Here is a 144,179-nt window from a genome sequence, read left to right as displayed (position 1 = left end):
ATCACTGGATGGTCTGGTCCAGACTCGATTATTTACAGACTGCCGCCACATAGCTGGAATATTGCTGAGTGTGGCGTAAAACTAAACTAACTCACTCACTCATTCCACTCTAGTGGGTTCGATTCCTCTCTATGATCATCAATTATGATAACTGAAACACTGTCCAAAACGGCGTTAAACCGCACTCACTCACTCACGCCGACATGCCGTAATATACTCATGCCAATAATGGTTGTCAACCCCTTTTTTTTTTGAAGAGGGGGTTGTGGAGTGGGGGTGTGAGGTGTGTGTGGGGTTGGGGTGGGGAGGGGTCGACAACCATTATTGGCATGAGTATATAACTGAACTATTGTTCAGAACGCGTTCATACAAACTCACTTTATTTAATGTCTTTGAACGGCATTTCGAAGTGATACACAGAAAGGCAAGAATATATAGATGCCATCTTCTATATTTGAGGAAAACGACATTTCGGGGTACATTCTTACTCCTTCCAGGCAAAGAAGTTACGGACGCAACTTCTAATTTGAGGAACACGACGTTTCGGAGTGAGTTCTTACTCCTTCAAATATAATTTCTCCTCAAAATAAAGAACTTGACACCCATAGATTGTTGTCTTCAACTTAGTTGAGTTATTTTAGTGCTAAAAGAGAAGTATCCACATGACACTTGGATTTGCCAAAAGAATTAGGAACCTATCAAAACTTTATTTTGCTGAAGACAATCGCCGAGGCACTGCAAACTGTTTCAAAACACAACTCAGATGCCCCTTTCGAGTGCATCACCATTGAATAACCAGCTCTGGTTTGTTTCAAATCCAGCAGCCATCGGCATGTGTGTGCACGTTCTTTTTAGGTGTTTTGGTGACATTTTCTTTGGCTTGTGGCATTTGAATAATGCTTGTGATATTTTTGTTCAAACCTAATTTTCAACTGTATGCTTTCTATTGCCCGTCCGTTTATCCTGAAAAACATAACATGTAAAAAGGCGTTGAAGCCTCAGCGGAATACACTTTATTTTTGTGTAAATATTTTTTTAAATCGTTCTGACACCAGTACGGGTTACAGATGCATGTCGAAATCATAAGCATCAATGATATGAGCGAGTGAGTTTAGTTTTATTCCGCTTTTAGCAATATTCCAGCAATATCACGGCGGGGGACACTAGAAATGGGCGTCACACATTGTGCCCATGTGGGGAATCGAACCCGGGTCTTTAACCACTAGGCTACCCCACACACCCTACATAGGCGGATCCAGAAGGGGGGTGCAGGGGTGCGCACCACCCCCCCCCCCCTTTAGTCCTGAAAGTTTCTTAAATGACCATTGAAACTCGGGTGAAAATGAAATGTGCACCCTCCCTTTTCTCAATAGTATGCACCCCTTTCTGAGAAAGCTGTAATATTAAAAGGACCCAAACAGCCCAAGTCCTGAAAATTCACATTGGTAGTGAATATATATACGTCCAGGTGTCGCGGATGTTTTTGCTTTGCTTTTATTTATTTCTGTTTTGGGTTTGTTTTCGTTTTTGATTTTTTGTTTTGTTTGTTTGTTGGGGTTTTTTGTTGGCAAAGATCATCGTCCGTGTAATTACTCTAAACAGCAGATACAAGGCGATCGCTCAGTGTACCAACCATGTGGTCGTAAACAAAGCTACACTGAACTAACAAGCATATTTACTGTTTCAGGACGGGTCACCTGTCTCACACCTTTCCACGGCCTTGTTCAGGGTCAGGAGGTCGTGACGTCACGCCTTGGTCTCGCGCTACGTGACTCGCGACAGCGTTTTTAGTGAACTGGTTACCCGGAGAGAGTTAAATGACTACCCGTGAATATTAAAGAGGGCGGTCGAAGGAGCAAGTGCCAACTGGTGTTTGTGATCAAATTGTGCGAGGTGACTGCACACTTGTGTTGATCTGTGCTCGCAACAGTCTGCATTGACTTGACGCAGCGCATGCACATACGCAGACTAGTTGACGTGATGTGAGGAGCTTACAACCTCTTGTTAGCTTTCGCCATCCGGGCAGGTCTCTGTGTTTGCCAACCTAACCTTTGAACGGACAACTGTTTAAACAAAGGAAATATAATTTGAGGAACAGTTTGTTGAGGGAAATTTTCGTGAGAGACTGAGTAACAGGGTTCGGACAGCTGATACAGAAACTTTGTAGTGACAGCGTGTTAATTATGTGAGTGAGTATTGTTTTACGCCGCTTGAACAACATTCCAGCAATATGTAGACGAGGACACCGATAGGCCACCCCTATGTACCTATGTGTAGAATTGAACACGGGCGCTCAGCTTGACGAGCCAACGCTTTAACCACTAGACTACCTTCAACGACCTAAACCGTATCAAACACGGGGCGAATTTGTATAAATTGGCTTAATCGTGTCTTAGTCAACCTTGATAATTGGGACGTACTTCCGGGGGTGAATTGGGTTTCACGTCGTGCTCCGGGTTTCACAAACAACGATTGCCTTACTATCGCTGCACATCACAGAAAATCAGAGTGTGTGAGTGAATTTAATTTTACGCCGCTTTTAGCAATATTCCAGCAATATTCTGGGGACACTAGAAATGGGCTTCACACTTTGTATTCATGCGGGGATTCGAACCCGGGTCTTCAGCGTGACGACCGAACGCTTTAACCACTAGGCTACCCCACCGCCTCAGTAAATCAGAGTAGATCAATTCAGTCATACTTTTTCACAGTCAAGATCTGCATTATCCATTTAGTTGAAATAATATTTAATTATGTATGTGTAACACTGATCCCCTGTGTATTGTTGACGTAATGTGAACACCATCGTTGACATAATACATATACAGGCACGTAGAATGAGGCAATAATGGTACTGCAATCGTGGGTGTTGTTGAAGAGAGTCTCGGCATGTTGTTCTGAGTAGAAATCACCGATTCTTCAATACTTGTATTTTTAAAGACTGTACATAAAGACACGTACAGCTGTTTTATGAAACGCGTTCAGGATATATATTAACAGCCAACGATTTAGTTTTCGCCGCACTCAGCAATATTCCAGCTATATGGCGACGGTCTGTAAATAATCGAGTCTGGACCAGACAATCCAGTGATCAACATCATGAGCATCGATCTACACAACTGGGATACGTTGACATGTGTCAACCAAGTCAGCGATCCTGACCACCCGATCCCGTTAGTCGCCTCTTACAACAAGCATGGGCTACTGAAGATCAATTCTAACCTGGGTCTCCACGGGTCCTTCCGCGTAGGACAGGGTTGGAATTTCTGGAATCTTACGTTACCTTTTTTGTCAAAGTTAGGTGTCAAAGTTTACCTGTTGTGAATGAACATAAAATATGTGCTTCCTACGTACAACAATCGTCTTCAACGACTTCTGCATATGTCCCCTGCTGGTGCGGTGAACCGTTTTACTCGACTCTCGACAGTAACAAATAGCTGTAATTTATTCACGAAAAAATGATGGAAATGATTCACAAAGACAGAAGAAAAACAGCCGTGTCATCCTAAACTGCATTTCGGCAGATACGATGTTCCCTACATATGGTCGACAAATATAGAAGCTGGTGGGAACGTTGAGGTCGTGGCGTGACACCTTGTGCGACCTCCTTGTCACGTACGCCTGGCAAATACACCACCTCTATCGCAGAAGTAGATGTCACGCTGCATTTGTATACGCCGGTCCTTGTCGCTGTCGCCCTGTAACAAATCGCTCTGGGCTTATGCAATTCACTGACATTAGTCACGCGACAACGCTACGTGCAATCTTTTGTCACGTTAAACACGTGTAGCAGGTATTTCATGATGGTTGAATTAGGCTGAAAAACCTTGTTTCCTTATTCTGGAGTAAATTGTTTATTTTTTGTTTCACCATTACTTATGATGTATTTCCACCGTCTACTAAGATTTTCAGTTGTTGTTTTTAAATGGACATTACTGTTTCGGTTCCACGTTATTCCTTGCATATTCTTTATCAGTACTACGTTAGAAAATAAAAGGACAATGTATGTCATGTCCTGCCGCCTCTGTCAACGTCCAAATACTGACAGAAATTAGCTATTGCACGTCTAATGACAGACAACCGTGAAGATCCTGGTTGGAATTGGTCGTCAGTAACCAATGCTTGTCAGGGTACGTAAGTCCCAAAACTTTCAAAGGAAATTTAAATTCACCAGCTGTTTTAAATGTAGCATTTCTGTCATTTTAATTTTGGCTAAATTTGACTTCAATCGCCAGCGGCTGAAGGGATGGTATAAATCCAGCTAGGGCCCATGCAGGTAGCAAAAGTACTGTAAGTCCCCATGGACCCTAGTATGGTGATCTACCTTCAGTTGTTGGTGATCTATAGCCTATTTTTATATTGTGTTGTCCTCTATAGTTAAAATGTTTTAGATTCAATTACTAGTTTTACATGTATATCTGTGATACTCTAGTTGCTTTACTGTCCTTTGTCGGCAGGTTTTTATAATCTCTATATATATTCTATTTCAATGTCAAGTGTTCTCGTCACGATATGGCTGAAATATTGCCGATGTGACGTTAAATAATAACTCACTCACTCACTCACTCACTCACTCACTCACTCACTCACTCACTCACCCATGCTTGTCGTTGGAGGCGACTAACTGGATCATTCATGATCGATTAATTACCGTTCGTCGCGATATATTGAACAGCCACTCAATACCGTTTTAAAGCCGTTACTCCAGCCGGTACTGCAACTGTAACATCACATACATCGTCCACCACAATGACGTCGATGATGGCTACTAGATCTGCCTGTATCCACGTGTTGTGTCTCCAGCAACCCATGCTTGTCGTAGGAGGCGACTAACGGGATCGGGTGGTCAGGTTCGCCGACTTGATTTACACATGTCATCGTATCCCAGTTGCGTAGACCAATGCTCATGCTGTCACTGGATTGTCTGGTCCAGACTCTATTATTTACAGACCGTCGCCATGTAGCTGGAATATTGCTGAGTGCGGCGTAAAACAACAATCAATCAATCTAAGGGCTGACAACAATTAACTATAGCACATCTGAAGGCTAGCTACAGCACATCCAAGGACTGACAACCATTAACTATAGCACATCTGAAGGCTAGCTACAGCACATCCAAGGACTGACCACCATTAGTTATAGCACGCCCAAGAGTGAGTGAGTGAGTGTGATTTTACGCCGCTTTTAGCAATATTCCAGCAATATTACGGCGTGGGGACACCAGAAATGGGCTTCACTCATTGTACCCACGTGGGGAATCGAACCCGGGTCTTCAGCATGACGAGCGAACGCTTTAACCACTGGACTACCCCACCGCCCCAGCACGCCCAAGAACCTATAACCATTAGCTATAGCACATCCAAGGACTAATCACAGTAGTATAGGGAATTGGGGAACGGGACCGCATAGGTGCACCAAGCCTATAAGCTCCAAACTAGTCAATTCGGCTGGCAGAGTCCTCCCAAAAATTAGTGTTTTGCACAAAACTGCATTTGAGGTTTTGGACCACTTTTTGTTTGCATTCTTTGTCCTTGGTGCTTCCCAATAGACTATCCAACACTAGGTACAAAGGTATAGAACACAACAAAATGGCCGGAACCAAGCTATCGCGCGAAGCCTATGCCGATATCCGAAGAGGAAGTAACACATATCGCAAGCCAGATATACACGAATCCGAGGTGGTATAGACCCCGCCGTGACATTGCTGGAATATTGCTAAAAGCGGCGTAAAACTATACTCACTCACTCACTAACCTGTTTGAAGCATAATCTTTACTCTGTTAAAGAACAATAACCGTTGCAGCGAACACCTCGGTCCACACCTATGGTAGACTCTATCACGTCTACCATACAGATGTACACCCAGTTGGGATAGACTAACGCTTAGTCTCTGAATATATATAGTTTTGATAAAACAAACAATTCCTTTTAAACTGAAAAGGAGCCCCGGTGTGATGGGGGTTCAGAATCTGAGGAAATCCAGACTTGCTTCATTTACGGCTTTTGCATTGCAGAGAGGGCTGGGCAGTAGGGAAAATAATGTGATTCAGGGACTGTGAGACTAGTTGGGAGTGGGGCACGTTTAATATTGGGATCAGTAACACTGTGAGAAAACCCTTCCCGTGTTGACCGACCCTCCCTTGTCTCCGTTGCAGTTTAGTTTTACGCCGCACTTCAGCAATATTCCAGCTATATGGCGGCGGTCAAGTTAATAATCCAGTCTCGACCAGGACAATCCAGTGATCAACAGCATGAGCATCGATCTACAATAATTAGTATATATGATTCACACATGTCAACGAATGTCAGCGAGTCTGGATCCACCTGATCCCGTCAGTCGCCTTTTTGCAACAAGCACGGGTTGCTGCAGATCAATTGACATATTGACCCAGATCTTCACGGGTAGTATCGAATGGTATACTTCGAATTTGTACTTGACTCTGGCATGTAAACTGCTAACCTTTGGGGAGCGGTGGTAGCCTAACGGTTAAAGCACCCTATTCGTCACGAACCCGGGTTTGATTCAACATATAAATGTGTGAAGCCCGTGGATATTGCTGGAATATTGCTAAAAGCGGCGTAAAAATATACCACTCACCAATTAACCTCTTGAAGCATTAATCTTTAATCTGTTAAAGAACAATAACGGATCAGTAACACTGTGAGAAAAACCCGTCCCGTGTTGACCGACCCCTCCCTTGTCTCCGTTGCAAGCCGCGTCATACATATGCTGTTAAATTGTTTTTTATATTGAAATTTATCACGTCTGTGTTTGTTCGACGCCTGTGTATTGTATTTCAGTATTGTTCACGCCATGAATCACTTATACAAAAACGCATGTGGCCGTGCCCTTAAAATTTATGAGAGACTTACCCGCCCATGTCGTCTTTATTTGGCCCTAGCTACACAATGTTGGGATCCTTTCCTGAATATCTGAATTAAACAGTTTGAACCTCAATATATTCACCACCCGTTCGTCCATTCACTTATTATTTTAACCCCCGGAACTAATCTGAAACTCGCGGTTCGCCCATTCCGCCCCAAACTTATCTGACACTGCCCTGCTCGTCCACCGAACTATATGAACCCCCAAAACTAATCTGACACGCACCTGCTCATCCATTCTCCTGTTTGAATCCCCAGAACTAATCTGACACTGCCCTGCTTGTCCACCGAACTATATGAACCCCAAGAACTAATCTGACACTGCCCTGCTCGTCCTCCAAACTATATGAACCCCCAGAACTAATCTGACACGCACCTGCTCATCCATTCCGCTATATGCACCCCCAGAACTAATCTGACACTGCCCTGCTCGTCCACCGAACTATATGAACCCCCAGAACTAATCTGACACGCACCAGCTCATCCATTCTCCTGTTTGGACCCCAGAACTAATCTGACACTGCCCTGCTCGTCCACCGAACTATATGAACCCTCAGAACTAATCTGACACGCACCTGCTCATCCATTCTGCTGTTTGAACCCCCAAACTAATTTGACACTGCCCTGCTCGTCCACCGAACTATATGAACACCCAGAACTAATCTGACACTGTCCCGCTCGTCCACCGAACTATATGAACCCCCAGAACTAATCTGACACGCACCTGCTCATCCATTCTGCTGTTTGAACCCCCAAACTAATCTGACACTGCCCTGCTCGTCCACCGAACTATATGAACCCCCAGAACTAATCTGACACGCCCCTGTTCGTCCACCGAACTATATGAACCCTCAGAACTAATCTGACACGCACCAGCTCATCCATTCTCCTGTTTGGATCCCGGAATTAATCTGACACTGTCCCGCTCGTCCACCGAAATATATGAACCCCCAGAACTAATCTGACACTGCCCTGCTCGTCCACCGAACTATATGAACCCCAGAACTAATCTGACACGCACCAGCTCATCCATTCTCCTGTTTGGACCCCAGAACTAATCTGACACTGTCCTGCTCGTCCACCGAACTATATGAACCTCCAGAACTAATCTGACACTGCCCTGCTCGTCCACCGAACTATATGAACCCCCAGAACTAATCTGACACGCACCTGCTCATCCATTCTGCTGTTTGGACCCCAGAACTAATCTGACACTGCCCTGCTTGTCCACCGAACTATATGAACACCCAGAACTAATCTGACACGCACCTGCTCATCCATTCTGCTGTTTGAACCCCCAAACTAATCTGACACTGCCCTGCTCGTCCACCGAACTATATGAACCCCAGAACTAATCTGACACGCCCCTGTTCGTCCACCGAACTATATGAACCCTCAGAACTAATCTGACACGCACCAGCTCATCCATTCTCCTGTTTGGATCCCGGAATTAATCTGACACTGTCCTGCTCGTCCACCGAAATATATGAACCCCCAGAACTAATCTGACACTGCCCTGCTCGTCCACCGAACTATATGAACCCCCAGAACTAATCTGACACGCACCTGCTCATCCATTCTCCTGTTTGGACCCCCAGAACTAATCTGACACTGTCCCGCTCGTCCACCGAACTATATGAACCTCCAGAACTAATCTGACACTGCCCTGCTCGTCCATTGCACTATATGAACAACCAGAACTAATCTGACACGCACCTGCTCATCCATTCTGCTGTTTGGACCCCAGAACTAATCTGACACACTGTCCTGCCTCGTCCACCGAACTATATGAACACCCAGAACTAATCTGACACGCACCTGCTCATCCATTCTGCTGTTTGAACCCCCAACTAATCTGACACTGCCCTGCTCGTCCACCGAACTATATGAACCCCCAGAACTAATCTGACACTGCCCTGCTCGTCCACCGAACTATATGAACCCCCAGAACTAATCTGACACGCCCTGTTCGTCCACCGAACTATATGAACCCTCAGAACTAATCTGACACGCACCTGCTCATCCATTCTCCTGTTTGAACCCCCCCGAACTAATTTGACACTGCCCTGCTCGTCCACCGAACTATATGAACACCCAGAACTAATCTGACACTGTCCTGCTCGTCCACCGAACTATATGAACCCCAGAACTAATCTGACACGCACCTGCTCATCCATTCTGCTGTTTGAATCCCCCCAAACTAATCTGACACTGCCCTGCTCGTCCACCGAACTATATGAACCCCCAGAACTAATCTGGCCGCCCCTGTTCCCACTGAACTATATGAACCCTCAGAACTAATCTGAACTAGCTCATCCATTCTCCTGTTTGGACCCCAGAACAAATCTGACACTGTCCTGCTCGTCCACCGAACTATATGAACCCCCAGAACTAATCTGACACTGCCCTGCTCGTCCACCGAACTATATGAACCCCCAGAACTAATCTGACACGCCCCTGTTCGTCCACCGAACTATATGAACCCTCAGAACTAATCTGACACGCACCTGCTCATCCATTCTGCTGTTTGAACCCCAGGACTAATTTGACACTGCCCTGCTCGTCCACCGAACTATATGAACACCCAGAACTAATCTGACACTGTCCTGCTCGTCCACCGAACTATATGAACCCCCAGAACTAATCTGACACGCACCTGCTCATCCATTCTGCTGTTTGAATCCCCCCAAACTAATCTGACACTGCCCTGCTCGTCCACCGAACTATATGAACCCCCAGAACTAATCTGACACGCCCCTGTTCGTCCACCGAACTATATGAACCCTCAGAACTAATCTGACACGCACCACTCATCCATTCTCCCTGTTTGGATCACTGACACTGTCCCGCTCGTCCACCGAACTATATGAACCCCCAGAACTAATCTGACACTGCCCCTGTTCGTCCACCGAACTATATGAACCCCCAGAACTAATCTGACACGCACCTGCTCATCCATTCTCCTGTTTGGACCCCAGAACTAATCTGACACTGTCCCGCTCGTCCACCGAACTATATGAACCTCCAAAACTAATCTGACACTGCCCTGCTCGTCCACCGAACTATATGAACCCTCAGAACTAATCTGAAACGCACCTGCTCATCCATTCTCCTGTTTGGACCCCCAGAACTAATCTGACACTGTCCCGCTCGTCCACCGAACTATATGAACCCCCAGATTCGTCCATTCAATTAGTTGAACCCCCAGAACTAATCTGTAACTTACCCGTTCGTCCATTCAGCTATTTCTTCTTTTTTTATGGTATTGCTTGTTGGAGATGTTTTGGGCTGTTTGTGTTTGTGTTGTCGCATTTTATTTTATGTATTTATTTAGTTTTGTAAAACACAAACATTTTTTGTTATTTTTCTTCTACTTCTTATGTATCTCTAAAGGGTGGGCGGTTGGGGCTGAGTTCATCGTGCACCCCTACAAATCCAGCCTTACAAGAGGGGTAATGAGCACTGTAATGCCAATATTATCCCATAACTATTCACGATAATTACATATTTACTCTAAACCTGTGTTTGTAAACCTGAGTTTACTGCAAACAGTGACATTAATCACCGGATTGTCTAGTCAGTATTCCATTATGTACAGGTGGTCGAGATTAAATATATAATGACTGCAATAGAGACAGTAGTGCATTCTGGTTCTAATAGTCAATAAGTTTAGTTTTACGCCGCATTCAACAATATTCCAGCAATTTGGCGGCGGTCTGTAAATAATCGAGTCTGTATCAGCATCTAGTGATCAACAGCATGAGCATCGATATGGTTCTAATAAAGGAAGCCGTTATTTATATTCTCATAAATATTGTTGTTTTTATACCATTGTCAGGGTTTAAAAACGTCGGAACATACTAAATGCGTTTTCCAGTGAATCTTTTTTAAAGAAATCTACCAAAAAGAAGCGGAACAGACTCATTTACCGAAGGTTAAGATGCGTTACACCCACCACAGAAGATTGAATGAACCCGGTAATGTTTTTTATGAAACGTCGTCTAACATTTCCATTTTGAAAGTTTGGTGCCTTCCAGAGAACAGTGCGTGGGTTTAATAAACAGATACGATTACATTGCTGATTATGTCCAACACTTCCAAAATAATCCCATTTCCCTATTACAGCATTTTCGCCATGAAGTATAGGTATGCTTGATAAGAATTATCTTACGGGGAAAGAATCATTATCAAATAATGGTGGAGGAATATGCTTGAGTCTTGTTGACTATCTCAACAATTAATATACGGTGCAGTTTAACCAAGGAACATTAACCTTATAGACAGAGTATGACGCATTGACTCGACATGGTGACATTTATTCAGTGATGCAGTTAAATGTTGGTACGTAAGCTGTGTATATACATATTTCTTGTTTGTCCACAACTTCCATCCTTATGACGTCACTGCCTTCTCTCAACACGCGGTGGATGTGTGAATGGCGTTTGTTCGATTAGATAATTTAGTGTAGGTTAACCGCAGTGTTGTCTGGTAAATATCAGCATCGCCCAACGTCAATTAACGTGTCTCGATAGTCTAATTCCCCTGTTCCTTTCTGCGGTTATGGCGACATTCATTAGATAAGTGTAAAACCGGGGCGGTGGGGTAGCCTTGTGGTTAAAGCTTCGCTCGTCACGCCGAAGACCACGGTTCGATTCCCCACAAGGGTACAATGTGTGAAGCCAATTTCTGGTGTCACCCGTCGTGATTTTGCTGGAATATTCCGACATGCTTAAAACCATACTCACTCACGTCCCTGTCGTATGAAGAATTCTTCACAACAGGCCTCCAATGGTACTTCTGTGCCTGGTATATTTGGTCCTATCATAACAGTGACGCTGATTTTTACTGTTTTTTGTTGTTGTTTTGTTTGTATCTGTATTGTTTATGCTTTTCTCTGTTTTTCTGTTTTGGTTTTTTTGATTTTTTGTTTTCTTTTTGCAGCTTACACAGTGACGTGAACAAACTTTCTAAAAACAAATAGAAGTATACGAAACAACACACTCTTGTCTGGCTCCATATATCTTGAAGACCGCCTCCGTGGTGTAGTGGTTAGAGCGTCCGCCCGGAGAGCGGAAGGTCGCGGCTTCGATCCCCGACCGCGTCATACCAAAAGACGTTAAAATATGCTACTTGTTGGTCCCTGTCTGGCGCTCGGCATTAATGGGTACAACAAGGACTGGTCGGCTCGGAGTCATTATAATGTGTCTGAGTGGGGTATTCATGCTTCACTGCGGCATTGTATCTCAGTGGGCTAGCACTATAAAACCAGCATAAGTCTGGGCTACTACAAGCAGCCGCACATACACATACACACGCATGCACGTCGTCATATGAGCGAAATATTCTCAAGCACGACGTTAAACCTAATTTCACCTCACCTCACCATATATCTTGGCAAATGGCATGTATTAAACTGCGCTTGGGTTGCTAAAAATAGTTTGTGCTGTAAGGTCTCCTGATGAACCAGACTTTAGTGAGGGAGATTGAATTATAAGATGCATTCATTCATTAATTTCAATCCGGAAACGTGACCGCCAACTGCAACAACGTGTACTGTATCCAGACTGAAGTATTTAGACAGTAGTCGGTGTCCCTGTGTCTGATGTGGAGGTAGAGCTGATATAGATACACATGTTGTCGTTATGGAGGCGCCTATAGCCTGTCAACATGTCTGTAGCTACATACTGTCACACATTAAAAACGTCATGAAATGCTTGTTTTAGTTTAGCTGAATATTATTTTGGAAAGAGTTTGAAATGTTTACCATGTCGGCAGCCATTTGTTTACTCATGGACATTATTATTCTGTTATTGTCTCTGTAATTTGTTCTAAAATTATACTCACGCATTGACAATGCGTGCCCAGAATAAACTAGCGTCTATTTCTTTTGAACAGTCGGTTTTCCCTTGACATTCCAATTAATCTTGTCTTGGAGGTTTGGCTGTCTCGTGGTCTAAGAAACTGCAGTTCGTTGTGCAGAGTTCTGTCCCTTACCTATGTCCGGATCAGCTTAACGTATGATCGAATTCCAGCTTCGCCCTGAATATAATTCGTGTTTTCAAGCATAATACACGCGCTGAGTGTATACGCGTATTTCTTGTCGCATGTTATTTTCCAGCGTGGTGTTAAAGCCTGTGGGCTCACGCCATAGATTCTCTGTGACACTTTACATGTCTACGATCAGGTTGGTGGGAAAGCGATGCTGGCCATGGTCAGGTTCAACTATGTATTTCAGCTATGTGAGTTAAATGAAGGGATTCGTGCGTTAATGGTTTATCACCTTTGAAGTAGTAGAGAGTGAGTATGGTTTTACGCCGCTTTTAGCAATATTCCAGCGATATCACGGCGATGGACGCCATAGATTCACACATTGTACCATGTGGGGAATCGAACCAGGGTCTTCGGCGTGACGAGCGAACGCTTTAACCACTAAGCTATCCCAACGCCGCTTTGAAGTAGTACTAATCGTCATAATCATCATCATGATAATAGCGACAGTAGCAACAGCAGCAACAGTAGTAGTAGTAGTGGTAGTTGTAGTGGTAGTAGTAGTGGCAGTAATGGTAGTAGCAGCAGTAGTAGTAGTAGTAGTAGTTAGTGGTAGCAGTAGTAGTAGTAGTAGTAGTAGTAGTAACAGTAGTAGTAGTAGTAGTGGTTGTGTGGTACTAGTAGTAGTAGTAGTAGTAGTAGTAGCAGTAGTGGTAGACAGTAGTAGTAGTAGTAGTGGTAGTAGCAGTGGTAGTAAGTAGTAGTAAGTAGTGGTAGTGGTAGTAGCAGTGGTAGTAGTAGTAGTGGTAGTAGTGGTGGTAGTAGTGGTAGTGCAGTGGTAGTAGCAGTGGTGAGTGATAGTGGTGGTAGCGGTGGTAGTGGTAGTGGTAGTGGTAGCAGTGGTAGTGTAAGTAGTAATAGAGTAGTGGTGAGTGGTAGTAGTGGTAGTAATAGTGGTGGTGGTAGTAACAGTAGTAGTAGTAGTAGTGGTAGTAGTGAGTAGTGGTAGTGTTGAGTAGTGGTAGTAACAGTAGTAGTGGTAGTGGTAGTGGTAGTAGTGGTAGTAGTAGTAGTGAGTGGTAGTAGTGGTAGTAGTAGTAGTAGTTGAGTAGTAGTAGTGGTAGTAACAGTAGTAGTAGTAGTAGTAGTGGTAGTGGTAGTAGTGAGTAACAGTAGTGGTAGTAGCAGTAGTAGTAGTAGCGGTAGTGGTGGTGGTAGTAGTGGTAGTGGTGAGTGGTGGTAGTGAGTAGTGAGTAGTAGTAACAGTGGTAGTAGTAGTAGTAGGTAGTAGTAGCAGTGGTGGTAGTGGTGGTGAGTAGTAGTAGGTAGTAGTAGTAGTGGTAGTAGCAGTAGTAGTAACAGTGGTGGTGGTGGTGGTAGTAACAGTAGTGGTAGTAGTGGTGAGTAGTAGTAGTGAGTAGCGGTGAGTAGTAGTGGTAGTAGTGGTAGTAGTGGTGGTAGTAACAGTAGTGGTAGTAGTAGTAGTGGTAGTAACAGTAGTGGTGGCAGCAGTGGTAGTGGTGTAGTGGTGGTGGTGGTGGTGGTAGTGGTAACGGTAGTGGTAGTGGTGGTGGTAGTAGTAGTGGTAGTAGTGAGTGAGTGGTAACAGTGGTGGTAGTGGTAGTGGTGGTAACGGTAGTGGTAGTAGTAGTAGTAGTAGTAACAGTGGTAGTAGTAGTAGGTAGTGGTAGTGGTGAGTAGTGGTGGTGGTGGTAACAGTAGTGGTAGTAGTGGTGGCAGTGGTAGTGGTAGTGTAGTGGTAGTAGTAGTGGTAGTGGTAGTAGTGTAGTAGTGGTAGTGAGTGGTAGTGAGTAGTAGTAGTAGTAGTAGTGGTAGTAGTAGTAGTAGTAGTAGTAGTAGTAGTAGTAGTAGTAGTAGTAGTAGTAGTGGTAGTAGTAGCAGTAGTAGTGGTAGTAGTAGTAGTAGTAGTAGTAGTAGTAGTAGTAGTAGTAGTAGTAGTAGTAGTAGTAGTAGTAGTAGTAGTAGTAGTAGTAGCAGTAGCAGTTGTTCCAACTTTCTTCCATCGTGTTTCCAACTTTCTCCCATTGTCTTTCTAATATTCTCTCATTGCGTGCCCGACTTTTTCCCATCGTGTTTCAATCGTGGCAGTTTATAAGCGTAGTTTATATGTAACTGTATTGCCAGTTGTCAGGAAGCTAAAACATTTAGTCCTTGCAAAAACTCAGTCTCTGCTACGTGTTTATTTTTTTAAGAATGCGTTATCAGCAGAAAATGCATCGTTTTTGTTAGCTAAATAATACCTACGTTTTATGTCTATAGTAGTAGAAGCAATGCCACAGCACTGTACAATAACAACAGTGGAGATTGAACATATTTAGCTGGTAACATGTCTACGAAATCGACTAAAAACATAACAAAAAATGTCGAGGGCCACACACCAATATTTATGACAACCTGTCAATCATTTTCTCCCCTGTGCAACTGGCATGGTTTAACCGGCTTATACGTCCTGGTGTCGCCCATACAGAATGCAATACACATGTGAAGTGAAACCTACTGGCCGTGCTTATTACATATGTATATAGCTGTCACTCTCATGCCGGAAGTGGGCGACTTATCTGGACGACAGATAAGTATCAAGTAGATTAGGTTAAGGAGGGCTCGCTTGGTGCACTATTTAACTTTGGCACTAGTAGGTTGAATACAAGTAGGGGTTTAGCATATATTTCGTAAACAAACATGTTTCTTTCAACACATTTTATATGATTCTTTCATCTGAAGGATTTGATTTTAGTGAAATGGAATTCAACACTACATAATTTGGCTGTACGCCTTTAGCTTTGTTTTGTTTGTTTGTTGTTTATACCTAACTCTTAACTATTCCAGCTGTAAATAACCGTGACGTCAGGAGCATCAATCCAGTGGTTGATATTGTCAGCATCTATCCACGTCGTCGGGGAACACGATGATAAAACTAGTTATCAACAACACTGACAACCGGATCAATGGGGCGGTTGGGATAGCCCAGTGGTTAAAGCGTCCGCTCGTTACGCCGAAGACCCGGGTTCGATTCCCAGCTTGGGTACTATTTGTGAACCCCGTTTCTGGTGTCCCCCGCGATATTGCTGGAATATTGCTAAAAGCGGCGTAAAACTAAACTCACTCACTCGTTCACCCTCAGAAAATAATATCTCTGATCGAGTAAAGTGAATAAGCATCGTGTTGCGCCGTTCTTAGCGATATTCCAGCTTCATCGCACCAGGTGAAAAATGGCCTTCACATTTAACCCTGGAATTGTGACGGGTGAACAATTTAACCCCTTCGCAAGTCATTCACCCCACTGAGTAAGTGAAACGGCAGCCGTGAGCTGTAGGCTTGACGACAATCACACAAGGTGTTTTGTTTATGAAGTATCACGTCTAAAAGGTCGACAATTTACAACATCTACGTCATTGAATTCAGTTCATTTCATGATCTTAGGGTTAAGGAAGAGAGTTTTGATGGATGTCAAATCTTGGTTGTGAGGAACACAGCGTTTGGGAATGTATCCTTACTCCTTCATCATTCGCCTGATTCACCTCATTCACCTGATGAAGGAGTAAGGATACACTCCCAAACGTTGTGTTCCTAATAATAAAAAAGTTGACATCCATAAAAACTCTCTTCCTTCTGTGCGTCACTTCGAAATGCTATTCAGAGACCTGATCTTAGAGATGTTGCATTTCTTATCAGCATATTAAAGTATGAGAGCGACGGTAATATAAGAGGTAAGATTACAACCTCATTATAATCAGATGTTTTTCTCCAGTGCGATATCTCTGTGTTAAGACACTTCCATTGATGGATTGGCTGAATTTACTTTGTTCAAGGGCAACGTGTTGTGGCAGAGTATCAAAATATCATGTTTTGTGAGGTGAGGTGAGGTGAAATTGGGTTTAACGTCGTGCTTGAGAATATTTCGCTCATATGACGACGTGCATGTATGTGTATGTGTATGTGCGACTGCTTGTACTAGCCCAGACTTAAGCTGGTTTTATAGTGCTAGCCCACTGAGATACCATGCCGCAGTGAAGCATGAATACCCCACTCAGACACATTATTCTGACTCCGAGCCGACCAGTCCTTGTTGTACCCATTAATGCCGAGCGCCAGACAGGGACCAACAAGTACCATATTTTAACGTCTTTTGGTATGACGCGGCCGGGGATCGAAGCCGCGACCTTCCGCTCTCCGGGCGGACGCTCTCAACCTTACACCACGGAGGCGGTCCTCATGTTTTGTCCGTTAAATACAAACGTAACAAAATTTACTGTTCCCATATTCCTGTCGGTGACGGTGAGCAATTTGTTATGCTGTCTCTACATGGAGACACAAAACGATGATCAGGTGAAATGGGTGTGGGGGCGGGTTCGGCAATTTGCTGTTGTTGTTGTGTTAGTGTTGTTGTTGCTGCTGTTGTTGTTGTTTAACAGCCAGAGTCAGCAATATTCTGAAAATGGAGTGACAGATGCCATGAGCATTGATCAACGCATTTGGGATACAATGACCACCCGATGACCTCTTACGACACATCTCCGTTGCTGAAGATGAATTTTAGCCAGGATCTTCACGGTAGTGATCAGCAAGCTTGCTTCTTGAAAGTTTCTAGGGCTTCAATCTATGAAGATCCCGGTTAGAATGGGTCTTCAGCAACCCATGCTTGTCGTAAGAGCCGAGTAAGAAATCGGGTGGTCAGGCTCGCTGACTTGGTTGACACATGTCATCGTATCCCAGTTGCTTAAAGATGGATGTTCATACTGTTGATCAGTGGATTGTCTGGTCCAGACTCGAATATTTACAGACCGCCGCCATATAGCTGGAATATTGCTGAGTGCGGCGTAAAACTAAACTCACTCAACCACTCACTTGTGGGTGAGTGAGGTGCTAAACAACAAACAAAACAAACACTATAAAAGCACATTCAGTGGACACTTGCTTCGGTGATTATCCCACACTCGACGCAAACAATCTAGCGATCTAATCCTCCAACCAGGGAACCCGCTGGATTGTTTATTTAATCATTACGGGAGCACTGATATAAGTTCATCTTGAGGACCAAAGGCTAGCAATGGCCGATAAAATTGGCTATAAAACGTTTATCGGATTTGTTCTTCACGTCACAACAATAGCCCTTGAACAATGTTCTAACAATAGAATCTTCGGGTCACCGTAATCTTGCTTTATTTTGATAAAATCACACTGGGTGTCGTGAAGTCACTCAGTGCACAGTTTGGTTCCACTTACCACTAGTACAGTTTGTGAAACATAATACCAGTCACTCCAACCGGATGAACCCATCAGGTGCATACTTCCCCCGATATAACGCTACGACAGATTCATTACATGAGCGTTGCCAGTGCGCACACGTGTTCCTGACTGTTTCACACACAACACCCAAAGTGGTTTCGATAGCAACTATTACTCTCCAAGATCGGAGCGTGAAAGTATTTAATGTAACTTCCATCTGACATGTGCCACTTTTCAATAAAGTTGTCCAATCGCACGCAGACAACAAACCTAACGAATTATCTGATTGGCTGCTGAGGGTGAAGGGTGTGTTCGATTAGGCCAAAAGGTGACCCGTCAGACCTCAAACGTGTGAACGGGTACATAGCGTAGCCTATTAAAATTTCATTTTCTGAAACCTATCAGTCATCTTCGTTTACGGTTTTATTTCGTCCCCGTGAGGACGTAACCTATCAAAATGGGTAATACAAACTTGAAAGGAATACTGAACACGTTTTAGCACTTGATTAATCTCACTGTCTCACGCGTAAACATGGTAACGTATCTCTGCGATGCATGTGTGTTACTATCAAATGTAACGCACGGGTCGACAACAGCGGGGGATGGGTGCTATTCATAACTATCAGCCTTCACACAGTATGACTATTGTTCATCAACAGTGTAAGAAAATGAAGATATATTGCGTGATATTCCGAGATAGAATGTTGCCGCTTCCGAGCGATGTATGCGGTGTGCATGTCGTGCGTTTGTGTGTGGGTAGTTTATGAAGGGAAGGAACCGGGATGTTACGTTTAGCGGAATGGCAAATATAACAAGCATTTGGTGTGAAACACGTGTGACGATACAAATGTTTACCGGTAAAGAGTTAAACTTTACGCTGTGGAATTCTTCCCTCATCATAATGTAATCAACTGCAAACAAATTGCTTTTCTAATAACATTTAGGGCGGTTGGGTAGTCAAGTGGTTAAAGCATTCGCTCGTCACGCCGAAGGCCTGGGTTCGATTCCACACATGGGTACAATGTGTGAAGACCATTTCTGTTGTCCCCAGCCGTGATATTGCTGGAATATTGCTAAAAGCGGCGTAAAACTAAAACTCACTCACTAACTCCAATAACATTTCTGAGTAAAAACATGAATACTACTCAAGAAAGGTTAAGGATCGCCCGATTTTTTCACATTACATTAGTTTATCTGTCTGGGTAGGACTACAATATCATGAAGATTGGTTCTGTTGAGTTTTTATTGTTTGTTTGTATGCTGTTCCAGCCATATGGCAACCTTTTTGTAAATAATCGAGTCTGCACCAGTGAGTGGGTGAGTTTAGTTTTACGCCGCACTCAGCAATATTCCAGCTATACGGCGCCGGTCTGTAAATAATCGAGTCTGGACCAGACAATCCAGTGATCAACAGCATTAGCATCGATCTGGACCGATGACATGTGTCAACCAAGTCAGCGAGGCTGACCAGCCGATCCCGTTAGTCGCCTACAAGTATTAGTTGCTGAAGATCAATATTCTAACCCAGATCTTCACGAGTTATAATGGAATTGACTTGATAGAAATACGAATGAATACATATAATTCATCTCAGTATAGCCATAACATATAAGAATCGATAACATCCAATCCCTCCCTCGCTGACAACCATGATCTACCCTCACCCCTTTCACGTGTCTCCTGCCTCTCAAAGGATGACAGGGTCCTACATCCTTGCTTGAGATACGATGACATGTGTCAACCAAGTCGGCGAGCCTGACCACCCGATCCCGTTAGTCGCCTCTTACGACAAGCATGGGTTGCTGGAGACACAACACGTGGATACACGCAGATCTAGTTGCCATCATCATAATTGTGCTGGACGATGTATATGATTTTTATAGTTGAAGGGCCGACTGGAGTAACGGCTTTAAAACGGTAGTGGGTGGATGTTCAATATATATCGCGACGAACGGTGATTAATCGATCATGACCTAAAGAAACCGGTGACTGATATCATAAGCACCAACAACGCCTTTTAGGTACGATGACGCGAAACCAACCGAGTTGCCGACCAACCGAGTTCTGCGTTTTTCTGCACAATGGGAAAGTTTTCTTTGGTAGGCCTGGGTGCCGTTGTACAAAGCGATCTTAGCGCTAAGGTGACCGTAACTCCCATACCTTAACATAGACTTAAGGTAGTCTTAGCGCTAAGGTTGTTTTGTACAACGGCACCCTGAACACTAAAAGTCACTCCGTCCGCCACCTCACCGCTAGACTTGCACCAAGGCTATCTGAATGTGTTCTGTCACACAGGTCCTGAAACAAATATACCTAAATACAGTCTAGAATATGTGGCAAGTCTAGATTTGGACACTTCCATTGTGAAAATGGAGAGAGTCTCTGGGCTCCTTTTCATCATAATTTATTAATTTAGGAACCATTTTCTGTCAAATATGTTCATTTCAGAGACTATATTGAAAAATAAGTCCAAGGATTAAAGTATTTCTATCCTTTAAAAAGGAAAATCTAGTTAAGTGGACAGTACGACTAAGAACGCAAGTCTTTTATTAAGGTTTATTTCTCTTATTCACATTATCTAGAAATTATTATTCAAACCAATAATTGATCGCTTTGATTGGAATGTTAAAAGGTGATTTGAAATAATGAAGGCAAAATACTCCGGCTTGACAATGGTATAAGAATTTATGTCGAAATATCGCATCTTAATGTAATATAGGAGAAGTCATCTACATGGTATTATGGATGACAACTTCTTCAAGCAGAAGGGGCGGTGGGGTAGCCAAGCGGTTAAAACCTTCGCTCGTCACACCGAAGACCCGGGTTCGAATCCCCACATGGGTACAAAGTGTGAAGACCATTTCTGGTGTCCCCCGCCGTGATGTTGCTGGAATATTGCTAAAAGCAGCGTAAAACCAAACTCAGTCAGTCACTCTTTTCCAGCAGGACTTCTTGACAACTGTATATGAATCTATACCCAAACATCGCATAATACTGCTATAAAAGAGTTATCATCAATAAAGTAGCTTGCCTTTAATATAAACCAATAAGTATTGCTTCAGGGACTTATCCAAGTCTAGTCGACAGCAACCACTACCCGATGTCTATGTTTTTATGTACATGCATCATCTGTAGAACCGTTTCAAGTAATCCGCACGGCAATATGTGGTCAAGCCGACATTCTCTCACTTTCAAGACGAATCACACTTCATGCAAACAAACACCGCGAGATTTCAGAACCGTGAGTTTTTGTCATTTCCACGACCAGAAACAACACGAGGAGCGGCCAGGACAGGCCTCACAAATTGCTATCATATGTAGAGGAAGTTTGTGTTTACACATTTCCAACAGACCGAGGTCAAACGAAACACAGCAATGTCGAGAAAAGAAAAAACACAACGTGGAATCACAAAACATCTAACACTATTAACCACACGGATCCTTGATACAAAACATGCTTTTGTTTCCTAGCAACCTTTCTGGGACTAAGATCCCAATACACTAAGCAATGGCACTATGATCGTCGATATAAGCAACGCGAAAGCGGGAGTTGAGATATTTTATTAGCGCTTCAATTAATGTCGGATTTTCTAGTCGTGTGTATTGCCAACGAAGACATATTGTTTCTTGTGTCTTGGTTGTCTTGGAGTGAGTGAGTGAGTATGGTTTAACGCCGTGTTTAGCAATATTCTAGCAACATCACGGCGGGGAACACCAGAAATGGGTTTCACACATTGTACCCATGTGGGGAATCGAACCCGGGTCTTCGGCGTGACGAGCCAACGCTTTAACCACTAGGCTACCCCACCGCCCGGTTGTCTTGGAGAGTAGAGATGCACTTGAGCTGTTTATATCATCACGCATTAGATGATCACGTTTTCTGAGGTCAATATGATTATTATTAAAAACACATCCTAATATGAATGGAAAAACATTTCAGTAATAACGCTCCTCGATTGATGTATTGATGTTCTTCAACACGTGATTTAATAACTAGGTTCTATAATTTCATTTATGTTCATTGTTTATTGGTTTTGTTTGTTTGTTTGTTGTTGTTGGTTTTTTTTGCTTCCGTTCCTAATTTATTGGTCTGACCTTTCTATGTTATTTTATTGCTGCAGATGCAGTATTGAGGTGATGTGAGGTGAAATGGGGTTTAACGCCGTACTTAAGAATATTTCGCTCATATGACGACGTGCATGTGTGTGTATGTGTGGCTGCTTCTACTAGCCCAGATTTAAGCTGGTTTTATAGTGCTAGCTCACTGAGTTACCATGCCGCAGTTTAGCATGAATACCCCACTCGGACACATTATTCTGACTCCAAGCCGACCAGTCCTTGTTGTACCCATTAATGCCGAGAGCCAGGCAGGGACCAACAAATACATGTACCATATTTTAACGTCTGTTGGTATGACACGGCCGGTGGTGGATCGAAGCCGCGACCTTCCAGTATTGACAAAATGCATTAAGCGAGTTTACCTTCATAATCAATCGTATTTCAGTGAAACGATATGGTAAGGAAAAGACTGCAAATGCCAACCGTCCGAATTGTAATAGAGTTTATACACCTCTAAAAGTGCTTCAAATCGTCCAATCGCTTACGATCGGTAAACAAACAGGCACGGGTTGTACAGGGCTAACTATTATACAAGGAAAGAATATAATGTTTAGAGAACTTGGTATCCAACGCTTTATATACGGAATGCAGCAAATAACCCAAACTTCACTCTACATATATATTCATTTTTATATTCCCTTTTTATGCACGTACGAACCTTACGCCAAGAGTTTGACGTGGTTTTGGGTACGATGTAAGGGAAGTAACTCCAGTCGGTTAATTGCTGGTTGCAGCTACACAAAACCATATATTTTTCGTTTGACTTCTATAGTAGGATTATATCTTTTTGGAAAATTAACTAAGCCCTGAACATATACTACATGGACATTTGTGCACAGTTTGGTCTTCAAAAGTAATAAGGAGACGTTCATAATTTATGGCTATGATTATTTTAGGGGTGGGTGGGGTGGGGTTGGGGTTGGGGGTTGTCACCCATTTTGTTTGGGAGAGGGTGGGGAATCAGCAATTTTGTACACGTGTACAAGGGTGTCAGGAATTTTGTACATAGATATTATGAAAAATTATGGGAAGGGGAGGGGGTATTGATTTTGTACATGTCATGCAGGGGGTCACTTACTTTGTACATACATTTTAGGTGGGTCATTCACATTGTACATGCTTCTCCATAAAAATCATCATCACACACACCCACACCCACACCCACACCCACACACCCCACCCCTACCCCTAGCCATAAATTATGAACGGTCCCTAACAAAAACACGAAAATAACATTACTACCTGAACTGGTTCTTTTTCCCGAGTGTAGGAAGCTGAACAAACCAACTCGCATCTCCGGACAATGAAAATATCCCTGCTCACGGTCAGTATAAGTCCTAGTGTTCAGTAAGACAGAAATAAATATGGAAAATATTATCCTTTCTAATTACTGGATAGATGTGAATTTTAAAAACACAAAATTCTTACACAAAATTATTCAATCACATCTACCAGATGACTCAATCTGCATTGAAGGCTGAAGTCCATACGAATACTTGTTAAATGTTAAATGCCTGTTAAATGACGGGTACTGATTTGGTATAGAAATACCTTTTGCTGGTGCAATCTTGTGATGCTTGTTCAAATACCACGAATAATCTGTAAAAAAAAAGTGAGTCTGGACCAGACAATCCAGTGATCAACTGCATGAACATCGATCTACGCAATCGGCAACTCACTTACTCACTCTTGCAGTTTGCGGAAAGTGGCCAGTGGAGAGGAATGGAATGAACAACAGAACGTCTTCAAACAAGAACGATAACTCTGTTCCTGGTTAATTCTGCCTGTAAGAAACGCCAAGTTACAGAAATACTCTCATGTTATTATCTTCACAAGAATTGAAGCTCTTTGATAATTTGATGATAATAATCAAAACGATATTAAGATTATTTGTTGAAAACACAATCTAACGTAATTATTCTACGCTGTTTATAATTTACATTATGTATTTCAAAATGCACATTTCTGAAACAGTTTTGGAGCTGAAAACGATCTTACGGCATAACCATGTCTGTTTCGTGTAAACTACCTTCAAGTCAGGTCACAAATCGAACTTAAGCAACGTTAATTACTGAAAATCCTTGGAAGGTGGCCGTGTTTGTCAGCTGGACTCCCGCGAGTCGGACTTTGGCAGGACTTCGTTCAGGATTCACCTCACATCATATACAGCAATATAGTTCTGTGGCCCACTTCAAATAAACGACAATTAAACGTTTGCTACTCAGTCCTTGCGTCACCGGTACATCAGGAACCTGTCTAAAAGTCACCTAAAGCTGACAAGGAACCGAACTCTTTATGAATTGTATCCGTGAAGATCCCGATTAGAATCAGCAGCCCAAGCATGTCGTAAAAGACGACTAACGAGATCGGGTGGTCAGGTTCGCTGACTTGGTTGACACATGTCATCGTATCCCTATTTAGTAGATCGATGCTCGTGCTGTTGATCACTGGATTGTCTGGTCCAGACTCGATTATATACAGACCGCCACCATATAGCTGGAATATTGTTGAGTGCGGCGTAAAACTAAACTTACCAACCACTCACACTTCAGGGCACACTCAGAAATAATATACAGCTATATATTTCTGTGCTCCCCTTCACCTAAACGAGACTTGAATGTTAACTAAACTACACATTCCTCCCTTCACAGGCACAAGAACCGATCTAAAAGTCACCTAAAGCTAACAAGGAACCGGACTCTTTATAAACTGTATCCGTGAAGGTCAGCGTGGGTTGCTGAAGATCAATTTCAGGCGCGTAGCAAGTCAATTTTTTCGTGTAAGCCCGATAGGTTGCAAAGCTTTATATATTAGATAGTATTGAGAGCTTGCCCAACCTTTTTAGCAACAATCATGTAAGCCCGGGCTTTTTTGACAATGGTAGCTACGCCCCTGAATTTCAACCAGGAGCTTCACGGTAGTGATCGGCAAGCTTGGCTCCAGAGAGTTTCTTGGGCTTCAATCCGTAAAGATCCGGGTTAGAATAATTTATTGGTCTTCATCAACCCATGCTTGTCATAAGAGGCAACTAACGGGATCAGCAGCCAGGCTCGCTAAATTGGTTGATGCATGTCATCGTATCCCAAGCATAGATTTATTGTGGGTGCGGCCGTATTCTGATGTTCAACCACAGCAAAACGGAAAGGAAAGGCATAAATATTAGAAACTTATACAGTGCACCCTGGTTATACTGCCCCTGATTATAATGCCAAACTGGATATAATGCCATATGCCAATGGGTTTTGGAACAAAAAGTAATTTCCCCCTGGTTTTAATGCCATTTACACTGGCTGCATGAAGTATGCATACCATAATTGGTTAATTGATATGACTCAAATTAATTGACTAAGCTCATTAATGCTTTAGGTAGTCATGTAATGCCAGATAGGATAACACATGTGACAATACACTTCCTGCCACCTACAACAAAAAAGGCACCTGCAGACGCTGGAATTATCCAGTGATTCAAGATTCATTACAGGAAATATTAGCTCAGTCGCCTTGTTGATTACATAGGGCCGCTAACTGTCCTACCTGGTTATACTGCCACCCTGGATATAATGCCATATTTTCTCCTGAACAAAAAGTGGCATTATAACCAGGGTATACTGTATGTCCAGTATTGGATGCGTATCGAAAGTATTGGATGCGTGCTATGCTTCGTCGTCTGTATCCTTTCAGTCTTGAAACTTGACAGGATCGCCAGTTGGCCCCGGCCTAGCCTACCTTAAATTGATCTGCCACCAGTCCAACTCAGTGGGTGGTACTCAGGTGTGACAGAAATGTACTCAATGTGTCTTTCTATATAAACAAATGTACCCTTAAGTGTACACAACGTACCTCATGTACCCTTCTGTGTTCACAAATGTACCTCATAAACCAATCTGTGTACCCAACTGTACCTCATCTACCCTTCTGTGTACACAAATGGACCTCATCTACCCTTCTGTGTACCCAAATGTACCTCATGTACCCTTCTGTGTACACAAATGGACCTCATCTACCCTTCTGTGTACCCAAATGTCCCTCATATACCCTTTAGTGTACACAAATATACCTCATGTACCCATCTGTGTACACAAATGTACCTCATATACCCATCTAGTGTACCTTCCCATCTGTTCACAAATGTACCCCTCATATACACTTCTGTGTACACAAATGTACCCTCATGTACCCTTCTGTGTACACAAATGGACCTCATCTACCCTTCTGTGTACCCAAATGTCCCTCATATACCCTTTAGTGTACACAAATATACCTCATGTACCCATCTGGGTACACAAATGTACCTCATATTCCCATCTGGGTACACAAATGTACCTCATATACCCTTCTGTGTACAATAAATGTAAATATACCCTGTACCAAATGTTACCTCATATACCCTTCTCAGTGTACACAAATATACCTCATATACCCTTTTGTGTATACACAAATGTACCTCATGTACCCTTCTGTGTAAACAAATGTACTTCATCTACCCTTTAGTGTGTACAAAAATATACCTCATGTACCCATCTGTGTACACAAATGTACCACATATACCCTTCTGTGTTCACAAATGTACCTCTCAAATACACTTCTGTGTACACAAATGTACCCTCATGTACCCTTCTGTGTATACACAAATGAACCTCATTTATTCCCATCTGTGTACACAAGTGTACCCTCATATACCCTTCAGTGTACACAATGTGTCTGTGTACCTCATGTACCCTTCCCATGTGTACACAAATGTACCTCATATACCCTTCTGTGCCTCATATACAATAAATGTACCTCTTATATTCCCATCTATGTACACCTCATGTATGTACCTCATATACCCTTCTGTGTACACAAATGTACCTCATATGTAATTCCTTCAGTGTACACAAATGTACCTCATATACCCTTCTGTGTACACATAAATGTACCTCATATACCCATCTGTGCACACAAATGTACCTCATGTACCCATATGTGTACACAAATGTACCTCATAATTTCCATCTGTGTAATACACAAATGTACCCTCATGTACCCTTCAGTGTACACAAAATCTACCTTTATGGACCCCCCCATCTGTGTACACAAATGTACCCTCATATTTTCTGTCTGTGTACACAAATGTACCTCATGGACCCTTTCTGTGTGTACACAAATGTACCTCATGTACCCTTTCTGGTGTACAGAAATGTACCTCATTTACCCTTCTGTGTACACAAAATGTACCTCATATACCCATCTGTGTACACAAATGTACCTCCTCATGTACCCATATGTGTATACAAATGTACCTCATATACCCTTCTGTGTACACAAGTGTACCTCATATTCCCATCTCTGTGTACATAAAATGTACCTCATATACCCTTTTTCTGTGTACACAAATACAAATGTACCTCATATACCCTTCTGTGTATGCAAATGTACCTCCTATACCCTTCAGTGTACACAAATGTACCTCATATACCCATCTGTGTGTACACAAATGTACATCAAATTCCTCATCTGTGTATGTACCCTTCTAGTACACAAATGTACCTCATATACACCTTTCTGTGTAATAATGTACCTCATATTCCCATCTCTGTGTACACAAATGTACCTTATATACCCTCTGTGTACACAAATGTACCTCATATACCCATCTGTGTACACAAATGTACCTCATATACCCCTTCCATAGTGTACACAAATGTACCTCATATACCCATTCTGTGTACACAAATGTACCTCATACTTCCCATCTGTACACAAGTGTACCTCATGTTCCCCTTCTGTGTACACAAAATGTACCTCATATTCCCCCTCCCACTGTGTACACAAATGTACCTCATATAGTGTACACAAATGTACCTCATATACCCTTCTGTGTGTACACAAAAATGTACCTCATATTCCCATCTGTGTACACAAATGTACCTCATATATATCCTTCTGTGTATGTATATTCCCCATCTGTACACAAATGTACCTCATATGTGTACCCAAATGTAATTATAATTCCCATCTGTGTACACAAATGTACCTCATATTCCCTTCTGTGTACACAAATGTACCTCATATTCCCTTCTGTGTACACAAATGTACCTCATATACCCATCTGTGTACAATAACAAATGTACACAATAAATGTACCTCATATACCATCTGTGTACACATGTACCTCATATACCCTTCCAGTGTACAATAAATGTACCTCATGTACCCATCTGTGTACACAAATGTACCTCATATTCCCTTCTAGTGTACACAAATGTACCTCATGTAATTCCCCATCTGTGTACACAAATGTACCTCATATATACCCTTCTGTGTACACAAATGTACCTCATATACCCATCTGTGTACACAAATGTACCTCATATACCCTTCTGTGTACACAAATGTACCTCTATATACCCATTCTGTGTGTACACAAATGTACCTCATATTCCCATATGTGTACCAAATCATTCATATTCCCATCTGTGTACAATAAATGTACCCTCATATTCCCATCTGTGTACACAATAAATGTGGACCTCTATTCCCATCTGTGTGTACACAAAATGTACCTCATGGACCCATCTGTGTACACAAATGTACCTCATATACCCTTCTTGTGTACACAAAAATGTACCTCATCCCTCATATAACTGTGTACACAATGTACCTCTCATGTACCCATCAGTGTACCTCTATGTTCCCTTCTGTGTACAATAAATGTACCCTCATATTCCCATCTGTACACAAATGTACCTCATATTCCCATCTGTGTATACAAATGTACCTCATATGTACCCTTCAGTGTACACAAATGTACCTCATGTACCCATCTGTGTACACAAATGTACCTCATATACCCATCTGTGTACACAAATGTACCTCATATTCCCTATCTGTGTACACAAATGTACCTCATATGTACCCATCTGTGTACACAAATGTACCTCATATACCCTTTCTGTGTACACAAATGTACCTCATATTCCCATCTGTGTATACAATGTACCTCATATTCCCATCTGTGTACACAAAATACCTCATATACCGTTCTGTGTTCACAAATGTACTGTGTGTACAATAAATGTACCTCATATTCCCTTCTGTGTACACACAAATGTACCTCATATTCCCATCTGTGTACACACATGTACCTATATTCCCATCTGTGTACACACAAATGTACCTCATGTTCCCATCTGTGTACACAAATGTACCTCATATTCCCATCTGTGTACACAAATGTACCTCATATACCCATCTGTGTACACAAATGTACCTCATATTCCCATCTGTGTACACAAATGTACCTCATATTCCCATCTGTGTACACAAATGTACCTCATATTCCCATCTGTGTACAATAAATGTACCTCATATATTCCATCTGTGTACACAAATGTACCCTCATATTCCCATCTGTGTACAAATAAATGTACCTTATATACCCATCTGTGTACACACAAATGTACCCTCATATTCCCATCTGTGTACACAAATGTACCTCATATTCCCATCTGTGTACACAAATGTACCTCATATTCCCATCTGTGTACACAAATGTACCTCATATTCCCATCTGTGTACAATAAATGTACCTTTATATTCCCATCTGTACCTGTGTGTACACAAATGTACCTCATATACCCATCTGTGTACACAAATGTACCTCATATTCCCATCTGTGTACACAAATGTACCTCATATATCCCATCTGTGTACACAAATGTACCTCATATTCCCATCTGTGTACACAAATGTACCTCATATTCCCATCTGTGTACACAAATGTACCTCATGTACCCATCTGTGTACACAAATGTACCTCATATACCCATCTGTGTACACAAATGTACCATGTACCCCATCTGTGTACACAAATGTACCTCATATTCCCATCTTTGTACACAAATGTACCTCATATACCCATCTGTGTACACAAATGTACCTCATATTCCCATCTGTGTACACAAATGTACCTCATATTCCCATCTGTGTACACAAATGTACCTCATATTCCCATCTGTGTACACAAATGTACCTCATATTCCCATCTGTGTACACAAATGTACCTCATATTCCCATCTGTGTGTACACAAATGTACCTCATATTCCCATCTGTGTACACAAATGTACCTCATATACCCATCTGTGTACACAAATGTACCTCATATTCCCATCTGTGTACACAAATGTACCTCATATTCCCATCTGTGTACACAAATGTACCTCATATTCCCATCTGTGTACACAAATGTACCTCATATTCCCATCTGTGTACACAAATGTACCTCATATTCCCATCTGTGTGTGTGTACCTCATGTACCCATCTGTATTTCCAAATGTACCTCATGTACACAACATGTGTACCTCATATTCCCTTCTGTGTACACAAATGTACCTCATATACCCTTCTGTGTACACACAAATAAATGTACCCTCATATTCCCCATCTGTGTGTACACAAATGTACCTCAATGTACCCATCTGTGTACACAAATGTACCTCATATTCCCATCTGTGTACACAAATGTACCTCATATACCCTTCTGTGTACACAAATGTACCTCATATTCCCATCTGTGTACACAAATGTACCTCATATACCCTATCTGTGTACACAAATGTACCTCATGTACCCTTCCCATCTGTCTGTGTACACAAATGTACCTCATATTCCCATCTGTGTACACAAATGTACCTCATATTCCCATCTGTGTACACAAATGTACCTCATGTACCCATCTGTGTACACAAATGTACCTCATATACCCATCTGTGTACACAAATGTACCTCATATTCCCATCTGTGTACACAAATGTACCTCATATACCCATCTGTGTACACAAATGTACCTCATATGTACCTCATATACCCTTCTGTGTACACAAATGTACCTCATATACCCATCTGTGTACACAAATGTACCTCATATTCCCATCTGTGTACACAAATGTACCTCATATTCCCATCTGTGTACACAAATGTACCTCATATTCCCATCTGTGTACACAAATGTACCTCATATTCCCATCTGTACCCATCTGTGTACACAAATGTACCTCATATACCCATCTGTGTACACAAATGTACCTCATATTCCCATCTGTGTACACAAATGTACCTCATATTCCCATCTTTGTACACAATTGTACCTCATATTCCCATCTGGTGTGTACACAAATGTACCTCATATACCCATCTGGTGTGTACACAAATGTACCTCATATACCCATTTGGTGTGGACACAAATGTACCTCATATACCCATCTGTGTACTCAAATGTCCTTCTAGTACGACTCAGTATAATTAACACAGATATGCATCTCAGGTGCCGTTCTGTATACACATATGTGCTCCGTGTACTGCTCTGTATACTTCATGTACACATATGTTCACCAGGTGCCGTTCTGTATACACAGATGTGCTCCTAGTAATGTTCTGTATACTGTACACATGTGATCTTAGGTGCCGCAGAATATAGCATCCTCGTAAACTTTGCAAACAGGTATACTGAAATTCAGAGCTTTGTTTCTGATTAAACTTATTCTGAAAATAAAGTATTTTGAAGGCGAATGATTCCAAAAAGAAAACAACTGGTTCGTGTGATAAGTAATAAGTGTGTTCGTCTGTGTTGAGGCTTAATTAGAACACCTCAAATCGACAAAGGTTTGTGAGGTGCTTTTGTAATATTTTTCACATTATATATGCTAATTGTAATAAAATCAAAGGTAACTTGCATGTTTTAACGGATTTAAAGTGTAGGTGAGTTTTTATAAATTATGTCGCTGCTTCTGATGTCTGCGGAGGGGACAACCCAAGGTGATGTCGTAAAACAGGTTTACCACTTGTAGCACGCATAACCTGTGAACACGCGGGTTAGAATTGGTCTTCAGCAACCCATGCTAGTCGTCAGAGGCGACTAACGGGATCGTGGGGTCAGGCTCGGTGTCTCAGTTCAGGCGTGTCATCGTATCGAAATTTCATTGCTCATGATGACAATCACTGGATTGTGTAATCCACATTCGGGGCGTTTTTATACATACCGCTTAATGCTAAAAGCGCCGTAAAACCAAACTCAGTCACTCAACTGATTATTGTCCGGCGTTTGTGTTTGTTGTTTAACGCCGCACTCAGCAATATTCCAGCGGTCTGTGAATAATGGAGTCGGGACCAGGTTAACCAGTGATCAACAGCACCAATATCGATCTAAGCAATTGGGTTACGATGACATGTGTCAACCAAGTCAACCAGTCTGACCACCTGATCCCGTTAGTCACCTCTTATGACATGCATTGGTTGCTAAAAACAATTTTAACCCACATCTTCACCGGTAACCAGCGTTAAGCAACGAACAAACTCTAACACGCATTAGGCAGTGTAATAAACAACGAATATGGATGATTATCGACTGACTGACTGACTGAGTTTGGTTTTACGCCGCTTTTAGCAATATTCCCGCAACATCACGGCGGGGGACACCAGAAATGGGCTTCACACATTGTACCCATGTGGGGATTCAAACAGCCACAAAATCTTCGGCGTGACGAGGTCCATTACAGCTGTGATATTATTTACCATTCATTTATATTGCACCCTCTGCTACTGGCTACCTCCTACGCCCCAGTACTGGATGATTGATTATCGAATATGGATGATTATCAACGATGAGAACACCAGATATACAGATTTTATGCGAGGGAAACCATGCAATGCGTAACCTCTCCTATATCTGCACCCACCTGGTATATATACATCCCCATGTTCGTCCGACAAGCAACTGGCTAGACGGGCAAAGTATCAGTTCAGTCGTACGATACACCTCAGCAAAACTGGGGACGGTGAGATAGCCAAGTGGTTAAAGCGTACGCTCGTCACACCAAAGACCCGGGTTCAATTTCCCACGTGGGACTGACTGACTGACTGAGTTTGGTTTTACGCCGCTTTTAGCAATATTCCCGCAACATCACGGCGGGGGACACCAGAAATGGGCTTCACACATTGTACCCATGTGGGGATTCGAACCCGGGTCTTCGGCGTGACGAGCCAACGCTTTAACCACTAGACTACCCCACCGCCCCTCCCACGTGGGAACAACTGATGCAGGCGTGTGATACGAACGAAACATGCTTTGTACTCATTATGATATGTACCTACACCTTGCAGCTGATGGAAACAAAACCAAAACGCCATCAAAATTGAAAATGCTCCCATTAAGGCGGGAGATTCAGACGCGGAACATGCGAAAAATCTAGACTTCCTTCAGCTAACCTATTGCATTACAGAAAAGGATGGAAGGAAGGGAAAATAACCGGGGAATGTAGGGCTCGTTATACCGTAGACTTGCACAAGTCTTTAAGGTAATAATTAATAGTTTCAACGATAATTTCTACAAAAATGTAAATAAAAGACTGGCGTCCTTAGACTTGCATAAGTCTCTATAGTAATAATTGATAGTTTAAAATAGTTATTATAAAAAATATCAAAAATACCTCTAACAGAATAGCGTCCTTATCTAGACTTGCATCTTTAAAGGGTAGGATTACTATACATCTATGGGCTTAGGCTTTAGTATAGCCTTGGAGCAAGACTACTTCTACCGTTATAAATCCTGTCTTCAACGCAGGCCACCTAAAGCCCCCACAAAGGTACTACATACTGTAATCTTGCTAGTTGCCATTTGGATGGATGAAAAGTTATGTTTCGGAAATCTTTGTGACATTGGATCGGTGGTGGTTTTATTTTTTATACATTTTAATGGGAGTTATTACATAAGATCCCAATTTAAGCCCAAAATAATAAATTTATTAATTTTCGCTTCTGAATCTCCATAAGCGGCAAGTAACAGCTTTGATGACGTCATTGTTTGCCGATTCCTCTTAAAAGTCAAACAGATACCAGTAAGTCAAGTTGCTTTATTGCAACAAATGTTATGTGCATATTCAACTAAAATTATATTTACACAACGTATTTATTGCTCTTGTTTTTTTGTTTCACTTCAAATCTAAAGAGACACTCATGACGAAGTCATATTTATTGATAATCTGTCTCGACAAGAATGATTCTTGAACAGAATGAAGGTTTACGGTAATTTATGTTTAAAATTTAGACCTTTCTGAATTTCTTGTAATCAGATATGCCGAGAGATGGTAGTTCTTGAAATATGTTTTCGAGACATTGAGGTCACAATAGAAATGTCCTCTTTACGACGCTTGGGCTAGCGAAGCCTACTTTGTGTCTAGTCTTTTTATTGCAAAGCGACCTATAACGCAGTGCTGAGAGTTACAGCTTGCGAGCACTTGATCATGTGACCACGTGTTTTTCGCTGTTATGTCTAGCGGATTACCCTTACGATGAACTTTGGTGTACCTGTCTAAAACAGTCCAAAGAAAGTGCGGTTTGTTTATTGTATTGGTATGTATTTTTGTATTATATATCCGTATAGGTTTTAGGAATGACTTTGCATGACAGATCGAAATATAACATCAAACTACATTTGTGTTCCAGTATATTAAGGGAGGAAGTAAATTGAATAGAAGAGCCAGAAAGATGGCGACCATGTGTTCGTAATGCCGGCTTACACTTGAAAATATACATCGCTTATTCTGCTAAAACGCATCGAATTTAAATCATTCAGCGTTGTTTTAAGCTGTTGATGTGAACGGTGTATACGGTGCGTATGATATATATACTGTTAGATTGTGATTTTGTTGCAATTTTTAGCCATGTGATACAGTGATTGGCGCGTTTTGCGCTCTGGTTGTAATCCAATGGGTTGCCTGAATGGACCCCAATTTCCTGTGAATTGGTATTGCTGTGGTGTCTCGGCATTCGGCGAGTGTTGTCATCATGGATACGCATACCTAGCGCGTTTTATCTTGAGGTGCGATTGTATTTATTTTATTGTTTACAAATATCGTATCTGCGTAATACATTGGAACTAAACGGGATGCATATTTTCAACGTGAAAGCAAAAGTCGGATCCTTATTCTTACGAATGATATGCGACCACATTACCTTCTCCGATCTGACTTCATTGATTTTTCAGATTTCTTTGTTTTGTTTTGCTGAGATATTACGCATACGGTAATGAGGTAGTAGTTGATAACACCGACATGGTCGAGGATAGCGCAAAGGCGTTCAGCGATCCTTCATGGAAATTGCATGATTTTGAAAAAAAATCTGTTTTGCCAATAGTACATGCATTTTATGTATTACGTAATAGATTAAATCTTTTAATCATAGTCGGACAGATTGAATATATAAAGAAAGAAGGTACTTGTATTTTCTGTGTAGAAATTAGCAAATAGTAACAAGATGGTCATTACCAGGTTCCTCAAGACTATGGTGCCATGGAATCATGTGATGTTATTGGATAGCAGATTTTTAAAGTGTCATTTGAAGGTATTCTGTCGGCTTTAAATAATGTTAACACAAGCTCGCTGCCAGTGCAGCCTCACAGAATGTTTTCCCAGTGGTCATATTGCTTGCACTCAGAATGTAATGAGTTTCATTAATTTTTAATCCTAGTGTCGGTCATGGTTTGCTTGTGAGGAAAGTAATGATTTATAAAGAAATCAGATGGTCATCTAATCGGATAAATCCCATTAAAAATTATGGTGTTTGCTGAGCTCTGTATTTTTAAAAATATTTTGAATGCAAGCTGATCATTTTCATAAATTTAAGCTTAATATTTGTGATTCTTTTGAACGCTGGATTGTACTGGAGTAAATATCGTATTGTGCACAATGGTAAATCAAAATTCTTCAATATATTGCATACATGCTTCAAAATTAGGCCAGATTTTATTTCACGGTTTGCAGATTTCTCTGTTTGTTATCGAGAAGACTGATTATTTTGACTTGTGTATAGACCTGTCTTTTTGAAACCTCAAACCATATAGTTTAGACAAGTTTTCATGTGTTCTATGTTGAAGATTATTACAGCAGGCAGTATGAAGAAAACATTTTTTTTCAGATTTGTTCCTGTGCTTTCAGATTCTATGGTCACTTTTAAAACATTGTCTTTCCTGAAACATATGCTCTGTATCTGCTTCAGTGTTATACACAGAGTTAAGCTTTTGGTCCTGGTACCACTTGTTTCCTCCTGTATACAGCAGTAGCTGTGAAATGGGTAGTGGACTGGGTAAGACTTCCGCATGTAACCCCCCTAAATTTTAACGATGAGGAAACATTTCTTCGAGTGGCATTCTTAGAAGTTGGATATGTCTTTCAGTATGTTCAGATACAAAGATACAATTTAAAAAAACACATTTTAAAACTCATCCTTATCAGATGTGGAATATATATTCAGGTTATATGATTTGATTAGAATGAAATTTCAGGGGGGATACGGGCGGAAGTCTTTCTGTATCCACAAACCTGTGTATTTTCAAGGGCATGCTTGTCTTCTTTTCTGATGGTTTTCTTTTGCAAAGATTTAAATTTTCTGAATCTAGATCATAAAGAAATGAAGATGACTGCCTATGGAGATACCTTATCAAAAGTAAAACGTTTCATTCTGAAGGCAGATTTGCACAGGTCGGCCCAGTTTGAGTGATTAATAGAATTTGACAAAAAGGACAAACATGTGTCAATTGTCTCACAGGTGTCTGGAGTTCAGCTTTTTGTCAAGTTGGGTGAAGTGTGGCCAAGGAAATTTCACTTTGTATGTTATGTTATAATAGTTTTCACAAAAGCACAAAATATGGCTTTGTCTGCTACAAAGAAACCTCAGTTTGATTTATCCAACGAGAAAACAGTGTTTTGTTGTCCACTGTTGAAAAATGTGAAAAAAAATTAAAACGTGCCTGTTAGCCCTCACTTTCTAATTCTCTAATTAAACTGCTGTATGTTCTATGCATGCTGCAATCCATTCTTTTGTCCAACAACGTCTCTCTGTGTTGATATGATGGAAAGATTATGTCACAAGAAATTTTGAGATCGACAGCCAATCGACTCTTCGGATCGTGAGTGGTAGCAAATTGATTAGCCACTATCTGTTACAATCAACAAAAATTCTCGATGGTAATCAGCAGGTCATTATGACGGGCCACCCATAGAGTATGCATACATAGAACATACATAGAACATGACCTCTCTAACGAGATTTTTTGAAATCAGAACAAGGGAACAGACTTCAAACCAAATATGACATGAAGCTATTTATTTGTACATGTTGTAGGCAAACACTATGGAGAAAGGCGACAAGAGCAAGACAAAGGAGGAAGCTTCTGGCAGTGGAGGAAGTGGCCATGGAGTTAAGGTAAATTCATCATAGAATAGGTCTTCAGCAACCCATCCTTGTCATAAAAAGTGACTATGCTTGTCGTAAAAGGCGACTAACGGGATCGGGTGGTCAGGCTCGCTGACTTGGTTGACACATGTCATCGGTTCCCAATTGCGCAGATCGATGCTCATGCTGTTGATTACTGGATTGTCTGATCCAGACTCGATTATTTACAGACCGCCGCCATATAGCTGGAACATTGCTGAGTGCGGCGTAAAACTAAACTCACTCACTCACTCACTCTGAATTTACTTTTCTGATACGTTAAAAGTTTTTGCTAAAAATGTTCCATGATAGAAAGTATTTTGTACTGGACAAAAATGTTTGGGATCATGCTTCTTGTTGCTGATTTACAGTTTGTTGTGAAGACTACTGACAACCCAATTTCTTCACAGTATCCCCCCAAATATTCTTCAGGGCTCCAGATAATTTTTCATCATCAGGAGTATGTACTCCTTATATTTTCAACATAGGAGTACTGGAAAACCTTAAGAGTACATTTAGAGTACTGAATGGAATTTAATGGAGTATCAGTAAACTTGTGTTTCGTTTCATGTATGCACCACAACATTGCTACTCTTGTGTTCCCTTCGTCTTTACAACTTTTAAACCAAAATGAACTTAAACTTTACACCTACAGCCCCACCCCACCTGATGAGACGATGACATTTAAACTGTTACTACACAGGTAAACACCACTTTAATTTTCACGATTGATATATTTTGTTTTTCAGAGAAAGAAGGTATACAATGTGGAGCCCCGTACTCCGTTGAAGCGCCAGCGTATCCCCGTTGCCAGGTTCCAGTCCCCTGTCTTGGAGGAGGGAGCTGTCAAACCTAAACCTCCAAAGGAAGAAATCGTCATCCTCTACAAGAAGGGCATCTTCCTGGCTGTACGTGGTGCAGAGAGTAAGTTCCAAACAGATGTTTTTGCACTGATAAATTAGCAGGTTTAATGATCATTGCAAAGCTAATGGTTTTGACCAAAGCCCCATGTAAAGTCATGGCTAGGACAGATTGTTTATTGTTTTCTGAAAGTCTGGGGTGGTGTAGCCTAGTGGTTAAAGCGCCTGCTCGACCAGGGTTTGATTCCCCACATGGGTACAATATGTAAAGCCCATTTCTGGTGTCCCCAGCTGTGGTAATGTTGGAATATTGCTAAAAGTGGTGTAAACCACTTTCACTCACTGACTGAAAGTCTTTATGCAAGTCTTTATGCAGCTACGTCACCACTTCAAGATTCCCATATATTCTTTGTTTGATAGTCAAGATCTTGCAACAAATTATTGACAAAATTGCAAATTCTTTTACAGATTCTGTCTACTTGTGCAAGACTCAACAGAATGTGCATAGCACTACACGCCAGTTCCGTATCCAGTGGCTCAATCTGGACCAGCCCCCCAACATCTACAAGATGGACTATATTGACCACACTGACATTGAGTGTGTGCTGACCAATGTCCGAATGGAGCGCATTGCTCGGGATACTTTGCGTCTACCCCACGCGGAGCAGGAGAGAGCGGAGAAGATTCTTCAGAGAGCAGTGAAGGCTGAACGTGGGGAGCCTTTTGAGGAAGACGAGATTGTTGCTGATGCTGAGAAAGAAGAGATGAAAGAGGAAGAAGATTCAGAGGAAGAAGAGGAGAATGAAGGTCAGTTAACCTCACACAGCCACTTGTCCCAAGTGAAAATTCAATAAATACTTGTTTTATTCCAAATTGCAATTGTTCATTCATGCAAATTGAACAGAGGACCTTTTCTAGTGAACTCTTATGTATAGCTACCACTCATTTGTTTAAGGAATTGCTGTTATTTTTAGTTTCTAAGATTTCATAACAAAATATTTCATCAGTGTTTGAATGAGCTTCCTAACATTCAACATATTTCATTGTCTGTAACAGATTTCATTTGATGAATTTATAAATAGTTATAGATTATGCAGATCATCTTATCCAGATTTAAGAATCTCTGATTCATTAACAGAAAATAGACTGGTAGAATGGGTGTTCAATTACTTACTAGTAATGTTCTAGTTTTGTCAAAGTTTGAACTGTTTGTTCACTACCGCTCAAATTTTGGATTTAATTACTTCAGCGTTACGGTGTAGTTACTTTGGCAGGCACTGGATTACTATGTTGATGAATTCAGTAAGGAAGTGAATAATAGTGGGAATTACTATCAGTTTATTTTAGCCCCTGGCCTGCAGATCTTGTGTGATGCTTGTAGTTTCAGATTTGTATGGGTCCCTGTGGCTTGCAGTAAATTTGTGTTCATTGAGTTGTTACAATGAGTTGCAGTGTTCTAATGAGGCCAGAAGAGTTGGTCATCGGCTTCTTTTGTCTTTAATGGCAGCCTGGTATTAACATATGTTACATGTGGGATTACACTTTCTCAGTACATTTACATTTGACCACTTTCTCAATGATATTGTGTCTTCATAGCTAGGTGCTTTTTGCTTTTTCATACATTGCTAAAACTATGACCTTTCATTCTTTCAGACTGGGATGATGAACCACCTCCCAAGAAATCTGTCAAAGGCAAATCCAAGCCTTCAAAACAATCAAAATCCGGAATCAAGGTGGCTTTGTCTAAAGGTGTGTTACTATTATTTGTTGTAAAGCTGAATGTATTGTACTGGTTTCAGTAGTCTCTATAAATAACTCCAAAATAATTATTTGAGCATGTGTAACTATCCTAAAATGGATTTCAGAGGGTATTTGTTTTCTAAACAGTATGAAATCTCATCCTGTCAGTTGGTTTGTTATTTAACGCCACGATCAGCAATATTCCAGCTATATGGCGGCTGGCTGTAAATAACCGAGTCTGGACCAGACAATCCATTGATCAACAGCAAGAGCATCGATCTACGCAATTGGGATACAATAAAGTGTCAACCCAGTCAGCGAGTCTGACCACCCGACCCGTTAGTTGCCTTTATGACAAGCATGGGTTACTGAAGATCAATTCTAAACTCAATCATCACGGGTCACTCATCCTGTCAGGGATACAGTGACAGAACATATCCCAGTACCAAATACTGTGACAGCTGATGTGTTATTGTTGACAGTAGGTTTGGGGGCTGCAACGATTCCATTCATCGAAAATTGAATCTGACATCTTAGTTTCGATTTTTGATAACCATTATCACTATTTCGATTCAATATTTGAATATCTATTTCAATTGTGTCCACACAGCGAGAACGTAATTTTTAATCCAACTCGAGCAGTTTCGAGCGCTGAAATAAGGCGGGGCTAGTTATCCAATGAACATTGTCATTAGTAGACATTGCCAAGTTGACAATGGATTTCACGCTAAAAATGCTGACTCTTTTGAACTCTGAGAGTTAAATGAAATCTGACGTTTTTACTTGTATGAATAATCGAATCGAAAATGATCTAATCGACTGTCCAATATAAAAAATCGAGGTCTGGGTGGATCATTGCAGCCCTAGTAGGTTTTTGGTTTTTGATTTGAAAGTTACCATGATAAGGTGAGTAATATAGGTGATTACTGGCCTAAATCTACTAATTTGCTTCGTGTGTTTACTGTTTTCAGGTAAAAGTCGAAGCTGTCAAGTCAAAGGAAAGATAAAGGTAGGTTAACAACAAACATGAAATGAAGATGTGATTTTTGTTTATTCAGCTGAATTTGTTGCTTCTAAAATATTTATGAGTAGAAAATACTAGTTTATTATCCCACGCCACGAATTGGGAGGGAAGTATAGGTTTGAGCTCCATCCGTCCATCCATCCGTCTGAGATGATAGGGACAGATTTTCTCAAAACCATTACAGATAGGGAAACCAAATTTGGTATGTGCTTTCAGGACATGAATGCCTTGGAGTTCGAAAATGGAAACCCTGTTGCGATTTGTTACAGAGTTATGGCCCTTGTCATGCGTTTCTTGCATTGTATCTCCAATGGGGACAGATTTTCTCAGAACCGATTATAGATAGAGAAACCAAATGTGGTAGGTATTTTCAGGACACAAATGCCTTGATGGAGTTCGAAAATGGAAACATTGTTGCAATTCTTTACAGTTATCAGTTATGGCCCTTGTCATGCGTTTCTTGACTTAGTGCACGGTATCCCCAATGGGAACAGATTTACTCAGTAACCGTTATTGATAGGTAAACCAAATATGGTATGTGTTTTCAGGACATCAATGTCGTGGTGAAGTTACAAAACAGGAACCGTGGGATATATTCATGACTATGTCTTCTTGTTTCACATGCCACTATTTAGGTGCAACAATCTTGTCTGTGACGTGAACCCCATATCCCATCACCCACAAAATATATTCAGGGTTGATGTGAGGAAATCTTCCTTAAAAGATTTTCTTAAGTTAAAGGTTTTAACAAAACTAGAAATGATGTATTCAACCCTAAATGATTTTGTTATTTACAAAGTTTGGGACGAGGCTAATGTTTCAAAATGGGTGGCTGAAATTGAAAACAAAGTAGTGGCAGAGGTACAGATAAGCTGCGTATCTGCGTAAATTACACAAATATTTAAAACTCAGTTCATATTGAATCTATTGCGTACAAGTACGCTTGAATATTTGTAAATACTCAATAAATTGAACTTGATTGCGTACATACAAAAGTGTCCAATCTTAGCTTGCATACCGGTGGATAGATGAAATAACTGATGTTTTTTGAGACGTTCTATTTCAACACATGGACTTGGCAACTTGCAGTCTATCTCATCATTTCTCACAATCCAGTTCAAATATACATAACAAACACGTAAACCAAACTTTAAACTTTATCATATTTTTACAATTTATGGAAAATGGCAAAATACCCAATTGAGTTCGAGTGAAGTGGGTACAAGTTATTTGGTTACTCAAAGGAAAATTAGGATACCCAATTGAGATGAACACAACCGAGTACATAACTCAGTGACCAAATACGTTATGTGTAGCTCTGAGTGGTAGTAGTGATAACCATAATTAGAATCAACAAAAAGTAAATCCAGTATGGTGAATTTTAGACATCCATGTTGAAAAACATGCTGCAGGGAGTTGATCATCCAACATAACAGAGTTACTTCCCTTGTTTCATTGAAGTGGTTCTTTTGTGACTAAAATATGGTAACCATGATAACAGACTCTGAAGGCAAAATATGGTAACCATGTCAACAGACTCTGAAGGCAGAATATGCAAACTTCCAATGAAATAAGTGGATTGTTGTTTTTCAATGTTTGTAACATTTATGTTAGGGTTTGTCTATTGTGTGGTACATGAACAAACAGCAACATTTGATGTTTATTACCTGTTGAAGTCTTCTCTGTCATGACTAAAATAATAGACGATTGTTGTTCTGTGGCAATTCTAGGTTAGAACAGAGTCAGTTGTAGGTTGGTTGTAAGTGAACAAATATCACCTGATGGGTGGTGTGGCTTGGTGACTTGGTTGTCTGAATTAATGTTAGTTTGAACTTGCCAATGTTAGTGAACATCATCGGGACAGTGGGGTAGGTTAGTTGGTAAAACGTGCGCTTGTCACCTGATGACACAGGTTTGATATAATGTGTGAAGCCCATTTCTGGTGTCCCCAGTCGTGATATTGCTGAAATATTGTTAAAAGCAGCTTAAAACTAAACTCACTCACTCAGTCAGGACTTTGTCACTGCTGCATGTGCATGTTCCCAAGCTCTTGATCCCAACAAGTTGTTCTGTGTCTCAAATAGGTATCCATTAAAGCTCTTAGCAAGTTAAAAGAACTGAGGTTGAAAAAGCCTCAGTTTGTCCTCTGATACATAGGGACTGCCAGCCTTTTAGAAAACATCCCTTCCAGAGACTGTTGTCGCCTGCCATGTTCATCTACACAAGGACGGAGTCTGTAAAACTTCTAACTGCTGGGGCTGTGGGGTAGCCTAATGGTTAAAGCGTCAGCTCCTCTCGCGAAAGACTTGATACCCCACATGGGTACGATGTGCGAAGCCTATTTCTGGTGTCCCCTGCCATGATATTGATGGAATATTGCTAAAAGGCATACTCACTCAAAACTCACCACTCACTCACTCACTCACTCACTCACTCACTCACTCACTCACTCCTGTTGACTTCTGACAGTGGCCACAATAGCCCTTAATATTTGTTAGTAGTTAAATGCTTTGCTTCAGTTGCTACTGATATGTTTACAGCTGTTTCTGCAGATAATAATGTTACTTGTTTTGTTTTCAGATAAGAAAAGGGGAAGGGAAAAGAAAAGAGAAAGAAAGAAGCAAAGAAAAAGGAAGCAAAGAAGAAGGGACCCGATAGAAATTTGAAACCAAACCCCAAGATCAAAGTGCTGGAAAAAAATCTTTTCTTCGAAACCAAGTAGGTGAAAATTATATTGGACGAATTTACCTAAAACCTATAAACGTATGCATGACTATATATCCCAGGTGAACTATTTTCATAGTTGAAATTTAAGGAGGAAGATTGTAATTATGGTTTTTGTTTTCAGAGAGAAGATACCTTTCATATCAATCCCTGTGAAAAGTCGAGGCAGGTGATCCGAGCTGTGCTGACCAAGGACATTGACCTGCTGAAGTCTCTTATTGCTAGTGAGAGTGATGTCTACAGGGTGAGTATGTTACATACTGGTCTAGAGTTACTGAGCAGTAATAAAAGGCTGATGCATTTATGTTGCCTCTCATGTACAGCTTGAACTGTTTTCCCCAAATGGGGATTGATTGTCAAGCTCTGACCTTATGGTTTACTTGTCACTGTACTGCAGTAGTATGGATTGTAGCGACCACTTGATGTGGATTGTAGCACCCAAATGTGTGGTGTGGATTGTAGCACCCTAATGGTGTGGATTATAGCACCCAAATGGTGTGGATTGTAGCACCCAATGGTGTGGATTGTAGCACCCAAATGTGTGGATTGTAGCACCCCAATGGTGTGGATTGTAGCACCCCAATGGTGTGGATTGTAGCACCCCAATGGTGTGGATTTTAGCACCCCAATGGTGTGGATTGTAGCACCCAAATGTGTGGTGTGGATTGTTGCATCTAACTAAGTGGATTGTAGCACCCCAATGGTGTAGATTGTAACACCAAATGTGTGACTTGGATTGTTGCACCCAAATGTGTGGTGTGGATTGAATCACCCAAATGTGTGGTGTGGATTGAATCACACAAATGGAGTGGATTGTTGCACCCAAACTTTTGATGTGGATTGTTGCACCCAAACTTTTGATGTGGATTGTTGCACCCAAATGTGTGGTGTGGTTTGGAATGCCCAAATGGTGTGGATTGTAGCACCACAACGGTGTGGATTGTAGCACCCAAATGGTGTGGATTGTAGTACCTCAACAGTATAGATTGTAGTACACCCACTTGATGTGGATTGTAGCACCTCAATGGCGTGGACGGGTTGTAGAACCCAAATGACATGGATTGTAGTGTTACAATGGTATGGATTGTAGTATCTTAGTGTAATGGATTATGCTCATACTTTAAGCCACTGGTGACATGATGTCGATTGATAAGCTCTGACCTTATGGTTTACTTGTCACTGTACTGCAGTAGTATGGATTGTAGCAACCATTTTATGTGGATTGTAGCACCCTAATGGTGATGATTGTAGCACCCTTATGGTGTGGATTGTAGCACCCTAATGGTGTTGATTGTAGCACCTTAATGGTGTGGATTGTTGCACCCAAAAGTGTGGTGTGGATTGTAGCATCTCAATAAGTGGATTGTAGCACCACAGTGGTGTAGATTGTAACACAAAAATGTGTGGTGTGGATAGTAGCACCCAAATGTGTGGTGTGGATTGAATCACCCAAATGGAGTGGATTGTTGGACCCAAATTTTTTAGTGGATTGTTGGACCCAATTTTTTTAGTGGATTGTTGGACCCAAATTTTTAGTGGATTGTTGTTGTGGATTCTTGTCCAGAGTAGGTCTCAAGGGTCCATACTTGTAGTAAAAGTTTGACTAAGATGTGGATTCTTGGGCAGAGTAGGTCTAAAGGGTCCATGCTTGTAGTAAGAGTTTGACTAAGTTGTGGATTCTTGTCCAGAGTAGGTCTCAAGGGTCCATACTTGTAGTAAAAGTTTGACTAAGATGTGGATTCTTGGGCAGAGTAGGTCTAAAGGGTCCATGCTTGTAGTAAGAGTTTGACTAAGTTGTGGATTCTTGTCCAGAGTAGGTCTCAAGGGTCCATACTTGTAGTAAAAGTTTGACTAAGATGTGGATTCTTGGGCAGAGTAGGTCTAAAGGGTCCATGCTTGTAGTAAGAGTTTGACTAAGTTGTGGATTCTTGTCCAGAGTAGGTCTCAAGGGTCCATACTTGTAGTAAAAGTTTGACTAAGTTGTGGATTCTTGTCCAGAGTAGGTCTCAAGGGTCCATACTTGTAGTAAAAGTTTGACTAAGTTGTGGATTCTTGTCCAGAGTAGGTCTCAAGGGTCCATACTTGTAAGAAAGTTTGACTAAGATGTGGATTCTTGGGCAGAGTAGGTCTAAAGGGTCCATGCTTGTAGTAAGAGTTAGACTAAGATGTAAATTCTTGGCCAAAGTAGGTCCCAAGATCCACACTTGTAATAAGTTAGACTAAGATGTAAATTCTTGGCCAAAGTAGGTCCCAAGATCCACACTTGTAATAAGTTAGACTAAGATGTAAATTCTTGGCCAAAGTAGGTCCCAAGATCCACACTTGTAATAAGTTAGACTAAGATGTAAATTCTTGGCCAAAGTAGGTCCCAAGATCCACACTTGTAATAAGTTAGACTAAGATGTAAATTCTTGGCCAAAGTAGGTCCCAAGATCCACACTTGTAATAAGTTAGACTAAGATGTAAATTCTTGGCCAAAGTAGGTCCCAAGATCCACACTTGTAATAAGTTAGACTAAGATGTAAATTCTTGGCCAAAGTAGGTCCCAAGATCCACACTTGTAATAAGTTAGACTAAGATGTAAATTCTTGGCCAAAGTAGGTCCCAAGATCCACACTTGTAATAAGTTAGACTAAGATGTAAATTCTTGGCCAAAGTAGGTCCCAAGATCCACACTTGTAATAAGTTAGACTAAGATGTAAATTCTTGGCCAAAGTAGGTCCCAAGATCCACACTTGTAATAAGTTAGACTAAGATGTAAATTCTTGGCCAAAGTAGGTCCCAAGATCCACACTTGTAATAAGTTAGACTAAGATGTAAATTCTTGGCCAAAGTAGGTCCCAAGATCCACACTTGTAATAAGTTAGACTAAGATGTAAATTCTTGGCCAAAGTAGGTCCCAAGATCCACACTTGTAATAAGTTAGACTAAGATGTAAATTCTTGGCCAAAGTAGGTCCCAAGATCCACACTTGTAATAAGTTAGACTAAGATGTAAATTCTTGGCCAAAGTAGGTCCCAAGATCCACACTTGTAATAAGTTAGACGATGTAAATTCTTGTCAAGAGTAGGTCCCAAGATCCACACTTGTAATAAGTTAGACTAAGATGTAAATTCTTGGTCAAAGTAGGTCCCAAGGGTCCATACTTGTAGTAAAAGTTTGACTAAGTTGTGGATTCTTGTCCAGAGTAGGTCTCAAGGGTCCATACTTGTAGTAGAAAGTTTGACTAAGATGTGGATTCTTGGGCAGAGTAGGTCTAAAGGGTCCATGCTTGTAGTAAGAGTTTGACTAAGATGTGGATTCTTGGCCGGAGTAGGTCATGCTTGTAATGAGAGCTCGACTAAGATGTGGATTCTCGGTCGGAGTAGGTTCCAAGGGTCGATGCTTGTAGTAGATTGTTGTAGCTTACACTCACTGATGTGTCTCTTGCAGCTACAACCCAACATCTCTTGGAGTGGGTAATATCAGGGCACTCAATGTGAGCAGAGGCGCTAAACAGGGCAATGATGCTTTTCTCAAGGTAAGCTTCTGAATGCCAAGTGACTACTGCTGTCGTAAGAGATAAAATAAGGAAGTGATGGCATGGTGCCATCTCAAAATTTGTCTTGAATTCCAACATACCCTTCAGTAGGCAATTTGAGAAGAAAATACTTTGCTCAAAATTTGGATATTACATTTGATATTTGCATTCCCAGTGACGTTGGAAAACATCTATTCTTGTAGGTCAGTTAAGTGTAAAATGCAACTTGCCTTTAGAAAGTTATAACAATTAGTTATGCCTTGCTTGAGGTCTGAAGATATTGGCCATTGATCATGCAGTCTACCACTTTTTCTGCAACAAAATGTGTTTAAGATTTTCAAGATAGTTTTTGTGTTATGAAATAGCAGTGAATGATAATGGTTAATGTGGACTATTTACTCTTTTATACTGTGAAGCTTAATGTAGAGTATAACACTCCTAAACTTAACTGATATTTTGCCATAGACTATTACACACAAAATTGCCTACTTGGAAACATCTGAAATTTTTCCTTATCCTGACTCATGCTCTTTTGCTTGTCTTCTTCTTCTTGCGAACATAGTGGAACACTTGTATCTCCCTAATTGAAGCTCCCTTCAATGTAAAATCACTAATTAGTACTCACCATGAGTTGCCTCCCTCTTCCTTAGCGCGGGAAAGGAGGCGCCACCCTCTGGCCTCATGCTTCACTCTCTCCTTCTTCGCCCAGTGAGCAGGATGTGAGAGCGCCTGTGTCTCCCTACACACTATATCCTTTGATTATTCTTAGTTTATTACCTCTTATAGTCTTCTATAGAGGTGTAGCTAGTATCCTTCTACAATTATGTATTGATAATTAATCGTATTTCTGCTGTTTATTCACGGGACGCCGTGTTTGTTCAGCTAGTTTACGTTGATGAAAATCTGTACTATTTGTAGATTACGTTTTTCTGCTGCTGATCCACATTTAATATGCCCTAGCTATACTACGCCATGTGCGTTTTCTTCACGTTGCAGTTATTGTATTAATCTGTCTAATTCTGCATTTAATAAATATTATCTTTGCATCATGAGACGTGCAGCAGATAGGTCACGCAAACAAGGTTTAGCCATGGCCGATACATCGGAACCCCTAGCCAGTCAGCTGCTGTCGGACGACCCCCTCCCGTCTGGTGTTCCGCTAGAGTTACCCTCGGAGGAGAGGCGTGGGGGAGTCCGCCGCCTCCATGAAGCGCCCTGCATCCCCAGACATCCCGCCGCCGCAGCCAAAGTCTAAGAGGGTTTCGACATCATCTCAACGCAGACTCCGTACCCCCCCAAATGGAGCAGTAGTAGCACAGTTGAACTCCATGGGGCAATTCAGTTTCCATCAAGTTCATTGATTCTACATCCTATATGCAATTAAATTTGGGTTTTACTCATTGAAGGAGTGGTATTTTTTACAGGATGTGGTTAAAGTTCTCATCAAACATGGTGCTGACCTCAACAAGCAAGTGTCTGCTGGCAAGGAGAAGAAGAGCCCCTTAATGATGGCTGCGGAGACTGGCAACCTGGATGTGGCCCGCCTTCTAGTGCAGAATGGGGCCACAGTGGAACTGTTGGGTAAGTTCCAGAATGTATGTGTGGAATACAGCCAGATTATGCCTGATTGTGGAATCTGTCGAATTTTGTTGAAGCAGTTCCACTTAGACCATGTGAGAGTGAATAATAATAGGTCAGATGTGAGGGCTTGTTTTCTGCGGTTACTGCATGAAACTTTCCTCTCACGACATGTGTTTGTCAACTTGTCACAGATGCAGGTTGTTCACATGCTGCTGTCATACTACTGAAATATTGCAGAGTATGACTTTACATTAAAAACAGACAATCCAGTAAACATTTTGATGAAAGTGGACTCACACTCTATACAATACATTCATTGCTACCTATAAGTTAACGGATATTAAAAAGTGTGCAGTTTAGTGCAATGTCAAACACCAGATCTCCAGGTTTTCATAAGGTTAATATGAAATTACTTGTACAGGGTTTTACGCGTCCAGTACTCACAAATGTAGAGAATGGATGCAGAAAAAAAAATTCACTGTGTCCAAAGGGACCCACAATATTATTCACAGTACCTACAACACATCTATGACTTTGCTAAGTCTTTGGTTGTTTCTTCAGAGCAGTTACATGCATCATTTCATCCATCAGTCCATATGATCAATGTTTCATTCCAGGCTCTAAAGAAATTATCAAAACGTACACTTCTCTACACTGTTAGCTGGCTAATTGATTGATTGATTGTTAGACCCTCATATTGCATGCAAGGACTCTCCTGCTTGTATTGTACTGACTAAAACTGCTCACTGGATCTGGAGATCAGGTTTCTTGGATCTACATCACTGAGGGCTTTGCTCCCTTCCTCATTAGGCTGATATGCCATGATACAACTGTTGAAAGCAGTGTTAAGCCCAGCTAATTGATATTGTTGCATTACACCCTATTGGTATGGGATATTGTTTATCAATCACTGGTTTTGTGACTATTGGTGGTGGTAATTCCCTTGGTTCTTATCCTCATTTACAATATATAGACTGTTTCTATCTTCTATGTCACATCTTTAAGTTGACATGAAGTCGACATGTTTGTAATTTCCTCTGAAAAGGTATACTTCGCAGTCAACATTATTAACATTTGCCTCAAAGTGTAATCACGACCCCGTGAAGATTCGGGTTAGAACTGGTCTTCAGTAATCCATGATTATCGTAAGAGGTTACTAACGGATCAGGCGGTCAGGCTTGCCGACTTGGTTAACACATGTTATTGTATCTCAATTGTGTAGATTGATGTTCATGTTGTTGATCTCTGGATTCTCTGGTCCAGACTCGGTTATTTACAGAGCACCGCCAAATAGCTGGAATATTGCTGAGTGAGTGTAAAAAACAACAAACCAAACCAAATGTGGGGCGGTGGGGTAGCCTAGTGGTTAAAGCGTTGGCTCGTCACGACAAAGACCTGGGTTCAAATCCCCACATGGGTACAATGTGTGAAGCCCATTTCTGGTGTTCCCCACCATGATGTTGCTGGAATATTGCTAAAAGCGGCGTAAAACCAACCTCAGTCAGTCAGTCAGCCAAACCAAATGTAATCACAATCCTGGTTTTCTTTGCAGACAAGTTCAAGCGTTCAGCCCTGACCCATGCAGTTATAAACGGAAACAGTCACGTGGCTTCCTACCTTCTGTACTTGGGGGCCGATCCTAATCGTGCTGATTCATCTGGCAACACCCTCGTCCACTATGCTGCTGCATCGGCTGGTACTTCACTCTCAGGATGCTCATCAATGATGGTGGTGCAGATACCACTGTGGCCAACTCCTGGAATGTAAGTTGCCCATGGAGCCAGATTGTACAGATTAGGACAAACCTAATTACCTGCAGCCAACATTTTGATGATGATGGTCATCAGTGTTTCAGATCATCTTTTGATCGTCATCCTAAGTGTCTATATGGTGGTTACCCGTGAAGATCCGGGTTAGAATTGATCTTCAGCAATTGATCTTCAGCAGCCAATGTTTGTTGTAAGAGGCGACTAACGGGATCGGGTGTCATCGGTTCCCAATTGCGCAGATCGATACTCATGCTGTTGATCACTGGATTGTCTGGTCCAGACTCGATTATTTACAGACTGTCGACATACAGCTGGAATATTGCTGAGTGCAGTGTAAAACTAAACTCACTCACTCACACTTTATGATGGTTTTCTCCACCTAATTTATGCCGGAAGTCTCCCCTAGGGGTAGCCTAGTGGTTAAAGCATTACGCCGAAGGTCTTTGTTTGATTATATTATTTTACCCCATTGGTTACTCCAAAGCTGAATTAAATTGACTATTCTTGGCAAGACTAATTGCTGACATATATGTGAGTACTATCGAGACAGCTGTGCCAGTTAGTTTGATTGAGTTATTAGTGATCACGCTATGTTGTTGTTTTCAGTGCACTCCTTTGGCCATCGCTTTCCTGAAAAACAACATGGGCATGGTGGAACTGCTGCTTAACCAGCCAGGGGTGGACATCAACTTCAAGGATGAAACTGGTCAGTTCTGTGTCTAATACTTAACTAGGACTTCACCACAATTCATTAGTACCCAGATATCATGCTTTGCAGTTGAGTGCCTGAAGTCAAGCCGATTATTTATATTGTTTGGGTCACATTATAACCTGAAATTCCTCCGTTCTTGATTGACAAATATTGATGAAGTTTGAAGCCAAAAAATAAATGAGGCAGTTTTTCTCCTCAGTTTTTGGGGGGGGGGTTGGTATGTATGTGGGATGCAGTATATTTTGTCTGGTACAGTCCTGACCTGAGAACTATGCATGGCCTGAAACCCTTATGGGATTCTGTGTTAGAATAGGTACCCAGAAGATCGTAAGATGCAGTTACATGAACGGGGTGCTCTGTATGGAGTATCATTTGGCAGTATTGAAGGAGTGCACATTTTGAACCGCTTACAAAATTATTTCAAATATTTTTTGTTCGCCTGTACAAGATCTGACTACTGACTGTGACTTCTTCTTGTATTAGGTATGACGTTGACAAGTATTGCGGTTCGGAGCAAGGTGACAAAGGCTCTTGTCCGCCAGGTGGAGTACTTGGTGAACGAGAAGAAGGCTGACCCTACCATCACAGACCTTGAAGGCAGGAACGCTGTAAGTTCAGCACTGGACTTCATGCTGTTTGATTTTCTACAGTTTTAAACAGATACTCTCTAGACTATTAACCCGTGAAGATCGGAGTTAGAATTGTTCTTCGGTAACTCGTGCTTGTCGTAAGAGGCGACTAACGAGATCGGGTGGTGAGGATCGCTGACTTGACTGACACATGTCATCATATCCCATTTGCATAGATCGATGCTCATGATGTTGATCACTGGATTGTCTGGTCCTGACTTCGATTATTTACAGACCACCGCCATATAGCTGGATTACTGCTGAGTGTGGCTTTAAACAACCATCCAACCAACCAACCAAACCTAGAATATTATATGTCTTTGCCCTTATGTATGCCCAATTCAGTGCATGACATTTTTGTCAGTCCTACATAGTCTGACTTTAAGTGAACCTAATCATTAAGGATGAGGGAAATTCAGATTGGACACATCTGATTTTGAGCTGAGTTTGTTATGCAGAGTTATGTCCCCTGGACATGCCAGAATCCTGGATTTGAATACCTGTTCACCCTAATTATTTTGATGGTTTGCCAGCATGTTACCAGTGTTGCTGAGTTTTACATGTGAGGCCTGTTTCAGTATGGGCCTCCGTCTCACATCATTCCCAGACACTGATATACGAGAATACTGTTCAAACTCTCTCACCTTTTTATCAGGAAGGATAGGACCCGTGAAGATCCGGGGTAGAATAGGTCTTCAGCAACCCATGCTTGCTACAAAAGGCGACTATGCTTGTCGTAAGAGGCGACTAACGGGATCGGGTGGTCAGGCTCGCTGACTTGGTTGACACATGTCATCGGTTCCCAATTGAGCAGATCGATGCTCATGCTGTTGATCACTGGATTGTCTGGTCCAGACTCGATTATTTACAGACCGCCGCCATATAGCTGTAAAATTGCTGAGTGTGGCGTAAAACTAAACTCACTCACTCAGGAAGGAAGGAAGGAAGGTTTGTCATCAGAGGTCTTTGCTATGCTGTCAACATCCTTGGTCCTGCCAGACACTGATGGTAATAGGTTAAAACTCAGATTCTCCAGGATATTTTAATCATTTTCAATAAACCTGATGTCTTGTTTCAGCTGCATCACTTAGCTGCCAACAGCATTAAAGTTTCTCTGGATTATTATGTAAGTTGAACATTTGAGATTCACTTCTGGTAGTATACTAAGGAAGTGCAACTTCAAGTAGAAATGCTTATAATAGCCTTTGTGTATTTTGTATTTATTTGACAAATGTTGGGCAACAAGTGCTGGTGTGTATTGTGGGTTTTGGTAATGCTGTGTGCTGATCGAGAATAATAAACAGTGTTGATCACTGGATTGTCTTGCCCAGACTTGCATATTTACAGACTGCTGTCTTACAGATTGAATAATGGTGCTGTAATTATTTGGATGACAGTAGACTGATGCTTTACACGCTAACTTCTAATGATGAATTATGGAATATTTGTGCCTTTCATAAAAAATGGTATGTTTTGTGTTTAGAGATCTGAAGTAAGTGACAGCGCCATGGAAACCACTGTGCAGATAGCAGCATGTCTGATTAAAGCAGGGTGTGATCCCTCACAGCCGACCAACGATGGCTCGACACCGATCATGCTGGCTGTCCAACAGGTGAGATATATTCAGGCTATAGGGAGAGCATGAATGAAAGTCTAGGGGTTTGAGGTTGTTAAATGAGGTTAAATGAGGTTGCAATCACGTATTGTATCCTCGCATGAAAAGTCAGGATGCAGTGATGTATCGTTTCACATCTAATTTCAGGGATGGCAATTTTCCGCTGGTCCGCAGGTTTCCGCTGATTTTATTTCAAATTGTTCAATTGTGAATCGTCTAAATCCATTAATAAACCCTCAACTCGATGACACAATATTAAGTTTTCCGCTGAAAATCGATTTTCCTGCTGCCATCCCTGTAATATTAACCCTCAAGGATACCTTGCATTGAGACGCTTGTTTCGGATTAGTAACTGAAAGAGCAATAGATTGTTGTGTTGGGACCTGTGAAGATCCGGGTTAGAGTTGGTCTTCAAAAACCCATGCTTGTTGTCAGAAGGGAGTAACGGGATCAGGCTCTTTGGCTTGATTAACAGTCATCGGGATCCCAATGGCTCGATTGACTTGATGTTGATCACTGGATTGTCAGGTCCAGATTTGATCCAGACTAATATAGATGGAATATTGCTAAATGCAGCTTAAACATGAAACAAAATGAAGGTTGTGTTGATGTCTGCTGCGGTTATGCCCATGCACCCATTCTGAAACCATAGTGATAAGTCATGGTTATCACTGTGGTGTAGTGGTGATTATTCACACTACAGACTCACATCCATATAGAAAATGTCCACCACGTGAAAAAATATTGCTAAATGCAGCTAAAAGTTTAAAACAAAAGTAAAATAAAAAATGAAAAAGACATCGATTGCTATCAAGTTGTACTGATAGTATAGGACTAGTGTCGTACTGTCAGTATAGGATGAGTGATTCTTTTATGAAATCATTTCCATTATATTTAAGTTGGTTTTGCTTCAGTATGACATAAAGCAGAACATACCTGCTTAGTAAACTTACTCAATGACATAATACTTAGGTGAGTAAAATGACCGAAATACGCACATATTTGAAAGCTGTAACGGAAAATGAAATACCCACTCAACATTCATAATACCCACTCCAAAAAATACAGTGGGTACAGTACCCACATCAGCTAAATCTTATCTGGAGCTCTGGCCCAGGATCGAATCCCGGTGGAGACACCAAAATTTGTGACCTGGGTCTCATACTGTGTTGTGTCCCTGGGCAAGGCACTTCGTCCACATTGCACTCAGTCCACCCAGCTGTTTAAAATGGGTACCTGAGAAGCGGATGTATGGACTTGTACGGTCTCACGAAGCTCTTAGTAGCAGCTTTGAAAGTGCAATTCCGTCAGGGTAATAATGTAACACCAGAGAGCAGCATCGCGTTGGATTCTAGGCACAAAAATTAGCATTATTATTATTATTATTACATTACTGGTAAATGGATGATAATTATGCTTGGAAGATATGTCATCAAACAGTATCCATTGTATATGGTGTGCTCTGATCGTGAGCGACATAACACTGGCTCTGGGTACATAAACTTGTTCACAGGATACCTGACACGAGATATTCTAATAATTTGCAATCTTCAGAAGTACTACTAGAAATAAGCAACAAAAAGTAAGTGATTCTGGGTTAAACTTTTATGTTTAACTTTTAATAGAAGGGGAAAAGAAATAAAATTTAACAATTTAGTTTCATGCCCTTGCATAACTGTAAAATCAAGTACAATAATACCCCCATTCAATGTAGTTCACCCCCACTTCAGTATTGATGTTTGATTACAGTTGAACTCTAAGCTGGTGCACTACCTGGTGGAGAACGGAGGCTCAGTGTCCCCAGAGAAGAACCCGAAGACACACCAGAACGTTCTGCACATGATGGCGGAACAATGCATGTCCACCGACCTGGCTCAGCTTGTGGAAATCCTGGCAGATCAGGTATGTCCATTTGAGATGACTGTATTCTGACTTTCTGAAGGTGCTGTGGTGTATTGTTTACTGATGAGAGGTTTTAAAGCAACTTTGAGGAAAAAGACAATCGATGTGTAGATTCTCTGGGATCTGTGAGATTATTGAGATTATAATATATTCAGAAAAAGACAATTGATTTGTAGATTCTCTGGGATCTGTGAGATCATTGATGTGAAGTTTGTTGACAATAAAAACAGTAACCGCTAGAACTGCAACGAATCCTCCATGAGGCACTTACAATACATATCATGATTATTGTGTAACAAATATGTACATGGGCTAACAAATACAATGACAAGTCAGCCATTGATGTGTTATTCAATATATTCAGTGAAACAATATCATATGAAAAAAAATAAAATACAATGAAACAAATGAACTTTTTGACATGTTTTGACCATGCTGACAGTGTTAATTTCTCACAGTGGCCACATTACAGTCAAATATGATGTTATGTTGATAATTATCTAATTTGGTTTGGTTATATTGCACATTTCTTATCTTGTTTTGGATACATAAGACCCAAATTCAAGTAACAATACTCCCCTATAATCAATTCATGAATGTCCATTTCAAATGAACACGAATAACGAATTCATAGTGAGTGAATTGTAACAGCCCCTAATAATCATCCACAATTTTTCATATTGAACTATTTTCAGATGAAACTTCTTTAAAGTCAGTTTTAATTTTGCATCAGCATAAGTTGACTATTTGATGTTGAGACAAATCCAATTGTGGTATTTTGAGATGAATGTATCCTCTCCTTCAGTATGGAATTTTTAGTCAATTCTACAATGAGAATGTACTGTTTATAGAAAGCACGATCTCCCCGGAAACCGAAGAAGGTGGACACCCCAATATCTGGGAAGAAGGACGAGGCTATGGAGGTGGATGAGCAGACAAGAAACAGTGATGGCAAATCAGCCGAAGTAAACGACGAAAAGGCAGCTGAACTGAATGGAGAAAAGGTTGAGAAAAAGACCGCTGAACAGGTGGAGAAAGTGAACGGCGAGATCGAGGATGAGCCCATGCAGGAGGAGGCTGTGGAGGAGAGCATTCTTAAGAAGATGGCAGCGGCTGTTGACAAAGACGGCATGACCCCTCTACTCCGGGCTTGTCATACTTACAGGAAATATCAGGTAGGAACTTTATGGGAAAATATATGAGAGTGTGTGACGTCAGCTTCTACCACCAACACATAACCAGTGGCAATTCTGGGTAAGAAGATCTGGCTTAGAATTGGTCTTCAGCAATCCATGATTGTCGTAAGAGGCAACTAATGGAATTTGGTGGTTAGGTGAGCTGACTTTATTGATGCATGTCAGTTTTTACCAATTCCATAGATTGATGCTCATGATGTCAATCACAGGATTGTCCAGTCCAGACTTGATTATTTACAGACCGCTGTCATGTAGCTCACACCAACACACCTTGTCGCACCAACCACTGACTATTGGCAACTGCAGTATTGTACCAAGTGATTCTGCAAGAAACCTAGGGATTGTTTTTGATTCTGCCATGAATTTCAAAGGCCATGTCAGCAAAATTTGCAGTAAGTCATACTGCCGCATCAGGAACAACAGCCAAATCCGAAAGTATCTGACTGAGGAGGCAGTCAAGACACTAGTCCAAGATTTTGTCATCTCCCAGCTGGACTACTGCAATAGCCTAATGTATGGCCTAACCAAGACTCAGTTGGTCAAGCTGCAGTGGATACAGAACACTGCTGCAAGAATGATAACGGGTACCCGGACATTCGACAGCATCACTCCAGTACTAAAAGGTCTGCACTAGCTGCCAATGAATGAACGGATACAGTTCAAAGTCCTGGTTCTGGTATTCAAGGCACTCCATGGGTTAGCACCAAGCGACATCCAGGAGCTCATCAAGCCATACAGGCCAAGTAGAGCCTTAAGATCGACATCAGGCTTGACTGTCACTGTGCCAGTAACACGAACAGCAACATATGGAGATCGGTCATTCTCCAAGGGTGGTGCTGACCTCTGGAACAAGCTCCCTGAAGATCTGTGATCCACTGAGACTCTGAGAAACTTCAGAGGAAAACTGAAAACATTCCTCTTCTCGAGAGCATATGACTGAGCGCCTTTGAGCAGAGTCCTGGATAAAGGCGCTATATAAATATCTAGTTTATTATTTATTATGTAGCTGGAATATTGCAGAGTTCGGCGTTAAACAGTAACCAATCAAACAAAACCCAGCCTGGTGATTAAATGGATGGGGTGGTCAGGCTTGGTGATGTTGTTGATCACTTTGTTGTGTTTCACCTGCATGGATCCATGCTCAAGTACTCAATCAGTGGATTGTCTTGTACTGACTTGTTTATAAGTCCACTGTCATATATCTCAAACTTTGCACCTGTGAAGATCCGGGTTAGAATTGATCTTCAGTAACCCATGCTTGTCGGTGACTAACAGGATCAGGTGGTCAGGCTCACTGACTTGGTTGACACATGTCATCGTATCCCAATTGGATTGTCTGGTCCAGACACGATTATTTACCAAACGACACCATATAGCTGGAATATTGCTGAGTGTGGCGTAAAACTAAACTCACTCAATTCTTTTTCAGAGAGATCGTCCTTGGGGTACATATTATGCATTTTCCGGCTGAAAAATGTCCTGTGACAGTTGTATCAATGTTTTTTGAATAAAAAGATTGTACAATAAATAAACTCTTTTATTTATTATACGGACCCTACCTCACGGAGTTACCTCCCTTAGCGCATGCGCACCAACTGGGTAGGCTCCTAGACCCGTATCATCATTCCTTCTGCTGTCACGGCCGTGAACAGGCGTGTTTTGAGTAACCCATTCATGAGCCGATGCGGCTGTTAAAAGAGACTATGTCTGAGACACCACCTGTATGTATGGTCTTTATTTGTCTAAAACAAGAACAGTAAAGCTTTACAGTTGGTTGTTTCATAATTGTGACTTTGTATTAATACAAAATACGAAACTTTCCGTGGTTACGCCGTGTTGCTCTGCCATGGCGGGAAGTTTAGCGTGCCATGTGGTCGTAATATTGCGTATTAAAACCAACTATTACTTTCGTGGTAACCTTCCGTAGTTTTCAATGTTTTCTACGTGTTTATATGCTGTTGGCGCCCGTTAACTAACATGTTTGCGTGTTTGTTTCAGGCCTTTTCATGCTGTTCGGTCTGTGAGGGAGTATCCCGGGCCGACAGTCATACCAGTTCGTGGCCTGTCTGGAGAAGACAGGCCATGAGGCTGACTCCTGCCCTATTTGTCTGGCCTTTTCCCGGGCCCAGAAGAGGCGGGCTGCCCGACACCTTGTTCTATCGCTTGAAATCGTGAGGCGGAGGGGACCTGGCGCTTGGTTCCCCGTCTAAGTCCAAGCGTGTGTCAAAAGGGAAAAAAATCCCGTGGCCCTTCCCCTCTCCTGCCGCCCAGTGGTTTGACATGTCACTGATGGAGTCTATGTTTCAGCAGCAGATGGACTCGATGAAGTCCTTCGTTAGTGAGTCGGTTGGAGGTCTCCGGCAGGAGTTCCTCACCCACTCCACGGGGCGGAGAGTCGAGGGTGGATCGCCGGGCTCGGCTCGATCCCTCGGCCTTGAGGCGTCTGTAGATCCGTTGCCTCTGGCTTCGGATCCGGGCGCCCTCGGCTGCTCGAGGAGGGAGGTGCTCCCAGTCCCCTCTCGAGGCTTCAGCTACGAGGGCCGTTGAGTATTCCTGGTATTCCGGTCCTTGCGCACCCCCGCCCCATGAGAGCCGGAGGCACCAGTTCTGCCTGGCCTGCCTCCAGCGTCTGGGACGAGGAGTCCACGCCGCGCCCGGCTGGCGCTGGCGATGGAGCAGTCTGTCTGTTCTTCCCTTCCTGTGGTTCCCTAGCGTTAGGCAGTCCACGGGTCGGGGTTAGGGTCCTCTTCACGGAGGAGACCCAGCCTCTGACTTCGGGCTCGGACGCCGCCGAGGCAATGGAGCTTAAGGGGAGGTCGAGGAGCCTGACGGCGGGCGACTTCCGTTTTGCCCGGCCTTGCGGGAGGTCCGGCAGAGAATTGCCGAGGCCTACCCCAGGCAGCGGTGCCTGCTGGTTGCGTGGACTCGACTGAGTTCAGCTTGCCTGGCGGCGTTTTGCCCCTAGGCAACCCTCACAGAGCGCAGCTCCGCATTCTGCCATCGTTGGTCTCGGGCGTGGTCGATCCCCTCTTGTCTGGTGCCCGGTAAGGTTTGACTTACCTGAACTTCGTCGGGCTACCAGCTTGGGAGGATTCCCTGTTCGTTGTACCAATTGTTGGCCGAATGTGTTTTCACTTCCGTTAAGCCCTGGGGAGGCTTCGGCTTCCTCGGAGCAGCTCGGCTGCTCGGCAAGGGCGCCTAACTCCACCTTTGCCCTCCTGGCGCCTTCCCCTCGCGGCAGCGTACCGGACCCTCGCAGGAGGTCTACCAGAGCGCGATGCAGCAGGTGCGGGTGGTGGTCCATGAGGCCTACCTCTCCTCGATACAGAGGTCGGGCCCTGGAGGCGGAGGGGCATGCTGGCGGCGATGTCGCCGCGTATGTCGTCTGCTACTCCGTCAGCTTTTCGGAAGTTCAGGCTCACCTGCAGCGACGACTTTTGCGGTCTGCTGCGTCGGCGGTGATGTCGCGCCAGTCATGGGGATCGCGCCGGCTGTGGCTGTCGGCGTCTAGGTACTTCGGCAGCAACACAGCAGACCTTGCTGGCTCTCCCTTTCCGTCTGGGGCGACCCTCTTTCGGAGCCCAGCAGGTCATCACGGGAGGCTGCGCTGCAGCTACCTCCTTCAAGGATTCTAAGGCCTTGTTGGAGCACCGCGGTGTCGCCCCAGCAGCTCCGTGCCACCTTCCTCCGCCGGGGTGCAGCCTACACCGAGTCTGCCGGCTGGCCCGGCCGCTTGGTAGGGGTAGGCGGAGGAACAGGTCCGCCAAGGGTAGGGGCAAGGAGCAGTCCTCGACTAGCTCCCAGCCTTTTAGGGCGGGAGGTCTGCCCGACCTCCCGTTAACCCATCAGGCTGCCGCTCAAGCCGTGTGTCACGCCCAGTCAGCTCCGCTACTTTCGGGTCCACGCCGCAGCTCCTACCCCATATCCCAGTGGGAGGCAGCCTCTCTCTATTCCTGCGGAATGGGAGAAGGCTACCAACAACAGCAGGGTGCTGGCCACGGTCAGCATAGGCCATCTCCCACTGTGGGCGAGGTCCGCCCGACTTCACGGCATACGTCGCACTCCGGTGCCGTCATGTCAAGCCAGAGGCGGACATATTGCGCGGCGAAGTTCAGGCTCTGCTGGACAAGTCCGCAATCGAAGCGCATTACACGGGAGCGGAACAGGCGGGATTTTATTCCACGTACTTCCTCGTCCCGAAGAAAGACGGCGGGTTCCGTCCGATTCTCAACCTCAAGGGGTTGAATCGCATGCTAGAAGTACCATCCTTCAAGATGGAGACACTGCGCTCGGTGATCTCATCTGTTCAGCCCGGCGATTGGCTCCGTCAATCGACCTAAAGGATGCGTATCTGCATGTACCCATACATCCCTCGTTCAAGCAGTACCTTCGGTTCTCTTACGACGGGATGTATTACCAATTCAGGGTGCTCCCCTTCGGCATATCGACTGCCCCAAGGGTGTTCACCAAGCTCATGTTAGTCCCAGCTACCCTAGCTGCGCCGCAAGGAAAGGCGTTGTTACCCTTACCTAGGCGACTGGTTGCTCAGAGCACTAACACAGCCAGCGAGTCAAGATGCTACTCACACAGTGATAGACATTCTAACTTCGACTGGGGTGGATCATCAACCTCAAGAAATCCGACCTGGTACCCACCCAGGACTTGGTTTTTCTTGGGCCGCGATTCAAGCGAACAAGGATCTCGTTTCCTTGTCGCCCGACCGGAGTCACCAGAGTTCGGAGATGGTCTCTTCATTCCTCTCCCAGCCCCAGGCACCAGCACGGACTTGGCTCCGTCTACTGGGCCATATGGCGGCGGCGATCTCTGTAGTGTGGCGGTAGCGGTTGAGGATCGTCCCATACAGCAAGCTTTGGCTCGGCTGTGGACTCACCGCGGAGGATCTGGAGCGCAGTCTCACAGTCCCGAGTGGTTGACACCTCACCTTCAGTGGTGGACAAATGTCGGGAATCTCACCAGGGGTTCCCCTTGGAAATCCAGCGCCAGCTCTCACAGTTCAGACAGATCGTCCCTCACGGGCTGGGGCGTTCTGGGCAGTCTGTCGGCTTCGGACTCTGGTCGAAGCGAAGCTCACCTTCACATCAGCGTGTTGGAACTGAGAGCTGTGCGGTTGGTATTGGCTTTAGAGAGCATGTCCGTTGGCCAGGTAGTCCGTCTTCAGTTAGACAACCAGGCGGCCATGTCGTACATCCTGAAGCAGGGAGGCACGGTGTCCCAGCTCCCTCCGGGGAAGCGTGGGACTTTCTCCTCTGGAGCGACCGAATGCGATTGTCAGGTACTCCCTGTTTATCTCCGGGGCTGGAGAGCGTGCGAGCAGATGCGCTGTCTCGCCCGGATCCTGGCCCGCCGCAGTGGATGCTTTCGACAGGCAGATATTCACAGTAATCTCCCCAGTTATGCGGGTTGCGTTCGAGGTGGATCTGTTTGCGTCCGGCGGGGCGCATCAGACACCCGTGTTCTGCTCTCGATACGGACCCAGAGGCGTTGGCTGCCGGCGCTTCCTGCTGGATTGGGCGGGCAAAGTGCTCTGGGCGTTCCGCCATTACCACTCATTCCCGTGTCCTTTCACAGCTGTCCACCCAGCCAGCTCGGCTACTTGTGCTACTGGCACCGCTTTGGCCGTCACAGAGCTGGTTTCCGGTAATTCTCAGGTTTCTGGCTCAGCCTCCTGTTCTATTACCTTTCGCGACGGACATTCTCACTCAGAGCGGAGCGCCCACCCAAATCCACGGATTCAGTGGGTGGCTTGGCCTCTGTCAGGTCTAACCTCGAGGCACGCTTGAATTCCTGCAGCAGTTGCAGACACAATTCTGGCTTCGGTGCGGATTCGACAAGCGTTCGATCACGAGGGATAGGTGGTCCCGCTATGCGCTGGTGTTCAGATAAGGGGATTGCAGATCCCTTTTCTGCGGATTTAGTCCGAGTATTGGAGTTTTTGCAAGCTCGTTTGGAAGAAGGCCTGGCGGCCCGACCATTGGCGGCTACTCCACCGCTATTTCCACTTTTCACACCTGTCGATGGTGCTCTTCTGGGGCAGCACCCTCTCGTCTGGCGCTTTCGCTGGCGGGAGCGGATTCGACCTGCTCTCAGGCGAACCAGTCCACCTTAGGATTTGTCGATCGTGCTCGATTGGCTGTCGGTCCCACTTTCTCACACCTATCGGCTATTTCCATTCAGTTGTTGACCTGGAAGCTGTTTTTCTGGTGGCGGTAACATCTGGTCGAAGGGTCGGCGATTTACATGCTATGTCGTCCGACCGGCGCTGACTGTGTTTCACACGGGATCGTGTCAGTATTAAGCCTCCCAGATGCTTACCGACCGAAGGTCGATCACGCTTTCCATGTGACAGCTCCTATCGAACTTCCTACTCTTACCCAGCCTTCCACGCCGGGGACCACTCCTCTGAGCACTCACCCGTTGGATGTCCGTGAAGGCGCTCAAAGTCTATCTCAAAGCGAGCGCGGGGGATCCGTGCGGGTACCCAGCTGTTCTGTTATTACTGGTGGCGGGAAGGCTGGTCTGCCAGCGAGCAAGCAGACTTTGTCTAAGCTGGCTGAGTATCGTGTATTTGTGCGCTTATCAGGCTAAGGGCAAGCCTCCCCTGAGGGGTTGAAGGCTCACTTTCGGTCAGGGCAGTAGCATCAAAAGCTTTTGCATCGGCACTCCCCATTGAAGAGATCTGCTCCGCCCGCTATTTGGAGCCGGCCAAGCACGCGTTTATCGCCATTATCAGCTCGATCGCATTCCGTAATCGTGCAAACTTTGGCCGTACTGTTCTCTCCAGTGGACAGTGTCCTGCCACCCTGACCGAGTGAGTCTTGGTTTATTGGTTTGTTTTGGCGCTACTGTACAATAAGATTCCATTATTGACATGTCTGCTAATGTGAGCTCACTCAGAGAACCTGTACCCCTTCGATTCTCTAACGGAGTTACTGTATCGTTAGTGAGTGGTATTTTTGTTTTCCCCTCACGGTGCTCTCATGAAAGAAGCCACTTAGTGGGTCGGATTTCGTTGATATTAAGCACTACGTGCAATGTCTCATTATGCTAGAGGTCGTCTTTGAGCACAAATCCTCCTGTCAGTTCCCCTCCCATAATGCCTCTGGCGGGCGAAACTGGGTCAGTGACAGGTGAGTGTTATGGCGTCTGTTCAATTTTTTTTTCATGATCACGATGGCTATATTTTGAGTGTGCTTGGACAGAATTCCCTCCTCCTGGCCTCCGGTCTTTGGGAGTCTGTGTTTATGCATAATATGTACCCCAAGGGCGATCTCTCTGAAAAAGAATTAACCAAACCTGCAGAGGTTTTCAATTCTTTGAAGAGAGTCGTCCTTGGGGTAGGGCCTCCCACCTCCCCGCAATTCTGTTCACTGATAAGAATTCAGCAGAAGGAATGATGATACGGGTCTAGGAGCCTACCCAGTTGGTGCGCATGCGCTAAGGGAGGTAACTCCGTGAGGTAGGGTCCGTATAATAAATAAAAGAGTTTATTTATTGTACAATCTTTTTATTCAAAAAACATTGATACAACTGTCACAGGACATTTTTCAGCCGGAAAATGCATAATATGTACCCCAAGGACGACTTTCTTCAAAGAATTGAAAACCTCTGCAGGTTTGGTTAAATTTTGCTGAGTGCAGCTGCAAGTAAGAAAGATTGAACAAAGTCATATTTACCCAGAAGTATGATGTGGTAAATGAAATACATCTCCTCCTTAAACCTGATTATAGTAGGTGTCTGCCGCGTCTGCTCTGGAGTTTTCTGTTCACAGCTGCATCCCAAAGGCATTTGAATCACATGTTTTGCCCTGATTGGTTCTATTGATGTAGATTGTTGGCACAGTATTGAGTTGAAAGTTGGTTTCAAGAAGGTTCGCATTTCGCCGTATTGACTTTATTATATTCATTCTCACTCACTTACAGTTTTCTCACATACACAAGGAACTTTGGACTTGTAGGTTTTGGAATTGTATATCTCTTTCAAACAGCTGCTAGCCACTGAAGTTTCCTTGATTTGAGTGTCATTTATCTTTACAGAATGATGGATACTGGCCTCTTCCGCAGCAGGAAAAGATCTACCAACAAGGACGTGACTTCATTCGCACATTGGTCGATATGGCAGGATCAGACATTAATAAGACTGTAGAGAAGAAGTATTTGGAAGGGAAGATGCCAGTTAAAGAAAGACATCTATACTGTGAGGAAGGTATGCTTGTGTGACTCAAACTTGGTTGGGATAGAGTGAATTGAAGCGTTTGTTGTTGCATTATTTGTATGGGTGGTCAAGTGGTCTAGTAACACTGTCAATATTACCCCCAGGTCTGATTCTAAGTCTTTTTAGCACCATTCTACGCTTGGTATCACCAAGTTGATAAACCTTTGCATCCTTGCCCTGTTTCACAGACCTGTGAAGATCCGGATTAGAATTGATCTTCAATACCCATGCTTAGTGTAAGAGGCGACTAACGGGATCGGGTGGTGAGGCTCACCGACTTTTTGACTCATTTCATCGGTTCCCAGTTGTGCAGATCGATGCTCATGATGTTGATCACTTGATTGTCTGGTCCAGAAAGGGGCTGGGTTGATGCAGTTCTTTAAGGAGCTACAGTTGCTCTGAAGATTTGCCTTCCTTTTGACAGAAACATATATCATGGCTTAGAATCCAGGTTTGAGCAGATTCTGATTCTGAATCTGTTTCCACCAAACACATGCTTGTGGGTATGGGGTTTCTCCACAGTGGTAAATGTCAGTTCTGCATAATTTCAGGCTCCATCTGTAAGCTGACATGGCATGATATAACAAGTATGCTTGTCAGATAGCGTTGAAGCCACTCTCGCTCACACTTAGTTGATTTTCTAGATGTTTGACTTTCATAACTACCATACTTTAGAAAGCCACAATAACTTGGTGCCTAGTGGCTGCAAGAGTTGTATACTCCCCAGGGAGTTGAGATTGATAATGCGATGTGCCGTTGAGATTGACATCCAATGATCAAGGGAAAAAATACAAGCGCCTTGAGCATGCACTAGTGCGTGGATATGTGCGCTATATAAATATCCTATAATAATAATAATAATACTTTAACATAGACCTTCATGTATCATAACGCTACAGTCCGTTTGCCACCAAATGAGACGATAAATTGCAGTGTAACTCAAAATTGGGAATGGTTTATTAAATGTCAGTGCACTTCACTGTGAATACCCTGCACCCAGCAACATCTGCTGTTATGACTGGAAAAAGTTGGCATGTGAAAGGACTGGAATTCCACATTACTTTTATATTTGTCCTTCTCATTTATTAACAGACGGACTGTAGCGCCATGACTACGTGAAACTATCGATGTTACAAAATCATACCTCTATGACAACAGTTGAGGGAGTGAGTGAGAGTTGGTTTTCTTTGCAACCATCGTTCTTGTTTTGTGACAAACTGGCTGTAGGTAAAGTTATAGGAGGAAATGGAGCCCAGTGTCATTCTCTCTCTCATGTCACTTTGAGCTGACTTGGGGCAGTGGGGTAGCCTAATGGTTAAAGCGTTGGCTCGTCACGCCGAAGACCCGGGTTCGAATCCCCACTTGGGTACAATGTGTGAAGCCCATTTCTGGTGTCCCCTGCCGTGATGTTGCTGGAATATTGCTAAAAGCGGCGTAAAACCAAACTCAGTCAGTCAGTTTGAGCTGACTCACCAACAACTGAAATTCTGTGTCTTCCCACAAACATCACTCTCATTATGTATGTGGTACTGCAGGTAAATCCTCCCCATTACACCTGATGGTGGGGGTCTCCGGGGAACCGGCCATTGACCGGGGTGGTGTCAAGGTGCAGTTTCCAGGACTGGAGCTGATCCTAAAGTACAAGCCCAAGCTGGAAGTGAAGAACATTGACGATAAAACCCCACTAGTTGAAGCTGTGGAAGCTGGGAAGTTGGAAGTGGTCAACTTACTGGTATGTTGTGCTCAACCTGTTGTCTACAGTATTCCTCTGTTTGCCTACTAACCATTGCAGAAATTTTACACTGGGAATGTATATTTTGTATGTTTTTATACAAGTTGGTTTTTGGATTTTGTTGAAATGGCCAGTGAATTCCTTGCTTAAAAGCAAATACTAGAATAATTTTGTGGTGTCTCCATAATGGTAGTGAGACCATCTCACCCCATTCTGTTGATTGTTTCTTACACTGTTTACCTGTGTATTTACTGGTCTTTACTTAAACATGTACAGGCTGAGGTTTACCTGTAACTGAAATGTTATCTGTACCTTGCCTTAAGTGTTTCACCTTCTGATTTAGCTGAAGCACGGAGCAGATCCCAACACAATCTCCACCAGTGAAGACGATGGACCAATCTCTCCACTCCTCCAGGTTGCCATGTAAGTTCTTAACCACTTTCTTTCCACCACTTGGTGTTGCAATATATGTTGTACCCAAATTCAGGGGCGGTGGGGTAACCACAGCCTGTGGTTTACAAAGCTTGACTTACTGTCGACCCAGTTTATCCATTTGTTCGTCAGAGAAGTCTCAGCCTGTGGTTTACAAAGCTTGACTTACTGTCGACCCAGTTTATCCATTTGTTCGTCGGAGAAGTCTCAGCCTGTGGTTTACAAGGCTTTACTTACTGTCGACCCAGTTTATCCATTTGTTCGTCAGAGAAACCTCAGTAATGCATCCTGGATATGCAGCTAGAATATTGCTGAGATTGCCTTTGAACAACAACCAAAACAAACCAGTTTTCAGAACTTCTAGAACTTCAGGCTATTTTCTGTAATAGTGTAATGTATTTGGTCATTCTTGATTGGAAAATTGTCAAGGATATTAAGGTCGATGCTATACTAGATTTCTTTTGCAAAATGTTATTGCGAATAGTTTGAAATTACGTTTTTCATTTTCAGGTCCTACAGCCTCTCCAGAGTTACTGGTCAGGAGAAGTTGTTGAAATTGTTGGTGGACGCTAAAGCTAATGTTAACATTACACACAAGAAATCACAGAAGACACCTCTACATTTTGTTGTACAGCAGCGAGGTAAGTACACTTAGGGGCAGGGTGTGGTTTAGCTCACCAGGCCAGAACTGATTTGCCATGTTGTTTTTGTCTGGTTGAATGTGTCTGGCTGGACTGGCTGCTCTCTGCATATACATGTTTGTATTGTGAATTTAGATTCAAAGCTGATCCTGCACTTATCAAGGAGCTCTTCAAGTAGTTCTCCAAATCCTTAACTTGGTTGAGTGGAAAATAATTCTATTCTTTTATGAGCCGTGAAGATCCAGGTTAGAATTGATCTCCAGTAATCCATGCTTGTCGTTCAGGTGGTCAGACTCGCTGACTTGGTTGACACATGTCATCGTATCCCAATTCCGTTGATTGATGCTCATACTTTTGATCACTGGATTGTCTGAGAAAGCTGTTTCTGACTGCATAGTTAGACTTCTTATTAGTCATTTCTTTTATCAAATTGGACTAAAGTTGTCTTGTCTAGACTGTAATTGGATGTTATCAAATCTTTGTTTCACCATAGCAATGACTTTGACCAGATTTTTCTGAAATTAGGGTTCAGAGTACCCCTGAGAGCTTTGGATATATACTTTCATGTTAAAATAAGATTTTTGGAGCATATTTTTCAGACTACTCTGTGATTTCTTCTTTTGTTTTTCATGTAATATTCTGTGTTGTGTTTTCAGTTAGTGAAGCAGGTATGCTGTCTATGGCCCAGACTTTGGTGTCAGCGGGGGCCAGTGTGGCTGCTGTTGATGACCACAAACGGACAGTGTTCCATCTAGCCATCAACAGCAACAACGGCGCGTCGGACACCAGCACTGATCTGGAGGAGTACCTTCTGGAGAAAGGTGCAGATGTGTTTGCCAAGGACATCCGACAACGACTTCCTCTTCACTATGCTTTTGTCAAGATTGGAAGGTAGGGAGGCAGTTCGAAGAATTCAGAGATACCATTACATTAAGATAAACTAGTCAAATATAGTTTACAGGTCACTGTCAGCTGGGTGATTAGTAGGTTAAGTCTGTTAAAGAGGATGTTATCTTGGTAGTTTCATCATTTGAAACATGATGTTATTAAGTATGTGATCTGGATACAGGCCTGAGCCCCATTTCACAAAGCTCTCGTAGCGCTACGACTATCGTAAGTCAATGTTACAGTATAGGAGGTAGGAATGCTATGAGGAAAGTTACAAGATCTTAGGCTTTCGAGAGCTTTATGAAACGGGGCCCTGAATAACAGCTGAATCAGATCATGTGTGCTCTGAACACACAGTATAAGTACGTCATGGCCATATATATTACAATATTTTAAGAGTTAATTTGATAGAGAGTAATTATCCATGAAGATCTCATTTTATGTTTAAATATTTCAATGTCAAAGTAGGTATAGTCATTTGGTGCCATTTTGTCATCATGGATAGAGGGGAGATAACTTACTGAGAAAATATCTTTGGCTAAGGTGAATGGAATTTGTGAATGAATTTCATCAAGAAGTTTTGGTTAAGACACAACTGATATTAACCGAGGTTGTAATCCATATTTTACCCATTATACCAGAACATACACAGGGCTACAGTTAAGGGGCGTACAGGTGTAATGTACTTAAAATCAATGAAGTATGACATATTATAAGATTTCAAACGTATCATGTACACACATAAATACCATTGTACGTCTAACATATATAAAGTTTAATAGCTGAAAAGTTGTTTAATATTATAAATAACAAACCACATCACCAACTCGCTCACACAAAAACATGTCAGTCCTCCTTCAAAAATCTCAGTACACCTCCACTTGAAATATGAGGTGTAAGTACCCGTACTTTCAAAAGTTATATGGAGCCCTGATACACCAAAATATTTCCAGTGCGTATCAAGTTGAGAATTGTATTATGCTGGTAATGTAAGGCAGTGCAAGGAGGCATATTGCATTAACATTGATCATTGTTCACGCTATTGGCTGTTGGTTATTTACAGGCCACACTGGTATTGTATAGCTGTCAAAAAAGACTTTCTGCTGGAGATAAACTCATTAAATATTACTGAACATTATTGAGGCCTCAAAAGTTGAAAGTCTCCTCTTGTGTGTGTTTGCCAGCATTGTTTGAAAATTTCCAGTTTGCTGATTATTTTGAATTTCTTCAGGCACAGGGATGGTTCTTCTGTAGATCCTATAGAGTTGTGTAGTTTGCTGACGTCAAAGATGGGCACCCGTGGCATTGATGATGCTGATGCGTTTGGTCAAACCCCCTTACACTGTGCATCTGTGCGTGGTGGAACTATCTGCTGCATGCATTTAATGCAGGTGGGTATCTTTCAACTTGGCTTTTTTTATCACAGGTTGGAATAGCTTTATGCTTACAATCCCTGGATTATCTTCAGGCCACAGTCGTGTGGCTAGAGTGTTGCTGAGTGTGACAACAAACAAATGATAAAATATATGTTTGAAATGGAAACTTGTTCATAGTGAATCCCCTGAAGAAGAATGTAACAAGTTTAAAATTATGATAGTTGATGTTGAATGTTCTTGGTGTTGAATGCTGTTGATTGCTGTTGATGTTGGTTGGTGTTGATTGCTGTTGAATGGTGTTGATTGATGTTGAATGTTCTTGGTGTTGAATGGTGTTGATTGCTGTTGATGTTGAATGTTCTTGGTGTTGATTGCTGTTGATGTTGAATGGTGTTGATTGCTGTTGATGTTGGTTGGTGTTGATTGCTGTTGAGTGGTGTTGATTGCTGTTGATGTTGAATGTTCTTGGTGTTGAATGGTGTTGATTGCTGTTGATGTTGATTGCTGTTGATGTTGAATGATTATTATCCTCTGCCACGAAGTGGGAGGGGGATATTGGTTTGAGCTCCATCAATCCGTCCAAGATGATTGGGACACATTTTCTCAAAAACCGTTACCGAATTTGGTTTTCCTAACTGTATGTGTTTTTAGGACATGAAGGCCTTGGTGGATTTCGAAAACGGAAACCATGTAATGGCCCTTGTCTTGTGATTCTTGACTTTGTGCACAGTATCCCCAATGGGGACAGATTTTTTCAGTAAAACAAATGTGGTATGTGTTTTCAGGACTTGAATGTTGTAGTGGAGTTAAAAAACAGGAACCAAATAGAAACAGAACACTGTGGCGGGGGATATTGATGGCCATGTCTTCTTGTTGTTGCCGCCTTTGGATGCTGATTCATGATCTTGTACTTACAGAGAAAGGCAGAGATAGGGAAAAAAGATCACAGCGGTAACACCCCATTGTCGTTAGCAGTGAAACATCAGCATGAAAGGTGAGTATAGCCTCTTAGTTGAAAGTGAGTGACTGTCACAATACCTTATCTATCTCTGATGGCAAGGTAACATTACATATCATAATATTGCAATAATTTTTACATAGTTGGGCAGTCTGAATTGCAGTTGAATTCTTATACTACAGATCAGGCTAGCTATTCTCGAAACGTTTGTAGCCCTACGAACTTCTTAAGCCCATTCTTAACACATTGGCTACGATCAAAGTTAAGAATTCTTAGGGCTACGAACTTTCCGAGAATAAGGGCCCAGGTATTTATCTTCATGAAAAGAATGGACCCATGAAGATTTGGATTAGATTTGGTCTTCAGCGACTCATGCTTGTCACAAGAGGCGACAGATGTGATCGGGTAGTCAGGCTCGCTGACTTGGTTGACACATGTCACCGTAACCCAATTGCGCAGATTGATGTTCATGCTGTTGATCACCGGATTGTCTGGTCCAGACTTGATTATTTACAGACCGCCGCCATATAGCTGGAAGTTAGTGAGTGTGGTGTTAAACAAACAACCAACCAACCACAATTAGTGCTTATGAAACATGCATCTTGCCTTGGCTGATCATGTCACTCCCTACTGAAGTCATAATCATTTTGTTTTCGCCGTCATGTGCAGACGACCTACCCTAATAAATGTATGCATGCAATAACCCTCGTATGCCCTTAACTTGGTTCTCATTATAGGGCCCGTTTTGTTACAAACTCTACTGAAACAACAGTTGCTAAATGTGTGTACTTTGTTTTCCAGTTGTGCCATCATGCTGATCCAGCGTTGTGATAGTGTGCGAGATTTTATTGTTATCCCTCCGGCTGAGGAAAAGGCTAAAACTGACAACGACAAGAAGAAGCAGCGCCCTGTGATGACCTGGAGGCCTCTCACCAAGTGGGAGAAGGTCGTCAAACCAGAGAAGGTTGTGTACCCTGTGTTCCAGGTCAGTAGTTTGCCTTCGGACCATCACGGTTTTAGTGAAAGTCCATGTCATATTGTTAGAGTGCGGAATGTGTTTTGGAAAATATTTCACGCTCCCTCCTTTCCAAGATTTTAATTTCTTTTCCTCTCCTTTCTCTCTCTTTCTCTCTCTCTCTCTCTTCTCTCTCTCTCTCTCTCTCTCTCTCTCCTCTCTCTCTCTCTCTCTCTCTCTCTCCTCCTTTCCCCAAAGCATGAAATGCGGGGGAATATAGTCGATGCCTCCTCTGGCCGTTGTTCATAATAATTTTGTTTCTGGAGCATAACTCGAAAACCGTTCACTGTCTATCAACAAAAATTGGTAGATATATCAAACAAAACCTTATTTATCTTCGTTTCCATGGAAACGTGTTGGAATTTGTCTCAAAAGGTGGATTGGACTTCATTACCGAAGCACAACTCGAAAACCATTCAATATCTTTCAGATTTTTGTCATTTTTATTTTTCAGATGATTTGATCATTCAAATTGGGGGGGAGTATTTGTCATCTTCTGATGACTCTTGTTTAAATATATGTTAAAGTAGTGACTGCAACATGTTCTGTCTTTTAACAAACAAAAAGGTTGTCTGATCAGGGTTTGTAAGGATTTGACTTGTGCTTGTGGTTTCCGCCAAAATATTTGAGAACTGCATCACTTTGGGTTTTCCCTCTGCAATGAATATGGTTTCATATTTCAGGGATCTCTCCGGCACGAGCTTCAGGGTGTGTCTCACATGATACTGGAGATCAATGGCATTGACTTCTCAGCCGTGGAGGTAAGTACACCAGTTAACATCTCCCACACAGGCTTGGACTGGTGACCGAATCAGGAGGAGAACGGGATAGTGGTGTAGACTAGTGGTTAGAACATTCCATTGTCAAGCCGAAACCACGGGTTCGGTTCCCCATGTGGATACAATGTGTGAAGCCCATTTCTGGTGTTTCCCCATGGTGATATTGCTGGAATATTGCTAAAAGTGGCGTAAAACCATGCTCACTCATGAACAGTGTAGGGGTGTCTGATGGTGTGTGACTGCCTCCGTGGTGTAGTGGTTAGAGCGGAAGGTCGTGGATGCGATCCCCGACCGCGTCATACCAAAAAGACGTTAAAATATGGTACTTGTTGGTCCCTGCCTGGCTCTCGGCATTAATGGGTACAACAAGGACTGGTTGGCTCGGAGTCAGTATAATGTGTCTGAGTGGGGTATTCATGCTTCACTGCGGCATGGTATCTCAGTGGGCTAGCACTATAAGACCAGCTTAAGTCTGGGCTAGTACAAGCAGCCCGCACATACACATACACATGCATGCACGTCGTCATATGAGCAAAATATTCTCAAGCACGACGTAAAACCAAATTTCACCTCACCTCACCTGATGTGTGTACCATACTTGAATCATTTTCCTGCATGTACTTTATTTCTTCCATTTGTGTGAAAAAAAAATTTGCTGCATAGAAGTTAGTTTGCTGCCATCGTCAAAATATAAAAATATATACCTATAACATATGACACAAACATGCTTTCTTTAATGTCAGTTCTCTATCTTTTTCCTCCGTGTACTTCCATAGGAGTACAGTGTTCGCTCATCACGCCGAAGGCCTGGGTTCGAATCCCCACATGGGTACAATTTGTGAAGTCCATTTCTGGTGTCCCCGGCCGTGATATTGCTGGAATATTGCTAAAAACGGCGTAAAACCAAGCTCAGTCAGTCAGTCCATAGGAGTACACATGTGAAGGGATCAGTCATTTATTTGCTTTACAAACAATTTCACAGGCTGCCTTCACTGAAGCGAAGTACAATATCGCTTTGCGGTTGATAAAGAGGATCCCTGAGCCAAGTCGACTTCAGGCAATCAATGAAGAAGGCAGGAATCTGTTCCACATGCTCATCTTGAAGACGAAAGCCTCGTCCAATCTGGATGCACAGCTCAAGGTGAGTGCAGTGCCTCTGTTGCCCACTCGGGGCAGTGGGGTAGCCTAGTGGTTAAAGCATTCGCTCATCACGCCGAAGAACCGGGTTCGATTCCCCGCATGGGTACAATGAGTGAAGCCCATTTCTGGTGTCTCCCGCCGTGATATAGCTGGAATATTGTTAAAAGCGGCGTAAAACTTAACTCACTCACTCACTGTTGCCCACCCATGCTCGAAAGGCGAGCGTTGATAAAGGATGCCTACAACAGGTTTACTGTGTGTGAAGGTAAGACCTGCCCTTTGCAGATGTGAGATTAGTTATCTGGCTTGTGTAAAAGTAAAACGAAACATGGTGATTTCGTTCCACCAAAATGTTGAAAGGAAATTCTCTTCGGGATCAGGATTTATTTGGAAGTGCTGACCCTTTTAATACTTGAAAGATGTTGTATAACCTTAACAATACCGTGATTCTAAAGACAGTGATAGAAGACAGTGACTTGTGAAAGTATGTCATGTTTAGTTCAGAGTAAGGCTCAACAAGATAATTTACTGCTGTAATGGTTGTTTTAAAATTCCTCGTGTGATAGTGCTAAAAGGACTGTGACACAGAAATTCAACATGATAGTATCAATCTGGATGCAAAAGATTTAAGCACACCTGTTTGATTACAGCCACTTAATATGTAGCCCAGTTTGAGATGGTTCAGAAGTATCCTTATCTTTAAAAGGGTAACAAACTTGGTAAATGTTCCTATCTTTATGTCATAATGTATTCCTTCACGAACCAGGTAGCGAAAATGTTGCGTGACAAAGGTGTACCCGTGGGGCTGCGTGACAAACATGGCTGTACTCCACTGCAGTACGCAGCCATTCACCACTTGCCAGTTCAAATGGGACAGTTTTTGATTGGTAAGTCCACATTGTAATGTCTTCACAGCACAGCCAATGCGAATTATGTTTTAAGGAATTATTGATATGATCTGACTTCACCATGCTTGATTATATGCTGTTTTTAAAATTCCTGTGACCTGTGAAGATATGGGTTAGAATTGATCTTAACAGCCCATGCTTGTCATAAGAGATGACTGACAGGTCCTGGTGGTCAGGCCCGCTCACCTGGTTGACACACATCATCGTTTCCCAATTGCATAGACTAACGGGATCAGGGTGCTGTTGATCACTGGATTATCTGGTCCAGACTCGATTATTTACAGACCGCCGCCATATAGCTGGGATATTGCCGAGTGCGGCGTAAAACTAAACTCACTCACTCACTCCCAATGATGAATGATGCTCATGCTGTTGATCACTGGATTGTCTGGTCCAGACTCACTTATTTGTAATCTGTCGCCCCATAGCTGAAATATTGCTGTGTGCGGCGTTAAACCCAAAACAAAGATGAGTAATACCAAAAGAAATTTTTCTGTAAATTTGCTTGGGAAAAAAAAAAATCTTCTTTACTGTGTATGGTTTTTGGGAGCATGAGTCACCAGTGTACCTTGCTATATGATCTGTCTAAAATGACTATTGATGGTGACTTATTACTATGTGTTGTGGCTGATCTTACCCCTGCTGCTCATGCGTGTTTGACTGGCACATACTTGATAACTGCCTTGTTATAGCAGGAGTATTGCTGCCTGCAGCATAATGCACCGTTCACTCAAACTCCTTTGAAAGTCTCTCTTCATGAATGCCTGTGTCTGTCTGTGTAGACAACGACCCTGCCCTGGATGTGAAGAACAAGGATGAGTTCGGCAGAGATGTGATGTCGGCCTACACGTGGAACATCTGTGATGTCAATACAAAGTAAGCGTTCTCTGCTGAATCTACCAAGATGAGCTGTTTCATTTGATTGTGAAATCTTGCATCCTTTGTAGAGTAGAGGAACACTTTGGAGATTCCAGATTGAACTAGGCACCCAGGAACATATGCTATCCATAGGAGTGGGGCGGTGAGATAGCCTAGTGGTTAAAGCGTTAACTCGTCACGGAGAAGATCCAGGTTCCATTCCCCACTTGGGTACAATGTGTGAAGCCCATTTCAGGTGTTCCCACCATGATATTTCTGGACTATTGCTAAAAGCGGTGTAAAACAATACTCACTCACTCACTCACTCACCTTAAACATTTAAGGTGCCTATTGTACTGAATTTTTGTTCAATGTTCAGGCCAACTCACTCCCTTTCGTAATTTGATGTTATTTCTGCAATTCAGGTGGTTAAAGATACTGTTGGACAAGGGAGCATCATTTGATGTGCGATTAAACTGCCCCCTTCCTGACTCCCTCCTGCTGGGTTCCTGTTTGGCTGACAGATGTCCAGACTACTTTACTGACAAGAGTGATCTGCTGGTGTCGCCCCTCATCCTGGCGATACATTACTTCAAGTTTGGCTTGGCCAGCTTCATGCTCAACAACGGTGCATCACCAAACTTTGACGACAGCAACAGGCGCACTCCACTCATGCATGCTGCAAGACAAGTAAGTCCTCTGACACAGTCTCTCCCCTCATGCATGCTACAAGACAAGTAAGTCCTCTGACACAGTCACTATGAACATGTCACCCTTTAGTTTATGCTTACAAATAGTATATAGGTGGAATAAAGTAGAATGAGAAGTTGATGCGAGGTTTTCTGTTAACAAACTAAACAGTCCCTATTTATTGTTTATAGGAGTCCTCTGACATGACCATTCTTTTTGCTGATTATGAGACTTTCAGAACGATGGACAAGTGGCGGATCAATCTGCGATGACAAAGTTGTTAATGAACTTATCCTATGACCCAAAAGCTCCACAATCAGATAACGTCAACAAAGAGCCCACTTTGTTTAAGAGTGTGTCTCGGACTGTGTTCATGTTGCGACCGGACGGTTCCATGTCATTGACACCTGAAGGTGTCAGACAGTTGGGCAATGGCAGTGAGAGTAGAAGCCAGGATGGGAGTTGTGTGTGGCAGTTCTGTTAAACCGATGGACTTGGATAAAGAACTAGAAGCTGAGGAAGATGAAGAGGGAGAACCAGAGGATATGTTTGAGGATGAAGAAGTGGCAGAGGACAGTGATCATGACACGGATGTTGTGGAAGATGAAGAGGAACCTGAAGTCGAGAAGACTTCAGTCCTCTGCAAGCAGTTATCTCTGAGGAAACAAGGAAGCAGCCTGGCCAGAAAAGGTAGGGCATGAATTCTTTGGGTATTCAAATGAAGTCTGTTTGTCCAAGACGTGCGTATTTCATGGACTTTCTTTCATTGATTACCAGTTCTACAGCTAGGTAGTGTTTTCCACCAGATATTTCTTCAGGTGTGTGAAAATAAGAATGATTTCTAACTAATCATTAACAAAACATTAACATGATTGAAGCCTACCATGTTCATTCGACCTGTTATTGGGTGGCAATTCTCTGGGCAGAGTTATGTCCCTTGGTCGTACTAGTAACCTATGGTTGTAGATTGGAATCCCTGTTTGCCCTGATTATGTTAGTCAACACCACCCGCATCCTTGTAGCTTCCTGATGTGCTAAACATCTTGACCCTTCCCCTTCAGACCCTCCACTCTATTAAGTTGATGTGCAGTGGTAAAACTGGAAGAACTTTGTAAGCAGTATATTAAACACACATACTCATGCAGGCACTTCTTATAGGTTTTCTGCTAGTGTTAGTTAGAGTCCCTGTATTGATATGTTTTATGTTTCAGTCTCCTAATGGGTAGAAAATATATGTCATAATTGTCAAACCATACCTAGAGATGCCAACCCTCCCGAATTCATCGGAATCATCTGGAAAATGCATGTCGGTTCCGCCATTCAGACAAAGCCAAATTCAGTCCGATTTTTTTCAAAATATAACAAAGATATAGATAATGGCTATTATCAACTTTGACTTGAAATAATGATAAATAGATAGAAAACTTTATTTACAGAAGTTCTCAAATTGTTTACACAAGAAAGTAATTCAAAGTTGAGTAGGCTGCCTGATAAATTCCACACACTGTTTATTTTACCCTGATCGCAGCTTATTTACTTTAACATTCACAAACTTTATTGCTTCTCAAATTGTTTACACAAGAAAGTACTGCAAACCGGTTTCAGTTATATAAACCCGGTTTCCAGGATCACTATATGTAATGGCATTGAAAAGTTTCGTTCTTTGAGTACAACAATTTATAGGGATCCCTAATTTGTTGGGAAAATTCCTATTTTTTTTCTCTCTTAGAAACTCAGATTCCTAATTGCCACAATTTGGGGTTGGCATCTCTGCATAGCAATTGAGAATTTGCCCTTAATACAACTATCACCTATTTGACCTGTGTAGGTCCGGGTTAGAATATTGATCTTCAGTAACCCATGCTTGTCGTAAGAGGCAACTAACGGGATCGGGTGGTCAGGCTCACTGACTTGGTTGACACATGTCATCGGTTCCTAATTCTGCAGATCGATGCTCCTGCTGTTGATCACTGGATTGTCTGGTCCAGACTCAATTATTTACAGACCGCTGCCATATCGCTGGAATGTGGAGTCGCAATAAACTCAACTCACTCACTCACTATCAAGCCTATTTTCCTGATCCTGGTCAAATCACAGTAAGTAAACTTCTGAAAGGTTGTCGTTATTTCTTTGAGAGGCATTTTAGAAGTTGTGAGGATGAAGGAAAACAAAGTTCTATGGATAGTCAACTTCTTTATTGCAATGAGTGCGACGTTTCGGTGTAGGTACTAACACTGTTATCAAGCAAGTGACTTGCTTGATATCACTTGCTTGATAACGGTGTTAGTACCTACACCGAAATGTCGCACTCTTTGCAATAAAGAAGCTGACTATCCATAGAACGTAGTTTTCCCCCGTTGTCCTTATAGTTTGTCATGATCATCATCATCATTACTGGCTACTGTGGCTTATGTGTGCATTTGTTGATGTTGCAGTTAAAATGGTGGAGAAGACAAGCAGTGTAGACCTGGACGCTACAGACAACCAGGGCTGGACTGTCATACACCATCTTGTGTCCCCGTTGGAACTCGGCACATTCGATCAAGTTGAACTGTTGTGTACCCTAGCTCAAGCGGGAGCTACGCTTGATAAGAAGGATAACGCAGGCTTAACTCCCCTTGATTATGCACTCATTCGAGGAGCTCCAAATATTGCAACCGAGTTGCAGAAGTTGTTAAAGTCAGAAAAAGAGGTAAGAATATACAGTTTCTGTTATGTTCTTGTCTGCCTAGTTACAAGTCCTGGGAATTCTCAGGGCAGTGGGGTAGCCTAGTGGTTAAAGTGTTGGCTCGTCACGCCGAAGACCCGGGTTCGAATTCCCACGTGGGTACAATGTGTGAAGCCCATTTCTGGTGTCCCCCGCCGTGATGTTGCTGGAATATTGCTTAAAGCGTCGTAAAGCCAAACTCAGTCAGTCAGTCAGTCCTGGGAATTCTCAGTAATGAAGCTGAGAGGTCCAACACTGCCAACTTGATACCTAATTCCGATTTTCTGGCATGTTATTGATGCTATTTGATTGCACATGCTCATAAACTTTATCATGTTTACTTATTCTTTAAGCTGATGTTTCAGTGTTGAAAACCTCCATGATAATTGTGTGTGGCCATACTATTTTCTTACATGTGTCTTCAATTACCAAATCCATTACAATATTTGTACTTGCAGTAGGATTTCAAATTTGAAACAAGTGAAGCCTATATTATCAGTTTGTTTTCTATTTAAGTGATGTTGTTAGTCTCGAATGCTTGTTAATGTACCTTAAGATTTGTAATTGTAACAGTATTTGATATATGATTATCCTGCCAATTAAGTTGTATAATATGGATTTATTGTTTTATAGGAAAAGGCCACTTTCACATCATTTGAAGTCAGTGATGGAATCCTCAGTGACGGGGTCAAGGTCAACTACCAAGCTGATTATGAGAAAGTCATGGACAAACTCAAAGCTGAAGCCATGGACGAGGATGACTCACGGACCCCTGTTGATACCCATTGTCTTAACAGGGACACCTGGTAAGTGGCGGACTGGGTTCATTTTCGAGAGGGGAGGTTGGGTAGCCGAATGGTTAAAGCGTTCGCTCGTCACGCTGAAGACCTGTGTTCTATTCAATCATGGGTACAATGTGTGAAGCCCATTTATGGTGTCCCTGACTTTGATAATGCTGGAATGTTGGTAAAAGCGGCATAAAACCATACTTTCTCACTTGCTCATTTTGGAGAGTTCACTTGCTCAGGTGGACAAAACTTTGTTGTATGCTCGTATTTTGTATTCCACACGATCTTTGGATTGTATGCTAAGTGAAAGCAGTAACTTGTGACCTACCATATATAATCGGATATGGACCAAGTTTTAATTTGTTGGCCATTTCCTAAAATATTGACAGCAACTTATGTTGATAGTCACTCAGGCATGTATTAGGGACTGCTGATTATTTATGTTGAGATATCAGACTAAAGTTCCTGTTTGAAATGTATTGATTCAAAGCATTCTCAAAACAGATGGCAAATTAGAATCAGGTGGTCAAACCTTGCTGACTCGGTTGATGCATGCATGGCATCATGTTTTGATGCATCAACTGATGCTCATGATGTCAGTCACTGGATTATCTGGTCCACACAGGATTATTTTACCCCCGCCAACGGGGTATATAGCGGCTCAGTGTAAACTTTGCGGAGCATATCTCTTTAAAGTTTATATGCTAGTTCCACTGTATTAAGCATGATGGTACTTTTGTTTAGATCTCTGCCATGGGAAACACTCCACTTAGTGCCAAATTAATTTTGTCCAGAGCTGCTCTTTAACAAGGTTCACTGGTTAATCATTCCCATTTATGTGCCTCGCAGATACCATGGAAACACCTACTGGCTGTAAATGAGGATGTCATCTTGTCCGAAAGAGCTTCCAAACTATGCTACTTGTTGGTCTCTCAGATGGAATTGTGCTATTTGTTTCCATGGAAACATGACTTAGTGCCAAATGTGTTTGATTATTTTGTCCAGAGCATATCTCTTAAAGCTTCACATGCTACATGCTAGGTACATGCAAAATGTATTTGAGGTGTATAATATCATCGGGGGTATTCATGCTTCACCAAACTTAATACGCGGCAATCATGACTCCACAGGTATGCCAGTGAGCTAGCACTATAAAACCAGCTTACGCACTGGGCTAGTACAAGCAGCCGCACACACATAAATTATTACCGTACGCATGCACGTCGTCATATGAGCGAAATATTCTCAAGCCCAAAGTGGGAAGCGGGGTAAACCCAACTTCACCTCACCTCACCTTGTCTAGTGCGGGATAGGCAAACTAACAGTGGGGCATAAATAAGCAAACAAACATGACAATGTCATGAACAAAATTTAAAGTGATGCTTTTCTTGTTTCAGTGAGGTGGCTGAGGACAGCAAGCAGCACATTCCGTACGATGTCTTGTTGTCAAAGGTGGATGTGTCCTACGGTTATTATGGCATGTACAACTTCTACAAGATGCAGGTGAGGAGACATGACACTGTGTTGTGGAAGGGTGGTTAGGCATCCTAATGGTTAAAGTTTCTGCTCGTCATGCTGAAGACCTGTGTTAGATTTCCCACATGGTACAATGTGTGAATTCTTTTTCATAGAGATCGTCCTTTCGGTACATATATGCATTTTCTACTGCTGAAAATGTCATGTGATAGTTGTATCAATGTTTTAATAAAATACCGGACCGGACATTCTCACTCAGAACGGTGCGCCACACCCCAATCCAAGGATTCAGTGGGTGGCTTGGCCTCTGTCAGGTCTAGCCTCGAGGCACGCGGAAATCCTGCAGCAGTTGCAGACACAATTCTGGCTTCGAGGCGGGATTCGACAAGCGTTCAGTACGAGGATAGGTGGTCCCGCTATGCTCGCTGGTGTTCAGATAGGGGAATTGCAGATCCCTTTTCTGCGGATTTAGTCCGATTTTTGGAGTTTCTGCAGTCTCGTTTGGAAGAAGGTTTGGCGGCTTCAACCATTCGTGGCTACTCCACCACTATTTCCAAATTTCACACCCCTGTCGATGGTGCTCTTCTGGGGCAGCACCCTCTTATGCAGCGCTTCTTAGCTGGTGTGGATCAGGTTCGACCTGCTCTCAGGCATACCCAGCTGTTAACATGGAAGGCAGTTCTCTCCAGTGGACAGTGTCCTGCCAACCATGCTCACTTGCAAACTCACTGTGTTCTGAATGGCCCTGGAGCGGTTGGGTAGCGTAGTGGTTAAAGCGTCCGTTCGTCATGCCGAAGACCCGGGTTCGTTTCTTCACATGGATACAATATGTGAAGCCCATTTCTGGTGTCCCCTGCCATGATATAGCTGGAATATTGCTAAAAGCGGCGTAAAGCTAAACTCACTCACTCACTCACTCACTCACTCACTCACTCTGAATGGCCCTAAAAAGGCTCTGCATTTGATGGCTGATAATTTGTACGAACCATGGAATACCACAGGATATCTTTCCTAGACTGGGTGGTCGGGTATCCTATTGGTTAAAGCGTCTGCTCGTCACACCGAATACCTGGGTTCGATTCCCTACATGGGTTCAATGTGTGAAGCCCATTTCTGGTGTCCCCAGCCATGATATTGCTGGAATATTGCTTAAAGCGGCGTAAAACTCACCTCACTCACTCACTCACTCACTCACTTCTTCCTAGACAGTTACGGGGCGGTGGGGTAGCCTAGTGGTTAAAGCGTTGGCTCGTCACGCCGAAGACCCGGGTTCGATTCCCCACATGGGCACAATGTGTTAAGCCCATTTCTGGTGTCCCCCGCCGTGATATTGCTGGAATATTGCTAAAAGCGGCGTAAAACTAAAACTCAGTCAGTCTGTCAGTCCTAGACAGTTACAGTACCAGTATCTTAAGAAAACCTACACTCACACAGGAAGTGATATTCCTAGTTGATTGATGTAGATCTATTGATTGGCCTGATGGGTTTCTTTGACAAGGCTGTAATGTCAAAATGTCAATCATGTTTCAGTTGGTCTACCAGAAAGGAAAGGATATTTATTTGCTGTTCACAAGATGGGGCCGTATCGGCGACGAAGGCCAGTTTCAACACACACCCTTCCCAAAGAAAGAAGATGGAGTGAAGGAGTTCTGTAAAGTTTTCCGCTCCAAAACTGGCAATGACTGGGCTAATGTCAAATCGTAGGTGTTTAACTTTATGCTTTGCTGTTTCAGCAGTTCATTATTCGTGGGGCGGTGGAGTAGCCTAGTGGTTAAAGCATTCGCTCGTCACGCCGAAGACCCGGGTTCGATTCCCCACATGGGTATAATGTGTGGAGCCCATTTCTGGTGTCCCCTGCCGTGTGATATTGCTGGAATATTGCTAAAAGCGGCGTAAAACCAAACTCAATCGCTCTATATTCATGCATCTTAAGTGTTACATATTGCAGTAGCTATCAAACAATGATGAAGGGAATATTAGACTGGGCTGAATTCTGAAAGAAACAAGTAGAAATGTGTATTGCTGATGGAAGGATCGACAGGTTATAGTTTTCTGAATATACTACTGAAGATTAGTCTGGGACCACCATTTTGTTTCATGTTACCATAGTTACTATTGATGCCATGACAGTGACAGATTAACTATAATGATGTGAGAGAATCAAGTGGTTCTTACGTGTTGTAAAGTATCTGTCGTGAGAAAAAGTGAAAACATTCTTCCTGAGGAATTCTTTTCAATATTAAGTACTGTGATAGAGTGGTATTGTGATGTATTGTATGATAGACTTGTTTCACTGTGTCAGATCTCTTCAATAATGGGGGGGGTGGGGTGGTTTGGCCTTGTGGTTAAGGCGTTCGCTCGTCACGTTAAGGCCCGGATTCGATTCCCCAGTGGGTACAATTCCTTTTGTTCCCTGCCTAGATATTGCTGCAATATTGCTAAAAGTGGTGTAACACCCAACTCACTCTCTCTCAATAACAATGAAGCATCCGCCCATCGCACGTGAAAACCATACTCACTCTCTCACTCTTCCATAACAATGACTTCTCCTTTGTGTACAGCTATGTAAACCATCCAAAGAAGTACCGCCTTGTGCCAAGAGAGCAGAAGTATACCAAAGTCAAGTCGGTCGACTTTACACTGAATTCTGAGATTCCCTCCAAACTTCCCCTTCCCATCCAAGACCTTATGAAAGAAGTGGTAAGTCACATCTTGTTGGCAGTGTTTTGTTTAGGATCCAAATTGTCACAGGTTATATCAGTCGGTGAGTAGCCAACAAGGGTAAAACATTTCCTTTGATAAACTGGATAGAGCATTGCTGTCATTGTTTGTGATGGGGTTGCCTAGTGTTTGGCGTGTGTTTAGACTTACTTATTGGGTGGTCAGACTTGGCAGATAGTGTGTTCGATGTTCATGCTATTGATCACTGGATTGTCTGGTCAAGACTTGATTATTTACAGACCCCAGCATATAGCTGGAATATTGCTGAGTGCACACTTTGACTTTGTCGGCAATACATCACTCATTACTATTTTGTTGATTGATATAGTTATCAAGCCTTAAAGTTAGTTTGAATGATGTAACAATACTATTGCCATAGTGTACATCTAACCCAGTACTTTCTATAGTGTGGGGTACTATTGCAGTGTAATTGTAATAGTCACAATAGCCCCAATAGTCACCCTTATAATTCCGGAGAGCGGAAGGTCGCGAGTTCGATCCCCGGGCTCGCGTCATACCAAAAGACGTTAAAATATGGTACTTGTTGGTCTCTGTCTGGCTCTCGGCATTAATGGGTACAACAAGGACTGGTCTGCTCGGAGTCAGTATAATGTGTCTGAGTGGGGTAGTCATGCTTCACTGCGGCATGGTATCTCAGTGGGCTAGCACTATAAAACCAGCTTCAGTCTGGGCTAGTACAAGCAGCCGCACATACATGCATGCACGTCGTCATATGAGCAAAATATTCTCAAGTACGACGTGAAACCCAATTTCACCTCACCTCACCTTATAATTCCGTATATTTGTTTTTGCTTCAGAGCAACCAGACGATGTTGCAGAACTCGGTGTTGAAGGCTGGGGTGGACACAAATTATATGCCCTTTGGCCGCATCAAGAGGGAGGCCCTTCTCGAGGCTAGGTCCATCCTAACTCAGTTGAGGTGAGTGTCACCAGTTATCAGACACGTACCTGTGAAGATCCGGATTAAAATTGGTCTTCAGTAACTCATGCTTGTTGTAAGAGACGACTAACGGGATCGGGTAGTCAGGTTCGCTGGCTTGGTTGAATCATGTCATTGTATCCCAGTTACATAGATCAATGCTTGTTGAGCACTGGATTGTCAGGTGCAGACTAGATTATTTACAGACCTCCATCATATAGCTGGAATATTGCTGAGTGCGGCGTAAAGCTAAACTCACTCACTCACTCACTTAAATGGTGATTCAAGTGACTTCTGATTGCAGTGAGTTGATACAGGCAATAGACAAGCAGAGGAGGAACAACGCTAACAACGACATGGCTGCCTTCCAGGACAACTGTGACAAGGTGAGGAAGTTCTTCCATACTGAATCAATATAGAGATATTAACATTGCATGATAAGACATGTACTTTATTAATCATCTTGGTCTGACGCTCAGATAAAAAGAAACCTGTTCACAACTGTACTCAACTTACTCCTTTACTTACAGATAGCGTCTTTGACAAACGAGTACTACAATCTTGTCCCATCTCCAGGCTTTGAATATGAGGCAATCAAACCAATTAAAAAGAAGGAAAGATTGAAGACTTGTCTTCGTTTCCTCTCGGACATGCTGGACATTGAAATTGCCAGCAGGATTGTTCTTGGATCTCAACAACATGTGAAGGGTAAGGACACTGTCAATAATACTCCTGTTAATGCTATTATAGTTCTAGACTTGGGGTAGCCTAATGGTTAAAGCGTTGTCTCATCACGCCGAAGACCCGGGTTCGAATCCCCACATGGGTACAATGTGTGAAGCCCATTTCTGGTGTGCCCTGCCGTAATGTTGCTGGCATATTGCTAAAAGCGGCGTAAAACCAAACTCAGTCAGTCAGTCAGTCTAGACTTGAGATTTCAAGGGAGAGGGAGAAGTTAGTTAACACAAGATTTCTTTAAAGAGTTAAGTTAATCTGTGATGAAATGGCAGAGCCATATGAAAATAGTTTTGTGGTCTTTAACTTTTACTAGTATGTATGGTTGTTGTCAGGCTGTTGTTCAGTTAGAACTAATTTGGTGAATGGTTTGTACAGCCCAGTTTCACAAAGAGATCGTATCCTTTTTTGCCTGATGGTCCTGAAGTACATCCTAGCTTTCAACCATTTCTTGTGTCCCCCGCCGTGATATTGCTGGAATATTGCTAAAAAGTGGTGTAAAACCATACTCACTCAGTCCTAGATTTCACCATATGTGTTTGATGATAATAGTGTTTGATAACTGAACAACTTGTGTCTGCAGATATGAATCCATTGGACTACATCTACCGATCTGTGGGATGCCAGATCGAACCATTGTCTCCTGATACTCTAGAATCACAGTACATCCTCACATACATCAACTCATCACGTAAGTAGCCCTTCAACATCCTCACTTACATCAACTCGTCACGTAAGTAGTCCCTCTACATCCTCACTTACATCAACTCATCACGTAAGTAGTCCCTCTACATCCTCACTTACATCAACTCATCAATGTAGTAGTCTCTCTACATCCTCACATACATCAACTCATCACGTAAGTAGTCCCTCTACATCCTCACATACATCAACTCATCACGTAAGTAGTCCTCAACATCCTCACTTACATCAACTCATCACGTAAGTAGTCTCTCAACATCCTCACTTACATCAACTCATCACGTAAGTAGTCCCTCAACATCCTCACTTACATCAACTCATCACGTAAGTAGTCTCTCAACATCCTCACTTACATCAACTCATCACGTAAGTAGTCCCTCACCATCCTCATACATACATTAATCAATGTAGTAGTCCCTCTACATCCTCACTTACATCAACTCATCACGTAAGTAGTCTCTCAACATCCTCACATACATCAACTCATCACGTAAGTAGTCTCTCAACATCCTCACATACATCAACTCATCATGTAAGTAGTCCCTCAACATCCTCACATACATCAACTCATCACGTAAGTAGTCTCTCAACATCCTCACATACATCAACTCATCACGTAAGTAGTCCCTCAACATCCTCACATACATCAACTCATCACGTAAGTAGTCTCTCAACATCCTCACTTACATCAACTCACTCATCAGTAGTAAGTAGTCCCTCAACATCCTCACATACATCAACTCATCACGTACATCAACTCATCGTAGTCCTCTACATCCTCACATACATCAACTCATCATGTAAGTAGTCCCTCAACATCCTCACATACATCAACTCATCACGTAAGTAGTCTCTCAACATTTTTACATACATCAACTCATCACGTAAGTAGTCTCAACATCCTCACATACATCAACTCATCATGTAAGTAGTCTCTCAACATCCTCACATACATCAACTCATCATGTAAGTAGTCTCTCAACATCCTCACATACATCAACTCATCACGTAAGTAGTCTCTCAACATCCTCACATACATCAACTCATCACGTAAGTAGTCTCTCAACATCCTCACTTACATCAACTCATCAACTCATCACAAGTAGTAGTCTCTCAACATCCTCACATACATCAACTCATCACATAAGTAGTCTCTCAACATCCTCACTTACATCAACTCATCACGTAAGTAGTCTCTCAACATCTTCACATACATCAACTCATCACGTAAGTAGTCTCTCAACATCCTCACATACATCAACTCATCACATGTAAGTAGTCTCTCAACATCCTCACATACATCAACTCATCACAGTAGTAGTCTCTCAACATCCTCACTTACATCAACTCATCACGTAAGTAGTCTCTCAACATCTTCACATACATCAACTCATCACGTAAGTAGTCTCTCAACATCTTCACATACATCAACTCATCACGTAAGTAGTCTCTCAACATCCTCACATACATCAACTCATCACGTAAGTAGTCTCTCAACATCCTCACATACATCAACTCATCACGTAAGTAGTCTCTCAACATCCTCACATACATCAACTCATCACGTAAGTAGTCTCAACATCCTCACATACATCAACTCATCACGTAAGTAGTCTCTCAACATCCTCACATACATCAACTCATCATGTAAGTAGTCTCTCAACATCCTCACATACATCAACTCATCACGTAAGTAGTCTCTCAACATCTTCACATACATCAACTCATCACGTAAGTAGTCTCAACATCCTCACATAACATCAACTCATCACATACATCAGTCCCTTAACATCCTCACATTACATCAACTCATCACGTAAGTAGTCTCTCAACATCTCACTTACATCAACTCATCACAACTAGTAGTCCTCAACAATCTTCACATACATTAACTCATCACGTAAGTAGTCTCTCAACATCCTCACTTACATCAACTCATCACGTAAGTAGTCTCTCAACATCCTCACATACATCAACTCATCACGTAAGTAGTCTCTCAACATCCTCACATACATCAACTCATCACGTAAGTAGTCTCTCCGTAAGTGGTCTCTAACATCTTACCAACTTCACATACATCAACTCATCACGTAAGTAGTCCCTCTCACATACATCCTCACTTACATCAACTCATCACGCAAGTAGTATCTCTCAACATCTTCACATACATCAACTCATCACATAAGTAGTCTCTCAACATCCTCACATACATCAACTCATCACGTAAGTAGTCCCTTACCAACCTCACATACGTCAGTACACATGGCCGTTGTGTACAGTTTTATTACTAGTGATTTATTGACGGTGTGACATCTTCCAGATCAAAGCAGTAAGGTTCACAGTATCTACAAACTGTCTCGACCGGGGCGAGGAGGAACAGCTACGTTCCCTCAACATGAGCAACCACAGCCTACTGTGGCATGGCAGCAGCATGAGCAACTTCATCAGCATCCTCAGCAGGGGCTTACTTGTTGCCCCACCCGAGGCCCCCCACACAGGGCACCTGTTTGGAGAGGTAAAGCATACTCAATAGCTCGTAGCATCCATTGTATATAACTAACATGATGAATGTTCCTCAGGTGGTGTATGATTGTCATAACTGAGTTATTTTGGAGTTTTGTGTTGTGCGATTTTATCAGCTTAGCTTTGATATATTGGAGTAAAATATAAACATGATGGTGTATCAAATCTTTGAAGGGTATTTAGAGGTGGAATGCATAAGAAAAGCAAGATTTATGGTGTAGTTCTAGGATATTGTGTTTGTATTTGCAGGGAATTTATTTTGCCGACACATTTGCCAAAAGTCATGGTTACAGCTACAATCACAACCCAGAATCTGATGCTAAACTGATGCTGCTCTGTCAGGTAAGACTTTCTAGAAGGAGAGTTCTCCAGATGTGGGAGAAATGTTTACAAAGTTAGAAGTATAAGCAGGGCAAGAAAGCTTGCAGTGATTTTTATGGTCTCTTGTTTAGCAATTCACCTTTCTTATTAAAGGCCGGGGCGCAAACCTCCCAAAACCATGTGGGTTTGCCAAATAGTCTCCCATTTGCTGCCCCTCAGCAGTGAAGATGTCATCAGCCTGTGAGTGACAAGGCTGTAACAGCTATGGGTGCCTGGCAAGAGCCTGGCGATGTCAAAGGTTAACTTTGGAATTTACTACTAGAATTAACATGTGCCTTATAGTAAATGTCCAACAACTCTTTCACTTCATATTTTGATGACTAAAGGGATTAATTTGATTAGCATATATGAAACATCAAATTTACTTATAGTCTAAATATAAAATCTTTAGCAAAGAGATGTCAGCATCAGATAAGTGGACAACCCTAGCACTGCACAGCATGGTGTCAGGGGAGGGGGGCATTTTCCCAGCCTGCCTGAAATATGAAACCCTGAATGAAACATTTCCCCACTCCAAGGTTTGTTTCTATGGAAGCGCACCTCCTCTGGCCACTTGACTGATACAGTGGAAAATTTAAATCTGGATTTAGAATGAGAAATATATTTTCAAATTGTATGGTTTGTAGACTTTCTGCATCCATCCTTTTTGCTGTGAGTCTTCACAACATACTTCTTTATACTATGACTTAATATCAGCCTGAAGCGGAGAGTCAGTTTTGTGATATTTCTTGAAATGTACTTGAATACTACATTGCTTTGCATCTAAGGACAGCTTTGACAAGGCAAGGAGGCCACACCCCATCTGTGTATAGGTTTGAACCCCGGCCTTTAAGATCAGATCTTTTGCACTGGTACTATACCTCTTTGTATAAAGGGTTGGGTAGCTAATGCGTTCTCCGCTTGTCATGCGAAGACCCGGGTTAGATTCCCCACATGGGTACAATGTGTGAAGCCCATTTCTGGTGTTTCCATGCCGTGAAATTGCTTGAATATTTCTGGCGTAAAACCATACTCGCTTGCTCACTCACTCACTCACTCACTCACTCACTCGGGGCGGTGGGGTAGCCTAAAGGTTAAAGCGTTGGCTCGTCACGCCGATGACCCGGGTTCGAATCCCCACATGGGCACAATGTGTTAAGCCCATTTCTGGTGTCCCCCGCCGTGATGTTGCTGGAATATTGCTAAAAGCGGCGTAAAAACCAAACTCACTCACTCACTCACTCACTCACTCACTCACTCACTCACTCTTTATATAAAGATTAAGGGACATCTCCATTGGAGGTCGCCTCGGGTGAAATGTATTATTGTCTGATCTAAAGACTGAATCATTCTGACAAGCATAGCTGACCATTTATGTATATAGTTGAGAATATCTGGAAGAGTATTGTGGTATGTATTTGAAAACAGTTGTGCAAACTGTTTGAATCCTCGAAGATTGCTTGTTGTTTTTTATATTCATACCCCAGTGAACCCCCCAAAAATACACGATGTGAGTGACAAAAGAAATCAAAGAAAGGGAGTTCCCATGCCTGATACACATGAAGATCCGGGTTTGAATTGGTCTTCAGTAACCCATGCTTGTCATAACAGGTGATCTGGATTGGGTGGTCAGGCTCGCTGACTCGGTTGACACAGATCAATGCTCATGTTGTTGATCACTGGATTGTCCGGTCAAGACTCGATTATTTGATTATTTACAGACTGAGTGCAGCGTTAAACTTGCTTTGCTTTGTTAATTGTTTGAACTCTAAAACCGCTCAATATTTCTTCACCAAACTTGGCACATACATGGATCTGGTGGTGTACTGGTGCCTTTTGGTAGTTTTGGAATTCTGAATAAAATATTTTTGGCGCTTTCCAGCGGCAACAAGTTCCACTTTAGACTGAAATTGGTGGTAGTGCTCTTTTCCGAGCAGAACTCTAAAACCGTTCAATATTTCTTCACCAAACTTGGCACATAGATAGATCTGGTGGTGTACTGGTGCCTTTTTGATAGCTTTGGAATTCTGAATAAAATATTTTGACATTTCCATGGCAACAAGTTTGACTTTAGCCTGAAATTGTGGTAGTGCTCTTTTCCGAGCAGAACTCTAAAACCGCTCAATATTTCTTCACCAAACTTGGTACATGGATAGATCTGGTGGTGTACTGGTGCCTTTGGGTAGTTTTGGAATTTGAATAAAATATTTTGGCTTTCCATGGCAACAAGTTCCACTTAGACTGAAATTGGTGGTAGTGCTCTTTTCCCGAGCAGAACTCTAAAACCGCTCAATATTTCTTCACCAAACTTGGCACATAGATAGATCTGGTGGTGTACTGGTGCCTTTTGGTAGTTTTGGAAATTCTGAATAAAATATTTTTGGCGCTTCCATGGCAACAAGTTTGACTTAGCCTGAAATTGTGGTAGTGCTCTTTTCCTCGAGCAGAACTCTAAAACCGCTCAATGTTTCTTCACCAAACTTGGCACATAGATTGGTCTAGTGGTGTACTGGTGCCTTTGGTAGTTTTGGAATTTGAATAAAATATTTTGGCATTTCCATGGCAACAAGTTTGACTGAAATTGGTGATAGTGCTGCTTTCTGGAGCAGAACTTTAAAAACCTTTCAATACTCTCCTTCCACTTTTCTATATACACACCTAAATATTTCTATATACAGACCTAAATATTTGACATAATCATAACTCGTGAGACATAATCATGAAGAGTATTTTGCCATTATGGGGATAGTGATCCTTGGGAAATGAATACAGCAACATGTGACCAGTGTAAGTTTTGGTGGATATTGTATACATCCAGTCATTTTTAGTGCCACGGTATCCTGACCAATAAGGTTTCTGTGATGGGTGTATATGTGTTATGGCGCACAGTTTTTTGTCAGATGCTTCACATACTTCTTCACATGCTTCTTTGACCCATCATTAATGTGTCATTTAACTGACATTGATGACTTTTCACTCTAGGTTGCCCTTGGCACTTCAAAAGTGGACATAGACCTGGATGAAGATGATCATCTGGATACAGATATCAACTCCATCAAGATTCATGGCCAACAAGAGCCTTCACCAGAATATGATGTTGCAATGCCTTTTGGTATGTAGACCAAAATGCTGTGACAAAAGGCAGAATAAATATGTATATCATTAAGAATTACCGGAAACAAACTGTTTCACCCAGTGACATGGGGGATGATGTAATTCCAGCTAGGGTCCATGAAGGTAGCAAAAGTACTGCAAATCCCCATGGTCCCTAGTATGATGATCTGGGGCGGTGGGGTAGCCTAATGGTTAAAGCGTTGGCTCGTCACACCGAAGACCCGGGTTCAAATCCCCACATGGGCACAATGTGTGAAGCCCATTTCTGGTGTTCCCTGCAGTGATGTTGCTGGAATATTGCTAAAAGCGGCTTAAAACCAAACTCAGTCAGTCAGTCAGTATGATGACCTACCTTCATTTGCTGCTGATCTATAGCCTGTTTTGTATGTTGTATTGTCCTGCATTGTAGTATATAGTTTAAGTTATCTGCTAGTTTTATATCTCTGTCGGTGATAACCTAGTTGTTTTGCTGTCCTCTGTCGACAGGCTTTAAGGGATAACCTTATTTATAACCTTATTTAAGTTAATATATAACTTGTTTTAGTCACGATATGGCCGAAATATTGCCGATGTGACTCTAAATCTTAACTCACTCACTCATCCTATTCATATACAATGTGTGAAGCCATTTCTGGTGTCCTCCACTATGATATTGCTGGAATATTGCTAAAAAGTGGCATAAAACCCAACACTCACTTATACACAAATTGACATGTCCCAGATCATTTACTTCGCGAGTCATGTGGAACACTGGGCTGTCTGATGGTCATTCAGTGCTTTTAACGTTATCTTAGTAATTTTGCTCGAATATTGCTAAAAGTGGCATAAAACCATACTCACTGTCTTCTTCTTGCTGCTATAATGGCTGGGATAAAGCTGGTGCAACGTTTAATTTCAACTCACTCACTCACTCACTCACTCACTCCCTTTACATAGATGCATATAGAGGTGGCACTCACAGTTTTATATACTATTCACACTTTGCTAAGGATGAAATCATGGATTCATCAGAAAACTTTGACGTGGGGTCAGATTTGGTTTAAATATCTAAGCTTAGTGTAAGCATGGATCAGTATTTTCAGTATGTCATTTTCAGTATGTCATTTCATCTTGTTGATCCCATACCTGCTATTGACCGGTGCTGTGTACTTGTCAATGACTTGTTCCATGATTTGCAAAATGGTTGATTGGTGCCATGAAAACCATTTTTATGGTTACTCATGTATCAGGTGCAGAAGGTTAGATTACAGTGGCTGTTTGCCTAAAGAGGGGTTACCATTATTATTATTTATCGATTTTTAAATGGATACAATTTCAAATCATAACTCTACGTTTAAGTAAAGTTGTGAATTTTTTATGATCCTTAGCAAAGTGTGAGTAGCATATGATAAGTCTGAAACACAATCTCAGTGTTTGAGTTGCTGAACCTGTCCCCAAAGTGATGATTGTATTGTCTCGTGCCTGTTCTAACTTGAATATTCCACCCGACAGGTACCAACATGCCCCTGGGCAGGACCACGTACACCGAGTCGCATCCCCGAGCGTACATGCCGTACAATGAATACATTGTCCACGATGCATCGCAGGTCTGCCTACGTTACTTGATCATGTTCAGCAACTGAGATGGTCGTCCTTAGTCATAACATCCTCCTTGTGTGGACGTAATGGCAGCAACTTCATCATCGTCATACTCGTCACCTTCATCATCGTCATCACCATTGCAACATCGCCGACCACATGATGCTGTTGATACAGGCTTTACTCATCGTCCCTACATCCACCAATATTCACTGTGCTAGTAGCACACTAAATGACGTATCAGTGGATTTCATCTGTGCAGACTGTGCTGAAATAGTCTGAGGTGTTTCCTGTATATATACATTGATTATCATTACTACAAAACAGAACTAGTCGATATAGGAACTAGTTTTCTGAAAAGTCTTGTAATCATGATGCCCATGTGTGTTTTTTTTCATGTAAGTCACTGAAGATTCAAGATTAACTGAAAGAAGGTTGAAACATCCCTCGTAAAATACTCTCAAAGGGGCACAGATGAATTAAAATCGCCTACATAGCTGCAGATTATTTTCTATATTAGAGATGTATTCATCATGAACTCTCTGCTTGGAAATGCCGGTAGTCGTGTAACAAAATGACCTCGTTGGATGTAAAAGTTATATCGTAGATCTTGTTTCGAAGCTTGAAAATGTTATCTGGAGATTTATCATTTCTTGTGTATGAGATAAAAAATCCATTCCTGAATGTCTTTTAAAGAAAAACTTCAAATGGTCATGTACATTTCAACATGACACAGTTTGTGTTCGATATATTGTATAGTGAAGCAGATATGGTTTGTCTAACTGTACAATTTGACTCAGTAATAGTGTGTATGTACCATGTTATCCTGTGAAGTCCATGTTATAACTGTCTAGATCACTATATATATGTACATGTACATTGCATCAATGTAGTCTGTATTTTGAACGTCGACCAGGTCAGCATGACCCCGGTGAAATGAGAACCAGTTAATCTGTCATTAACAATATTATATTATCAGCAGGTGTAATATGTTCTGATATCTAGTGTTTCCTATGCTTGAATCTAACCATAGGGAGGAAGGCATTGGCTTTGCTGCTTCGATAAAAGAGTGTCTCAAAACTAAGTCAATTTCGAATGCTTGTGTATGGATCAGCTTTTTGAGGGGGGATTTCCGACTGACATTCCCCGGAGATATGACTAGGTAGACATTCCATAAGGCACTTGATGGTTCTCATGATTTACTGGGTGAAAGTCAAGCTGAAAATTGAAAATTTAGAAAACTGAACTTTCTGGTCATTCAACTGCACCAAAATGGTTGTTTGAAAACGGTAAATGCAAATGAAATGAGTATTTTTGATTGATATATTTTTATTGTTTGATCACAGAATATGAGTGTCCTGCTCGCTGGCTCCGACGCATGAGGCAACTTTGTACATTTAATCGATGCTGTGTTGAGCTGCTAATGTGAATGTGTACCAGAGCTCCATGCTTCGGCTTACTGTAGGCTTGTAACGTGGTGGATGTGTGTGTGCCAGCCCTCCTGCTCAGCCCAATCACGGTCCGCTTGATTTATTTCACAGGAAAACAAACTACAGTAGTTGGACATGTACGTTTCCCAAGCCAAATTGTCATAGGGTTTTTGTATGCTAGTGCAGGATTAGTGATTGTAAGGTTCGGTTTCTAAATTCAGCTGTACGAGTTTTGTGTATGTAAATGCATGTTTTTCTGTTTGTGTTTATCTGGTACTTCATGTTTCACTTGATATGAGCATGTCACACATTCTGTTGTCAGTCTTGTGACAGTTTATGTACAAGTAGCAGATTATTTCTTTTATTAAATGCTGGTCATTAATCAAAATGTTATTTCAGTGCTGTGACGAAAAGGTAATGAGAAGTTACTATAAATTTAGATGCACCCTTTGCTGAATGACCTGTCACTCTTGACCTCAGGCTATTCAGTAGTCACAGAGGTAAGGTGTACACTGTGGCAATTTGCCCCAAATGTACATGCCGTTACAATTCGCCTGAAGGTATGCATTGTGGCAAGTTGCCCCAAGATGTATTTATTTAGTATTACGTTGCCCTAAGACATACAATGTTAAGCTGCCCAAAGATAAAAACATTTGTAAGTGTCCTGTAAAATATACGCAGTGGCAGGTTGTCCCAAGATTTATACACGGTGGCAACTTGCCCCAAGATGTATTCACAATGTCAACTTGCCCCAAGATATCGACACAGTGGCAAGTTGTCCAAAGATGTATTCACAATGGCAACCTGCCCCAAGATATCGACACAGTGGCAAGTTGTCACAAGATGTATACACAGTGGCAAGTTGCCACAAGATATCGACACAGTGGTAACTTACCCCAAGATGTATACACAGTGGTAACTTGCCCCAAGATGTATTCACAATGGCAGCTTGCCCCAAGATATCTACACAATGGCGATTTTTCTGAAGATATATTCACAATGGCCAATGCAGGCAGTGAGGGTTTGAGAGGAGTTGACCGTGAAATGGAGTGGCAGTGTTTGGTTCAAAAGGCTGTATTTGTTGCATATTTCAAACCTAGACTTTGTGGTATACAACCTATTTCTTGACTTTCTTGTATTTGTTCGTTGCTTTGGAGATGTAGATGAATCATACAAAACCTGATAGGGAGGCAAATATGTCAACTAGCATCCATTAAAAAATGAGACTGGTCACATGGCATTTTTGTGCAGAAAGGTGACAACATGTCTTGACAATTGACCACTCCTGCCATTGGTCACATATTTCCTCTGAAAACATGGTAAAGATAAATATCTTTTATCTGTAAGCTCCATGTAAGATGATTCGACTGTGTTCTCTTTGGACTTGCATAAACTCTTGCTCTGTCTGACGCTCTGCTGATTTTATTTTGTCAGTGAAAAGATATACATTGATGAATTTGTTTAGTGAATGATGTGTGGTTTATTTACAAAGTCATCAGATCTCCCTTTTCAAATGCAGCTGAGCCTGTTAACAAAGTGGTTTTGAGTAGACTACTACAATCACTGTGTATGTAGAATATTAAACTCTTTAACAGAAATACCTATTGAAAATGTTTCAACACTGATCCAAGATGTGAATGGAAATTGTGAATGATTTAAATATGATGGTGTGTGTAATTGGTGTTTTTGACTGGGGAAACCATGATCTGAGCTTTACGTGTTCTGCAAGTGAATGAGTGGTTGACCATCGAATGTTCATGAGAAGAATAAATTTAATCATGGTCGTGACAGTAGTCAGCATATATTCCAAGAAATACTACAGATCAAGTATTCTATTATACGTGTGACATACTAATTTGAACTTGACTTGATATTCTTCTATAGATATTTTTGACATTTTATGGATTTAATCGTTTTAGCAGTACATACTTCAAACATTGCTTAATATTTTGGAAAGGTAAGCCCTATTTTAACTATGTCCTTTATCATTGTCTAGATGTTCGCTGTATTGGTAATGTCATTTTATGAACGACTTTATTGCTGGGAAATTTATACATTACTGACGTATTCCATAGATGTAATGGTTAAGTCATGGTGTTACTTTTTTTTCTATCGCCTGTTATTTCTTGTCTTGCAACATGTATATTGGGCTGCATTGTACATGAGCCATCTGCTCCCTTCCTCTGTACCACCCCCTCACATCCCTGCTCCCCCCTCCCCTCATCAGCTGTTTGTATCTAGTTTCTCAGTAGTAGTGTTGCTCACAGATCAGCATCCACTGGGCTAATGTATTCTAGTGGAATAAAAATTTGGAAATAAAATCTTTTGTTCGTTCTTTTTGGGGTTAGTTGGATGTGTTCATCCTGGATTGAATATGACTGCATGTCACATGTGACCTTGACATTGTTGTTTAACGCTGCACTCAGCAGTATTCCAGCTATATGACGGCGGTCTGCAAATAATCAAGTCTGGACCAGACAATCCATTGTTAAGTGACTTGGATACATTGATGTGTCAACCAATACAGCGAGTCTGACTACCTGATTCCCTCTTATAACAAGCATCAGTTGCTGAAGACGAGTTCTAACCTGAATCTTTCAAGTGACATTGCCATTGCGTCATATATGCATACAAACTGAGAATAGGCCATATATACTTAAACAACAACCATAGATACTTAAACAACAACCATATATACTTAAACAACAACCAAACCTTAACATGAAGCTCACCTGGTGAGATACAACTGAAACAGGTTGACACCAACTCGGCAGGGAAAGACCCTCAAGACTGTGCTGTCCTGAACCATAAAGGGCCTCTAGTCTGTGCCAGTGTCTGAACCATAAAGGGCCTCTAGACTGTGCCAGTGCCTGAACCATAAAGGGCCTCTAGACTGTGCCAGTGCCTGAACCATAAAGGGCCTCTAGTCTGTGCCAGTGCCTGAACCATAAAGGGCCTCTAGTCTGTGCCAGTGCCTGAACCATAAAGGGCCTCTAGACTGTGCCAGTGCCTGAACCATAAAGGGCCTCTAGTCTGTGCCAGGGCCTGAACCATAAAGGGCCTCTAGTCTGCCAGTGCCTGAACCATAAAGGGCCTGTAGACTGTGCCAGTGCCTGAACCATAAAGGGCCTCTAGTCTGTGCCAGGGCCTGAACCATAAAGGGCTTCTAGTCTGTGCCAGTGCCTGAACCATAAAGGGCCTCTAGTCTGTGCCAGTGCCTGAACCATAAAGGGCCTCTAGTCTCGTGCCAGTGCCTGAACCATAAAGGGCCTCTAGTCTGTGCCAGTGCCTGAACCATAAAGGGCCTCTAGTCTGTGCCAGTGGCCTGAACCATAATGGGCCTCTAGACTGTGCCAGTGCCTGAACCATAAAGGGCCTCTAGTCTGTGCCAGTGCCTGAACCATAAAGGGCCTCTAGTCTGTGCCAGTGCCTGAACCATAAAGGGCCTCTAGACTGTGCCAGTGCCTGAACCATAAAGGGCCTCTAGACTGCCAGTGCCTGAACCATAAAGGGCCTCTAGTCTGTGCCAGTGCCTGAACCATAAAGGGCCTCTAGTCTGTGCCAGTGCCTGAACCATAAAGGGCCTCTAGTCTGTGCCAGTGCCTGAACCATAAAGGGCCTCTTGTCTGTGCCAGTGCCTAAACCATAAAGGGCCTCTAGACTGTGCCAGTGCCTGAACCATAAAGGGCCTCTAGTCTGTGCCAGTGCCTGAACCATAAAGCTGGCCTCTAGTCTGTGCCAGTGCCTGAACCATAAAGGGCCTCTAGTCTGTGCCAGTGCCTGAACCATAAAGGGCCTCTAGTCTGTGCCAGTGCCTGAACCATAAAGGGCCTCTAGTCTGTGCCAGTGCCTGAACCATAAAGGGCCTCTAGTCTGTGCCAGTGCCTGAACCATAAAGGGCCTCTAGTCTGTGCCAGTGCCTGAACCATAAAGGGCCTCTAGACTGTGCCAGTGCCTGAACCATAAAGGGCCTCTAGTCTGTGCCAGTGCCTGAACCATAAAGGGCCTCTAGACTGTGCCAGTGCCTGAACCATAAAGGGCCTCTAGACTGTGCCAGTGCCTGAACCATAAAGGGCCTCTAGACTGTGCCAGTGCCTGAACCATAATGGGCCTCTAGTCTGTGCCAGTGCCTGAACCATAATGGGCCTCTAGTCTGTGCCAGTGCCTGAACCATAAAGGGCCTCTAGTCTGTGCTGTCCTGAACCATAAAGGGCCTCTAGTCTGTGCCAGGGCCTGAACCATAATGGGCCTCTAGACTGTGCCAGTGCCTGAACCATAAAGGGCCTCTAGTCTGTGCCAGTGCCTGAACCATAAAGGGCCTCTAGTCTGTGCCAGTGCCTGAACCATAAAGGGCCTCTAGACTGTGCCAGTGCCTGAACCATAAAGGGCCTCTAGACTGCCAGTGCCTGAACCATAAAGGGCCTCTAGTCTGTGCCAGTGCCTGAACCATAAAGGGCCTCTAGTCTGTGCCAGTGCCTGAACCATAAAGGGCCTCTTGTCTGTGCCAGTGCCTGAACCATAAAGGGCCTCTTGTCTGTGCCAGTACCTAAACCATAAAGGGCCTCTAGACTGTGCCAGTGCCTGAACCATAAAGGGCCTCTAGTCTGTGCCAGTGCCTGAACCATAAAGGGCCTCTAGACTGTGCCAGTGCCTGAACCATAAAGGGCCTCTTGTCTGCCAGTGCCTGAACCATAAAGGGCCTCTAGTCTGTGCCAGTGCCTGAACCATAAAAGGGCCTCTAGTGCCTGAACTGGGCCTGCTGTGCAGTGCCTGAACCATAAAAGGGCCTCTAGTCTGTGCCAGTGCCTGAACCATAAAGGGCCTCTAGTCTGTGCCAGTGCCTGAACCATAAAGGGCCTTCTAGTCTAGTCTGCCAGTGCCTGAACCATAAAGGGCCTCTAGGGCCTCTGTCTGCCAGTGCCTGAACCATAAAGGGCTTCTAGTCTGAGACTGTGCCAGGGCCTGAACCATAAAGGGCTTCTAGTCTGTGCCAGGGCCTGAACCATAAAGGGCCTCTAATCTGTGCCAGGGCCTGAACCATAAAGGGCTTCTAGTCTGTGCCAGGGCCTAAACCATAAAGGGCCTCTAGTCTGTGCCAGTGCCTGAACCATAAAGGGCCTCTAGTCTGTGCCAGTGCCTGAACCATAAAGGGCCTCTAGTCTGTGCCAGTGCCTGAACCATAAAGGGCCTCTAGTCTGTGCCAGGGCCTGAACCATAAAGGGCCTCTAGTCTGTGCCAGTGCCTGAACCATAAAGGGCCTCTAGTCTGTGCCAGTGCCTGAACCATAAAGGGCCTCTAGTCTATGCCAGTGCTTGAACCATAAAGGGCCTCTAGTGTGTGCCAGTGCCTGAACCATAAAGGGGCCTCTAGTCTGTGCCAGTGCCTGAACCTGAACCATAAAGGGCCTCTTGTCTGTGCCAGTGCCTGAACCATAAAGGGCCTCTAGTCTGTGCCAGTGCCTGAACCATAAAGGGCCTCTAGACTGTGCCAGGGCCTGAACCATAAAGGGCCTCTTTTCTGTGCCAGTGCCTGAACCATAAAGGGCTTCTAGTCTGTGCCAGTGCCTGAACCATAAAGGGCCTCTAGTCTGTGCCAGTGCCTGAACCATAAAGGGCCTCTAGTCTGTGCCAGTGCCTGAACCATAAAGGGCCTCTAGTCTGTGCCAGTGCCTGAACCATAAAGGGCCTCTAGTCTGTGCCAGTGCCTGAACCATAAAGGGCCTCTAGTCTGTGCCAGTGCCTGAACCATAAAGGGCCTCTAGTCTGTGCCAGTGCCTAAACCATAAAGGGCCTCTAGACTGTGCCAGTGCCTGAACCATAAAGGGCCTCTAGTCTGTGCCAGTGCCTGAACCATAAAGGGCCTCTAGTCTGTGCCAGTGCCTGAACCATAAAGGGCCTCTAGTCTGTGCCAGTGCCTGAACCATAAAGGGCCTCTTGTCTGTGCCAGTGCCTGAACCATAAAGGGCCTCTAGTCTGTGCCAGTGCCTGAACCATAAAGGGCCTCTAGTCTGTGCCAGTGCCTGAACCATAAAGGGCCTCTAGTCTGTGCCAGTAGTCCATAAAGGGCCTCTAGTCTGTGCCAGTGCCTGAACCATAAAGGGCCTCTCTAGACTGTGCCAGTGCCTGAACCATAAAGGGCCTCTTGTCTGTGCCAGGGCCTGAACCATAAAGAGGCAGTGCCTGAACCATAAAGGGCCAGTCCTCCATAGACTGTGCCAGTGCCTGAACCATAAAGGGCCTCTAGACTGTGCCAGTGCCTGAACCATAAAGGGCCTCTAGTCTGTGCCAGTGCCTGAACCATAAAGGCCTCTAGTCTGTGCCAGTGCCTGAACCATAAAGGGCCTCTAGTCTGTGCCAGTGCCTGAACCATAAAGGGCCTCTAGTCTGTGCCAGTGCCTGAACCATAAAGGGCTTCTAGTCTGTGCCAGTGCCTGAACCATAAAGGGCCTCTAGTCTGTGCCAGTGCCTGAACCATAAAGGGCCTCTAGTCTGTGCCAGGGCCTGAACCATATTCTCCCTTAATAGCAGCATTGTTATACAAACTTACTAAATTACGCAAGTCAAGATTTCCTCAGCTTCAGAATATCCATTCTCACTGGGTCTCCTTTTCAATTTAAACAGTTGTTTGCTTCTCTCAGAGACAAAGCGTTGGTCCGAAGAGCCTCCTGCAATCCAGCTGACAAGGATGACACAGATACAGGACATAATCCACACCGACTGTAGAAAGAGTCCAATGCCAGATTAATAAGGTTGTCACCAGTAAAGGGTTCCTCAGTACTGAAACAGTCGATGTCTGACCAGTAAATAGTGACGGCTTGGTACAGTCATCCTTCCACTTGAGTTAATGTGACACAAAACAACAAGAAAGTATGAAAATGATGATCTGATAACTTTAATACACAGGTATTCAGCATATTCAGGGAGAAGGACTATCACAAGTATCTATTAAATTACTTCTGTTACACAGGGTCAGTGAATGTAGAAATCTTATAAAACACTAATTTGGGGGAAATGAGCTGGCATTTGTAGTTTCTTCAGTTCAAAATTTCAATCTGTCAATCTGCTTTCCGAAATGGTTATCATTAGGATTATGACGAGGACGCTCATCCTTAACTGCAACCACAGTTTCATCATCCTTAGTACAGTGGAATCTGTCTAAACTGGACTTACGTTGTTTGTTTTTACATTGTTGGACTGGAGACACACATTTGATACAAAACGTACAGGCTAACTCAAGCATGGCATTCACATGTACTTAAAAATATGTTGAATCCTGTCATTTCCTGTATTTATCTGCAATGTTTACAAAAATACTGAAAGATGTATCCTTGTGCCTTTGACAAAAATTTGGAATATATTTGTTTTACTGGGTAGATTATCATAGATTGAGACCATGAATTTGATTGGTACTGACAGAATTCCAGACTAGTTAGTGTCTGGTTTGGAGATTCCACTGTATAGAGAAACCACTTATCAATAACAGGGTTCAATTTAACAAGGTTTCACTGTAATTTATCACAACCAGTCTGTCATCGTCAATGACACTTGCATATGATTCTAGCATGAAGATAACAGACGGAACATGACACTGGATTATGCAAACATCAATTAAACACCTCTTTGAAACTAAACAATGATTTACTTTTAATGCCATTGAAATACACATACCACTTTGTCCACACCCCAACTTGGACACTTATACAATTCACTGCAGAACACTCAACATTGATGGAAGTAAGGCAAAGAATTCAACTTCAACTAAGCTATTGGCTGTATTTGCATTACAAATAGTATATACAGAACTGGGTCTGAATGGACCGCTGATCAAAAACACATCGGTGACCCTATCCACAAAGCATTCGTAGCACTACGTCATTCGTAAGCCAATGATATAGCATAGGGTTACGACCGATTGTAACGTTACGATGTTTTGTTGCTCAGGGCCTGGGCCTAGATTTTCGAAGCTCCCATAGTGCTAAGATAGTCATAAGTTACTGTTAATGCATGGCACTTATGATTATCTTAGCTCTGAGAGAGCTTCGAAAATCTAAGCCCTGGGCCTTAGTCCAACCTTCCTGCTATGAAAGTTGTTAGTCAATGTTAAGGTAGGGCAGTTACGACCACCTTAGAGCTAAGATTTCTTTGTATAACAGCACCCTGGGCACTGTTCAGTAAAGGAATCTTAGCTCTAAGGTGATCGTAACTACCATGCTTACACAGTTCTTGCAACAATCAAAATGCTATGGTCATTTTGTGTAACTGAGCCTTCCACTGTGTCCAGTCTGTGAGGCATTATTGATTACAAACTGAACATAGTTGTTCTGAACAGCTGCACTAAACCCATTCATTACAAGCAAACACAACAGCTATTTACAAGCATATGTACAGACAAATATAAAGCTAAGCATATGGTTCTAATGACTACACATTCTGTGTAGTGGAACCACCTTAATCACAATAATCATGAAACTTTATTCTTTTTAGGAGTTGTACGAACATGAAGTATTGAAGGTCAACCATCAACCAAAACATTTGAAAAAAATAGATAGATAACGATAATCAGAATCCAGCATTTGAGACTTCACAATTATAATCAAGAGTGGAGGAACTAGACATGAGTTGCCGCCATGTTTACCATGGCTGATCTTACGTATTTGTGAACACGTTTACCGAGTCACTAAATGAACTGCTTCAAAAATGCTAAGGACCACAAGTGGTGGTCCTTCACTTTTGTGTTAGTAGTACATGTTAACCATCGTGCAAAATTTAATCTAGTCCTCATTGCAAAGTCTGATATTTTATGTTGTATTACAACATACAAATTAAAAAACAATGCTGTATCAAAATGTATACTGCAATTCAGATACCATGAGGTAAGTATGACTGTTGTTCATTCATGACACACACTCATCACATCCATGGTTGCACTCCTAATGTGTTAAATATGTTCATATACAATAATTACTGTCGTAATGACATACACAGGATATATACATACACACAGACTCTCTAATAAACAGATAAATCTTCAGCATGTTCCAGCTTTCTGACAGTGGCCAGTAAACATGCTATGAACCAGACAATCCAGTGACTGAAATAAAGTGAGTGAGTGAGTTTGGTTTTACGCCACTTTTAGCAATATTCCAGCAATATCACAGAGGTGGACACCAGAAATGGGCTTCACACATTGTACCCATGTGGGCAATCAGACCCAGGTCTTCGGCGTGACAAGCGAACGCTTTAACCACTAACCCCACTGCCCCTTGATTGAAATAAGGAGCAATGTTGGTGAATGATGACAACCTATGAACCAAGTTACCCTGTCTGAATTACTGAGTATAAATTTATTTGCCTCTTCAGACACTTATGTCCCATTCCTTCCCTTTTCCTTGAACCTAATAAACCTGATTTTCTTTAACAAAACTTACATTCAAGTACTGTATATTGTTTTGTTAAGGCCAAAGTTTTGTAAACCAACTAAATGAAAAACCAAACCAATGATTCCTTGCACTGCGACAAAAGTGTAAACTAAACAGTAACCATGGTAACAAAATGTTTCAGGATCACTATAACAAAACGTTTCTGTCGATCGAAGATTCAGTGAGTGAATACACATTGCCTTTTGTTTCAGACACGATGACATGGGAGAAGCATAGATGGGGTTTAGTGTTACGTTCAAGATCATTGCGCTTACAAAGCAACATTCGTCCTTGTGTGAAGCTGACTTAACTAGGCTGGACTAATGCCAGTGTTAAGCGCAGCATATACCATGCTTCTGTTTAACATGGCTACCCCACACTGACACACAATAACTACTCCCAGTCTACCCATCCTTGTTTTAATCTCAGGCAGGGTAACAACAAATACCACTTTTAAATGTGTTTGATATGTTGTGGCCAGGGTATTTTAATTTAAACCAGTCACCTTCTGCTTCTCGGGCAGCTTCTATATCCATGAGACCATGTCCAAGATATCCTGAACCCAGACTTTTATGACATTAAGTTACACAATGGGCCACCACTCTGGGCCTTAATCATGTTAATATTGACAGTAAACAGAAACATTTAACACCAAAACCAACTTGGAACAGAGTAACAAATAACATAAATAACATTCTGATTATTGACAAAATCAATCACAATCAGTCAACATGATCAATACTAAATTAACAAATTGCAAAAATATTCAGAAAACTAAATTACAACTAAATTTGGCTAATCACATGAATAGTTCTATTTTTGTTCACATGATTTACAATTATTATTTTGAATTTTGTTGTATCTGACTTGATCATAATCAACATTTTGTGTTTCTGTAACATGCAATAGTAACAAACTTCCACAAATCATAGACACTGAGTAATTGTCAGTGATATCATAAACATGATGGATGTTGATATCATTGTCAAGGCTGTCACTCTCATCACCATCAGGTAGCATCAAGGTGATGAGACCTTCCTCAGTCATAACGAATCAAGTCATTCAATGTTACAACACCGGCATCCACAATCATCAGAGCTCACAGATCAGCATCCACAATCATCAGAGCACATCGCTCAGTATCCAAATATCATCAGAGCGCAGCAATCAGCTGATCAGAGCACACCGATCGGTTTCCTAACATAATCAGAGCAGACCAATCAGTTTCCACAAATCATCAGAGCACTGTGATCTGTTTTCACACATCAGAGCACACAGCATCCATACACCATACGAGAACATCTTTTAGGATCCATACACTCAGGACCACACTGCTTGTATTCCAAACATCCTCAGAGCACACCTCTCAGTGTCCACACATCATCAGAGCACACCTCTCAGTGTCCACACATCATCAGAGCACAAACATCCTGTATCTATCTATCCATATTGAACATGTTGCCCATCTTTCCAGCTGCTCCCTGCTGGAACTGCCGCATCATGCTCTGTAATCCCTGCATGCCGCCCATCTGCTGCAGAACTCTCGGATCCATCATCTTCGCCATCTGCTGGTTCAACTTAGCCATCTGTGCTTGGTTGACGTTCTTTCCGATGTCTCCACCCTTCCCCTTGAACAGGCCCTTGATGCCTCCCATCTTCTTCACCATCTGAGCGAATTTCTTGTATTGAGTTAGCAGCTCATTGACTTCCCTAATGGACACTCCAGCACCCCCGAGCAACGCGCTGAGCTCGAGAGGGTTGGCGTGAAAATAGTTTCTCCCCTTCCAAACTGTCCAATTCACTGTCGTTCATGCTGTCCATGATGGTCATGAGCTTCTTGAGGCGCGCCATGGACTCCTGCTCGCTACCCTTTGTCATGAAGTCGGCGCTGAACCCAGGGATCATGCCCATCAGCTGACTGAACGGACCCATTTTCATGATGTTCTGGAACTGCTCGTACATGTCCCTCAGTGTGAACTGACCATGGCGGAGCTTTTTTCATCAGTTCTTCGTTATCATCAAGCTTCAGTTCATTAACCTTGTCAATCAAACCTTCTATATCTCCCATACCCAAAAGTTTGCTCACAAAAGGCTGTACTTTGAAAGGCTCAAAGTCGTCAATGTGTTCTCCAGTACCAATGAAAATCACTGGACTTTTAGTAGCAGCAACGGCGCTCAGTGCTCCTCCACCCTTTGCATGGCCGTCCAACTTGGTGATGATGACAGATGCCACATCTACCTTTTCTTTGAAAGCCTTCGCCTGTGCTTCACAAGCTTGACCTATACTGGCATCCATTACGAAGATGACATTGTCAGGTTCAATAGCCTGGTTGACTTGCAACATCTCTTCAAACAAGGAATCTTCCTGCTTGTGACGACCACTGGTATCGACGATGATGATTTCAAAGTTCTCGTTCTTGAACTTATCCACACCTTCTTGGGCAATAACAACGGGATCAATTTCGGTATAGCTTCCATAGAATGGAATCCTTGCTTTGGTGGCATTCTGTTTCAGCTGATCGAAGGCTCCAGCTCGGAATGTGTCTGCACAGATAAGACAGGTCTTCCAGCCTTTCTTCTGGTAGTGGTATGCAAGTTTTGTGCATGTGGTGGTTTTTCCACTACCCTGAAGTCCGACAAACATGATTACATTGTTTTTTGCTTTGGTTGGCTGCCAGGCTTTAACGCCGGGATCAATGAGCTTGACGAGCTCCTTGAAAACTGCGGACTGGATCATACGGCGTTTGTTCAGTCCACCAGCCATCTCGTCAAAATCAATCACTGACCTCACATTTTCTCTCAGACTTTAACCAGCCTGATATTAACATCAGCCTCAAGTAAGGCTGCACATATCTCCTTAAGCATTCCATTGAGAACTTCTTCATTAATGATTGTGGCATTGCTTAGTGATTTTAAGGCTGATGTAATCTTTCTACCCAAATCTGCTAAAACCATATTGACAGTTTAGGTGAACACTATTTCAGAATATATTGGGTCAAATTCGATTGATTCTGTACTTGAAAGTCTCCAATTAGCGAAAAGATATGCTTTCAGGGCAACAGACTGCCTATTAGGGTGAAATTATGTAAACAAACCGTATGGCCCTTTAGAATAAACCACATGAAACTCAACAGGATGTCGACACGTAGTTTTGATCAATACAAAAGTAGGATCCTGTATAAAAATGATTCCGGCCCATAGTAAAATGTCGTTACTACAGGGAATAATTAGAATATGTTTTGTGAACATAAACGTTTCAGTATCATCGTTTACATATATTTATTGCTATTTAGACATTAAAAACTTAATGTAATTATGATTAAATCCTGTACACGGAATATATAAATCCGTTTTCCGTTTTATCATTCCCGTTGCGTTGTAACTTCCGGGTGTTATCTCCCTTTCCAAGCACCAACCTGAACCGCAAAATGAAGTTTGTACAGGTCGTCCTCATATGCTTTTTCGCTCTGATCGGGCTGTCTTTGGCGGCTGAGACATCGGAAGATAAAAAAGAAGAAGCGGTGGACGAGGAAACACTGGAATATGCAAAAGGATCGGTTTGCGGCTATTGCGCCTACTGTAAGGTGCGCCCATGCTCGTGCTTCTATTTTCACCATGGTTCTCTGGTCATTGTGAACTGGAAGCGTGCTACACGCCTGTCTGTTGTAAAACAATTACAGTGAAAGAAAGTAGTCGCCTAGTATATTCATGGATTGTATGTTTAAGATGAAGGGCCAAGATGAATCTTGGCATTTGCGATTGGGGTTGCGAAGCATGAACGATATTTGCATGATTTGGGAGGCCATCCTGCTCAATAGACCACAGGGGCTTGTAATGCCTTGCTGAAAATAATACGTCCTAGGTCCAACGCTCATTCACTAATAGCCGATTCCTAGCCATCTACATATAGACCTGTTTATGTGTAAATAGGTTAACACAATCATGATAATGATGAAGAAAATGTTTGTCTTACTTTTCATGTGATTGCAATTTAATTCATATTTTCAGTTTTGCAAACTATGTGATGCCGACTGTCCCTGTGAAACAAGTGCTTCCAAACCCAACTGTAAAATGTGCAAGGTGAGCTTTCATTCGATTATTGTGTTCAAACAGACTTATAAAATCTGTAGAGAGATGGTTACTTGAGTAAATGATCATATTCATGTCTATATTTCATGATTATCAAGTGACTAGTCATTAAAATAATGTTCAGTGTAATAGCCAGATATAACAGAATGTTATGTTCTTGTGAAAAAATTAAAACATTTCTCTAACTTATAAAAGACAACTTAAATATCCAAGTATTTACAATTTCTGTGTGACGCAACATATTTTGTTATAGCGCAAGTAAACACTGTTATCCAAAAATGTATGATGTCTGAAAACATCAATATTTTAATCTGAATCATGTAGAAGTAGTGATCACATACATGTCTCCATTTTCCTGAATGTCCAGTAGCTGGTTGTAGAAATACTCTTGATAGTATACAATGAACCTGTGACCCTGAAACTCTTAAGTGAATGAGTGCAAGAAGACATAATTAGTTTAGTGCCTTATACATTCGTATTATCAGATCACTAGTATTTTTTACGTGAACTTAATGAAGTTATTTATTAATTTAATCATTCATGTAGCATGAGCTAAATACCATATGCAATGAAAAAACAAGAAGTGAGTGATTACACAATTACTTTTATTAAACTAGTTCAGCAGGTATTGAACATCATAGAAGATACTCATTTGTCTTTCCAGTACTGCAAGTTCTGTTACCTCTGCACTGCCATGTGTGATACAGTCTGTAAGCCAGGTATGTATACTGACATGTCTGACCTAGCATAATTGCTGTAATCTGCAGGGAGAATTTTCCTTGGTTGCACAGAATTCTGCGGATTTGATTGCGTTTGGGTCATTCTTATGAATTGTCTAAATCTGTGACCCCCAAGACCCATGGCTCATTTTCCTCTTTTTTCACTCGTACGCATTCTCATCTGTGAATCTGTGAAGATCCGGGTTAGAATTGGTCTCCAACAGCCCATGCTTGTCGTAAGAGATGACTAACAGGATCAGGTGGCCAGGCTCGCTGACTTGGTTGACATGTCATCGTATCCCAGTTGCATAGACCAATGCATATGCTGTTGATCACTGGATCGTGTGGTTGTGACTCATCAGCTGGAGTATTGCTGAGTGTGGCATTAAAGAACAAACATGCCAACCAACATAATGGATGTACTTGCTGTTGTAACATTTAATTGCTGGCTGTGCTTTGGTCCATAGACGTGATGGAGAATAGCATGTGGGCATTCTCAGTCAGAGATTGATTTGTTTGTATCTATTGAATTTGTTTTGATGTTGGTCACAGACCATGGATTTTTGTCATTTGTATGCCATAACAATGCTGGCTGAAATTGATATGTGTGTTGTCATGGTGAGTAGATCTTTCTGAGCATAGATGTTACAGCTTTATTGTTGAGAGTAAGTAGTTCAAGAATATTTTAATCTGTACTTTTACTGTAGCAACAAAGATACATGGTTTGAGATATTTAGCAACAGGTTTATTGGGCATTGTAGTATGCCTTTCAATTTAAAATATATCTTTTTGTTAAACAATGAGGATTTCAAGATAGTAATTTTTTGTGACCATGAGTTAATCTTCCATTGACAGGTGGTGTAATAGATACAGTTTCTGCTGCTATTGTGAAGTAAGTATATGATCATCATTATCATCACTGTTTGTTGCGTTCCTTTTAAACATAATAGGTTATGAGTATATTATACATGTTCCATACTATATACATGTTGGGAGGTTCCATTCACTATCATGGGGAGAAATGGAATGGTTGTACAGTGTGAGATGAAGATATTTAACAGAATATGCTTTGAATTCAAGATATGTCCATGTAAATGCTTTAGTAAGTAGCTTAAAAGGTCAACAGGAAATCCTTATCCTGTTATTTCAACATTTACTTGACCATCTTAATCCTCATTCAGCTGTGGCTTACTCCGACTGGCTCAGTATGTGGGCCATTTCACATGAAAGTTGAAACAGGATGCTGATGGATAATTTTCTTTAGATGTGTAGAAATTGATTACTAGGATATGTAGATAATTGCAGAATAAATTTGGCTTTGTGATTTTGAAACACTAAAAGTGCTTGAAAACTTAATTTGCTTCTGTTTGTAATTTAACACTGTGTGGGTGTTGGTTATGATAATTGGTTGCTGGTAGGGAGGCAGTAACGTTACTTTGGGTCCTGTCAGAGAGTCAACTTGACATGCGATAAGGTCTGTTCGCAAATTTGTTTGGGGTTCCGAGGTAGAAACATCCGCACTGTGCCTGTTATATTCCACAAATCATCGTCGTTGTTTATCTGTGCATACATGGCAGTTTGACCATAATATTTGACAAGCATGACATAATCATTCTCTCAGAAATAGTTTTTGACTGGGTCGAACATGTGATCATTTATGAATGTCATTCAGTTTAAGTAAACTTAGGATCAGTATTATTCGTTACACTGCTATACTGAGTCTAACAAACCCTAGTAGAAGGTCGCGTCAGCTAACCTTTGAGTGACCTATGACCGTCCAATCAAACGCATGACCGCCTAACGGATGTAACTAATAAGACGACGACTACTTGTTAGGGTTCGGTGGGACTTCCAAAACGGTTTTTGGATTTTCTCTTCCCTGGTCGCTGACACAAATCACTGACAAACCAAAATCCGCATAAAACACAGATATTTGACCTGTAGTATATATGCTTATGGGTTTCTCATGACATGGTTACTGTTAGTTATATTTCTGCAAGATGACATCCTTGAATATTGACAAAAACGCTATGTTCAGCGACTGTTTACTCATGACTCGGAGGCGATCGTGCGGAAAATAGCATTCGGAATCATTTGAGTTTTCAAGGTAAAGGTTCAAACCGTATGTGCGACTGCGAATGTTAACTTTCGCGATTTGGTAAGCTGTGTTCTGATTGGTCAGACCAAAAGGTTAGCTGACGCGACCTTCTACTTGGGTTTGTTAGACTCAGTATAGCAGTGTAACGAATAATACTGAGCCTAAGTGTACTTAGACTGGTATGTCATTAGGATATCTGCTCTTTATGAAAGTGGGGGCATAGTTGGCCAAATTGTCTAAGGTGTAGTAATTAGCTGTGCAGAGTCACTTGGAGCGTGCCAGATACCAATGATAGTGGGTTGGAATTCTGTTTTACCCTGATTAGGTTTCCGGTTAGTGAGCACCATATTCATTCTCATGGGTTTTACCGAAGTGGTTAACGCCAAAACCCTGATCACTTCACCCTTTCTCAAAACATTGACCTGATACTGTGTGTCTTCACTTAAATACTGTTAGAGATCACGCCAGCTCACTTACTGTACTGTAGACACTCAATATCTGTTTATCCTGTATTTAATTGGACCCATGACAGTGTTCGAAATAAGTGCCGGCTGGAGGCCCAGTGCCAGTTGTTATTGTATCAGAACGGCAGTTTCAAATATCTCTATAAATTCAGTAATTTATCTGTCTTTTTTTCAACAGAAATCTTTCCCTTGTCTTTTTGTTCTTTATTAACGTTCGGGAATCTTCCATGATCCATCATGCTATTATAACTTACAGTTTCAGTTTCTGGTAATTCAGCGCTTTGCGCATAGGAATGTCAACACCAGTCTTTAACAAATATATACGTCTCTCTGCGCCATAGGCTTCGCTAATTGATTTTGTAGAAACAATATGAAATTGTGTACATTGTAGTTTATTTTGTTTTTTATTACCGGTGGTTGACTTTAATAAAATGGGCCTTCAGATTTCATTCAGGGCCTGTAGATTTTAAAGCCTGCCAACAGGCAAATTAAAGTATTGCAAACACTGACCCATGATCTGGGTTAGAATTGGTCTTTGGCAACCTGTGCTTGTAGTAAGAGACAACTAACAGGATCAGGTGGTCAGGCTTGTTGACATATATCATTGTGTAGATCAATGCTCATATTCGTCATAATGTGGATCACAGGAATGTGTGGTCCAGTCTGGAATATTTACAGATCACCACCATATAGGTGGAATATAGCTGAATGCGGCATTAAACGACAGACAAAACAAACTTTCTTAATAAATATCACGTACAAGCATTCTGGTAAATTAGTCAAGTAAGAGTGTCACGACTTCTATGAAAAGTGTCTAAATAAGAGACTAGTAATATTAGTACGAAATATGTGCAGTCAAATACTATCAAAGGGACCTACATTCTTATTTTAAGATCAATGAAATATGATGGATAAAGAAAACATTGGAAAGGATCAAGCTTTTACTTAAGACAACCAACAGTTTGACATATCAAACTTTGACATTGCCATGTTTGACTGTATTGCATTATGTAAATATATCCAAACGCACCCAGTAAACATTTCCTCAATCCTCTTACAGTGCTCTACCATCGGTCAACAAGGACGAAGTGCAGGAGGACTTGGACTCGGTCAAGCCCTGGATTGACCGTAAAGATGAACTTTAATGGCTGCCTTCCCTAGGCATAATGTGATCAAAAGCATTTTGTTTCATCTACCACACAATTCTTTGTCAATAGTTTGTCAAAAAGATTTTAAAAGCATGCACAAAGATAACACAATTTTCATTTTTAAAAAGCCACCATGAGCTAGTGTAATACTCTTTAAAGCAGCACCGACCTCCCAACCAACTGATTATGCTTTGTTTTATATGCATGATAAACTTCGATTTACTTTAGTTCTGATCCATTTTGCATAACACAGACACCAGGTTAATAGACATAATTATGTACAAATGAACTGTATTTTATGAAATCATGAATTGTAGACAAATGAACAAAAGCTTTCAGACATTCCTTTGATTTTACTGAAATATGTGCGCTCAAAATTTGTGTTGTTACAAAATATTTGTTCACTCAAAGGTTGAAGCATTTCATAAATTATTTTTAGCGATAATAATTATGTTATTGTCATGTTTTTGAGAGATTAATAATCATACACTACTGTAAAACTTATGTTTACATAAGTTTGTATTCTTTTTTACTTTATATACATATATATACAGATAAGTATGCGTGTTTGCACAATAACTCTTCAGCTTGAATAATTTACATTGAATTGCACTTGTAGTTTTTAGATGTACAATATGAAAAATGAGGCAAGTGTGAATGGAAATAACATTTCAGATTTAAGAAGTACATGTATCAAGGATTCTTCAAATTTGATTGTACAAGCATAGCCTCTTAATGTATGACTTATATGTCATGGTTAACTGATAGTCAAATGAACCTTGTGTAAAAAACAGCAAGTCTTTTTCTTGGGTCGGGATGGAGACATTTCTTTATTGCCAAGTTATTGTCTTTTTCATATATGCTGTTATTAAGAATGAGAGAAAGTAACGAGGATTTGAAGATAAGTGTGATTGTGAACAAAGCAGTGTGTCTTGTAAATTTATCGAGACTATTTCCCACAGAACAATGTGTTGCTTATTGAGAGTTATCTGCCCTTGTATTTACTGCTGACTCTGAAAATGAAGAATAGTTGTGACAAGGATTTAAGCTGATCTGGCAAAATGAGATCAAACCAATTCTTTTAAACCTAGGATGTAATATTTCCTTTTTGTTATAATATGAGTTGGAGTATGTGTTGAAAACAAGGATGTGTACCATATTAAAATATGTAAACGGTTTTGGTGTCGTGCGAAACTGTATGTATGTTCATATAAGAGTGTAATATTGTATATGTGCGATACCAAAAAGAACAAAGTCTGTGTTTGTATAAAGTCAAATGAAATGTAATAGCTTGTGCATTAATGCATATTTGAAAAGGCCACAAAATATGTTTTATAGATCAAATCCATGTTTTTAGGTATAAATATACAAAGAATATTCTATTCTTTGATAATTATTTTTATAATCCATCAGACCAATCTGGAACAAAATTCATTATAATTTGAAGAAAGTCGTTAACGAAACTGACTAAGTCCAACTTGGAAGAATGACCTTTACAGTATAATTATCGGACTTCATGTCTTTTGCAGGACTTTGTAAAATATGTAGCTCTGTTAATTCAGCGAATTGTTTTATTTCAAATATGTTTATATCAATAGATATTTTTTACTGAAAAATCATCTTTACCATGTACACTGAAATCCCTGTTAAAAATATCAAAATGGATCTAAAAGTCATAATTGCATGAATGTTGTGACAAGTGTTTTCATGTGAGTGCAAATCAATAATTTATCAATATCTTATGTCTTGATTATGGTGTGCGTGTAGCTTGTAGTATGCTGTCACTGTCTGTGTATGCCTAATGTTCTATCACAGTGTTTTATGTAATATGTTGTGTTTAAAGTACCAATATTGTAGGGAGGTCTTTCAGATGCAGAAGTCAGAAGTGATGGGTTTCTAGGCACAGCAAGATCTGATGGTCAGTTCATCCAGGATTTCATGGTTGGTTGATGCTCTTGCTGTTCATCACTGGATTGTCTGGTCCAGATTGATTATTTACAGACCGCCACCATATAGCTGGAATCCTGCTAAGTGCAGCATTAAACAAACAAACAAACAAACACTATGGCCGAGTACAGATGAGTTATCTTAGGCACCAAATGTCTCTGTGCAGAGTGATGTCCCTTTGTTGTGCTAGGAACCTATGATCACTGGTTTGTATCTAAAATTCATACTGAACCGATTCATCTGTTTAAAGATTTGTCACAGAGTGGGAAAATAGCCACTGACCCGCTAGCCCGTGGCTAGTAAAATTCCGGTCGGGACAGTAAATCTCCACTGTCACTGGCCCGACTGGCTAGTGAATTTTCATGGGGTCATTTTGTAAATATATCACTTTTTCTGACTTATTAAGTTATAATACTCTTTTAAATCATGCAAGATTATGGCCTGATAAAAATGTTCATCATATGAGCAGCTTTATTTTTTTGTGGGCTAGTAACTTTCAGACAAAGCTAGCCCGGTCGGCTAGCAAAATTTGGAAACTATTTCGCACACTGTGTCATCACCACACCGATGCTTATGGGGTAAACAAAAGGGGTAAACATTTAACACCTGCATCTAATTCAAGTTTTCCTAACACACCAAATGTAACAGACATACAGTTCACAGGGCGTTTAGCTAACTTTTTTGGATCATTGAGTTATGTACTCGCTTGTGTTCATCTCAGTTGAGTATCCTAATTTTCCTTTGAGTAACCAAATAATTTGTACCCACCTCACTCGAACTCAATTGGGTATTTTGCCATTTTCCATTAATTAGAAAAATATAATTAAGTTTAAATGTTAGTGTTTATTATTTATATTTGATCTGTAATATGAGAAACGATAAGATAGACTGCAAATTGTTTAGTTCAGGTCCTGAAATAGAACCTCTCAATATACCTCAGTTATTTTATCTATCCACCGGTCCGCAAGCTAAGATTTGACATTTTTGTGTGTACGCATGTTAGATCACATTTATTGAGTATTTACAAAAATTCAAGTGTTCTTGTATGCAATAGACTTAATAGGAATTGAGTTTTCACATAAATATTTGCGTAATTTACACAGATACGCAGCTTATCTGTACCTCTGAAAAGTCACCAAAGCTATACAGCACACAATTCCTTCAATGCAAGAGTATGAATTCAAAACACTAACATTTTGTGGTCCATGCTGTAACTGTTCCATGTGCAGGTTGCTTCCCTTTGCCATGCTAGGATCAGCTTACTTCAGGTTTTCTTCCCATAAGCTCATAACATTACTCGTACAGCTTCTATGATATTTCAGTAGATGGCTTTGTTAGTTTTTATACATTATCATGTACTGGTACATAAAGGTGTTTAATGTGTAAAATGTTGACATATTTTCTTCTCTTCACATCTGCTTTAAATGTATAAAAAACACAACTTTTGTTTAAATGCTTCTGTATATTTATTGCATCTACAAGTCGACCTGGAAGTAGACAATCACATGCTTCACATTTCATTCCCTCTGTCGGTGCACCTCTAATCATCCACAATGCTCTCTCCATCCAGTACTGATAAAAAAAATACCATTGACCCAGTTGCTGTTGGCTATCTTTTCCCTTTTTTAGAGTCGATACAAAAAACAACCCTGAAAATAGCTGCCCAATTATAGTCTGTTTGCAGTGAAAACGTACCGATGAATTTCACTTTAAACCCAAAAGTAAAACAAATAAAGTGAAATTAAGACTGCGAATTTTCATGGTTTTACCTTGCCAATTGAACATTTAAATCTCAGAATTGTATTCGACTTAGGATAAAAGTTGTTTAACAAATGATCATAGTTTTACATGGCTATTATTGGTTTGTATTACAAGGGGATATGCACATCAAATGAAACACCGAAAATGACAAGGGTTGTTATAAGTTAACGCTCTTCACGTACCGCACGTTTCATTTGTTTCACTCTTCCAACGACTGCGTTTACCCCTTGTAATACAAACCAGTAATAGCGATTTGAATCTGTGATCGTTTGTTAAACAACTTTTATCCTAATTTGAATAAAATTTTGAGATTTAAATGTTCAACTGGCAAGGTAAAATCATGTGTATTCGCAATCTTAATTTCACTTTATTTGATTTACTTTTTTGTTTAAAGTGAAATTCATCGGTACGTTTTCACTGCAAACAGACTAAGATGCTGTACTTAAAAGTTGGTTTGTTTGTGTGTGTGAAGATACTAAAGAGAGTGATGTAGTTGGCTTCGCAAATAACGATGTTAGTGACTGGGTCCATGGAGTTTGTTGTCGTAAAATGGATGGGTTAGCCTTGTAGTTAAAGCATTCTCTCGCCCCCACGCCGAAGACCCGAGTTCAATTCCCCACATGGATACAATGTGTGAAGCCTATTTCTGGTGTCCCTCGCTGTGATGTTGCTGGTAAATTTATCAAGGTGGCATTAAACTAACTTATTGTAAACTGTAGATCCAGGTCACTGGATCCTGGCTGATCCTGACTGAGGTGGTGATGTATAAGTATACTGGATGTATACTGTCCCATGTCCAGTATCACCTTCATCCTAGATGTGACATTCCATGTTTGTGATGGCTTCTCTTTCTATTGGCTAGACTCTATATTGTGTTATTGTCTTCAGGTGTGTTATCTTTACAAAGTTTTGTACTGATTTTGGTTGAATAAACAGTATTTTTTATTTGTACTTGTTGATTGTAGTTGTGAAGATCCAGGTTAGAATTGGTCTTCAGTAACCCATGCTTGTCAACAGGATCGGGTGGTCAGGCTCGCTAACTTGGTTGACGCATGTCATCGTATCCCCATTGCGTAGATCGATGTTGGTCACGGGATTGTCTGGTCCAGACTCTATTATTTACAGACCTCCGCCATATAGCTGGAATATTGCTGGGTGCGGCGTTAAACAACAAACCAACCAACCAAACATCCAAGTCAAAACATACCATTGCCAAGTTAAAACATACCATTGCCAAGTTAAAACATACCATTGCCAAGTCAAAACATACCATTGCCAAGTTAAAACATACCATTGCCAAGAAGAATAATGACAATTATTATGGATATACAACTTCTTTTATTCTGTGGAGGCGACGTTTCGACATAGATTCTAATGTCGTTGTCAAGCAAGTGTTACATGAGTAACAAATTGAGAGAATATATACATGAGTTGTTATTACAGTAGATATGGATGAGTTGTTTATACAATAGATGAGGTTGATGTACAACGTTTGTATAAGAGATTGAGTAAATTGATAGGAAGCCAGTAGGGTGACATACAAGGACTAAATTAGAGCTTATACAACATATAGGAAGCCAGGTGGATGTTTATACAATGGATGGGGTTGATGTACATAGTTGGAATGAAACAAGTAATGTACACAAGAAATATATTGATTACTTTATCAAGTGATGGTAGTCATTGGGAATGTAGTATCCTTCATCTCTGTTGAGGGCGGGTCCTATTTTCTTGATGTGTACTGCTTCCAAAAGTTTATGAATTTTGAGGTCTGACTGGTTCTTTTCTATGGTTTTGGTGGTGTGATTAGGATGGGCTTGGTGTTGTCGGCAATGGCTGATTTAGAATCATTTTTGAATCCAAAACATACTATTGCCAACTCAAAACATACCATTGCCAAGTCAAAACTTACCATTGACAAGTCAAAACATACCTTTGTCAAGTCAAAACATATTATTGACAATTCAAAACATACTATTGCCAAGTCAAAACATACAATTAGCAAGTTAAACATACCATTGCTAAGCTAAAACATACCATTACAAAGTCAAAACACACTATTCACAAGTTAAAACATACCATTACCAGGCCAAAACACACTATTGCCAAGTCAAAACATACCATTGGCAAGTGAAAACATACCATTGCCAAGTCAAAACATACCATTGCCAAGCCAAAACACTATTGCCAAGTCAAAACATACCATTGGCAAGTTAAAACATACCATTACCAAGTCAAAACATACCATTGCCAAGTCAAAACTTACCATTGACAAGTCAAAACATTCCTTTGTCAAGTCAAAACATATTATTGACAATTCAAAACATACCATTGCCAAGCCAAAACACACAAGTCAAAACGCACTATTGCCAAGTCAAAACATACCACTGGCAAGTTAAAACATACCATTGCCAAGTCAAAACATACCATTGCCAAGCCAAAACATACTATTGCCAAGTTAAAACATTCCATTGCCAAGTTAAAACATACTATTGACAAGTCAAAACATACCATTGCCCAGTTAAAACATACCATTGCCAAGCCAAAACATACCATTGCCAAGTCAAAACATACCATTGCCAAGTTAAACAAAACATACCATTACCAAGTCAAAACATACCATTGCCAAGTTAAAACATACCATTGCCAAGTCAAAACATACCATTGCCAAGTTAAAACATACCATTGCCAAGTCAAAACATATTGCCATGTCTAAACATAGTTGCAAAACATACCATTGCCAGGTCAAAACATACCATTGCCACCATTGAGTCAAAACATACCATTGCCAGGTCCAAAACATACATACCATTGCCAAGTTAAAACATACCATTGCCAAGCCAAAACATACCATTGCCAAGTTAAAAACATACCATTGCCAAAGCCAAAACATACCATTGCCAAAACATCCAAAAACATACCATTGCCAAGCCAAAACATACCATTGCCAAGTTAAAACATTCCATTGCCAAGCCAAAACATACCATTGCCAAGGTCCAAAACATACCATTGCCAAGCCAAAACATACTATTGCCAAGTTAAAATATTCCATTGCCAAGTTAAAACATACCATTGCCAAGTTAAAACATACCACTAGCAAGTTAAAACATACCATTACCAGGCCAAAACATACTATTGCCAAGTTAAAATATTCCATTGCCAAGCCAAAACATACCATTGCCAAGCCAAAACATACCATTGCCAAGCCAAAACACACCATTGCCAAGCCAAAACATACCACTGCCAAGCCAAAACATACTATTGCCAAGTTAAAATATTCCATTGCCAAGTTAAAACATACCACTAGCAAGTTAAAACATACCATTGCCAAGTTAAAACATACCATTGCCAAGTCAAAACATACTATTGCCATGTTAAAATATTCCATTGCCAAGTTAAAACATACCACTAGCAAGTTAAAACATACCATTGCCAAGTCAAAACATACTATTGCCAAGTTAAAACATACCATTACCAGGCCAAAACATACCATTGCCAAGTCAAGACATACCATTGCCAAGTTAAAATATTCCATTGCCAAGTTAAAACATACAATTGCCAAGCCAAAACATACCATTGCCAAGTCAAAACATACTATTGCCAAGTAAAAACATACCATTGCCAAGCCAAAACATACCATTGCCAAGTCAAAACATACTATTGCCAAGTTAAAACATACCATTGCCAAGCCAAAACATACCATTGCCAAGTCAAAACATACTATTGCCAAGTCTCAGACATTTTTGGCAATCGATCGATATTTGGTTAATGATTATCGATCTCTGTGATCTATATCGATAGCCAAACCTACATTAGAGTATCGATTCCTCGCATGGGTACAATGTGTGAAGCCAATTTCTAGTGCCTCCAGTCGTGATATTGCTGGAATAGGGCTAAAAGCAGCGAAAAACTAAGCTCGCTTACTCACTCATATACTGAACTGAATTGATTTCATATAGTTTGTTTGAACATATTTTATTCAATGTTGAAAGGGATTGGGCACAACTTGTTACCGCCCGCTCCCATCACAAACATGAACAATAATGAATGGACGTAATGAATGGACGTAATAATATTAAGACATATTATTCATTAATCGAAGCGCTTACTTCGTACAATGTATTCATGCACATGCACATTCATAGTGTTTGGCAGAGCAGTGTTGCCGTAAAGAATGGTATCAATGTCTAAGTGAACTTTTGATAGTTCAAAGTCTTGCTTCAGATCAAAACGACAGCTAAATGTTTTTGGACATTTTAAAAAGAAATGGTTAGCATCTTCCACCGGAGCATAATAATTGCAAGCTTTACTCTCTGATAAATTAACACGGAACAGGATCTGCATGTAATGAACTACACGAATGTCTTAACTTCATGTGCAGTATATTTGTCTTTCTTTCACCAGAATAGAAAATATTTTGGAAGTTTGTCATTTTTTTCAGATAACTTTGATTTAAACGATGATAATGAATTTGTACATTTTGTTGTTGAGGAGAGAGCATTCCATAAACTTGCAGAATCATAAATAAATGACTTTTGGAGAATTGAGGTGCGAAATTTAGGAATAGCCAAATCTGATTTGTTACGCAAGTTGTTTCCGGAAATGGTTTCAGTAAAAGGTGGAAGTAAATCTATCAGGTAATCAGGAGCTTGCATATTAACAATTTTGTACAATGTACAGAGTTTTCTTTGTGTTCGTCTAACTTCTAACTAATTTCATATATATAGTCAGCCTGAAGGCCAATATTATAGTGATGATACAAGTTAGGCAATCGTGATATATTACAATTTTGAACATCTGTGTAATCATTCACTATACATTCAGAGGCATGGAAAAGTGAGAAGCATTTAAAATATTTACTTAGTCTTGTTAATAATTGAAATCAAAACTTGGCGACATTCCATTATCATACCGTAGGACCGGTAAACGTCAGGAAATATTTCATAGCAGGAAGTGAACGATTTATCACGCGAGAGGAGAGGTTTTTAATTTTTTAGGAGTAGGAAAATTGTCAATATCTATATTTATATAGGCCACATTGTCCCCAAAATTCATGCTGTAAAATAAAAGACACATGTGCGTAATTCCGGCAGCTATCTTTCCATTCCGTCATTATACAAGCCCATGAGCCTGAAAAACAATGTGTAGCTTCGGCTACGTTTACGGAAAGATGCATAAACAACTATACATACCAAAGTTTGAGGTATCATTGCTGTATAAACGAAAAACCAAATACACCAACATTTAGAGTAATTATCGAACTATCTTTGTGCCAAATTTGAATGCTTAGTGTTGTGCCGTTTTCGAGCTTTCATCCTCGATAGGTATTGCTAAACGCGGCGTATAACATACTCGCTCACTCTCTCCAGTTCTTCTTATGTACAGACAACGGTGATAGCTGGGATTTTCCTGAATGCAACCTTACCACAATACACAAAGCTTGGAAATTTACTGTACATCCTTAATGCATGTTTGTGGTAGGTAAGGGATTTTCAAGGCACTTCATTTAATCAGGCTGTCGAAGCGTTATAAAATGTTGTTGTCAGGAAAGAACTGCTCCAAATATTCGCCCTTAACCAGCTGTGTATGATTGGATACAGCTGATTTTGTATTTCATTGGTACACGAAGGTTAGAACCGATGCTCATGTTGTTGACCATTGGTTTGTTTTCAGGTTACCATTGATCTTCAGTGTAAATGAAATGAAGCAGAAGAGAAAACGTAATTTGATTGGTTGGTTTGCTGTTTAACGCCGCACTCAGCAATATTTCAGCTATATGGTGGCGGTCTGTAAATAATCCAGTCTGGACCAGACAATCCAGTGATCAACAGCATGAGCATCGATCTACGCAATTGGGAACCGATGACATGTGTCAACCAAGTCAGCGAGTCTGACCACCCGATCCCGTTAGTCTCCTCTTACGACAAGCATGGGTTGCTGAAGACCAATTCTAACCCGGATATTCATGGGCCTACAATGTGAATTTAATGAGACTGGAGTATAGAATATGATTGCAGTTTTGTCATTGTTTGGGGTTTATTTTGTCATATTTGTCTCCTTTGAGTTAATTGTTTGTTGTTGTCTTTGGTTTAGATTGTTGTTTTTTGTATTGGTTTATTTATTTTTAGGGGGAGGGGATAAAATACGAACTGGGATCCCTCTCAATGAATTAGCTGGACGGTGGGGTAGCCTAGTGGTAAAGCGTTGGCTCGTCACGCCAAAAACTCGGTTCGATTCCCTACATGGGTACAATGTGTGAAGCCCATTTCTGGTGCCCCCCGCCGTGATATTACTGGAATATTGCTAAAAGCGGCGTAAAATCATACTCACTCAATGAATTAGCAAAAAAACAATGGCAATCTTTATCTTCCCAGTTAAATAAACATGGTATCGTTATCAGTCAAGTGAGTAAGTGGCACATCATGTTTTAATTTCTTATCATGTATGGACATTGCGCGTCCGCCGAGACCGGTAACACTGAATGAATCAGGCCCGACAGATCACGTCCGATAAACCAAGCCAACTGTACGTGCCCAGTGACACGAGCGGGGTCAGCAATACCAGATTGTGGGTGTGGACAGGATCGCTGTTTGACTGTACGTGGTACGTGAGTGATATACAAGTACAACATACATACCTTATAAGGTAATTAGCGTGCGACTCAGACCAGGTGACTGTCGTCTGCGTACCTGGTCATGTGACTGTCGTCTGCATTCCGCCTGATGATTGATCGGATGTCCCTGACGATACAGCCGATATTGACTATGAAGACCTAATATGTTTGCATGTATTGTGTTACTAAAGTTGGGGAATGTAAGGAAACACAGTTATAATGGCTTATATTATACATCTGCTTTCACGTCCGTATTGGGCGGTGAGGTAGCCTAATGGTTAAAGCGTTGGCTCGTCACGCCGAAGACCCGGGTTCGATTCCCCACATGGGTACAATGTCTGAAGCCCATTTCTTGTGTCCGCCGCCGTGATATTGCTTGAAAATTGCTAAAAGCGGCTTAAAACTAAACTCACTTAATCACGTCCGTACTTACTTACCTGTCCGACTGTGTAATGCCCCATGCTAAGTTTACACATTTGACGAATATTTCTCCTATTCAGCTGTTGTCCTCAAAATTCACCCACCATGGACCACTTGTTGTGTTGCCAGGCAACTGTTAAACGTTCACAAAAACTGACTGACTGATATAGAGTAATTATACATCTAATGTGCATCTGTATGTCAGCCGTGGTACTTGTCGCATACAGCTGTGATAGGATCGTGGTTTATGCATGATATTGATGTGATATAACCCTGGGTTGTGTATCATACAGGTGTGTTATAAAGGTGGTACATGTATCATACATCTGTGATATAACCGTGGTATATGTATCATACAGCTGACATATAACGGTGGTATATGTATCATAAAGCTGGGACACAGCCATGTACACGTATCATACAGCTGTGATATAACCGTGGCGCATCTATCGTACAGCTGGGATATAACCATGCACATGTATCACACATCTGTAATATAACCGTGGTACATGTATCATTCAGCTGTGATATAACCGTGATACATGTATCACACAGCTGTGGTATAATCGTGGTACATGTATCACACACCTGTGATATAACCGTGGTACATGTATCATACAGCTGTGATATTACTGTGGTACATGTATCACACAGCTGCGGTATAATCGTGGTACATGTATCACACACCTGTGATATACCCGTGGTACATGTATCACACAGCTGCGGTATAATCGTGGTACATGTATCACACATCTGTGATATAACCGTGGTACATGTATCATACAGCTGTGATATAACCGTGATACATGTATCATACAGCTGTGATATAACCGTGGTGCATGTATCATACAGCTGTGATATAACCGATTACATGTACCATACAGCTGTGATATATCCATGTACATGTATCATACAGCTGTGATAAAACCGTGGTACATGTATCATACAGCTGTGATATAACCGCGGTACATGTATCATGCAGCTGTGGTATAACCGTGTACATGTAGAATACAGCTTTGATACAACCGTGGTATATGTATCATGCAGCTGTGATATAACCGTGGTATATGTGTCATACAGCTGTGATATAACCGTGGAATATATATCATGCAGCGGTGATTTCACCGTGGAACGTGTATCATATCTATGATGAAACCTTGGCACATGCATCATACAGCTGTTTTATACCACCTTGGTATATTTATCACACGCTGTGGTACATGCGTTTGTTTATGTGATCCCTGGCTTGTGTATCATCTATGATATCATACCCGTGGTGGTACATGTATCATACAGCTGTGATATAACCGTATACCACCTGATATAACCGTGGTATATCATACAGCCGTATATAACCAACGGACACGCTGGTACATGTATCATACATCACACGGTTTATGATATACATGAATCATACAGCTGTGATATAACCGTGGTACATGTATCATACATCTGTGATATAACCGTGGTACATGTATCATACAGCTGATATAACCGCTGTAGGATATAACCGTGGTATACAGCTATGATATAACATACAACAGTGTGATATAACCGTAGTATGTATGATGTTGATATACCCTATGATATAACCGTGGTACATGTATCATACAGCTGTGATATAACCAGCGGACACGTATCATACAGCTGTGATATAACCGTGGTACATGCATCATACAGCTGTGATATAACCGTGGTACATGTATCATACATCTATGATATAACCGTGGTACATGTATCATACAGCTGTGATATAACCATGGTACATGTATCATACAGCTGTGATATAACCGTGGCACATGTATCATACATCTATGATATAACCGTGGTACATGTATCATACAGCTCTGATATAACCGTGGTACATAAATGATACAGGTGCCATAAAACTGTGGTACATGTATGATACACGGTTTATGTATGATATTGAATAACCCTGGCTTGTGTATCATACAGCTGTGTTATAAAGGCGGAACATGTTTCATATGGCTGGGATATAACCGTGGTACATGTATCATACAGCTGTGATACAACCATGTACATGTATCATACAGCTGTGATATAACAGTGGTACATGTATAATACAACTGTGATGTAACCGTGGTACATGTATCATGAAGCTGTGATATAACCGTGGTACATGTATCATACATCTATGATATCACCGTGGTACATGTATCATGCAGCTGCGATATAACCAACGGACATGTATCATACAGCTGTGATATAACCGAAATACATGTATTATACAGTTGTGATATAACCATGGTACATGTATCATACATCTATGATATAACCATGGTACAATTATCATACAGCTGTGATATAACCGTGGTACATATATGATACAGCTATGATATAACCGTGGTACATGTGTGATACAGCTGTGATATAACCGACGTAAACGTTTCAGACAGCTGTGTTATAACATCTGTTGATACATCTGTCATACACTTACCTATCCACTCACTCACTCACCCATCCACTCACTCACATACATTACTTTTTGGATCCTGGAAATCTATCGAATTCATTTTCAGTTTAAAATGCATCGTGTTTTAAAACATGAATTAATGTATTCTCGCTTTTTGTATCTACATACATATACATGACATGATGTATGATATATTCCACAACATGCTGTTTTTTTAATAATTCATAGCTGCATTCCCACCAGCGTTTGTTACCAATGTATTCAGCTGTGCATGTTTTGTGTGACATATGTTCAAAAGCAATAAATGCTGGAATCCGTTATGTTAATCAAACAACACATGATATTTTTTAAGCAAAACATAACATTTCTGTTAAAGCAGCACGACAGATACTTTTGTATGGCGAATGTGATTCTACGTATCGTAGGAACGTAATATCCTTCCACACATGTGACTGAGAAGACGGCTAATCCACCGGAAGTGACGCGTGGTGAATTTCCTGTTGACATATCATCTAGTTCATTGACGACCGTAAATAAACGCGACGCCACACTTTTGGGTGAATATACCGCGGTCGGGATCGATCCAACGCCATCTCCGGGCAGACACTGTTTCCACTTGGCCACGGGGGAAACCACAAGTACGTAACAGTTGGATCACTTCTCCATTAAATCTTCGAAGACTAGTTCACGGCTGTCTTTGCGTCGCGACATTAGTGTGCAGCGATGGATTCTTTGAAGATATATTCCATGGGTTCTGTTTACACAATGATACTCGTTCATAGAAGTCATTTTATTTAAAATTCGATATTTTCTCACATTCCCATCCTCATCTCGCATTCCATAATTTCAAATATGATGAAAATATCGTCGAAAAATATAAGACTCTGTAATACCAAGTCATTTTGATATACTATTGAAAGTGCGTATAATGTGAAATATGACTGAAACACAAAGCCAAATTTCGATGCCAATTTGCACACAACTAATGTAAAATTTTATTAAAAATTGGCGTTTGGTTGCTCATATAAAACATAAATCACTTATTAATAATAACACACTGTATATCTTGCCCCTTTAACGCCATCTGTAATCTATAGGATTATTTCAATTTCCCGTATGTCACGCAGTATGCTCATTCGGAAAACCTCGACATGTTGCGTCGGTGAAACAATTTCTCCAGACGATCAAACACGATGTCAATCGGAACTATCGATCCGGACATTACCGAGTGTGCCCGAGACAAACATCCTGTCAATTTGTCAAGGTCACGATCAAAGTCACCTGTGAGCGGTAGCTTGAGATTGAAAATCGATGAGAACTGTACCCCAGACCATGGGATCCGCCCTAGTCGGTCTCCCAGACCCCAGAGAATAGATGAAATAGGAGCCATACTCAAATCTAGAATGAATTGGGGGCGGTGGGGTAGCCCAGTGGTTAAAGCGTTGGCTCGTCTCGCCGAATCCCCGGGTTCGATTCCCCACATGAGTACATGGTGTGAAGCCAATTTCTGGTGTTCCCCGCCGTGATATTTCTGGATTATTGCTAAAAGCGGCGTAAAACTAACTCACTGACTCATTAGAATGATTTGTCAAGTCTAGATTGCCCCAGTTCAAGGCTGAAATTACGGAATCGAGTTTGAAAATATTTTCACACAAGATAACTATATTTCTGGGACCAAATACTAATATATTCCACCCCGAGCATTTTCGGAATTTAGAAACTGGGTTCAGTCTGTTGACAAGGTTTCGTCTGATTAACGATTGTTTATCCGTGCACGACGTCTTGTGATTGAACTGTGTGGACATTGAATACGTTCTGCCTTCAGATGTCAACGATGGCCAAATGAACGTCAAACCCAGCGCTGAGATAAACCAGTCTGAGATTCTCACAATTCACTCAGTGTGCCTTGTTTTCCGACTTCAGGTCGTCTACAGGAACGTCGGGTGTTCTATTTCGGTAGAAAACGCAGAAACGTATCATGAGAGCCTCGAAGCGCTAAAGCATGTAGAGTTATCCAACTCAACCAATACGTGGACAGTGTTGGTTAAAGGCACATTGTCACACATTTTCGACACTATTTTGGCCTACTTTTTATATATTGGGGGCATATGTACTCACTTTAGCTGTTGGAGATGCATTACAGATGCCACTAAGTAGCTGACTGAACATGTTGGATTCATTTAGATATTATATAAGTAGCTGACTGAACATGTTGGATTCATTTAGATATTATATGTCCACTATATTGTCTAACTGTCTGACTGATTGAAAGTGTTCAATTCCTTTAGATAGACGATAAAATATGTCCTCTATACATTATCTTGCTGTCCAGCTCATTAAAAGTATTCAATTAGTTTAGATTAGTAATGAAATATGTCCTCTACATTATCTATAGCTGTCTAGTTGACTGAACGTGTTTAATTCATTTAGATGATAATATTTGTCCTCTATATTATCTAGAATGTGTTGAATTCATATAGATAGGTCATATTTTATGTCCTCTACATCATCTAGCTGTCACGTTGATTGAATGTGTTCAATTCCTTCGGTAGGTGATGAAATATGTCCTTTACATTTTCTTGTTGATTGGCCATAATATATGTCCTCTACATTATCTAGACCACTGAAAATGTTCAATTCATTTAGACAGGTGATAAATTGTACCTTAGGCCTAAACAAAAATGTTGTGGTTCAGATTACCCGACCGACCCTTGAAATCTGGTGCCGACCCTATTTTTTAAAGCGGTAAGAACAAAATAAGCTTTCAGATACCATAGTTTTTTCCCGTCACCCACGGACATTGGTCATTCTGATAGAGAAAGTCGACATGATGTTGCAAGCTTGATTAAAAAAACAATTACACATTGATAAATGTGTCATTAGTTCGTACTTAGCTTCTAAAATAAATGTAAAAAACAAAATCCTACCTACTTACCATAAATTTGAAACTGGTGTAATCGGAACCACACCAATTTTTTTTTTGGGGGGGGCCTTACACATTATCTAACTGATTGAAAGTATTCAGTTAGTTTTCAAAGGTGACAAAATATACCTCCCGATCCCTTGAGACAGTATTGTAAGGAATATTACGAAAGTTGGCGGCTTTAGCTAAAGCCACGGGTAGGGTGTCCACTGCTAGCGTGCGCAGAACAAACAAAATGGTACGTAACTGTACACAGAGAGCAGAAATACCTATACCACACCATCCATATCTCATTCAAAACACGACCCTTTACGTCACGTACATAACAAAATGTAGGTATGACGCCGGACAGTTAAATATTGACAATCCCTGATTGTGAAATGTGTTCTGTAGTAGTAGTAGGTTGTTTAAACAGTAGAGCGGGTTCATTCAACTGCTACACGCCCACGCGAAATTCTTTGCCAGGACGAGTTCCCGTCCCAATTCATCAAAGGGAAGAGTCGTCGTTCGGCGTAGCCGCTTGGTATTTATACTGGTCAGTCGGACGGCGACTGGTTCCCGTCTTGACTCATCAGCGGAAAAAAGCCTTCTATGTGGACAGCTGCACGTCAGTCGAGTCTACCAGTCACGTAGACGACCACTAGAACCCGCTGACACTTTCATCCATTGACAAATATGCCCCGCCAGTTTCATTAATTTGGCCTTACATGTTAAAAGAGTCTGGCTTGGTGACCGCGGTGAAATCAAGGTGATTAAACTGTCGCCACCCCTCTTGAAGCTTAGGATCGGTGTCAACAAACACGCGTCCTGGGATCCCAGGCGACACGACTTGTCGATACCCCTTTAGTTTTCGGTCAAGATTATACGGGTGGTGTGTGTTTCAGTCGAGAGGTTTTGTTGAACCCTAGCCATTCCCGAAGGCTTTCGTCATCGCTCGCATTTTTCCGTAAGAAAACTCGATGAAAGTTTTGTGCGAGAATACGCCAAACCAGTCAGAATGCGTGTATGAATGGTCAAGTAGTTCGGTCAAAGTTTCCTTCGGGAATACATTATTTTTTTGTAACGTAGACCAAAAATATACCCGAAATTCAGTTCCTGTCTATCAACTATATAGTCCGACATGTTTTAAATAGCATCTGCAATAAACACGACACACGACCGGAAATCATTGCGCAAAAACGCCCAAGTCTATCACACAGACCCTAAATATCCAATACATCTCAAGGAAATCTACAATATTTAGTACGTCTAGTTTATTACATTTGTGGGTGAAAATGAAGTTTCTGAGCTCGTGTTCATTATATGTTTACCAAGGAACTGTCTTTCTGCTGTAAAAAATGTTCATTTCAGAGATGGGCGGTAGGGTAGCCTAGTGGTTAAAACGTTCGTTCGTCAAGCCGAAGACCCGGGTTCGATTCCCCATACGGGTACAAGGTGTGAAGCCCATTCATGGTGATATTGCCCAAAGTGGCGTGGAACTAAACTCACTCACACACTCAAATCTTATGTCCCTTCTCGCATGTATAAATGCCTGTGAATGGATTCTGGGTTAAAGGTGGTTGGCCAGTATGTACAATTCTTCAAAGGCATTTACAAGTTGATGTAGTAATACAAGACAAATCTTATGGATACACAACTTCTTTATTTGTTTCTCACAACGTTTCATTGCTCGTTCTTCAGGTGGATAAATGTTTTCATGACTAACAACTTTTTTGTGTTTCTCATGACGTTTCTGGGCTAGTTCTTGCCCCTTCTTCAGGTGGATATCAAAATTAACCAACACACCTTTATCATACGCCAGCAAACCCAATTATACCATACCCTCACCAACAAACCATATATATCATACCCCAACCAACACAATTATACCATACCCTCACCAACAAACCATATATATCATACCCCAACCAACACAATTATACCATACCTACATCAAGAAACCTACATCATACCCCAACCAACACAATTATACCATACCTTCACAAACAAACTCATATCATACCCCAACCAACACAATTATATCATACCTTCACAAACAAACTCATATCAAACCCCAACCAACACAATTAAACCATACCCTCACCAACAAACCATATATATCATACCCCAACCAACACAATTATACCATACCTTCATCAAGAAACCTATATCATACCCAAACCAACACAATTATACCATACCCTCAGAAACAAACCATATATATCATACCCCAACCAACACAATTATACCATACCCTCACCAACAAACCATATATATCATACCCCAACCAACACAATTATACCATACCCTCACCAACAAACCATATATATCATACCCCAACCTACACAATTATAATTATACCATACCCCTCATATCAACAAACCTATATATTATCATACCCCACCAACCTACACAAATATACCATTATACCCTCACCAACAAACCTTATATATCATCAACCTACACCCATACCTACACCAACAAACCATACCATACCCCCAACCTACACAATTATACCACACCAACAAACCATATATATCATACCCCAACCTACACAATATACCATACCCTCACCAACAAACCATATATATCACACCCCAACCTACACAATTATACCATACCCTCACCAACAAACCATATATATCATACCCCAACCTACACAATTATACCATACCTTCACCAACAAACCATATATATCATACCCCAACCTACACAATTATACCATACCCTCACCAACAAACCATATATATCATACCCCAACCTACACAATTATATCATACCCTCACCAACAAACCATTATATCATACCCCAAACCTACCAATCACCATACCCTCACCAACAAACCATATATATCATACCCCAACCTACACCTATCATACCTTCATTATCACCCCAACCTACACAACAAACCAACATATATCATAATTACCCCAACCTACACAATGATATATCATACCCCCAACACCAACAAACCATACCCCACCACCAACAAATATATCATACAACCTACACCCCATACCTTCACCAACAAACATATTATACCCATACCCTACCATACCCTCACCAACAAACCATATATATCATACCCCAACCAACACAATCATATCATACCTTCACCAACAAACCATATATATCATACCCAAACCTACACAATTATACCATACCCTCAACAACAAACCATATATATCATACCCCAACCAACACAATCATATCATACCTTCACCAACAAACCATATATATCATACCCCAACCTACACAATTATACCATACCCTCACCAACAAACCATATATATCACACCCCAACCTACACAATTATACCATACCCTTACCACCAAACCATATATATCATACCCCAACCAACACAATTATACCATACCCTCACCAACAAACCATATATATCATACCCCAACCAACACAATTATACCATACCCTCACAAGAAACTCATATCATACCCCAACCAACACAATTATACCATACCTTCACTTCATACCAAGAAACCTATATCCTTCATACCCCAGATAACCAACACAATTATACCATACCTTCACCAAGAAAACCTATATCATACCCCAACCAACACAATTATACCATACCTTCAGCAAGAAACCTATATCATACCCCAACCAACACAATTATACCATACCTTCACCAAGAAACCTATATCATACCCCAACCAACACAATTATACCATACCTTCACCAAGAAACCTATATCATACCCCAACCAACACAATTATACCATACCTTCAACCAAAAACAATTATACCATACCTACCAAGAAACCTATATGTCATACCCCAACCAACACAATTATACCATACCTTCACCAGCAAGAAACCTATGTCATACCCCATTATACCATACCTTCAGCAAGAAACCTATATCATACCCCAACCAACACAATTATACCATACATTCACCAAGAAACCTATATCATACCCCAACCAAAACAATTATACTATACCTTCACAAACAAACCTGCATCATACCCCAACAAACACAATTGTACCATACCTTCACCAAGAAACCTATATCATACCCCAACCAACACAATTATACCATACCTTCACAAACAAACCTGTATCATACCCAACCAATAGTGTCATGGTGCAGTAGACGAACATGTGGTGTAATAGTGTCATGGTGCAGTAGACAGACATGTGGTGAAATAGAGTCATTGTGCAGTAGACAAACGTGGTGTGATAGTGTCATGATACAGTACACAGACATGTGGTGTGATAGTGTCACGAAACAGTAGACATACATGTGGTGAAATAGTGTCATGATGCAGTAGACAGACATGTGGTGAAATAGTGTCATGATGCAGTAGACAAACGTGTGGTGTAGTAGACAAACTTGTGGTGTAATAGTGTCATGGTGCAGTAGACAGACATGTGGTGTAATAGTGTCATGGTGCAGTAGACAGACATGTGGTGTAATAGTGTCATGGTGCAGTAGACAGACATGTGGTGTAATAGTGTCATGGTGCAGTAGACAGACATGTGGTGTAATAGTGTCATGGTGCAGTAGACAGACATGTGGTGTAATAGTAGTCATGTGTGCAGTAGACAGGTACATGTGGTGTAATAGTGTCATGGTGCAGTGGTGCAGTAGACAGACATGTGGTGTAATAGTGTCATGGTGCAGTAGACAGACATGTGGTGTAATAGTGTCAATAGTGTCATGGTGTGGTATAATAGTGTCATGGTACAGTAGACAGACATGTGGTGTAATAGTGTCATGGTGCAGTAGACAGACATGTGGTGTAATAGTGTCATGGTGCAGTAGACAGACATGTGGTGTAATAGTGTCATGGTACAGTAGACAGACGTGTGGTGTAATAGTGTCATGGTACAGTAGACAAACATGTGGCTGTAATAGTGTCATGGTGCAGTAGACAGACGTGTGGTGTAATAGTGTCATGGTACAGTAGACAGACATGTGGTGTAATAGTGTCATGGTGCAGTAGACAGACATGTGGTGTAATAGTGTCATGGTACAGTAGACAGACATGTGGTGTAATAGTGTCATGATGCAGTAGACAAACGTGTGGTGTAATAGTGTCATGGTGCAGTAGACAGACATGTGGTGTAATAGTGTCATGATGCAGTAGACAAACATGTGGTGTAATAGTGTCATGGTGCAGTAGACAGACATGTGGTGTAATAGTGTCATGGTGCAGTAGACAGACGTGTGGTGTAATAGTGTCATGATGCAGTAGACAGACATGTGGTGTAATAGTGTCATGATGCAGTAGACAGACGTGTGGTGTAATAGTGTCATGATGCAATAGACAGACATGTGGTGTAATAGTGTCATGGTGCAGTAGACAGACGTGTGTGTAATAGGTATGACGCAATAGACAGTGTGTGGTGTAATAGTGTCATGACGTAGACAGACAACGTGCTGTAATAGTGTCATGGTGCAGTAGACAGACATGTGTTATGGTACAGACACACACACAGACACACACACACACACAGACACACACACACACACACACACACACACAGGGACAGACACACACACACACAGACACACACACAGACACACACAGACACACAGACAGACACACACAGACACACACACACACAGGACACACACAGACACACACAGACACACACACACACAGGACACACAGACAGACACAGACACAGACACAGACACACACACAGACACAGACACACAGACACACACACACACACACACACACACACACACAGACACACACAGACACACACACACACACACACAGACACACACACACACACACAACACAGACACACAGACACACAGACAGACACAGACAGACACAGACACACACACACACACACACACACACAGACACAGACACAGACACACACAGACAGACACACAGACACACACACACACACACACAGACAGACACACACACACACACACAGACACACACAGACAGACACACACAGACACAGACAGACACACAGACACAGACAGACACACACACAGACACACACACACACACACAGACACAGACAGACACACAGACACAGACAGACACACACAGGACAGACACACAGACACAGACACACAGACAGACACACAGACAGACACACACAGACAGACAACAACACAGACAGACAGACAGACACAGAGACAGACACACACATGGACACAACAGACAGACAAGGACACAGACATGGACACACAGAGAACAGAGAAAGAATAGAACACAGGACAGACATGGAAGGAAAAGAAATAACAGACAAGGAGACAGACATGTGGAACATGGAAATACATGACATGGAAAAAAAGTGGATGGACAGTGACAACATGGAAAGACAAGAAAAGACAGACATGAACAAGGAACATAGACAGACATGAACATGGAAATGACAGAACAGAAAGAATGACAGAACATGGAAAAGTAGAAAGGACATGTAGACAGACAAAAGAATGGATGGAAAAGTGAAATAAAAGGACAGACATGGAACAGGAAAGGACAGACATGGAAGTGACACATGGAAAGACAAGAATGTAACAGAAGGACAGAGGAAGAATGGATGAAGACATGTGGATATGGAACATGGAAAGGAAGGAAATAATGGAAGAATGGAATACAGGACAGACGGAAGGAAATGGGAAGGAAGAAACATGGAACAGAAGAGAGACATGGAAAATGGAATAAACAGTGAAGGAAGGAAGGACATAGACAGACAGAAGTGGACAGAAAAGGAAATACAAGACAGTGGATATGGACAACAGTAGATAAGAGAGGAATGAGACATAGGTGAATGGATAGACAAACAGGAATATGGACATGGCAGCGGACAAGATCCATGCAAAGAAGGACAGTGCATGACATGGACATACACAGACACGTGAAGCAGCAGTGTCATGACAGCAGACAGAACACATGGAGCATGTCACGTAAGCAGTGTCATGGCACAGCAGACAGACAGTGCATGGCACCGACAGCAGTACACAGACAGAACACACACAACATAAAGCAGACAGACACATGGCACACACAGACATGACAAACACAGACAGACAATCATGCAGACACAGACAGACACCAAGGACACACAGACAACAGACACACAGACACAGACAGACAGACACACACACACCAGGACAGACACACAGACAACAAGGAATCAACAGACACACACACACACACACAGACAAAAGACACACACAGACACAATACAGACAGTGACAACATGAAAGACAGACAGACAAAGGACAAACAGACACAGAAGACAGTGGACACAGACACACATGGACCAACACAGACACACAGACACACACACACAGACAGACATGGAACACAGACACAGACACAGACACAGACATGGAAACAGACAGACACAAGGAAAGAAGACAGACACAGACACACAGACAGACACACACACAGGACAAACAAGGAAGGACACAGACAGACATGACACCAGACAACACAGACACACAGGACAGAGACAATAGACACAGACACACACACATGGACAAGGATAGACGGCACAGAGGAACAGGCAGAAACAAGGACAGAAGAAATGCACACAGACAGACATGGAAAGGATGGACAGTACAGACAGACACACACACAGACACAGACATGGAGACAGGACACACACACACATGTGACCACAGGACACACATGGTGACAGACACAGACACAGCACAGACAGACACACACATGGACAGACACACAGACACACACACAGGACGCACAGACAAAGAACACAGACACAGACACACAGGACAGACAGACACAAGGAAAAGACAACACATGTGAAAAGGACAGACATGGACGGAAAAGACATGACATGGAACACACACAGGATACACAGACAAGGATGACAGACAGACACACAGACAGAACACAGAATAGACAGACACAAGGAAACACAGACAGACATGACAGACACAGACACAGACAGACAGACAGTGACAGACAGACAGACAAGGACACACATAGACAGACACAACACAGACATGGCCACAGACACACATGAGACAGGACACACAGACAGACATGGACAGACATGAAAATAGACAAACAAGGACACTGACACACATAGACATGACAGACAACACAGACACATGGAAAAGACAAATGACAGAAAAAAGAACATGTGAACATGGAAGGAAGAAAGAGGAATAGACAGAAAATAGACAGGAGGACAGACATGGATGAAAATAATACAGACATGGAAAGAAAAGACATGCAGTGAACATGGAAGACAGGAAAGATGGAAAATGAAAGACAGACAAGGAAAATAGACAGGAAAAGTAGACAGGACATGGAAAAATACATGACAATAAACAAGGAAAAGAAACAAGGATAGACATGGATGAACAGTGGAATAAAAAGACATAATAAAATGGAGAGATAGACATGTGGAAACATGGAGGACAAACATGGAATAGAAAGAGACAGGAAGATGTGGACAAGGAACAATCAGTGGAAGAGAATAAACAGGACATGTGGATAGTGGTGGACAGACATAAACAAGGAATAGGACAGACATGGAATAGACATGGTGGACAAACATGGAGAACATGGACATGGACATGTGAACATGGTAGGACAAACACGTGGCGTAATAGAATAACGAGATATTACGGGTGAACAGTGGACAATACATACGAGGAAATTTAACAGTGTCAGGAACAGGACATCACGTGGTAATAGGTTATAATGTAGCAGACCGACGGTGGTGTAAAGTAGATCACGGTAACAGCAGACAAACATGTGTGGTAACAGTGTCATGGTACAGTAAAGACTACGTGGTGCAGTGAAAGCGTCATGGCGCAGTAGACAGACATGTGGGTGTATAGCGTCATGGTGCAGCAGACAGACAGGTGGCGTAACAGGTCAGAAACAGGAATAGACATGTGGTGTAGTAGCGCCATGGTGCAGTAGACAGACATGTGGTGCGTGTGTCTTGGTACAGTGCCATGGGTGTACAGTAGACAGACATGTGGTGTAATAGTTGTCATGGTAGCAGCAGATGTGACATGTGGTAGACATACAATAGTGTCATGGTGCCAAGTAGACAGACATGTGGTGTAATAGTGTCATGGTGCAGTAGACAAACATGGTGGCAGACGTAATAGTGTCATGTGGTGTGAAATAATGCAGTAGTAGACAGACATGTGGTGTAATAGTGTCATGGTGCATGCAGACATGTGTAGACAGACATGTGGTGTAATAGTGTTATAATGTCACAGTAGACAGACATGTGGGTGTAATAGTGTCATGGTGCAGTAGACAGACGTGTAGCGTAATAGTGGCAGTTATAATACAGTAGACAGACGTAATACATAGTGTTATAATACAATAGACAGACAGACATGTGGGTGTAATAGTGTAGACAAACATGTTATAATACAGTAGACGGAGCATGTGGTGTAATACATGACAAGCATGTGTCATAGACAGACATGTGGTGTAATAGTGTCATGGTGCAGTAGACAGTATGTAGACAACATGTGGGTGTAGAGTGTTTAGTGTCAGACATGTGGTGTAGTAGCATGATGCAGTAGACAGACATGTGGCATGCAGTAGACAGACAGGAGACAGACATGTAATAGTAGTGTCATGGTACAGCATACAGTATACAGCGACATGTGGCGTAATAGTGTCATGGCACAGCAGACAGACATGTGGTGTAGTAATGTCATGGCAGCAGTAGACAAACATGTGGTGTAATAGTGTTTTATAATACAGTGTTATAATACAGTAGACAGACATGTGGTGTAGTAGTGTCATGGTGCAGTAGACAGACGTGTGGTGTAAATAGTGTCAATACAGTAGACAGACATGTGGCGTAATAGTGTTATAACACAGTAGACAGACATGTGGTGTCATGGTAATTAGCTGCATGGCACAGTAGACAGACATGTGGTGTAAGAGTGTCATGATACAGTAGACAGACATGTGGTGTAATAGTGTCATGATGCAGTAGACAGACATGTGGTGTAATAGTGTCATGGTGCAGTAGACAGACATGTGGTGTAATAGTGTTATAATACAGGAGACAGACATGTGGTGTAGTAATGTCATGGTGCAGTAGACAAACATGTGTCGTAATAGTGTTATAATACAGTATACAGACATGTGGTGTAGTAGTGTCATGGTGCAGTAGACAGACATGTGGTGTAGTAGTGTCATGATGCAGTAGACAATCATGTGGTGTATGTGAAGGACAGCAGACACACATGGGTAGTGACACACAGACAGACATGATACAGACAGACAGTGTCATGGTGCAGTACAGACATTGTAATAGTGTCACAGACGTGTGGTGTATACAGTAGAAACATGTGCAGTATGACAGACATGGCGCACATGGTACAGACATGGTACACACAGACAGTAGACACACGTGGTGTAAAAGTGTCATGGTGCAGTAGACAGACATGTAGTGTATGAAATAGTGTCATAGACAGTAGACAGACATGGTGTCGTAATAGTGTTATAATAATAGTTGCGGTAGACAGACATGTGGTGTAATAGTGTCATGGTGCACAGGCATGTGTGAAACAGTTATAATACAGTAGACAGACATGTGGCGTAGTAGTGCCATGGTGCAGTGATGACATGATACAGTAGACAAATGTGGTGTATAGTGTCATAGTACAGCAGACAGACATGTGGTGTAATAGTGTCATGATACAGTAGACAGACATGTGCGTAAGGTGTCATGATGCAGCAGACAAGACACAGGTGTAATAGTGTCATGGTGCAGGACAGACATGTGGCGTAATAGTGTCATGGTGCAGTAGACAGACATGGAAATGTAATAGTGACATAGACAGACAAAAACAGACATGGCAACAGTAGACAGACATGTGGTGTAATAGTGTCATGTAGACAGTAGACAGACATGTGGTGTGAAGGTGTCAAGGAAAAGTAGACAGACATGTGGTGTGATAGAATACAGTAGACATGACATGTAGTAGCGTCATGTAGTACAGCATGATGCAGACATGTGGTGTAAGAGCGTCAGCGGTGCAGTAGACAGACATGTGGTGTAGTAGTGTCATGGTACAGTACAGACATGTGGTGTAATAGGTTCATAATACAGTATACAGACAGATGGTGTAATACATGGCAGTAGTAACGACATAGTGTCAGATGCAAAAGTACATGTGTCAAATAGTGTTATAATACAGCCGACATGTGGTGTAATAGTGTCATGGCACAGCAGTAGACAAACATGTGGTAGTGTCATGATGCAGTAGACAGACATGTGGTGTAGTAGTGTCATGGTGCAGACAGACATGTGGTGTAAGTAGTGTCATGATGCAGTAAAGATTACTTAACCTTGGAGAACAAGGATGTGTTTTTATATACATTTGTTTAAGCGCCACAAATAACACAACGCTACTTGTACGCCTGCCCCGAGAATAACGTCAACACCAGTACGCATGTCTTCTAAATTTATTTAGCAGGTTTCCTTTGTTTTAGACAAGGACAAAATCATAAAGATCGTCGTATGCAGCGTCGTAGAGTACAGCGATGTAGTTCTCGTCGTACTTCAAGGCCAGATGTCACGTGTCCTGTCAATACCATACACCAGACAGACTATATAAAGTGAAGTTGGGTTTTGTTTTTGCCATTTCACCATTTGGTTACAGTGGTGCGATCGGTAAAACCTAAAGAAAATATATGACCCGACCTGATCATTTTAACGTGATTGTTCTAGCAGGAGTGAATGTTTCTACTGACAATGCTGTCGACTCTATACATAGTGTCAGTTGTACATGCATAAATGCAGGACTAGTGGATAAAGGATTCGCTCGTCACGCCGAAGACCCTGGTTTGATTCCTCACATGGGTACAATGTGTGACCATTGTCAAAAGCGGCGTAAATTGTCCTCACTCACATGTTATATATGGTACAGAGAATGAAATACAGACCGAGTTATACCTACCTTGCGTTAAATATTCTGTTGAAAACGTGGTTGTATAAGGTCTGGTTTTGTTTAGGTATATTGCAGATCTGGCATGGTGCAGACTCTTGAGATTGGTCAAGGATGTATTTGAAGTGATGTAGTAAATCCTACAGCCCCGTCCCCTTATGAACCTTTCACTTCCTCACAGCTGTTCACAATCTACTTTTCAACATATATATCAAAAATGGAACTGGGTGATTAACTCCACTACCAACCAACACAACAGAGTGAATAAACAATCAGTTTATTAGACAGCTACAGATTAATTTATGTCATCAGTCAACAACTGAATGCTTACAATCAATAATAACAGCTGTAGATACACACAGATGTATTGCGCCTTGGATCTGTTAGCTTAACCCTATCTGACCAGCACAATAACCGATACTGGTCTTGGATTATTTCCGATACTGGTCATCGCTGCAACCCTTGACTGTTTTAAGATGGTCTATCGTGGTTAGTTAGTCTGTAGGGGCGGTGGGGTAGCCTAGTGGTTAAAGCGTTGGCTCGTCACGCCGAGGACCCGGGTTCGAATCCCTACATGGGTACAATGTGTGAAGCCCATTTCTGGTGTTCCCCCGCCGTGATGTGGCTGGAATATTGCTAAAAGCGGCGTAAAACCAAACTCAGTCAGTCAGTCAGTAGTTAGTCTGTAATATACTAGCCACATAAAGAAACTGTACATTGTCAAAATATTATCCCAGTTGATAAGTACGATAACAATGTCAAAGGTACATATAAACTTTAATGGAGGGATCATGAGACCATAACAAGTCGGGAGAATTTCAATTGAAAAGTCAATCACAATGACGTCACGAGTCCACAAGCGGGACAGGGGTCAAACGACCATGTCACAAGCTCAATAACGGGTATGTCCACCATCGGCATTGAGAACAGCAGTGCATCGACGACGCATAGAGCCTATCAAACGTGCAAGGAAGGCTTGTGGGATGTCACGCCAGATTCTCTCAAGTTCTGTTGCAAGGTCAAGGACGTTATCTGGTGGATGAGGAAGACGGCGTAGACGTCGATCCATCTCGTCCCAAACATGCTCTATCGGGGAGAGATCCGGTGAATTTGCAGGCCAAGGCAGTAAGTCAACGTTGTGGTGTTGCAAGAAATCCATAGCAACCCTTGCCGTATGAGGGCGGGCATTGTCCTGTTGGAATGTTAACCCAGGGCCATGACGTTGCAGAAAAGGAATTGCCACAGGTCGAAAAATCTGATCCCTGTAGCCCACACCAGTTAAGTTGCCCTGAACAATCCCCAAATTATCACGGAACCACCACCAAAGCGATTCCTCTCCAAGACACTGGCCTGTGCATAACGTTCTCCCACGCGTCTATAGGCACGTTGACGTCCATCACTATGGGAAATGGTAAACCTGGCCGATCGATGACGTCATTTGTGTTCTGGTAGCATCTTACCAGTGCAGAAATGGTGTTCCGGTGGCAGTGGAAATGTGCAGCCACTTGTCGTTGAGACATTCCCCCACGGACCATCCCAATGGCCTCATGACGTTGTGCAGACGTGAGCCTTGGCATGCTATGCGTTTCAATAGCCGTTTAATTTTTTGAACGATCGCAAGGGCAGAGGTTGAGCTTTCCAAAGTGACAGTATTGTGTGGCATTCATTTGCTCTGTTTCTCCTTCCCGGAATGCACGTGCAACAACATATTGCACGTCTCAAGGACGAACCTACTGACGTCACGGAACGTGGCACGTGCATGCATGTTGGATACATGTCACTAATCTCTGACTTTCAATCCTTATGTGTCTACACAGGTTTGATAAATTTAGACTTTAAATTTTTGTATGCACAGTTTCTTTATGTGCCTAGTATATTTCCAATTTCCAATCGCATATAACGTGAACAATATTTGTAAAATTTCCCTCAGGGTTAATATATGCGTTCATTTTTGACACAAAAGATCTGAAAAGGTAATTAATTGAATATATTGGCCAATCCCCGACTGGGTGATCATACGATGCAGACTGGGGTGATATCTCATGCTGACTTCCGGGCAGACGGCAATTGACGAATATTGACGTCTTTCCGCGTTTTCCATCACTCGAGTACATTTTAACCAATTTTATGACCGTGTTTTATCTCAGAGCTGTTACATGTTTCACAAAGAAAGAACTATCTGTCTTTTATCAGAGTAGCCACAGAAATTTTGTCGATTACACAAAGCCAGATACAGACCACATACACATTTGACGGGAGTTGCAAAGGTGTTTACAATGTTTTACTAAGTTTAATAGGATTAAAGATTTTCCGTCCTTAACATAGAAACGAATTGTTTCAACATTTATTACGCATTCTTAATTATTTAAGGACGCTCACTACACATTAAATATTTTAATCAATGTATTTTGCGTTAAAGAAAAGGAAACTGTCGTGTCGGAAGGTTGTGTAGCGTTGATAGTCTATTCAACATTGGCAGATTGCCTATCGGGCGGTTTCCAACTGATAAATGTGTTCTTCAAGTATTTTTTGACGCCAAGGGTTAATCTTTCGCCAATCAATCCGTTTCTTGGAACCATAAAATGTTTTCGCCATTACTTAACGGCAGTGACCCTTAATGGTATTCTGAACCCATGAAGGTCTGGTTAGAATTGGTCTTCAGCAACCCATACATGTAAGAGGCGACTAACGGGACCGGGTGGTCAGGCTCGCTGACTTGGCTGACACATGTCATCGTATCCTACACTGCGTAGATTGATGCTCACTACGTC

General features: G+C 41.8%; 3 protein-coding genes and 1 long non-coding RNA gene across 4 annotated transcripts; 2 read left to right on the top strand and 2 right to left on the bottom strand.

The window, feature by feature from the left end:
• Window positions 1-5,460: 5,460 nt before the first annotated feature.
• On the bottom strand, window positions 5,461-8,314 carry LOC124289894. Its single transcript, XR_006901779.1, has 3 exons — window positions 8,303-8,314; window positions 7,907-7,909; window positions 5,461-5,530 (listed from the first exon to the last, which is right to left on the bottom strand). It is a non-coding gene; the product is annotated as an uncharacterized LOC124289894 (long non-coding RNA).
• A 26,440-nt stretch (window positions 8,315-34,754) lies between these two features.
• On the top strand, window positions 34,755-97,803 carry LOC124289882 (poly [ADP-ribose] polymerase tankyrase-like). The gene is given in 48 exon segments (XM_046726554.1): window positions 34,755-34,887; window positions 37,398-37,478; window positions 38,237-38,411; window positions 38,816-39,154; window positions 40,001-40,096; window positions 41,059-41,096; window positions 43,692-43,714; window positions 43,716-43,829; window positions 43,962-44,079; window positions 47,260-47,355; window positions 48,780-48,936; window positions 50,489-50,623; window positions 50,626-50,699; window positions 51,312-51,411; window positions 51,901-52,025; window positions 53,125-53,172; window positions 53,530-53,658; window positions 55,411-55,563; window positions 56,415-56,738; window positions 64,814-64,982; window positions 66,527-66,723; window positions 67,067-67,146; window positions 67,666-67,796; window positions 68,453-68,687; window positions 69,916-70,075; window positions 70,978-71,054; window positions 71,820-72,003; window positions 72,717-72,794; window positions 73,795-73,953; window positions 74,719-74,839; window positions 75,643-75,736; window positions 76,144-76,408; window positions 76,647-76,865; window positions 76,867-77,098; window positions 78,844-79,100; window positions 79,749-79,921; window positions 81,301-81,406; window positions 82,910-83,079; window positions 83,941-84,079; window positions 84,919-85,040; window positions 85,345-85,426; window positions 85,571-85,748; window positions 86,359-86,466; window positions 88,798-88,838; window positions 88,840-88,992; window positions 89,250-89,342; window positions 92,343-92,472; window positions 93,966-97,803. Coding segments are annotated over 47 exon segments (6,600 nt in total). The 5' UTR covers window positions 34,755-34,887; window positions 37,398-37,406; the 3' UTR covers window positions 94,097-97,803.
• Window positions 97,804-102,357: 4,554 nt separating this feature from the next.
• On the bottom strand, window positions 102,358-108,039 carry LOC124289896 (signal recognition particle 54 kDa protein-like). The gene is given in 4 exon segments (XM_046726569.1): window positions 102,358-106,630; window positions 106,632-106,898; window positions 106,900-107,705; window positions 107,708-108,039. Coding segments are annotated over 4 exon segments (1,515 nt in total). The 5' UTR covers window positions 107,856-108,039; the 3' UTR covers window positions 102,358-106,336.
• Window positions 108,040-108,295: 256 nt separating this feature from the next.
• LOC124289898 (sarcoplasmic reticulum histidine-rich calcium-binding protein-like) lies at window positions 108,296-114,243 on the top strand. Its single transcript, XM_046726571.1, has 5 exons — window positions 108,296-108,484; window positions 108,909-108,980; window positions 109,654-109,708; window positions 110,564-110,600; window positions 113,331-114,243. The coding sequence occupies exons 1-5, from the start codon at window positions 108,329-108,331 to the stop codon at window positions 113,413-113,415; spliced, it is 405 nt and encodes a 134-aa protein (XP_046582527.1). The 5' UTR covers window positions 108,296-108,328; the 3' UTR covers window positions 113,416-114,243.
• Window positions 114,244-144,179: the final 29,936 nt, after the last annotated feature.

The sequence above is a fragment of the Haliotis rubra genome, unplaced genomic scaffold (assembly GCF_003918875.1).
Source record: "Haliotis rubra isolate DU_JTF1 unplaced genomic scaffold, ASM391887v1 Scf450, whole genome shotgun sequence".
NCBI classification, from domain to species: Eukaryota; Metazoa; Mollusca; class Gastropoda; order Lepetellida; family Haliotidae; genus Haliotis; species Haliotis rubra.
Note: the sequence above shows the minus strand (reverse complement) of the source record. Positions and strands in the feature narration are given on the sequence as shown.

What these genes read in the sequence shown, in the direction of transcription:
- LOC124289898 (XM_046726571.1), top strand. Translation starts at nt 108,329, where the DNA reads ATGAAGTTTGTACAGGTCGTCCTCATATGCTTTTTCGCTCTGATCGGG. An exon ending in CCAACTGTAAAATGTGCAAG is followed by an intron (nt 108,981 to 109,653) that starts GTGAGCTTTCAT and finishes TTGTCTTTCCAG; the next exon opens with TACTGCAAGTTCTGTTACCT. An exon ending in TGATACAGTCTGTAAGCCAG is followed by an intron (nt 109,709 to 110,563) that starts GTATGTATACTG and finishes TTCCATTGACAG; the next exon opens with GTGGTGTAATAGATACAGTT.